General features: G+C 38.2%; 1 protein-coding gene and 1 pseudogene across 2 annotated transcripts; one reads left to right on the top strand and one right to left on the bottom strand.

Annotated features, from left to right (window-relative positions):
- Positions 1 to 8755: 8755 nt before the first annotated feature.
- Positions 8756 to 67631, bottom strand: LOC111138820 (adaptor related protein complex 4 epsilon 1 subunit). Of its 2 annotated transcripts, XM_022490726.1 has the most exons (21): positions 67470 to 67631; positions 65312 to 65383; positions 62292 to 62415; positions 58602 to 58675; positions 57813 to 57934; positions 54772 to 54931; positions 52947 to 53113; positions 49924 to 49997; positions 42895 to 43017; positions 42480 to 42589; positions 39662 to 39801; positions 38555 to 38667; positions 38325 to 38443; positions 33918 to 34220; positions 31476 to 31590; positions 27518 to 27641; positions 22572 to 22830; positions 18520 to 19077; positions 14984 to 15174; positions 12881 to 13038; positions 8756 to 11811 (listed from the first exon to the last, which is right to left on the bottom strand). In XM_022490726.1, the coding sequence occupies exons 1-21, from the start codon at positions 67617 to 67619 to the stop codon at positions 11651 to 11653; spliced, it is 3417 nt and encodes a 1138-aa protein (XP_022346434.1). In that variant the 5' UTR covers positions 67620 to 67631; the 3' UTR covers positions 8756 to 11650. The 2 variants fall into 2 exon arrangements, with proteins under 2 accessions (XP_022346434.1, XP_022346440.1); XM_022490732.1 differs by lacking the exon at positions 42895 to 43017 and having other exon boundaries at positions 9517 to 11811.
- A 9443-nt stretch (positions 67632 to 77074) lies between these two features.
- On the top strand, positions 77075 to 77824 carry LOC111159842 (annotated as a pseudogene).
- Positions 77825 to 107737: the final 29913 nt, after the last annotated feature.

Below are 107737 nucleotides of genomic sequence, written 5' to 3'. Positions count from 1 at the left end.
AAAATCAAATGAAACATAATTGCCAAAAAGTGGAAACAACCCAAATGTTCACCAACTGAAGAGGATAAACAAAATGTGGCACACCCATACAAAGGAATACTATCTGGCCAGAAAAAGAACAAAGTATTGTTAAATGCTACAATATGAACAAACCTTGAATACATTACACTAAGTGAAATAAGCCAGAGACACAAAGGCCACGTATAGTATGATGCCATTTTTTAAAAATGTCCAGAAGTGGTAAATCCATAGACACAGAAAGAACATGAGTGGATTCCAGAAGCTGGGGAGAGGGGAAATTGGGGTTAACTCCTAATAGACACAGGGTTTCCTTTTGGGTTGATGGAAATTATATAGTGATAATGACTGTACAATATAGTTAATATACCAAAAAATACTGACTTGTACACTTTAAAATGAAGGGTTTTATGTTATGTGAATTATATCTCAATTAAAAATGGCCAACATCAAAGGAATATATTACAGTGTTCACAGAATAATATCAACAATGTCAAACTTAGTAACTACAAAATGCAACTCTGAAGAGGACTGCAGACAATTTTAAGAAAATTAGTCAGATATATCTTCTAATGCATTCTTCAGAAAAACACTTCTGTTTTTTGGACAGAATAGGTGCTGAGGTTTTGAGGACAGAAATAGCTAAGAAATGTGACTGTGTTACAAGAAAAATAATTCTGCTTATGTTATCTTTTAAATGATGATATCAATATAAAGACATTAATTTTTGCTTTAATGTAAATAGTTATGCTTTCCAAAAATTTGTTAGAAACAGCTTTTTATCTGTTTTATTAATCCGAGACACCCAGGTGGGTCAGCTGGTAAAGCGTCTGCCTTCAGCTCAGGTCATGATCCCGCTGTCCTGGGATCGAGCCCCGCATCTATTTTATTAATCCACTAATAAGCCAATTTGTTGATCAATGAAGATTTCAAAAAACTTTGTAATTTTAAATTCTATATAAAGCTCTCATTCACTTTCAAAAATATCTTAGTTTCCACTATAAATTCCATGGTCACCCGACTTAGAAAGAAATAATGAAGAGTAATAAGTAATAGTTCCTTTGTAGCCTGAGGAACCAAGACACTTCACACCCTTAATGGGGAGAAGGTCCCTTCCGAACAGCTTGTGGGGCTCCTGCAGACATCTGTGTCCCCATGCTTGCCGCACTCTGCCACCCAGATTGTTCCCCCAAATGAAGAACTCCCGAAGGGCAAGGACCCAATCTTATTCCCCAGGACTTAGCATCATGACTGACCTTTGAAAGGTGCTCAACTGATGAAAGAAAAGAAATCAGTGAAAGAGGAAAAATGATCACTTTTTGTCAGTTCTGTGCTCTGTTCCTGCACCCAGTCCCCTCTGTGTTCTAGCATGGGGTCTGGGGAAAACTGGGGGAAGCCTGGCATCAGGACTGGGCTTGCCCCCTCTCCTCTCTGAGCTTCTGGGACTGGCAGCCACACTTTTCTGGACTTTTCCATAACGCCTCAAACTGGGCTTCAGTCAGCTGGCCCATCCCCGTGCCCCAGACTCACACCTCCTGAGCTCTGGCCCTGCAAACGTGGGCTTGCTCCCAGCACTGCAGTCAGGAACGGGTGGTCTGATGATTCTACACTACACCTGCTGGGAGTGACCCGGGCACACTGGCTGAGAAACTATGCTCAGAGGTACCGTATACCTCAAAAGTTGATGTGCTGGGGGGTACCTGGGTGCTTCAGTTGGACTGTTGATTTCAGCTCAAGTCATAATTTCAGGGTCATGAGATCAAACCCCAAGTGGGGCTCCAGACTGGGCATGGAGCCTACTTACAATTCTCTCTCTCCCTCTGCTCCTTCTCACTGCTGGGAAGCACATGCCCATTCTAACAAAAAAAAAAAAAAAAAAAAAAAAAAAAAAATGATGTGGCTGAAATAATTCATTAATTTAAAAAAGATCTTTTACATATATAAATAAAATGGTCAATAATTTCAAACATGTTTATTTCATTAAATAATTATACATATACCTCCACGTGTATCTGTATATGTATGCTGGATTAATTTGCTTATCACTCATCTTTGGTGATGATTGTTTTCCAATACAAAACAATAAAAATGGTGAATCATCAATCATCAATGGTTAACTTGTTGAAAATAGTTTTCCCCTGGCTTTATAATTACCTGCTTAATTAAATAATCACACATTTAAATATTTAAATAATCACAGCATTATTTAATTTGTTGACCCAACTGTCAAACTAAAATAAAAACAAATTGCTGTAATTTCTCCATTTTCTTTAGACTAGCTGGACTTTCAGCATTCACAGTGGCTTCAAATCTTTAAGTAATCAAGAAAAGAAAAAACAAAATATGTCTCTCTCTAGTCAGAAAAGAAAATCCCCCATCAGTCTGCTCACAGAAGTTATGGAACCCTCTAATTGGCAGAACTCCCAAAGGGCCAGCTGCTTCTCACCAAAGCCACAAGGTGGGGAAGAAGAAAAGAAAAAAAAGAAATAAGAAAATGGGCAGAGGATGTTCAAGGACGAATATAAAATCCCTGTAGTCCTAACTCTTCTGCTAGGTGTCTGTGTGACCTCGGGCAAGTCACTTCAGCTCCCTGAGCCTCAGTTTCTTCATCAATAGGAAAATACAGCAGTTGGGCAGATTAAGCACATAACAGTGTTTGGAACAGTTTCTGACCCAGAGGCACTCAATAAATGTTACCTTGTTGTGACAGCAAATTACTTTTCCTTGGAGGCCTTTTAGATTTGATTAGGGGTAGAGAGTCACTATGGACAGGAGATATTACGTCAGATGAAGCTGGAAAGCGGAGAGCTCCTTCCAGTCTACTAGTTGAGAAGCCCCTAATTAGAAAGAGGTTGTTATAAACTAATTACATACTACTTAAAACAGGACAAATAGGCTTCATTTTGAGTGGCAACTTAGATTACCGACGATTTAAGAGGTGGATGACTGAAGGGCTATGGTAGGAAGGATTCTGAAGCTGAGGCTTGAGTCCAGAAGCAGGAGGGATGTGATAGATGGCAGCGTCTGTCCCGAGCTTAGAAATGTGATAGCAGGTGCCACTCTTGATCTTCTGTGCACAAAGGACCCACCTGCAATGACTTTGACAAAAGAACTTCAATAGAAACTCAGACAAATAATAGTACTTCTTAAACCAAGAAATAATTTAGTAGAGAATCACTTCATTAAAAATACACACACACATACACACACACACACACACACACACACACACACACACACGCATACCCCTAACAAAGAAAAATGCCAGTACTAAGAAGATACATGGCATTACAGGGACAACTCCTGAGAGATACCCTGCTTTACTGACTTAGGCCCTTGAAATCCAAGGAAGAGGCTGGGAAAGGTAACTCTGTTGGAGAGCCCACGAGCTGACATTTTCATTAATAAGTTCAATGTTCATGGAAGGAAACTTTAAGAAACAACAAACCTCAAAAAAAAAAAAAAAGGAAAGAAAGAAAAGAAACAACAACCCTCTACCCCTGCCCTCCCCCCACAAAAAACCCTTCTATTATGCACAGAGAAATTAGCAGTTCAGAGCCCATAGTATTCTCCCACAAAGAACATTCCCAATAACCGCTCCCAGTGCTGGGGAGAGCTGGGCTCAGGCTGGCCTACCACAGCACTCTTAGCCTGGGGCTGTTCCAGGCAGAGGCTAAGGCTTGTGCCCTTCTGGCCTGTCTGGCATTGTCGGTGGACATAAGTCTTCAGAGGCTTCACACTGATGGGAAGATTTCAGAAGTCCTCTTCTACTCCATTCTGCTTTCTTAACCAGTGCTTAACTGCCACAATAAGGGGGCTCTTCCTTTCAATGCTAATTGCATCCCCCAATTGTAGGTACAATATCTTTTTTTTAAAAAAGATTTTATTTAGGGGTGCCTGGGTGGCGCAATCATTAAGCATCTGCCTTCGGCTCAGGTCACGATCCCAGGGTCCTGGGATCGAGCCCTGCATCGGGCTCCCTGCTCGGTGGGAAGCTTCCCTCTCCCACTGCTTATGCTCCCTCTCTCACTGTGTCTCTGTCAAATAAAGAAATAAAATCTTAAAAAAAAAAAAAAAAGAACTTCTTTACTTATTTGGGGGAGGGAGTGGCAGAGGGGGATAGAGGGACAAACAGACTCTGCACTGAGTGTGGAGCCCGACACAGGGCTCTCTCTTATGACCCTGAGATCATAACCTGAGCCAAAACCAAGAGTCAGATGCGCAACTGACTAAGCCACCCAAGCGCCCCAGTACATTATTTTTAATAAACTGGCCAAATCTAAAACATACAGAGGAGTGTTCCAGTTCTATGTCCACACAGAGTAAAATATGCCTCTTCCTTTCAAATTCTGTACTGAATTTGATCAAGTGACTCAGGAATGCCTAAGATAGGAATGTGTCCTTCAAGAAATTAAAACCTAATTAAGGTACTACCTCTTCTGACCAAGAGTAAAAAGGACTAGATTTACCCTCCTGCCTTCAACAACTGGGAAACTATAGAGATTACATGAAATCATGATCTTTAGACACTGGAAAACACCCAGTGCAGGACTCTTGATTTCTCTGAAAGAAGGGAAACAAAAACCAAGGGAAACAAAACCAAAAATGATTATCCCGGGGCACCTGGGTGGCTCAGTTGGTTAAGCAACTGTCTTCGGCTCAGGTCATGATCCTGGAGTCCTGGGATCGAGTCCCACATTGGACTCCCTGCTCGGCGGGGAGTCTGCTTCTCCCGCTGATCTCTCTCTCCTCTCATGCTCTCTCTCAAATAAATAAATAAAATCATTTAAAAAAAAATTTAAAAAAAAAAATGATTATCCCAGCTAACTGCCTGGAAGCAGCTTCAGGATCAGGGCACAGGATTGGGAAGGAAAAAGTCCCAAGAGATCAGGCAGGCCAGGATGGCTAGAATTTGGGATGCAATAGTTTTGTTTCCACCAGCCAAAGTGCCCCCATGAGACAGAGGTAGTATCTTCAGAAAGGTGTTAACCTTAATAGTGTTAACCCTAAAGACTGCTCTGGACTCAGGGCGCCTGGGTGGCTCAGTGGGTTAAGCCACTGCCTTTGGCTCAGGTCATGATCCCAGGGTCCTGGGATTGAGTCCCGCATCGGGCTCTCTGCTCAGCAGGGAGACTGCTTCCCTCTCTCTCTCTCTGCCTGCCTCTGTCTGCTGTGATCTCTCTCTGTCAAATAAATAAATAAAATCTTAAAAAAAAAAAAAAAAAGACTGCTCTGGACTCAGCCTAAGAAAACTTAAAGGCAGGTGCTGAAAGGATCAAATTGATTCCAAGCAACTTAACTGCACCAGAACAAAACTTCAATTCTCTCTGAATTGCCTTTAAAGTTTAAAAATGGATTTAATATCAAGATTAGAACAAGGAAGGGGCAGAATAAGCACTGATTTTTTTTTTCTAGATTTGACCTCTATAGGGCTGTAAATCAAAATCTTGGTTGAAAGTTAGATCCAAGATGGCACTAATAGAAATATAATGCAATCACTTACGGAGTTTAAGCTTTCTAGTAACCACATTAAAAATAAAAAGAAACCTGTGAAATTAATTTTGATAACATACTTTTAGTCTAATATATTTAAAATACTATTTCAACATCCTTAATATAAAAATTATTTTACTTTTGCACTACATCTTTGAAATCCAATGTTTATACTTCAAACACATCTCAATTCTGACTGGCCACATTTCAAGAACTGCCAGATGACGATGTACAAAGGGCAAGGCCTGAAAGGGTACTGAGCACAGGAACTTCTGCCCCTGTGAAACCCTCTAATCACTTAGGTCTTTCTGATAACCAGCCCCATCCTGAGGCTCTGTCGGAGCCACTCTAAGTCAGCCCATTAGCATAAAATCAGGTCTGCTCAAAAAAGGCTCCTTGTGAAGCCTGTGTAGTTGAAGACTGGTCCAATATTTGGGTCCAAATCATTTCATTTTTCCCATAGCTCATAATAACTCTTCTACTTAACTCGAGCCACTATTAATCAACTAAAATGAAAAAAATAAATTCTTAACCTTGATCTATCAGGTCTTATACCTTGATTATCAGTGGGGACCATGCTTGTTCCACTCACTGGTTTTGCCCTCAACTTCATTAAATTATATAGTAGCAATTCAGACCAAATCCCTCCCCCTAAGACTATATCATACCTCGCCTCTGTTCCTTTCTGCTTGTCACACAATGTAAGGGATGGAGACGTGCAATCAAACAGATTTCCAAGTACTTTTCCTTCACTGAAATACCAAAAAATCTCTGGGCTCTAGTCTGCCCATTTGGCACATGTCCTGCCAGACTGCATCAGGGAAGAACTTCCTAAGGTCAGCTGTTTAGTGGCCCCAACAATATGTTCTGGAGAATGAAAAGTACTCATCCGGGGGTGCCTGCGTGGCTCAGTGGGTTAAGCCTCTGCCTTCGGCTCAGGTCATGATCTCAGGATCCTGGGATCGAGTCCCGCATCGGGCTCTCTGCTTGTCGGGGAACCTGCTTCCTCCTCTCTCTCTGCCTGCCTCTCTGCCTACTTGTGATCTCTCTCTGTGAAATAAATAAATAAAATCTTTAAAAAAAAGAAAATCCACTTAGGAAAATAGTTTAAATAATTAAAGTAAATTGATTCCTTTCTTGGAAAGAAGCCCACAATCTAGCTGCAAAAGAACTCACTGTATTTTGAGCATTTCAGATGCTCCAGGAAACTCATGGCTATTTGACATCATTCATATTTTCCCCCTGCCCAGGTCTGTCTTCCCTGTATCCAGGCCACAATCTTTAAGTTCTCAGGGTTCTCTACATCCATCTTTTAGGTACCTTCCTATCTTGGATCCAGGCACCCACCATAAAGTTTCCCAGGTGATGCATAGGAAAAAACATTTCCTTTTAAGTAATTCTGTTTCCTGTTTCCTGCTGCTTATTCAGAAGACCTGTTCTTCCTAAATTTCCTGATGCTGTTGGCCTTGTTAATGTATGTTGCCCCCCACTCATTATCACAGTGCTCACTCTTCTAAAAAACAGGCAATGGGGGCGCCTGGGTGGCTCAGTGGTTAAAGCCTCTGCCTTCGGCTCAGGTCATGATCTCGGGGTCCTGGGATCGAGTCCCGCATCGGGCTCTCTGCTCAGCAGGGAGCCTGCCTCCTCCTCCTGTCTCTCTCTGCCTGCCTCTCTGCCTACTTGTGATCTCTCTGTCAAATAAATTAAAAAAAAAAAAAAACAAAAAAAAACAACAAAAAAAAAAAATAAAAAAATAAAAAACAGGCAATGCTAACTTAGCTGGTAAATCTGCCTTATCATATTCATTAGCTACCTATCTTAAGCTTCACTGATCAAATGTCCACTGTTTTCTGTCCTAGAACAAGTTCTTTTAGATCAGTACAGCTTCATGGACATCTGCTATAATGCAGAAACATCCTCCTCCAAGTCATCATATCTGTAATCACACTGTATTTGCAGAGAGATTTCTTAAATGGCATGGCGCCTTCTCATAGGACTTAGCTTTCAGGTCGGTAAAGGTCCCACCAAGCACTCATGCTTCCTCTTTCCCACCTGGTAGAAATTGGCACAAGCTGGTTTCACCAGAACCCCTTTCTGCTGACCTGTATCTATAAACTAGGTCAGATCACTTTGCTTCATTTTTCGGAGAGCCATGGGATTGCCAAAATCAATCCCTGGATATTACCTGGTCTCAGATTACTTATTTTGAGAGGACAAGTCATTCATTCAGTAAACTGAGCCCCTAACACTGAGTGCCTATTATGTATCAGGCAAAAGGAACATAAAACATTTACATGGTCCTTAATCATAAAAAGTTCATAGTTTCATTATGTACACAAATAAACAAGTAGCTTTCATACAATCATGAATCCTGGCCCATTTGGCCATAGCCCACCCTCCCTTCACCAGGCTCTTCTTTTCAACTACTGCAGCAGGTGTGGTGCATTTTACCTTCTGTGCCCCAAAGATGGGGCTGCCAATCTCAGAATTTGTCTGCTATACATTATAGCCAACGGTAGGCACAAATCGGTGAGATTTAATGCCATTTTTGATCTAGCTTTGTGTTTTAGGATACACATGCAGAAATGGCCAGGAGACTCAGAGTCTTTGGTCACTAAGTCACCAACTGACTTACTGTGTTTCTTGCATCTTCTGGTGGCTTTAGGGAGAGGGAATAATAGAAACAGAACACTGCTTTGAATGCTCTGATCAGGCTACAGAGGATACGGACATGCACCTGAGGATCAATCCACACTCTAACCTGTCAGAAGCCCACAAAGTTCTCTTTGAACATCACACAAAAACAGCAGTATCTTGGGACGCCTGGGTGGCTCAGTTGGTTAAGCAGCTGCCTTTGGCTCAGGTCATGATCCCAGCGTCCTGGGATCGAGTCCCACATCGGGCTCCTTGCTCGTCAGGGAGCCTGCTTCTCCCTCTGCCTCTGCCTGCCATTCTGTCTGCCTGTGCTTGCTCGCTCTCCCTCTCTCTCTCTGACAAATAAATAAATAAAATCTTAAAAAAAAAAAAAAAACAGCAGTATCTTTACTTTTAACCAATTAGACCACATTCTTCGGGACCATTATGAGTAAATTACTCTTTTCATCCTATTCCAGTTGTGTCTGTTCTGTTTCACCAACCCCATCAAATCACTGAGTAGGATTTACTGATTACTCTGCTGTTTAGACAATAAAAAAACACACAGACCAAAGAACAGTATAGATCATTTTGTATTTATTACACGTTTAACTGAATTTTTTGCAATTACAGAATTCAACTCCAAAATAAGGTAATTAATGCCTGTTAGGCTGTCATTCTCACTTGCATTTTTCTCTCCTAAAATTTTACACAGCAAAACACCTTAAAGACATGTGACTAGGTTCAGTGCACTTTCAGTGGCTCACAAGTATGAGACAAAGACCACATTTATCCATAAAAAAGACAAAGAGCTCAATATTGTACAATATTACGGACATGAAATAAAAGAGAAGAAAAAATACAATACTGCATTTTCAGCACAACTGTTTTGGTAGAGGCTAGCAGGTCACTGCTTAAAACGCTGCCGCTCTGCAGGGCACATGCTGCGCTCGGCAAGCTTGGCACATGAGCGCTTGGGGACTGTGCTGCTTCCATCTGTGGTATCTTCAGAAGGACCCTCACTCGGGGCCCACGTTCCCCTGAGCCTGATCTGCTCGCCCCCACAGGGACTACTCTGGTGGGAGCCTGTCTGCCCTGTATTCACCTCCAGGTTCACGCCTGCCATCGCCGGCCTTCTCACACAACTGAGGGTCCCCACCAGAGCTCTTACTCCAAATGTTGCCCCCTCACATGACTAAACTGCGACTGTACGGTAAAGAGATCGTCTACCCACAAAACTCATTCTCCCTACTTTAGAGTCACAGCTCCTGCAATGCAAAAAAGGTTGGTGATGCCTGATTTAGAATTTAAAACATTGAATTAATCTAGGCAAAATATATACTGATCTGAAGTTCTTTACAATTTACTCTCTTTTTGTTGTTGTTTTTAAAACCATAAAAATATAAACACTGTAAACATTCTACTAATCACTTCAGCAGAAACTCTGACACCCTATTTTCCATTTAGTGAGTTCAGAAAGAACAAAAGTGGCACGAAGTTCCCTGTGGCAGGCCAAAACAACGTCCCCACCCAAACCTACCATTACACATGTCCCACCATTAGACAGCTCTGCTGGCCAAGCCATGTCTTTCATGACAACTGCCGCTGCCACCCCTGAACAATCTTGCAGCCAAGCAGCACTATAGTTCATTGTAATCTCTCCCAGGCGGTTGTCCGTCTGCTTGCTGGACACCTTACACCCACTGCTCCATACTCAACCCCGCCTTTATGATCACACAAACACAGAGAAGTAAGGACACAAAAAATTAGAGCACCTCCTTTGCCATACACTACTCTCCTCTACAAAGTGAGAGGATACATCTTATTTCTTTGTCAGAGTAAGAGCAGAATTAGGGGGGTGTTGGTGACAGAGGTAGAAATAAAGAAGCTGATAAGTTTAGCCCCCAGTGTCCACTACACCCCAGAGAGAGCTCATACCCTTCACTACAACGCTGGGAACCTGAAGATGAATCTGATCTTCTACTCAAAAGGAGAAACCTAGACAGGAAATTCCAGTCATTTATCATTGCTCTTGTAGCAAGGTTTCACTGCATGTTTTTAAAAGCATAAAATTAACAAGGTGCTACCTTTTTAAAAACAAGTAACTTTAATATTAATTTTTTAAAATAGCGCTTGAGTTTTTAGGGAGGAAAACACTAGACATGAAAAACTAATGAACTCTATCAGCTCTGGAGAATCCCCTTAGTATCTGTATCAGTTATGATTAGTGAGATAATTTAAACCAAATTCCACACCTGTGTGACAAACAGTACCAACTAACCAGAGAATTAACTGCAAGGACTTAAAATTATATTACCAGAACAGTGTCCATGGTGAAGTGTCAGAAAAGTGAAATAATAAATATTTTCCACAGCACCATAAGATTTTATAAAATACTTACTATTTCAGTTTTTAACTTTAATGTACAATCTCAAGATTGTGGTCCATCATTCATAGTAGGCTTAACCTCTTTTACTGATAAGAGTTCTGACAGAGGCCATAAAGGCACAACTAACAACAAAAAAATGATATATTTTACTGAAGAATCTGTCTGGTATACTTAAGCAGTCACTGCTTTGGCTCTATCCACTGAGTACTAGCGGACTCAAAAAGCCAGTAAAGATGACTTTCCCATTTGTACTCACAAAATTCAGCTTGTCAAAAGGACCTAAATGGACCTAAATGGACACTAAGATATTCACCATAACTAAAATGTCCTTTTATATCTGTTTGTTTTAGTACTGTGTGCTCTTATAGGTTGTGTTTCCACATGACAATATTTTGTAAATGGCTCTGGGTTTTTAAAATAAGAATACAGTGATTCACTTTGAATTTTAAAAATAAATGCAAGTGGGAAAATAAACAAATTTTGTAGCCAAATTATCTACAAGTATGTGTAATGAGTTATCTACAATAAAAACTATATCACAGATTGGATCCCCCCAATATCCAGCATGCTCATGGATCTCCTGAACTGTCAGTGTGTGCTGTGCCAACTTAGTTCAGTACTGATTTAAGCAAAACATAATTGAAAGTAATTACCTGCCTATCAAAAAGCTTACTGCATTCCAAAGCCAAATATGAATTAGGTTTGGGATTATCAATGCCATGTCTGTCTCCCCTCCATTAGTGCAGAAAACTGAGACTTGGCTTTACTACAAATCAGCTAGCACTAGAGGAAATTTGCTATAAAATTACTTATAACAAAATAAATATTTTCAGTCCCTCTACACTAAGTGACATATAAATCATTAGCAATTTATAACATTAGTTTAGGTCACTTTTTTGGGACCCAAACGTACTGTACAATCCTGAGTAAAAGGTTAAGGATACAGTTCCTTGGGGATCTTTCTTGATCAGGATTCATAAAGAAAACACATAGAACCATAGCTTATAATAAGCCCCGTTTTCATTAGAAGTACCAAGAGTTCTTTTTACTTTGGTAAGTACGTTTATCTATGTAAACCATTTATTCTGATGGAGTAAAATATAAGCAGAGCTTCTGCTAGGATCCCTCCATCACCTTCTGACACTGATACAGTAAATAGTCAGGAAGAGTAGAGCAGGAGGATCTAAACCACAGGGCTAATACGTCACCATGAACTCGAAAATGCAGCAAGCAGGGGATGGATGGGAGCAGCTGACAGGCCAAAAGCCCTTCATTGCCTACAACAAAACAAAAATTAAAAATTCTTTAAGACAAAGGGACTTCAGTAGACATTTCTCCAAAGAAGGTATATAAATGGCCAACAGGCATGTGAAAAGACATTCAACATCACTGAACAGTACAGAAATGCATTCCTACTCATATCTAAGATATATATATGAGTATATATATATGTGTGTGTGTGTGTGTGTGTGTGTGTGTGTGTGTCACACACACACACACACACACACACACACACACACTCGTATGTATGTATAACAACTGCTGGTGAGGATGTGGAGAAACTGGAACCTCTATGTACTGCTGGTGGGAATGTAAATGGTACAGATGCTGTGGAAAATGATATGGCAGTTTCTTCAAAAATTAAATATAAAATTATATAACCAAAAGAACTGAGAGCAGGGACTTGAACACAGATTATCTGCACACTCACATTCACAGCAGCATTATTTCTAATAGCCAAAAGGGGGAAGCAACCCAAGTGTCCATCAAGAGATGAAGGGATAAACAAAATGTGGTACATTCATACAGTGAATAGTAAATAGTGTTCAGGCTTAAAAAGGAAAGAAGTTTTGACACATGCTACATGAATGAACCTTGAAGACAGGTTAATGAAATAAGCCAGTCACAAAAGGACAAATATTGCATGATTCTGCTTATATGAGACACCTAGAATAGTTGAATTCATAGAGACAGAAATAAGAATGGTGGTTGCCAGGAGGTAGAGAGGGAGGGGGAATGATGAGTTAGTGTTTAAAAGGCACAGAGTTTTAGCTAAAGAGGAAAAAGTTCTGGAAGTGATGGTGGCAATGGTTGTACAACAACATGAATGTACTTAATGCCAAAGAACTGTACATTTAAAATTGGTTAAAATGGAAACTTTCGTCATGTGTAATTTACCACACACAAAAAATTACTTAATAATGTCTGAACAACACACTCAATTGAAAGGTACTTATAACAGGAAATACAGCTCTACGAAATCGGATACTCATAGAAGCTGATTTGTGTTCTGACTATGAGCAAGCCCCTATAAATACAAGATTGCCTTTTCGTAACTCTACGAACCTATAATCTCAACAACTTGAAGTCTTAGTTTCTGTTGCAGGGTCTTTAGGGCAGAAGGCAGAGCAGCTTGAGATTCTGACACTTTAACATTTTGCTTCACATCATTTGCGAAGGATAACCAGAGTTTGCCAAAGTTTTCAGTTGAGATTTTTAATGGCCTGAAAATAATTTTTAAAATTAGATTTATGTCCAGAAGAATGAAATAATTCTAAACAAACAAATACATATCAAATAACTCATGAGAATAGAACACAATCTTTGTAAACCTGGGTCCTGCAAAATTTATGTTTTAAATTAACTATGATTAGAATGTTTACCATCCTCCAAACTGATGAAAATACTGAAAAAAGATGTTATTAAAGTGTAGATGTCTTTTCAATAAATCACTCAGCTCTCTCTAAGTATTAGTAATTTCAGTAAAATTCTACCAAGTAATTTCATGAATCATTTAAACATAAAACTTTCATGTATACTTTGGATTTGGGGATAGTAAGACACTATCAACATCGTGTACAAGAGTATGAATACAAGTATCTAGCACCTTATGTAAATTAGACCAAGGAAAGAATTTTAATAAATGTATTTTTGGAAACGGTTCATGAGGGGCGCCTGGGTGGCTCAGTGGATTAAAGCCTCTGCCTTCGGCTCAGGTCATGATCCCAGAGTCCTGGGATCAAGCCTGCATTGGGCTCTCTGCTCAACAGGCAGCCTGCTTCCTCCTCTCTCTCTGCCTGCTTCTCTGCCTACTTGTGATCTCCGTCTGTCAAATAAATAAATAAAATCTTAAAAAAAAAAAAAAGAAAACGGTTCATGAGACTGAAGATCAAATAGTGAACACTGGGTCTCTGGGGGTAGAATTCTAAGGAACTTTCAAATTCTACTTATATTTTTCTATAGCATTTGAATTTTTATAATAATTGCATACTTATTTTATAATTAGGAAAAATATTTTTTAAGGATACATAGGATTTTATTAATACACACTGAAGAACTGTTTATTGTATATATTGTACTTTTTCAGGTCACTAATGCTCGCCATGGGATACACCTTTAGTCAGAGAATATAAGTTTTTAGAAGGCTGGATTCTATCTTATACAGCACCATACACAGAAATATATTCTTTGAAAGAGTGACAGTGTTTTTACTAAAAGATTTTAAAGAGTGGATAAAAATTATAGCAGTGTAACACAAATGAATGGGTGAAGGTTAAAAAAATTTTATAGATATTCAGTGGCATTCTGCAATCTTGGTTCAGGCAACGTTCAATTTAAAAAATGCTTGAATACAGTAAAATTTAGGGACGCCTGGGTGGCTCAGTTGGTTAAGCAGCTGCCTTCGGCTCAGGTCATGATCCCGGGGTCCTGGAATCGAGTCCCACATCAGGCTCCTTGCTTGGTGGGGAGCCTGCTTCTTCCTCTGCCTATTGCTCCCCCACTTGTGCGCTTTCTCTCCCTCCCTCCCTCTCTCTCTCTCTCTCTGTGACAAATAAAAATCTTTAAGAAAAAAAAAACACAGTAAAATATATCCATAAAACCAAATGAGAGCAGAAGAGTGAAGAAGTTATCTTCAATTATTCTGATAATACTACATAGTGTCTAGTATAATGCTAAATACTGACAATATCTCTAACAGAAGTTTAATAACCTTGAGTAATTTTCTTATAGATCTCTAAAGCTTAGTAAACAGATTTTATGAAATAATTATTCAAATCAATGAAATACAAATGAGAGAAACTTTAAAAGCTTTTTTTTTAAAAAGCAAGGCAGAATCTATGAAGTTATTTCAGCTTAAACATTACTTTAATGTTACTTTCTCTCAGAGGTTTTCCAAGATTACTAATCAACCCCAGCCTAAATCAGGTCCCATATTATAATTGTTCTTCATACCATTTACTTTCTTTTCACAGCATATTTCAAAATTAGATATGCATTCATGTGATTGTTTAATGTCTCTTCCCCAGACTGAACACTCCCTAAAGGTAGGGACTGTATATTTATTATACTCCCTAGCACCTAGCACAGTGTGTCTGTCCAGAGAGAAGGCCTAATAAATATTTGCTAAATGAATGAATAACTTGAATTAACTTTCCAGAAGATATTTACCTAATGAAATCTAATAGTGATAAGTTTACAGAAAATTCAAGCTGAACAGACGGGGTATCCATCATCTGATAGTTTATAAAACCAGAAAGATTCCCTTCTGTAAAAGGTTCCTCCATCTGTACGCTATATTGAAAGGTTTTGATGCTTCCTGCTTCTATTGGGGGCAAGCAGCATCCAGGTTGCTCGGTGATCTGTAAATAAAAATAATAAAAGTACTGAAGAAGGGATCAATACAGACTATCATATGAATACCAATTTTCTACTTTATTGAAGTGATACAAAAACACACTACTGTAAGATGCTGAAAATAAACCACATCATGAAAATGACTGACAACTTTGAGAAAAATTCATTAGCACAGATAATTAAGAAATAGTGTATAGGTAAAAGATATGTAACAAATTGCAGTGAAAATCTCTGTAAAATATAGCAACAACAATATAAAAATTATTAAACTTGTCTCTTTTGGTTCTCAATCCTGGCTAGCACCAGATGTTTAAAGAGCTAGGAGATTTGGCGCACCTGGAAGGTTCAGTCAGTTAAGTGTCTGCCTTCAGCTTGGGTCATGATCCCAGGGTTGGGCTCCCTCTCAGCAGGGAGTCTACTTCTCTCTCTCTCTCTCTCTCTCTCTCTGCCCATCCCCCTGCTCCTGCTCCCTTTCTCTCTCTCTCCTCTCAGATAAATAAAATCTTTAAAAAATTAAATTTATTTTTTAAAATCCCAGGGGAGTTAAAAATGTGTGTGTGTGTGTGTGTGTGTGTGTGTGTGTGTGTGTATATATATATATATATATATATATATATACACACACACACACACACACACACACACAGGTGTCTTCCCTTCTCAATCTACACACTCAAGCTATGGGGATAGAACTCAAGCAACTGGATTGGATTTTGTTTTATTTTAATTTCCTTAATTTTTTATTCATAGTACCATTACCACAATTTACAGGGCAATATACCTGATATAATGAAAAGAATAAGACAAAGACAAAGCTGCAACAGATAAAAGACCTTAGGAATGTACATCTAATTGATACCACATTGCATTAATCAGTAATTGCACTTTTTGCAAACTGTGGCTATGACGGTCCTGAACAAGAAGATTTTCCTATTTAAGTTTAGTAACTTTTCTGACTTTGGATCATCATTACTTCTGTGGCAAATTTTTACAGTTCTTCTAATGCTTTTGAGACAACTGTCCTAAAGTAACGTGTAGCTTTCCTGACAACTCCTCACTCCTCTCCCGGCTAAGAACTATAGCCCTTTTCTTCTGTTTTTTTTAGAACCTTTTGCTACCAAATCCACCACTTGCGCCACCAGATCCATAACCATCACCACAGGATTCCCCAAGCTTCTTCCAACAAAATGCCCCCCTTCATGGGTCCATAATTTGATTGCCGTTGTCCACTGTAACTTCCAAAATCATTATAGTTTCCACCACCACCATAGTTACCACCTCCAAAATTTCCTCCTTCATTATGACCATCATATCCTCCACCATCACCACCATTTCTGCCTCTTTGGTGTCCATATCCTGGTCCACCAATACCTTAGCCTCCTCAACTACTATAACCAGGACAACCACCACAGTTGCCACATCACCTCCTCTATAACTGCCTCTGTTGCCACCACCTCAACCACCATAACTTCCTCTTCCACCAAAGTTTCTACCATGGCCAAAGTCAGCACCACCTCCAAAGTTTCCTCCACGACCCATGAAGTTCCACCTCCACAACCTCTTTGTGATCCAAATGACTGCACTTCTTGTTTAGAAAGGGCCTTTTTCACTTCACAATTATGCCCATTAATAGTGTGATATTTCTGAACAATTCTATCAACTGTATCATGACCATCAAAAGTTACAAAAGCAAATCCTCTTTTTTCTACTCTGTCTTCCATAACTTCTATGGTTTCAATCTTGCCATACTTTTCAAAGTAGTCTCCCAAATTATATTCTTCTGTATCTTCTTTAATACCACCAACAAAAATTTTCTTCACTGTTAGATGGGTACCAGGCTTTACAGAATCCTCTCTAGAAACAGCTCTCCTTGGTTCCACTACACGCCCATCAACCTTGTGTAGTCAGGAACACATTGCTGCATCTACCTCTTCAACACGAGAGTAAGTCACAAAACCAAAACCCCTAGAAAGTTTTTGTTTGGGGGTCTCTCATCACCACCATTTGTAAGTATACCCCATTTTTCAAAATGTTCTGTTAAATTAACATCAGTTAGTTTCTAAGCTCAAACCACCAGAAAACAGTTCTCTCAACTGCTCTGGTTCCTTTGGATCATGGCCCCCTCCTCCCAGTGGCAGCAGCAATAGCCAGAGTGGGGCTTGGGGAGGACTGGGCAGCAGTTTTACCTCCATTTTGAGGCTGGAATCTCTTTCATTTTTTTTTAAGTTCCACTGGTGAACTTAATGCCCATCTAGAGTCAGGAACTTCTGCCCTTGTCAGTGGTTCAGGCAATAACCCATTCAACACATTTTAGCCCACAGAAGAAATGGAGTGCATCTTGTGGAGTAACTAACTCATCTAGTGGTCAAATCTCATCATAACTCCACCAAGGACACCCATACAATAACGTAATTAAACATATTTCCAGAAATCACAATGGCAATCTCTTAAAGCTAGGGAAGAGGGACGCCTGGGTGGCTCAGTTGCTTGGACGACTGCTTTCGGCTCAGGTCATGATCCCGGAGTCCCAGGATTGAGTCCCGCATCGGGCTACCAGCTCCACAGGGAGTCTGCTTCTCCCTCTGACCTTCTTGCCCATGCTCTCTCACTGCCTTTCTCTCAAATAAATAAATAAAATATAAAAAAAAAAAAAAAGCTAGGGAAGAAATGCAATTGGTGCCCAAGCACTCAGTATAGAATAATAAATCAATGAAAGAAAAAGGCAACAGACAATATACATATTTATCCTTCAATAGTCTTACTCTTTGATGTTCTGCTTTGTTAATCTGAGAACTTTGTCTCACTGTTTATAACAAGAATGAATGAGACATTTAAAGAGTGCAAAAAAACACAAAATACACACTGAAAATAATAACACAGTAACACATACCATGTGCCAGGGACTGCTGTAAGCATTTTACAGATATTAATTCATTTTCTCCTCTCAGTAACAGGCAGACACTATTAATATCTTCATTTTAAATGTGAGGAAACTCAAAGTTACATAACCTGACCATGTAACACAGCTAATAAGTAGCAGAAGCAAGATTCAAAGCTAAACATTCTGAGTCAATAGCCCACCTTTTTAACTACTGTGCTCTATTGACACTTGCTTTATCTTTATGGCTTTCCCCAATACAGGTGGAAAATCTTTATGTTTCCTTGTCTCTTTTGAATAATTTATCCCTACTCAAAATAATAAAGAAAAAACCTGTCACACCTTTGGGGTTTTATACTAAAGAGAAAAGGATGTGGAAGAAATTTATAAACCATCAGAAGATCAAACATCAGAAACACTAAGTAAGTATTGTCCATTTAAGGCAGAAATAAGGAACCATTCATTGTCTTACCTTGAAATTTTCTGCTGGAGCAATTTCTAAGTTAGCACTTTTCAATTCCAAACCACTCTTATTAGAAACTGACCAGACCATGAATAAACAATCATCTTTCCAAATTTTGTAAGAAGACACTGATATGGTTTCATTATGACAGACCTCCACAAGATCTGAATGCATGTGTTCAGAAGTTTCTTCCAGCAAAGAAGCAGCTAAAGAGGTTTCATTAGCAACTGAGGGTGCAGTGGACTGAGAAGGGTGAAAACCTTCCATATTATTATCAGTGAATAAAGAGGGTGAAGAAGACAGCTTGCAATTGGAGAGTTTCTCAACTGAGGGCAGTTCTGTGAGTGACTCAGAATCCAAAAGCTCAGAGTTGAGAGAAAATTTACTTAATTCTTTGTCTCCTCTATCCTGCAAAGTATCCAAATAATAATCATCTTCGTAAGTCGCATCTGACGAAGAACCAAAGTAAGAACAGGTCATATGAGCACTGGTTGTTTCTCCACTTTTGGATTCCTTGACTTTTGATTTCCTTCTGAATTTGTGAGATACGGTATCTGCTTTTCCTAGCTGTAAAAATAAAACATAATAATTCCACCAGTCATGAATTTTAAACATTTTTCTGTAATTTCAAATGAGCATCATTTTACTAACTTAAGATTCTATCTGTAACGCATAGATTAACAAAAGAATCAGAGATGAATAAAATGTTAAGCCCTAAAATTCTGACAGCTACCTCATTTTGAACTATTAGCTAAGTCTTATTTCTCATAAAAACATAAAATCAAAAAAAGAAAGTCAAAAAGTCATTTGTGAACAATTCTAAATATTTGCTCAGTTTTGGAATGCTACAGTAGAGAACTGCAAAAATTAAAAACAGTGAGGGGTACCTGGGTGGTTGAGTTTGTTGGGCATCTGACTCTTGATTTTGGCTCAGGTCATAATCTCAGGTCATGAGATTGAGCCCCGCATTCACTATGTGCTGAGCACAGAGTCTGCTTGAGATTCTCTCCCACTCTCACTATCCCTCCCCAACTACTTGCATGCACTCTCTCTAAAAAAATTAAAATAGGGCACCTGGGTGGCTCAGTCAATTAAGGCTTCAGCTCAGGTCATGATCCCAGGGTCCTGAGATCAAGCCCCACATCAGTCTCCCTGCTTAGTGGGGAGCCTGTTTCTCCCTCTCCCTTACCTGCCACTCCCCGATTTGTGCTCTGTCAAATAAATAAATAAAATCTTTTAAAAAGATAAGAAAAGTAAAAATAAAAAGCAGTAACATTTAAAAAATGAAATAAAAACAGTGAGATACCTAGCCATTTTTTGGGTTTCCAGAGTTGTCCTGTAGAAGAGAAGATACCTTAAAATACTGGAATGGCTCAAATTCTGGTTTGGTAGTCTATAATAACCATGATTTCATGGCCCCACAAGTCAATAAACAGAAAAGAAAAACTGATTTTATCTCAAAAACTAACTGGCAGTAGCTGACACACACAGCAGGCAAGAACTCTATCAGTGACTAGTGATGTTTCCTCCAGACTCAGAAAATGGGAATGGCAAATCTGCCTTCCTTGAACCAAGACTCCTTGGAAATGGTCTGCAAATCTACATTAAGAGTGGAGTGATGGGGGCGCCTGGGTGGCTCAGTGGGTTGAAGCCTCTGCCTTCCGCTCAGGTCATGTTCCCAGGGTCCTGGGATTGAGCCCCACATCGGGCTCTCTGCTCAGCAGGTAGCCTGCCTCCCCGCCTCTCTCCGCCTGCCTCTGTGCCTACTTGTGACCTCTGTCTGTCAAATAAATAAATAAAATCTTAAAAAAAAAAAAAGTGGAGTGATGGTTCACAATTCACTCTTACCCTCCAAAGTCCTATCTAGAATCAGTTTATCAGATTGGCACTCCTCTAAATCCACATCTCCAACCTCCCTGTGGCTGTGGGGCCAACATTCACGAGATTCTAGTTAACCAGAATTCTAGTTCCTCTTCCATACCCTCTCACCCCCTCAAGTCCCAATACTTCTTCCAACTCTCAGCAGATAAGTTTGTCTCCTATCTTTTGATTCGGAAGTTATCAAACAAGAACTAAAATTTTATTCACACAAAAATGAAAAGGAGTGGGTGGGTGAAGGACTTCCACTTTCAAGTAGCTGTGGGACTTGAATTAGAATGTTCAGTGTTGCTCCTCAAGTCAGTAATTCTCTGAGTGTTTTCATTTGTTTTTTGTTTTCTCTCTTCCGTGTTTCATTTCAGGTAGTTTCAAATACTTTGTCTTCAAGATTTTCTTCTTCTGTACTGTCTAATCTGCTGCTAATCAGAAGCTCCACAAGCCATAAGACACTAGAGTGACATATTTGTTAAAATATTTAAAGAAAATAAACAGTCAACCTAGACTTCAGAGAAAATAACTTTCAAAAATGAAGGTAAAAAAGAACAGAAAATCAAGAAACAGACTCTTAACTATCGAGAACAATCTGAGGGTTACCAGAAGGGAGGGGCATGGGGGGTTGGGTTAAATAGATAATGGGGATTAAGGAGGGCACTTGTAGTCATGAGCACCAAATGTTGTATTAAATCACTAAATTCTTCACCTGAAACTAATATTACACTGCAGGTTAACTTACTAGAATTTAAATAAAAACTTAAAAAACTAAAAATGAAGATAAAGTGGAAGGCAAAGATGAGGGGGGGAAAAGCCTTGATCCTTAGAGAGAATTATGTAAAAAATTAACCCAAAAAGGATCTAGTATACCTTAAATGAAAACACATCCTAATTATATTTCTAATATTGAGCTCACCACAAAAAAAAAAAAAAAAAAAAAAAAAGGCTGGATCATTTGTCACACTGAATGTTCTCTTGAGAAAGACTGTTTAGCTGAAAGCTTTGCACTTTGTTGAGAGCTTCAACAGTAGCCGTGGGATTCAGAGATGAGGGCTCCATAAGCCTGGGTGCACTGTGACCACTGAGAACTTCCCCAACGGTGCCAGGGGATTCACAGGTACCCTTAACCACAGTCAGCTAGAACACCTTAAAGACCCAAAATAAGTCACCTTGTGGCTGAAATCCAAATGCTGAGACAGCATTCAATACATTACTTATTAATACATCTAGATTGAATTTTTTTTCCTTAGTAGGGAATATCAAGTCTGATAGAAATGGGGGGTACTAGAAAAGAAAGAGAAAACAGGCAAAGAGTATAGGGATGGAGGGAAAATTCCACCAAGAGAGAAGGAAGATGAAAGAACTGGAATGATGTAAAACTGAAGAAAATGTAGCTCTAACCACAATTCTGTACCAGGTAGGTCCATCAGTCCACCAAACGGAAAATTACATGGAATTCTGAGATGCTCAGAAATAGCACCTGCCCTTCACTCCAATTTTTCATTCTTTTACTATGATAATAATATATCACATAAAAAGTTTTTTAATCATAATGCCTGAGTATAATTTTCATTTTGTGTAATTCCTTTCAGTCTCAATACACTTTTATCTTCTTAGCAGTTATAAACAAAGTATAAATAAAACTTTATATTCTGCCTTTTTGCTTAATATATTACATGTATTTGTTATTTTACAATGCAGTATTTATCATTTTTAATGGCTAAGTAATATTCCGAGCTAATATAATTTATGTATCCATTCTCCTATTAGACATCTAAACTGATTCCTATTTTTTACTATGAAAAATGCCATTTTGAGAAGTACTTTTTCCACAGACATATCAATATTGTTGAACTATTGTCATTGCCAATACTTTCATTAAGCCCCCTTCCCACTGAGAACTGTGAAGTTCCCACTGAGAACTCCTACAGGAGTAATACCTGTGGTCATATGTGTAACTTCATTTGGACCCTGACCCTTGCCCCAGCTGACTGGACTACAGAAAACACCAGACTCAAGCTAAACTAATTAGAATTTCTCTTTCAGGAATATAAAAAGTATGTCATTGGTGGCTCTGGAGCTGGGAAAGCCATTTCCCACCATGTGTATGGGAGCCAAGAACTTTTGTTGAGCCAGTTTTTTTGTACAAGACAGGGACACAGATTCCCAGAGGAATATAATGGACTACTTACCAAATTGACTGTACTTTCTGATCCTAGCCCAACAAATAATGATGATGCCAGCAGCTGCTTTTCTTTCTCCTCTTTAGATTGGGTATGGACTTGACACTGATCCTTTTTTGTTATATTTTGGTCTACATTCTCCATTATTATACTCTCTTGAGGAACAGGTGGAGCTTCAGTTTCATCCCCAGTTTTGCCTTCCTTCTTGGGAAGATAACCCTCTTTCCCCCACAATTTCTTTATACCTTCCAGCTTCAAGCTATTTGTCCTAAGAAGATTAAGAATGAAATCAAAACAACTTAAATAACTGCTGAAGAGTTACTTTCTCAAGGCATTTTTTAAAACACATCATTGCCATGGTCTTTTTTTTTTTTTTAAAGATTTGAATTTATTTATTTGACAGAGATCACAAGTAGGCAGAGAGGCAGGCAGAGAGAGAGAGGAAGGGAAGCAGGCTCCGTGCTTAGCTGAGAGCCCGATGCAGGGCTCGATCCCAGGACCCCGGGATCATGACTTGAGTTGAAGGCAGAGGCTTTAACCCACTGAGCCATCCAGGTGCCCCTGCCATGGTCTTTTAAAAACAGCTTTCACGGGTCCCCCGGGTGGCTCAGTCGGTTAGGTAACAACTCTTGATTTCAGCTCAAGTTATGGTCTGGGGGTTGTGAAATTAAGCCTTGCATCAAGCTCTGCACTGGGGATGGAGCCTGCTTGGGATTCTCTCCCTCTGCCTCTGCCCCCACCCCCTGCTCACACTCTCTCTCTCACTCCTCTCTCTCTGTCAAATAAATAAATACATAAATACATACATACAGCTTTCATATTCTATATGTCAGGAAGTAAAACCTAGATTTTATTTTAGTTTCAGCCAATGTCCCCTCACCCCCCAGCTAAAGGATTGAAGGCAAAAGAACTCTAGACTTAGTTAAAAATTTTAGATGACTTAATTTTCATTTTACAGCTTGAATAAGTTATCCAAAAACAGAACTACTATAAATTAGTTCCTTTCCTCCACTGACTTTTCAAAAATACCTCTAATGCTGATGAGTTAGAGATCAGAAATGACTTTTAAGTTTCTTAGCTATAATCACCCAATGAAGGAATAGACATTATATAATAAAATCCTGTTGAAAGCAAAAAAAAAAAAAAAATCATTCAAACCCATTCTTAACCCATCCAAAAAGTTTTCTTAATGTGAACACTAGCTACATTTTCAACTATTATAAATGTACTTTTCTTAAAATGAAACGAAGTCTGAGCTCTAAAAGAAAAAATTAAGAGTTTTGGCATGAAGGTTATGTTTCTTTATGCCTGAGTTGAAGAATTAAAAGTAGTGATTAGAATTTGGACTCACCTGCTGTTGTGTCAAAAGTTACAGCTATGAATAATCCCAAGTGCAGGCTGAAACAGCCAAAGATTACCTTTATTGTTTACATATAAGAACTGTGTGTCCATTGCACTTGGCTCATTTAAGCATCCCTGTCATAATCCAAAACAGCATTGTAAAATTTGTACCACAAGATAGTCAGATCATGAAATGAATCTAACAGAAAAACTCAGAAATATCTGTACTGGTTATTAGTCCCTTCCAGTTTGTTGGAATCATGATCAATTTGGTTTTCTATACTATGCCAGAAACAAAGACAGGTGGTTATACCTCATACTGAGTGAAGAACTAATGCTATTAAATACAAATTAGCTGAAAGACAATCTGAATGTTAATAAAGAATGCCTAGGGGCGCCTGGGTGGCTCGGTGGGTTAAAGCCTCTGCCATCGGCTCGGGTCATGATCCCAGGGTCCTGGGATCGAGCCCCACATCGGGCTCTCTGCTCTGCAGGGAGCCTGCTTCCTCCTCTCTCTCTCTCTGCCTCTCTGCTTACTTGTGATCTCTGTCAAATAAATAAATAAAATCTTAAAAAAAAAAAAAAAAAAGAATGCCTAGAGGGAATTAGTCTAATCCTCCTCATTGAATTTTACTGCTGAATGTTCCTTTACAAATATCTTGATTTCTCCTTTTCTTTCACGTACCAAAAGAGCCTTCTAAAAAAGTTTTTTTTAGAAAAAGTAAAACTATTAGTTATCCATCAGACCTGTGAGAAGAAAAGCAGTTTTCTTGCATGAGCAGATCAAAAGTGGTTACAGGAACCACTAAGATGACCCCCAGCATCTCTAGGATGCTCAACAGCAGAAACTCAAAGGGATTCATAAATGCCCACAGTGTTTCTATAACCCTGTTTATAAAAATACATCCTTTAATTAAGAAGAAAAAGGGGAAACTCCCCAAGTTTTACTAGTAAATTATTTAAATATCAGTTAACAAAAAAAGTTAAGTGTGGTGGACCCTGGGATGCTCCATCCAGATGACCCTTCAATAAAGGACTTATTGTCCCAATCGCTGGGAGTACAGCATGCTTTGGCATTGCCTCGGCTGCAGAGGGACACATTGCCTGAGACCATATACCTCCCTGGGCAGCCCACACCCAGTGACTGATGAACAGAAGTGTAGAGTCCTGGCCACCCATGTGGACCCAACTCAGGACAACTCTGAAGGGTCACTCTAACTTCTGAGGTCCCCACAGGGTCAGCAGACTGCTGTTAGACTGCATTGCATCTTAACTCCTTCCTATGCCCAAACCTGCTTCTTTCTCCTTCTTTCCACAGGTGGTGATCCCAAGGGCACTCCTTTACATTCTGCATGCTAAATCCATCACGGAATGCACTTCCCAGGGAATCCAATCCACAACAACAGGCAAAATAGGAAAGGAGAGGAAAAATAAGCCTAAAAGGAGCTTCAAGATACTTTAAAGACTTTTCTGGCATATTTCATCTGCATACATGCCTATTATCAACATAAATTCTCTGTCATGGATTATGTATTGGCAGCCTAAAAAGCAGGAAAAGTAAGTAAGAACACAAAATATGTTTCTTTACAATATGAGACATACTGTAAAATAATTTTTTTAAACATGAGTCATCTTTTCTTGGGTTTTGATAAATTCATGAGTTTACATGGTATACCTTTGTATTGTTTTTAATCAGATCAATCAAACACAGATGTAAATTCTGGCCAAACTAACTTCAAAAGATTAGGGATACACTTTAATTCAGCTCTAGGAATTTCCTTTTCAGATAGCCCCCAAAGCCGGCCTAAAGTAAGAAATTCTATATTGGGCTTGCTACTACTTTATTCTCAGCTTGCTAGAGATTGCAAAAGAGTGGTTGTCTGCTCTCTAAAGCTGATTTGCCTTGTCAATTACCACATAGGTTCCCAATTCTGAAATCATGTGTAAGCTGTGGTCCTCTTTGGAAATAAATCTTAAATTTATCCCTCGTGTTCCATTTCATGGTAACACAGCATATGTGTTATTCCTTAGCAGCTCTGCCAAATGTCATTTCTCTCAGAGTAGTACAAGTATATGTACAGGAATTACAAGGATCAAGTAAATCAAGTCCCCCAGATCTTAGTTCAGTACTAAACAAATAGATGCTGTCACCTGTTGTGCAGGTAAAAGAGACTAAGTTCCTCCTTGGGTTTAGAGGGTTCCTGTCCTCTCCTTCCCTTGTCCTGGTGTTCTGTCTGGCGCATTTGATTGCTATCACCACTACATTCAAATGCTTACAAATCGTATCTGTTCCCCATACTTGGAATACCAAAATTAAATGTCTGGGAAAGAAAAGGGTGTCAACAGAGCAGTAAAAAAGTCTAAGAAAGAGAATTTCATTCAGCATATCATCTTATATTCCCCATAATCTACATAGATTAGAGTCAGTCTTCTGGTAAATAGTTCTTCCAACCATCATGCTAGAAGACTAACAAATGCAAAGATGAACATAAAATAAAGTGACTGACTCCATTATGAACATATGAGGACTCAAAATTCAAATGTATCTTTCAAAGTTGCCACCTTTGAGATTTTATTACATTTATTCCAACAAAGCTGCCATTACTCAAAACAATTTTTTAATAAGCACTGAATAATATATGGAATTGTTGAATCACTATACTGTACACTGGAAACTAGTGTAACACTGCCTTTTAACCACACTGGAATTAAACTAAAATTGTTAAAAAAGTTTTAACTCTTTTAACAAGCTTCTTCACAAATAAGGAAGCCATTTTCATTACTTTATGTCACGTCAATAACCAAAGTTATCCAGAGTGGTCACTAATTTCATTTGGTTAACTCAGCTTTTGGATATTGATAATGATGGCAATGACAATTAGTATTCATATTAGCAGCTTCCATGTATCAACCACTTCCTATGCACTGGATTTTATGAGGCACTTTGTATATATTACCTCACTTTTTTAACTTAAAAAAATGTACTTATATTTCCTAAAATTTACTTATATTTCCAAAATCAAAATCTACCTAAAAAGATTGAAGATTTGGCTCCACATAAGACATTTAGACAAATCTATCACCCAATTTTCACAGTGGCAGGAAAGAAGCTCTGGAAGCATTATAAGCAAAGTATGCAGCTGACTTAAATGAAGTCAGTCATCTTATTTTATGTTCCTCTCTGTACTGTCAACCTTCCAATGAAATGGCTGTAAGATTTTGAGAAATGGAGAATGACATGCTGAATAATCACCTATGTATTCTTTAAAATAATCAACTATGTATTCTTTAAAAAACCTACATGTGTACATGTGTGTATATATATATAAATGTGTGTATAACAAACATACAGAAACATACATACACATACATACACACACAATATGTAGTAATAACACACACATCATTATCATGTGTAAACTCTATGTACATTATGCTGTCTTGGAAGGAAGCAAGCTCTCTTACAAGTTCTCTTGTCCAACATCAACACCCTGAAAACAATAAATAGAAACCACTGAAACAAGAGCTGAAAGATTTCAGCTTTCAGGGACACTTCTACTTTAAAGAAATTTAAATACTCCTATGTTCTCGATTTTAATAAGAAAGGAACTTACTCCTTCAGCCCGGTCTCTGCACTATTCCCAGATATATCTGAACCAAGAGAAATGCCAGCAGGAGACTGTCGTCCAGTGAAGCCAGATGAAGAAAAGGAGAGTCCATATGGTTCAAAATTGAGAACTAGAATTTTAAAACAATAATTTTACAACAAAAACAAGTTCATATTTAAACAAAGCAAAAGTTAGAGGGGAAAGAAGAAGTTAACAAAGTTACCATTCACTACTGAAATAAAATAACTGAAGGTTAGAATCCAATGACAATTTTTATTTATTTTATTTTTTTTTTTAAAGTAACCTCTATACCTAACATGGGGCTCAAACCAGAACCCCGAGACGAAGAGTTGCAGGCTCCACCAACTAAGCCAGCCAGACACTCCTCCAATGACAATTTTTAAGCTGGAAGGGACTCTGGAGATGACCTAATCAAATAATTATAGTAATAATAAAAAAGTTATCATTTATTGGAAGTATTACAGTCTGTAGGCCATTATCCACTCAAACACAAACAGTACTTCACTTTTATCTTTTCATCTCCCTTAGGAGCTAAAGGAAGATCCAATTAGGAAAGATAACTGATAAACCAGGTCACTGAAAAGTTGCTGCTCCCAGACAAAAATGTTTAATGAGCTATGAATAAAGAGATAACCACGTTTTTGTTTTTGTTTTTTTTTTATAAATTTTATTTTTTTTAAACATATAATATATTTTTATCCCCAGGGGTACATGTCTGTGAATCGCCAAGTTTACACATTTCACAGCACTCACCATAGCACATACCCTCCCCAATGTCCATAACCCCACCCCCCCATCCCCCCTCCCCCCAGCAACCCTCAGTTTGTTTTGTGAGATTAAGAGTCACTTACGGTTTGTCTCCCTCGTTTTTTGCTTAGCAAAATGATCTTAGGCACATTCCTATACTGAATGGACTAATGGAGCCCTCAGTGTGAAATTTCCCTTACTGAAAAGAATAAGGTTTACTCAGGTTTAGATTCCTGTGAATCTGTATACCCAAATGAATTCAATCAAGAACCATAAAAATTCATATTGTTATTGTGGTAGAGCAGAAGCCAATATCCATTCTCCTCTTTTAAGTAATAGAAACCTCGCTTCTTAGCTAGGTACATGGCCCCCCAGAAAAGAAATGACATTTCCAGACTCCTCTGCCATGAGCTCCAGCCAATGAAATTATGTACACATTCTGTGCACAAGTTCTGGAAGAAATCTTCCTGGACGAAAAAAACGCCTTTCTTCTCTCCCTTCCTCCTTTACATCCATGAAGCCATCATCAATCCTAGGCTGCCCACTTCTGGAATTTCTTTAACAGGAAAAAGTAGTTATCTTCTGTCTTGTAAAAGGCTACATTTTGTTAATTTGTTTTCTAATATGCTATGTAGCTTTACCTAATCCTAACTGGCATATTTTTATCTTTTTGGACTACCTGGATTATAATACAAAGGACCTTCTTAAATCATAAAAAAAGTGCTTTTAAAATATAAATGTGAACTTCTCTGTTATCTTCATTTTACAAAGGAGAAACTGTGGTAGGATTTACCATGAACTTATCAAAGATTACAAAAATAGGAATGATAGAGCTAGATAAGAAATCAGATACCCTGGTTCTAGAGCTCCACTCTCAAGTATTCTATTATACTGTCTCTTCCAAAGGAAACAACACCTAATCCAAAGAGAACTAAATAAACTAGTTTAGGATAGAAAAAACGAATTCTATATCTAAAAGAATGATACAGAAGAGAAATCAATGTGCAGTAGAAAACAAAATGATAGGCTAATTAATACCAGGAGAACTGAGTTCTTGATGTACATCAGGTATTAACTGGGTACATGAACTAGATCTTAACTTCTCTGTCTGTAAAGTGAAGGATTTGGGCTAAATCAGCAGTTTCCAAATGCTGATTTGATAACCAGGATCAAGCTGACTTTGTAGAATCTCCCACATACAGCCAAGCTTTCCAAGGTTCAGAAACAAAAGATACAGGAGTAAGGCTCAAAAATCTGTATCATTTTTTAAAAACTCCGTGATTCTGATTCATAACCATATTTCAAAATCACTTCTCTAAATAGACAATTATCATATCATTTCACTCATATGTGAAATATAAGGAATAGTGCAGAGGACCACAGGGGAAGGGAAGGAAAACTGAATGGGAAGGAGTCAGAAAGGGAAACAAACCACAAGACTCTGGGCTCCAGGAACCATCCTGAGGGTTACAGAAGGGAGCGGGGGGTGGGGTGATGGGTACTAAGGAGGGCACGTGTGCTGATGAGCACTGGGTGTTATACACAACTAATGAATCACTGAACACTACATCAAACACTAATGATGTACTCTATGTTGGCTAACTGAACATAATTTTTAAAAAAAGAAATGAATTCTCTAAATCCTTAGAAGGTCCTTTTCAACTAGAAAATCCTCCCATTTTAAGCTTTTCAATCATGTAGTTTAACTTCCTATCCCATTCTGACCTCTTTTTAATAGCATCCGTAACTATTATCAAGCCTCTGCATTAACAAAATAGCGGTGAAGAGCTCAAGAAATGTTTCCTATGCACAAGTAAAAACAATTTAAGCCAAAGCTCAAGTAAAGATTGAGCAGAAAGAATTCAAAATCAGAGGTAGAGTTTAAGAGTGGGGAGAAAAAAAAAAACTAGACACAGAAGGGGACAACATCTGGAGACAGGTAAAATTCCTAACCTGAGACAACAGAATTAAGCACTGTCATCCATGGAAAGCCTGGAAAGGCTCGAGGCTGAGAATGAACTTCAAACCACATTATTTTCATTCTTCAGTAAAAACTTACCAAGATCATTACAGAGGTGAATGACTAGAAGAGCTTAAGATTTTTTTAAAAGTTAACTAGACATGTAAGAGTTCATGTGCATGTGGGGAGCAAGAGGAAAATAACAGTATGCAGAAAGAGTCAGAAGAAGGAAGTAGATGGCCGAATTGCAACTTACACTTTTTTGGTGTCATTTTAAGATCAACCAGTTAGTTGTACTCATATGCCTACCACAGAGCCTGGAAAGTACTCAACAAAATCATTAGATGATGAATGTGGAGATGAAGAGCTTTCAGCACTGAACTTCTCACTATTACCATTCTGAACTCCTACAAAGATAATATTCAGAAGTCTCTCTTTATTAATATGCATACTTCCCATCCACCATCCAAACATCTGAATAATCTCCTTTTTACCAAAATCATGACAGACATCTTTCCCTGACAGGCTACATTTCTGAAATGTAAAGTTATTCTTTCTTTTCTTAGCTGTTTCTAACTTCACTGATCATTTTGTTCGAGGAAGCATTCTTAAACAGTTTATATAAGCTGCTCAGAACGAAAATGAAACTCACTAGTCCATGGTAACCAGATTTGTTTTTTCAAACTTTTCTATAAATATGCTCACGTAAATAACTATGAGCCCTCCCTTTAGCACAGTGACCCAACATGATAATTCCATCTTTGAGTTCCTTCAAAATTCCAGAATGGCTTCCATAGGCACTTATGTATGTGGAGCCTATGACTTTGGGAATATCTCTGGGCTAACATCTTTTTTCTGGGTATCCAAATACCTAATCAGGGTAAACAAGTCACAAGCAAATTTAAAGAGAGATGATAAAAACATTCTCAGTTATTTACAAGGCTATAATGTCAATTGCATTAAAAAAATCATGTCCTTGGGGCACCTGGGTGGCTCAGTGGGTTAAGCCTCTCTGCCTTCAGCTCAGGTCATGATCTCAGGGTCCTGAAATCGAGCCCCACATGGGGTTCTCTGCTCAGCGGGGAGCCCGCTTCCCCCTCTCTCTCTGCCTGCCTCTCTGCCTACTTGTGATCTCTCTCTCTCTCTCTCTCTGTCAAATAAATAAATAAATAAAATCTTTTAAAAAAAAAATGATGTCCCTGCAATTAAGCTTGTTACAGACCCATGAAAACTTACCTTTTTCCTGAGAAAACTTTTCCTCCTGCCGTTGGTGGTGAGGTTTGTAAGGCGCTGCCCCCTGACTAAGTTCTTCAGCCACAAAACCATCCAGAAAAGATAAAGAAGCATCTACCTGTATTAGCATGAAGCAAAAATTAAAAATTAAAAACATTTACCCTAAATGTACAGTAGACTGTACACTCACATAATTTTAATCCATGTGTCCTAAAAATAATTTTTTTTTTTTAATTTGTCAGAGAGAGAGGGAGAGAGAGCAAGCACAGGCAGACAGAATGGCAGGCAGAGACAGAGGGAGAAGCAGGCTCCCCGCCAAGCAAGGGGCCTGATGTGGGACTCGATCCCAGGACGCTGGGATCATGACCTGAGCCGAAGGCAGCTGCTTAACCAACTGAGCCACCCAGGCGTCCCCTAAAAATAATTTTTAAATGTAAAACTGAAACTTCAATTCTGAAAGTGCCACCAAGCTCTCTAGCTTTCTAAAACATCTATATTCAAATCAATTAGCTAAGAATGTTAACAATGTAAGTCTTCTGCAATTGTGATCAATTTCAGTGCCCTGCAGAATAAATGGCAACCAATATGTTACAGCATCATATGTTAGGTGCTAGGACTGAGACAAAGACAGTTCCCACCCTCATGAGAATTGTAATCTACTAGAGAAGACACCTACACCAGGAGCTACAGGGTCTGTATTAGTTTGTGCTGGGGGCTAAAAATAAGGTGTGGGCAAGGCTAGCTCCTTTTGAAGACTCCAAGGAAGAGTAAGTTCTTTATCCCTTTCAGTTTCTGAAGGCACCACTATTCCTTGGCTTGTGGCCACATCACTCTGATCTCTGCTTCTATTGTTAGTTGGCTTTCTCCTCTCTGACTCTTTCCTCACCTTTATGTCTTGTGATCATGCCTTCCGGACAATTCAAGATAATCTCCTCATCACAAAATCCTTAACTTAATCCCATCTACAAAGTCCTTATTATCATGTAAAGTTCCAGGGATTAAGGTGTGTACACTGTGGGGGGCGCCACTATTCAGACTCCCACAGTGCCTTTGATTTACCATCCTATTCTCTTCTACCTGAAAATGCTTTTTCACAAATCTATGGAAAATTACTTAATTTCAGCAGGAATAGAAAGGTATGAGAGAATGATTAAGTGAAAAGAAATGAGATGAAGAAGAGTAAGGGGAAAAGAAGAAAAGAAAAAGTGAGTGAAGAGTGAAATCTACACAAAAGGCTATGACAGTGGTGGCTTCAGAAGCCACAGGTTTGCTTCTGGTTTAGCCAGGTGTACACTAACAGCTCAGGTAATTAGAAAAGCAGGGGAATCTCAAACAGTTAAGTGGCACGTCACACTCTGAATCTGTAAAGGTTTAGTTTCTTTCTTTCTTTTTTTTTTTTTAATTTATTTGACAGAGAGGGACAGCAAGAGCAGGAACACAAGGAAGGGGAGTGGGAGAGGGAGAAGCAGGCTTCCCGTTGAGCAGGGAACCCAATGTGGGGCTCGATCCCAAGACCCATGATGGCCTGAGCCGAAGGCAGATGCTTAACGACTGAGCCACCCCGGCGCCCCAAGAAAGGTTTAGTTTCAATAAGATTCTTACAAAATGAAGCTATGTCATCATCACTATCTTCTACTGGAGGGAAAGAGGAAATAGGTTACTTCCTAGTTTACTACTGTATGTAGCATATTTATTCACCATTTCAATGAATGTCTCTGGAATGCCTACCAAACATGGAAGCAAGGCCTCTGCTTTTAGGAGCTATCTGAAAGAACCAATGGACAAAGGTTCAAAATGAATACAAGTCATGAAAATCTGAGTCAGAATTAGTGGGAAGGCTACCTCTCCTATCCTCTTTCTCACCTATATTTGACAAATAAAAATTTGTACAAATCTGATTTCCTTTTGGAAATTTCCTAATTTATGCCAGTCTGGGGGAGAGACCAGTATGCACTCAGGGTGAGTAATAACTGAACTCATTAGGTTAAAAAGGGTGCTGGCTGAAAGGTGGGAAAAGGAAATGTGGGTAATCAGGTTCTAAAGTGGGAAAGAAGTTAAGACACCAGGGGGACAAAATGCAACAGAGAATTATTTTTTACATTCTCAAAGAAAACAAAGTAATAATTAAATGACATATTAGAAAAATTAAAGAGACTAAAAATTTTTAATTCTTGAATTACCGTATGTTAAAAGAGATGGTCACAGGATATAAATGCCTTCATTGCAGTTCTCCAGAAGAGATACTCCTCTATTCCTAACTAGTCGGGATCACTACTGACCTGCAGCTTTCAAATTCTCTCTCATACTAACGTGAGAAAAACTCCGACCTTCATCGTCAGTGTTACAGAAACTATATTCTGATATATCCCAGATATATCCCAAATGGAAGAATTAACCTGTTATAGACAACGTGATTTTTACAAAACTAAAATACAGATGCCTTACCACCATGTCTTCACAGCTCTTATCAACTGGAAGCAAGCTCTTCATAAGTTCCACATTCTCACGTAAGTGTTTTAATTCGAATGCATGCTGTCTCATACAAGTATCCAGAGATACGGTGAATTCCTGGATTAATCTCTCGACTATGTTAGAAGAGTGTGCTTGGGATGTCAACTTGGTAACAGCAGCGATTAACCAGGCTTTTGTTTCTGAAGAAACTGAGTCACTTATAAGTAACTTGTAGAGCTTGGTTAGAACTTCCTCTGGTGTGTCCTTATCTAAGAGGTAGTAATACTCCCCTAAGACCTATGAGTAAAACAAACAGATGTTTATATAGAAGTATCAAGTTACGCAGCAAACTGTACTCAGAAATCCAAACAAAGTAGATACTGCTGGAGTCAATTTACTCTAGATTAAACATACTGTCATAGCAAATTATTGGATAAGGATAAAACTATACATTTCAGGTTCAAAATTATATAAGAATTGGAACTCCGTACAAAAAGGTTTTCCACATCTTTATCATTAATAATATATAAAGCAGCCCACCTTTATAAGTTCACTTTCTTCTGATTTTCAGGTTTGGTTATTGCTTTTCATATGCCTGTCCACACTCAGTTACTTATTTTGCAATAAGCACTTAAACCAGGGGTTCTCACATGCTAATATGCATGAGAGTCACCTGAGGTGTTTCATAAACATACAGATTTCTAGGTTCTACCCCCAGATATTCTGAGTTAATATGTCTGTCTTGGGGATCTAAAATATTCATTTTGAACCAGCATCAGCTGATTCTGATGCAGATGATCCAAAGAAGAAACTCTGAGGAACACTGATCTAAGTTATATACGTTTTTTCTTACATCTAACTTATTTAGGTGATACATAATCCTAATGGCCTAAGAATCATTAATAACTGATAATTCAGGGCACCTGGGTGGATCAGTGGGTTAAGCCTCTGCCATGACTCAGGTCATGGTCTCAGGGTCCTAGGACTGAGCCCCACATCAGCCTCTCTGCTCAGCAGGGAGCCTGCTTACCACTCTCTCTCTGCCTGCCTCTCTGCCTACTTGTGACCTCTTTCTCTGTCAAATAAATAAAATCTTTAAAAAAACAAACAAACAAACAAACTGATAATTCATGGAGTGTGAGATCTTTCCTAAGTGCTACTTATAGAGTATTTTCATGTCTTTGAGTAACATTGGCATCAGCAGGTTAAAAACAAAAAAACAAAAAAACAGTGAGGTGAGGTGACAGGCAAGGAAAAATTTATAGCTAGTAAAATGAACAGGAGGAAAAAAAAATAGAACTAAGTAAGTTCAATCTTTAAAGTAGCAAGATAATTTTTTGTGTGGTTTAATAAGATGGAAGATAGCTCTAGAAAAGCTAGTAATCTAAATTCCAGTTCAAAAATTAATGGGAAGATGGAGTAGGTGCATTTTTCCCTATTCTTCCCAATAAGTATACCTAAAAACCTTTGATGTTATGTATAAAGCACACATAAAAAGACACCAATAGGTGGAGAAAAGAAGGCTGACTGCTAAGGATGCTGGGACAGTACAGTGGGTTATCTGCTGCTTCATACACCCCAGACTGGGTACTAGTAAGCCAGCAACCTGGAAACACCAATGGGTGCAGACAAACTGGCCCGAAGTAAAGCCTGCCCTCTAGCGAAAGAGCCAGGAGGCCAGAAAACTTTAAGACAATAACCCTTCTACTCCAGCCAAGCACTACACAGAAAAGAACCACAGACCCACCCACACCAGCACAGACAGAGTAGAGAGCCAAGACTTCCACCCTACCAAGCTGTAAGAGGCACCCCCATTCCCACACAAGGGTAGTGACTGAGAAGTCCCTGTGGAGAACCAGGACTTTCATCCCCACCAACTGTAGAGAGGCCCACTCTTCCACAGTGTCCATGAAGACCACATATGAAGCCACTTCACCTCTACCCAAGTATAAGACGGACCCCACCCTAAATACAATACACCCCAAATACACCCTAAATACAATAAAAACAATGGCATCAAACTAGAAATCAATAACAGGAACTTTTCCAAACACTTAAAAATTAAACAACACTCTTCTATACAATTTTTCCAGAACATGGAAGAGGAAAGAACATTCCTTACTTCAGACCAAAACTGTAACAACAGAGTAGAAAAAAAATCTCATGTACAGAGATGTAAGAATTCTTTTTTTTTTTTTTTTGAAGATTTTATTTATTTATTTGACAGACAGAGATCACAAGTAGGCAGAGAGGCAGGCAGAGAGAGAGAGGAGGAAGCAGGCTCCCCACCAAGCAGAGAGCCCGATGTGGGGCTCGATCCCAGGACCCCAGGACCATGACCCGAGCTGAAGGCAGAGGCTTAACCCACTGTGCCACTCAGGTGCCCCGAGATGTAGGAATTCTTAACAAGGAATCTACAAGAAATCTATACACATACACACACACACACACACACACATCCTAGATTAGTGAGTTCAGCAAGGTTCAAAGATTGCAAAGCAAGATTGCAAAGACAAGATCAAAATACAAAAATCTATTGTACTTGAATAAACTAGCAACAGACATGTGGGAACCAAAATTAAAAATACAACTTATTTACTACTGCTCTAAAGAAAGTGAAATACTTAAGTATAAATCCAACAAAATTTGTACAGAATCTGTATGTTATGGAAAGAAATAAAAGCACTATAAATATATGGAGTGACATGGAGGAAAAAAAAGAAAGAGCTGCCAATACAATAACCATTCAGGCAAGGATTACCAATACTAAAACCACTGGTGAAAGACAGCTGAGGAAAAGATGTTCATGAGTAGCCACATAGAATCACCTTACAGATTAATTACAAATTACCAAGAGAAAGGGCATCTTTACAATGGAGAGATCTAAATAAAGGTCATCATCTTAACCAAACAATGAAACTTAAAATCACTAATGACTAGAGGAATTGACCAAATGCGTCCTGATGATGCAGTGGAAAGTACAAAATATTGTTGATGTAGTATTCTTGCTAAAAATGTTTAACCAAACCAGAAATAATGAGGCAAATTCAGAATGCTGGGTAGTCTATAAGTCAACAGCATTCATCCAAAAAAATCAGTATCATGAAAACAAAAGGAAACTGAGGATCAATATAAAATAAAAGAGGCTAAAAAGACAACCAAAGGCAATTTGTGAACCCTGACTGGATCCAGGCTTGGGAGTAGTAGAAAAACAACCATAACAGATCTTTTTTGGACAAATGGATAAATGTGAAAATGGACTACACAGTAAGTGATATTAATGGATTAATGTTATATTTCTTATTACCAATGTAATAATGGTTCTATGACAGGACAATGTCATTCTTAAAGATTCACAGTGAATTTTTTAAGGAGTGTCATGATATCTGCAACTCTATTGTAAATGGCTCAGCAAAACAAACTGTATATAGGTAGAGCTACATATAGATATAGATACAGTAAAGCAAAGGTGGTTAAAAAATATTAACTGGGAATACAGATGAAAAGTATAGAGGTACTTATTATAGTAGTCTTTCAATGTTCCTGCAGTTGAGAAAAAAATTCTTAAATAAAAGTCTGGGTAAAGTTTAAGTTAACAAGCTAACATTTGGCCAAAGTATAAAATATTAAAATATGTACAGCCTATGATCTAGTAGTTGTACTTCACCAAATCTCCCCCTAACGAAACTCACCCATATGCACACAAAAAATACACAGAGATGATGGTATGCATGCAATTACCTATGATTATATTATATACCTGTGACCTTCATCCTACAAAGAGATGATCTCCTTTGCTGGCTTTGATGAAGCCAGGAGGCATATCAGGAGGTCCACATGCAAGAACATAAACACAGCTCTGGGAGCTAAGAGTAGCCTACAGTCAACAATCTGAACCTCAAACACTCAGTCCTACAGCTGCAAGAACCTGATTTCTTCCAACAACCACATGAACTTGGGAGGGGATCCCTCACCAGTCAAGATTCAGATGAGACAGCAGCCCCAGCCAACACCCTGACTGCAACCCTGAGAGTCTCTAAGCAGAGCACCGAGATGTTTTAAGCACTAAGTTTGTGGGAACACACAGCAACAGAAAACTAATATAACAGACACACAGTGTTCACATATTCTAACACAGATTCGCACAGAAAACACAACAAACGTATTGGAGACACAGAGAGCTAACCAAATACCTATACTTAAAAGATCAGACAAGAGAGATGGCAGGGAGAATGAACAGACAGCTAGATGGGTAAGTGACAGAAACTAGCCACTGGGAAAGAAAATTGACAGCTAAAGTCAGCAGAGTAGAACTGAATGACTTCTGAAGGAAATAAACTGTTAGTATTTGGCATTATAAAAAATATTATAAGTACTTATGATCTAATGTACTTTGCTCACCCAACTCATAACTTGAAGAAATTTCTGTGGATAAAACACATTTTCCACATCTAGTAAAGTGAGATAAGACTGAACTGCATAAAGCCTTAATTGTTGATCTTCTGTTTCATCATCAAAACCTACAAAGAAATTGATACATCATTTTAACTTCCACTAAATTCTCTAAGGACTCCATAACAAAACATTTAATTTTTGGATCTCTATTTTACAGAATGCAGTAATTTACTAACCTTCTGCGAGCAGTCTCATAAAGTTATTGGGAATATCAGGATGCATGACATCTCCTCCCACTGAAAACACAGCATTCATTGTCTGAATAAACCATGCATTATCAGGAGCATATGTGTCCACAGTGTTAAGAACAAGTACACTTCCAAGTGCCATGTATTAAAATTATCTTTGCACCAACCTTTTAAAGAATAACCCCCAACCCATCCTACCTTGTCATTTTTGCTCCTAACCTCTGTCAATAAATTGTTCTATACTCCAGTTTAATGTAAAATAGATGCTCAGTAAAAACTTATTTAATAAGCTTAATAAACTAAGTTCATGTTGCTTCATCTAGCACTGTTCCTTGTATGTAACTAAGTATCCAATGAGTAAGTGTGAAATAATTTAAAGAAATGTTCCAGCTGACTAAGGACAAATAATGGAAAATGATACACACTTCAAAGAGGCTAAATGTGGTGTGTCTACCAGAACAAGCTGTTTAACGTCTTCTCTAATCTGTTCTGCTTCAGTTCTAAAATTCTATCATTCTGCTGGCCAGAGCTACAGCACTGGCTAGGAAAAAACTATAAGCAATTTCCATGACACCTGGATTAACACTGTACATTACTCTTTCTTAGATTTAAATAACAGACATCTTTAAAAGAATGGAATCTCCTTGTGACCTACAAAGTTACACTGACTTTTAAAAACCAATTGCATGCAGCACTGGGTGTGGTGCAAAAACAATGAATACTGCTATGCTGAAAATAAATTTAAAAAAAAAATGTGAAGAAGAGTGACATGTGGAGTTCCCAACCACCTTATCACAACAATTTCCAGTATAAACAACAGTTGAAAGGATAAATTTTAGATGCTGATCCCTACTCCCAAGGCCCCCTCTGTAAAACAAGAACTTTTACCAGAAAAGAAACTAAGTATGAAGTAAAGTCAAAGATAAGGAGGCACTGGGACTCCTGAGTGGCTTAGTCAGTTAAGCATCTGGCTTTGGCTCAAGTCATGATCCCAGGGTCCTGGGACTGAGTACCACAACACGCTTCCTGCTCAGCAGAGAGTCTGCTTCTCCCTTTCTAAAGGTATCCATGACTCATGGTCCAAACAAAGGATATTTCTCAGCAAGCTCAGCTATTTTGCCAACCAAATTGACAATAATATATTCTTCTTTGCTCTGATGTAAATATTCAAGCATTTTCTGGACAATCACTGTTATATTCTGTGCATTAGTAATTCTGTAAAGAAGTTCCAAAGTCTATTTAAGAAAGAGAAATAAAAACAGTATTACAAAACTATGCATGATAACTCCAATAAATACAGCACTATATAGGTTTATAATACAGTTGATTTTCCCACTTTTGCACAGGTCAGCTGGGCAGTCGGTTAGTAGGTGCTGAAGAAATGCACATTTTAACTGAAACAGAACTTAAGAAAGATAGAACCTAGTGTCAAAAAAATTAATCATAATAAATTGCAAAGTCTAAAAGGCTTCTACTGATCTCAATAAGTATAATCTGACTACTACTACATAAAAGGCCACGTAAAGACTAAAAAATTTAAAGGCTTACTTCTTAAACCTGTATTACTTATGCCTGTATGTGCACGCATATATACACACATAAAACACATATAAAAATCCAGTCTTACAAACTATTTTCCACACTACCCAAACAATCGAAAACAGCCCTTGAGCAGGTTTGTCAGCCGAGGGCAAACGGCCTCTAATGGACAAGGGTTGGTGGCTCAAGTGCTTCAAAGCCTCAGCAAGGCCTATGTTCAGAATCTCAGGCAGCAAGGAAAAACTGTGTTACAGCCACCGTCTCAGTGCTCAGGAATATACCTCTTGCTTCTTCAAGCAAGATGAAGGAAGACCAGTACCACAGTAAGCTTCCATTCAGCTGGGCTTTCTAAGGCCCTACATTAAGGTTCTAAAAATACTGTCATTCCCAGAAGTCAATATGAGACAGTCCTGAGAAGGTATTATTTACTGGTATTTTAGGATCAACAACAGCTGCAAGAGAACGTCCACATATCCCACTTGTTAGACTTGTTCATTAGGGCTCTTTTCAATTTTTCAATCTTTATAGCCAGGATTTCAAGTACAAAAGATAACTGTTTCAGTTAATCTTTGACTTCATTTAAAATCTACAAAAACACAGGTCCCCCTATCGTTAGTTTTCAATTTATCTAGCTGTCTCAAACATGCTCCCTATAGATTCTGAACTATGTATTATATACTTTTAGATAATTTACACCCCATTTATTTCCTATTCTAAGACCATGCAATTTAGCATTTCCAAGACTGCATGGGATATGATATTTTTATGTTACGTCCTTCTTTCTCCCTGTAAGAAAGATAAGTAATAAAACCAAGTAAAAGGGAATCCCAGTCCAAAGCAACAGGTCCCTCCATACCCAGGGACCAAAGTTCCTGGTATGCAATTACTTATAGAGGTTAAATGTGACAGTGGCATTCAAAGACAGTACTGCAATACCATCTTGGGACACCACTGATACTTAGTATCTTCCCCGAAGGATTCAAACTACTTTTCTCACTACAGGTAATAGAAAAACAGATCAGACTTGACCATTTTAAACAGATCAGACATGATCATTATATTTTCCCTTGGACTCTCATTTTTTAAATAAGAGCCCCCAAATTAAATATAGCAATAAGAAAACTGTACCTAAGTCAACTCTGCTCAATTTAGTAGCCAATCACACAAAGAAAATGCATGCTCTATACCTGTTCAAAGTGGAAGAGCCATATAATTATTAGTTATTGTCCTTTGGTGCCTTACCACTTTTCTATGATGCCTACACATAGAAATTAGTGTATCTGTAAACTTCCCAGATTCATTTGAGGTAGATAACAATTTTTGGATGATTAAAAACATGAATGCAAAAAGAAAAAATATGGAGCACCTGGGTGGCTCAGTCATTTAAGCGTCCAGCTGTGGATTTCAGCTCAGGTAATGATCTCAGGGTCATGAGATCAAGCCTCACCTCAGACTCCATGCTAAGAGTGGAGCCTGCTTAAGAGTCTCTCTCTCCTTCTCCCTCTGTCCCTCCCTCTCTGCTCTCCCTCTCTCAAAACAAATATATATATACATATATATATATGTAGATGACAATTTCTCAGAAATTTTTCTTTCAGGAACAGCACCTTTTAAAATACAGAATGTATAATCTTATATTTTAAAATTGCAATTGCTTAATGAAATAGTGTTCTTTCAATAAACTTTTTTAACTCACTGCTTTTAAGTAATTTAGATGTTCAATAAATTATTTTTAAATCAAAAATAAAAACAAACACTCATAGGTCCCACATAACCATTTTAAATGAAGGTACAAACTGATTTCTTTAATGAAAATTAACAGAAATACGTATACAGACACTTAAGTGGACACTGAAGCTAGCTTACAAAAGGAAAAAGTTGAAACAAATTAAGTAAATTATACACCTTTCCTTCCAAGCAGTTCAAATAATTTTGGGATATCTTTATTAATTTTCTCAATAGTCCTACATATTTAATAGAGAATTCATTAGCCCACTTTACAGATATTAAGAAGAATATGAAAAAATATTAATAGCCATAAATTACACCTTAAATTATATTAACAGAAAGACCTGGAAATAGAATTTAGTTTTTCTCTTGGACCAAAAAGATATTAATGAAGCCATACAGGTAACTGAACCTAATTCCTCGGCTCATAGTTTAAATCCATTTATGAGGATACTGACAAAAGGACTTTTTAGAAAAGCTCCTTAAATTTTAGAATAAAATATACTCAAAAGTTAAAATACACCACACACACACACACACACACACACACACACACACACTGCCCACTACTTTATTCTCTCCATATACCAAAAAAAAGTTTAAAAGTGCTAACACTTTGCATACACTATTCAAAATACCAGTTTACCTCTCTTTTAATAATGGGATCTGGATGGTCTAAGCATTCAATTATTGTCATCTGGTGCTGAAGAGCCAGAGTGGGATCCTGTTGGATAACATAGGTAAGAGCCTTCAGTCCTAGAAACAAAGATTACATTATACAATTGACTGGAAACAAATACCTAGCAAATTTCAAGAGCCCTCTTTGTAATTTCTGTCAAAATTATTTAATCATCTTGGAGCACCTGGGTGGTTCAGTCATGATCTCAGGGTCATGAGATTGAGCCCTGTGTCGGGCTCCACCCTCAGCAGGGAGTCTGCTTGAGATTCTCTCTCCCTTTGCTCTCCGCCTCCCCTTTGATGCATGCGTGCGTGCGTGCGTGTTCTCTCTCTCTAATAAATAAGTAAAATCTTTTTTATAAAAAATTATCTAATCATCTTACCTAAATATTTGAGATTTATTTTAGGTGACAGAACAAATTTTCCAATGCACTTGGCAGCCTTCTCAAGTAATTCTGATTTAGGATAAATAGAATAAACTGTATGTACACATTCAAACAGAATAGCTAGAGAAAGAAAATATAATATATCAGGGATCATGTTAAGGCATAGTAAAAGAACATGCTTATATAGAACTCACAGCAAAACAAATGAATTAAAAGGTCAGTTTTAGTAAAAAAATCTTACTTATGGAAAATTTTCAAAGATAGGAACTTTGTTGTTTTCAGGCTTACACAGTTATTAGGATTATGCTACCACAACACACTCTAAAGAGGATTACCTATTAATAGATAAAAATGATGAATTCATTCATGCAACAAGTATTTACTGAACACCTCCTATGTGCCAGGCATTGTTGTAATAGGATGGACACAGCCATGGAAAAAAGACAAACACCCCTGCCCTTAAGGAGCTCACATTCTAATGGACACATAGGTAATATATTCATTGTTTCTATATAAACATATATTTCCAACACTCTTTCAGTGTTTTAAAATAATTTGTTCTCAGGCAATTCCTACCACTCACACAAAGAAACAATATATGTAGTTTATTTTAATACAATCATTTTGGAATGTTCTAGCATTTGCTTCAGAGTAGGACCACTTCATAAAAATCCTCAAGTCAATTCTTTAAAGGCAACCTCAAAGAACCTCAAACCATCAACTGAACATCTTGGTAGTGTTCAAATTTGATTTTCTAATGTAGTTAAACATCTGATAAATATGACAGATGATCAAAGTAGACACTAAAATGTTTTTCAAGCTCTTTTGAAGAGCCTAAGTCAAGGAGCTAGAGGTTCACCACAGTAGAGAACCAGTGAAGTATCATTACATCCTGCATGTGCTGTGGAATCACAGTAATGAGAAGTGAAACACAGACTCAGCAAACTCAACAGTTCTACTACAAGCTGAAGCATATCCAAGTGTCCTTGATAGGATCATTTCTTCTTTAGTTCCAAAAGCCTAAAACAAAACAATCAGATACTTTTTGTGTGTATAAGACAGATCTTAAATATTCAGCTAGCTATGTTTTACACTGCTAAGTTGCCCATCAATTGATTCAAATCTAAATTTTGTATAAAAAGCTTTATATGAACCCCTTCTACAGAGAAAGAAAGAGAGAAAAGAAACCAGAAGTATAAAGTTCTCTTTAAGAAGGGAAAGGACTTTAAAGGAAAACCTACAAAGTAAGTTAATTTAACCTAAAAAGAGGGGTGCCTGGGTGGCTCAGTCAGTTAAGTGGCTGCCTTTGGCTTAGGTCTTGATCCCGGGGTCCTGGGACTGAGCCCCTCATCAAAGTTCCACTGATACCATATCCTTCTCCCTCTCCCTCGGCCTGCCACTCTGTCTACTTGTGCTCTCTCAAAATAAATAAAATCTTTTTAAAACTTTTTAAAAATCAACCAAAAAAGATACTCTGTATATTCAGATGTTGTGCTGTAAAATGTCCTCACTCTGTGCTATGAAAACAGTAGACGTTATGACTTAGTGAACTAAACAAAGAGAGGCTTGGTCAAGTGACTAACCAACTAAGGCAGGAGTGGATAAACCAATACTAAATCCAGCCCTTGGCCTACTTTTGCAAGCCTGTGGACTGATTTTCACATTTTTTTTTAATTAAGATATAATCAACATATAACTTATATTAGTTTCAGGTATACAGCTACATTTTTTAAACATTGTGAAAAAGGGGTACCTATGTGACTCAGTCAGTTGGGCATCTGACTCTGTTTTGGCTCAGGTCATGATCTCAGGGTCTTGAGACTGAGCCCCACGCTGAGCTCCCCGCTAAGTGGAGAGTTGGCTTGAGATTCTTTATCCCTCCCTTTCCTCCCACTCTGCTCCTCACTCCTCCCTCCTGCTCCTATTCTCTCTCTTTCTCTAAAATAAAAATCTTTAAAAAGATAAAAATAAATGTTAAAAATTAAAGTTGTGAAAAAAACAAAAAAAAAGGAGAATTTATGACAGAAACCTATGTTACATACAAAGCCTAAAATATTTACTATCTGGCCCCTTTTTAGAAAAAGTTTACCAAACCCTTAACTAACCAGCCAGTCCTAAGTAAGATTAAAAATAATGTTTTGCAGGGGTGCTTGGATGACTCAGTGTGTTGAGCCTCTGCCTTCAGCTCAGGTCATGATCTCAGGGTCCTGGGATTCAGCCCCGCATCAGGCTCTCTGCTCAGTAGGGAGCCTGCCTCCCCTCTCTCTGCCTGCCTCTCTGCCTTTGTGATCTCTCTCTCTGTCAAATAAATAAATAAAATCTTTAAAAAAAAATAATAATGCTTCGCAAAAATAATAATAATAATAATAATAATGCTTCTCTGGTGCACCTGGGTGGCTTAGTCGGTTAAGCATCTGCCTTCAGGTCAGGTCACGATCCCTCGGTCCTGGGACTGAGGCTTTCCGCTGAGCAGGGAGCCTGATGTGGGACTATTTCTCCCTCTCCATCTACCCTCCCCTCCACTCATGCGCTCTCACTCTCTCTCAAATAAGTAAATAAAAATCTTTGAAAAAAAAAAATGATGCTCCATTTTCTATTGTAACTGACATGGTTTCCTTTACAGATTCCTGCCATTCAAAACTCTGCTGCTATCAGATTGTGTTACTACAAAAACTTCTCATTACTCACCTAAAATCTAAACTTATTTAGATGCTTATAAAATTTCTGAAAAGCTAGTACAGGTAAAATTAATAGTTAGAAAATTGCATTTATTAGTCAACTTAGGCATAAATGAGCTGAAAAAGAATTTAACAGGTTTTTAGATTATTTTTCCACTGGAGCTAAATTCCTCTATTCCTCAACTCCACAAAAATCTGAGTATAAGTCCGTAAAATGAAATAGCAGCCACCCTCCTGGCTCCCCTCTACAGTGGTTTCAAAAAAGTGCTTCTGAGATTTCTAAACATAAAAACACAATGTGAAGTTTTGTTTTCTCTTCCAGAGCAACCCAGATCCAAACCAAATATCAAGTAAAGATTACCAAATTAAAAATTAATAACATTCTAACATTTATGATACTCTAATTTTATCATAGGTATTTTGGGCTGGATTACGCAAAAAATTCAAAGTTCCACTGATACCATATCCTTCAGACTAGACGTTACTTTCATATGAAGTAAGTCTCTATCTACTGACCCCACTCTGGCAGGGAGATGTGGGTACCACCAATGGGGGTGGAAGCCCAGGTTCTCCACTCTGCCTCCTTTGACACTTGGAGAAGCAAGGGTTCTTGTTCTGGACAAGGTGGTGGGGGACAGGAACATCTGCTGATACTATCCTGCCTGGGAAAGAAAGGGGCATTACTTCCTAAGTACTCCCTACATGGCCACCACCGACAGTGGCCTGAGCATGCCTGACCAGTGATGAAGGCTCCAACTCTCCACCAGGCTTCTTCTAACACCACCCCAGCAAAGAGAGGACAGGTACTTAGTTAACCCCCTATTTCTAACTAAATCCAGGCTCCCCATATCATCTTCGCTGACAATGCAAGGGAGGGTTGCACCTGGCAACACCTGGCACAGATGAAATTCTGGTTCTTCTCTTGGGCTTCTCCACCACAAGTTCAGGGGAGGGTTGGGAAGCTGGTTACACCTGGTGTGGTGGAATTCCTGGCTTCCCACTTAGTCTTTTCTGCCATGACACAATGTGTTCTTTGTGATGCTTGGCTGGAATGCAAGGCCACTGTCTAAAAGTTTTCTATCTTGCTATTTTGCCTTTTTCTTTTCTTTCCTTTGGCTAGACAGCAGGCTTTTTTCTTGGGGCATTTTTGTCTGTGCCTGTCAGAATTTCCAGCATGCTGGCTCTCCAGTACCCAGTCTCGGGACTATGAGGCAAAAAGAAAACACAGGGTACTCACTATGGTATTGTTTCTTGCATCCCGAGGTCTCTAACCAGTCTACCTTCATTTCTCTATCTTTCAGAGTCATATGTTAAATTTACAAATAATACGCAATAAGTGGGAAAAACAGGGAAATGAACTTCTATCTACTTTTGATGGTCTGTTCCTTGTACTCCATTTTATATAATTCTCCCAATTTATTAAATAACTTACTAAAAATGTTACTCTCATCAGTACCTTGCATACCAAACTCCTGTATCTCTGGATTTATACAGTAGAAAGTCCAAACTCATATGGCTCCCCTGAGAGGACCTCTGCAATATGGCCTTTCCACTGCTCCCACTACGAACTGTCCATGTAGGCTGCTGGTAAGTCAATATTCTCTGAAACAGTTTTACACATCCCTACTTCTGCACCCTCTCTCATGTCCCTCTGCCTAGATCCCCTTCTGGCTATCTGAATCCTACCTACCTTTCAGGGCCCCATTACATCAATAAATCCTTATGTGTGTTCTCAGGCCCACAGTGATCTCTACCACCTCTGGTTATTCCCTGCACCACCCCCCACCACACAGCATTCTACCTTATACTGGTATTATGCTTTCATAAATAAGCTATTTCTTCCATTATACTGTAAATTCCTTGAAGGCAAAGATTGTATTTTACACTTCCTCATATGCTCTATATCACTTTGTACAATGCCTGGTACATAACAGTAGTCAATAAATGTCTTTGATGTGACTTAAACCTTAATTTAACAGTAAGGTAAGTTATAATAATGGAACTGTCATAAAAATACGGTTTAGAAAGTATAAAGACTAAAATTCAATCAGATAACTGATAAAAAGTAATCTCCTTTTCCTTTAATTCAATAAAATATATTACTCATTGATTAATCTAGTACCAGATCCTGGGATAGACAGTTTCTTCTCTTATGAAGTTCATAATTTAAAATTCACATCCTTAAGCAAAAAAATATTTATGTTAGCACTACTAAAGAACAGTCTACCATTGATAAAATCACTGTAAGTTATAAACCATATCAATACAAAAAAGGAGGGAGCCTAACAATGGAAAGATTAATAAAGGAAATAAATAAAAGAAACTATAAGGTTTCCATGGCAAGGTGAACACTGGACTGACAGCCTACAAAGAAACAAACTGTTGGTTTTGGTCCCAGAAATCTTAATAAAGGAAAGGTGCCCTAGTGGAGAACATTAAAAAATACTCCCTCAGGTATACAGCATTCTCCAAATCAAAGGAATGGGTAACAATGGCTAGATCCAAAAAGGGGAACTGGGTGGTGAGTAGTAAGGGTCAAAGGAGCACTTACTGTTCACTGTATACCTTTGTGTACCTTTTGAATTTTGAACCATGTGCATATATTACCTATTCAAGAAAATAGAATTAAAGCTGAAATGTCAATTACAAAAAAAAAAAAAAAAAAAAAAAAAATCCCAAAACAAAAAACCTTCTGTAAGAAAAAGAAAAGTAGATCCTTTTAAACTCTTACCCTACATGCTAATTATATCTCAAGCAAAACATTTTAACTTGGCTGCCTGCAAAGACTCTGGCACTTCTCTAGAGCTTCTGACAGTTCTTGGCCAAACCAACTGTGCCAGCAAGGTTCATCCTTACCTCTGGCCTGACTCTTCTCATTACATAGCAGGATCCTAGATAATACCAACTGATCATTATGCTATACACTCCTAAGGGTAGGGACTGTATCTACCTCCTTTTCCTTTAATCTCCCAGACTCAGCATGAGAAATAAATCAACTCTTTCCTCAATCTGTACCTGGTTTACAGATCAAGTTTTTGTTCTGTAAGCCTTCAATAAATGCTGGTTGAAAAAATGAATAAACCATTTTTATTGCCTTAATTACCATTTATATGTGCAAAACACAAATCTATCCTTCAAAATTTACCATCTCAATTCCTTATGTGCATTATCATCCCTGTACTAGTCTTATACTGCAATCCTTTCTCCTTATTCCTACTCCATCTTTGTCAAGCACTTTTCTTACAGTTAAACTAGTGCAATTTCTGCCCCCTAGTCAATCCTACGTTTCTACAATCATTGTCTTTAAAAATCCACAGTTTACCACTGTCTTGAAGAACAAGTAATGGTCTTCCGCCCCTACTTCACAGTATTTTACTAGATTTTATTAGATTAAGAAATGACTTCTCATATGAGTTACTCTCTCAATGTCTCTTTACTGGTCTTCTCCAGAGCACGCAAAATTCAAACTGTTTTATTTTGCTTCTGAATACTTCCAAATACCCCAATTTCTTTCCTGAGCTTTTTCAAAGTAATCAATAAAGAACTAAAGTTCCTCCCTCTGGCTATTAAGAGTGGAAGTTTTTTGGTTACTTTCCTAAGTTCTCCACCTCCAAATTGCTCATCTCGTATCATTAAATTACTTTATAAAACTGTATACAACACACATATAAATATTATTATTGCATACATATATATGTTATACATCTTTGTCTATACCCTTCTCTTCCTTCAGTTGTCTTCTTAAATATCATTTTTCCAGAAAAATCTTCCTGTTCCTCCTCTCACTTACAGCTAGCTGCTATAGCACCCTATAATTCTCCTTTGTAACATTTATATCACCTGTCCTTTTCCATCTAGTCTGTGAGGTCAATGATAATACTATTTTATCCACAACTGTATTCTAAGCACTTTGCACAGGGCCTGACAAGAAACAGAAATTTAAGCAATATTTGATGACCAGTTGACTGATTTATTTGAGATCTGTCTTCCTAAGTATGGAACAGACCTACTGGGTTACACTTACAGTCAATTAGATGTTTAGTGAATACTTTCAATATAAAAACAATTTCTCTTAAAAAATGAAATAATTAGAAAAGAGAAAGATAACTTTAATAATGAATTTAGGTCAACATTTTAAACAATGCCATAATTTCAAATTATTTCTATTAGTTATCTAAGGCTTGCACTGAAAAATAATAACCCAAAGAATCATTTTAAAAATTAACATATACAAAAAAAAATTAACATATACAATTCTTTTGGAATTTATAGTATTCTAACACACATTTTGTTACACTCCTGGAAAACACTGTTAATCATTAGAGTAGCATTTACATATGTTACCTACCATATGTGACATTGTGATTTAACTCGGCTCTTCGTAAGGATTCATCAAGAACATCATACATTAATTCACTTGTCCTGTTTAAAAGATATTTTATTTGCAGTAGAATTATAGTATTATAACGCAATAAAACAGTTTTTCAAACTTCTCTCTCTTTAAAACTGAGGATCTACAGAAAAGAAGTGAAAGAAATTCATTTTATGAACTTAATAGAACTTCACTTCTTTAAGATTCCATTTGTTCTTTTTCATGAGTTTAATTTCCTGCTTTATCAAAGCTAACTAGTCAATGGAGAGATATCTAAAGTCAATCAACTCTTTCCTCTACCTGTCTAGTCTATAAATCAGGCTTCTGTTTGAATATCTTCATAATTTTATATATAGTAAAATATGCTACCTGTTTCAAATTACTACTGTAAAATCTCACATATCCAGATTATTCCAGATGGTAACCACATAGTCTTTAAAAAATATTTAAATACTAGTCTTTCTTTGAATAGCACCAGGTTCTCTGGAAAAAAAATTTCAACTTTCATTTACATTAAATATAAAGAGATCACATCTTGTGAAATGGGTTTCTATCATTCCTGTATCTTTGTGGTTACTGATTACAGTTACAGTAACTGGGCTGAGGTAGATACTATAAGAAAATGCAGTGCTTTGTAGAGCACTCTGCCTCCCAACCTAGAAAAGTCTTCTGCAAGAGGTCAGTGTGAAACTATGGCTTCTCAACTGGCATTTCTGTTTCAGATTCAAAATGCAGTAACAGAAAAAAAAAAAAAACAACTGCATCACATACAATACACAGAGTAGTCTTGCAGAGAAACTACACTGTAAAACAAACAAAGAGATCAAAATAATGTGAGGCAACACAAACAACTTGTGATGTATGTTACACCTTTTTCAGAAAATTTCTTTTTTCCAAATATACAGTTATAAAATTTAATATGAAGTGCATATGCTTTTATTCTGTCTTGACTAAAGTATAACTACCCAGTGGGAATCCAGAACCATATTCTAAAATCCCTCATTTTATTGTGTAAGCACTTTTTCCAGACAGTAACCACAAGGCAGACATTACAACCCTCCCCCCGGCCCCAAATTTGGTAATACTACACCTAGATTACAGTCTAGTCTTCTATATTTTAAAGCCAATGTCTGGCATAAGAGTCATAATTAACCACATGAAAATGTGGAAACATCTGCAGACATGATCAAGCAACATTAATACCCTAAGACAAAGAATGCTATAAAACACAAGAAAATATTCAAACAGACAAAAGAATATAAATATAAAAAGACTTTTCCAGTAAATTAACTCTTTCAATTAAATACACTGAATCCTGTTATATTTATAAAATAACATTTTTACTTGCCACACTGAGCTAAGCATGGTTTAAGAAATACAAGATTTGTGTTAACAGAAAATGTCAGAGTTGGGACAAAAAAGGAGAAAATATTCTAATGTTCCACAACATCATAAGAGTTCCCCTCTTTATTCATTTCATTGGGCCTAATTCTATTCAACTGAGCTCTCTGGAGGTAAGCACTCTCTTTGTACATATACTTTGTAACTTTGTACATATTCCCTAAATTCATCCATAAAGGAAGTAAGAAAAATAATGAGTTAATGAATTTAGTAAATTCACTAAATGCCTCCAAAGTCACTGGATCTTTTTAGACCAGTAAGGTCTGGTTGCATTACCATGAAATTCATGATTTTAAAACAGAATTCTAGTGAACTCCAACTAGAGCTACACAATAGGAGAGACTGGATTATATAAAATAAAATTAGGACAAACATTTGTAATGTGCATATCTACTCCCATCACCTCCAGTTTTTTTACTTAGGTTTCATCAGGAATTGAGATTCAGAAACACAGAAAAAGTAACATAGCAATACCAGGAGTGATACAGTCCAATTAGCTCTCATTAGGAGCTCCCCGGAAATGCAAACTGACATGACACTGACAAGGCACTAGGAGGAGCAAGAGCCCAGAAGACAATCCCTTTGTAAAGACAGGCTAAAGAATTAGAAGGTACCCAAATGCACAAAGGAGAACCATCTCTCATAAAGTCAAAACACCGATTAGCAAAATTCTTTTTAGCAAATATTTTCTTAAGAGAGAAACACATTAAGGACTCAAGCCATGGTCCTTGCTCTCAAAGGAACTAAAATTTAGTTGGGCTTGCTCTTGAACAGTTCAGGAAAAAAATTTTAAAATATGTGTGCACACAAATATATAGAGAGTGAGAAAGAAAAATAACACAAATGCAAATAATTGATGTCTCTAGGAAAATGGTTTAAGGAAGCTTCTTGTACTGTTCTTGGAACTTTTCTGTAAGTTTGAAAACTATGGCAAAATAAAAAGTTACACAAAATATATATCATTGAAAAGACACCCATAAAAATTATATTTAAAAAAAAAAGAGTAAAAAAAAAAAAAAAAAGAGTAACTTAGACAAATGAATTAAAATGAAGCACTCACATCCAACCAGAGCAAGAGTCAGCAAACTAAAGTCTGCAGGCCTATCCTGGCTGGATGTTTGTTTTTGTACAGTTTTCACATTTTTAGATGATTAGCCGGGGGGGGGGGGATCAAAAGAATATTTCACAATACATAAAGATTATATGAAATTCAAGTTTAACATCCATAAATTTTTTGGAACACAGCAATGTTCATTCATTTATGGATTGTCCTTTTGAGTTATACAATAACAGGCTTGAATGGCTGCAAGAGACAACATACAGCCCACAAAGCTTAAAATATTTATTGTCTGGCCCTTTACAGAAAGTTTCCCAATCCCTAAACTAGAATGATTAAGAAGGCTTCATGAAAGATATGGAGCCTCAGAGGTCCCTTTCTCTATGAGCAGGATTTAGATAAGCAGAGAGCCAGGATTATCCTATCCTAGCAACCTGTTATGTCCTTCCTACGGTGGTTTATTAAACATTGGGAGAATCTGATTTATGAAACTTCTAGATGACAGGCTATCAAGGTATCAAGTTTACTTAGAACAGTTTACCTTTGATCATCTTTTCCTAGAAGTCCTAGTATTCGCAAAAGCTGGATTTGTAACCATGGTGCTGGCACACTGTGGTAATTGAAATCTACTGGGAGCTTTCCTCCAACTACTTGCTTCAATATTGTTACAAAACTCCCTGTCAAGTCTTTATATCCAGATGAATTCTCCTATATCCAAAAAACAAAACAAAAAATGTTCTGTTAATGTCTTATCAAATATAAAATAGACCTGGTTGAAATGCCATACAGAATCTAACTTAGATTATATCTGTATGTTCACTTAGAAATTTCAGGTGCACATTTAATGAAACAGTACTCTAACCTAATTAGATTTCCTCCTTGATGAAACTGCTCTAGCTACCTGATCCAAATCTGAATCATTCCCCAAAAAACTTCCACCAATAGCTACCTGTACCCACACAGAGTCTTAATCACATTTCATAATTTCTTATAATTATATCTTATATAGAAATTTTACTAGCCAATATCAGCAATTAAATCAAAAAGGGGAATGAAAGGCACACTGATAAGGGGCATTATTTCTACTTTTGAAGAAGATCAAGGCCTGTTTGCAATCTCTGAACTTTGTTTGCAAAAGACTTCTCATGTAAAGGATCTGTGTTCTGGGTGGAAGAGCACACAGCAGTCAAGTCTACTCAAACATTCAAACCTCCCAGAATCAGTGCATCTGCCTTTTAAAAATTAATTAATCCTACAGTATTTAAACATACCTGTGTTTCTGAATGAGTGTGCTTTGATTATCTATCTGACTAATCTCTTGAACTGGGGAAATTACATACACATTCCTCAAAGTAAACATCAGATTCTTCATTGTAGTTTTTAATCTCATTATCAAGGACACCTTTTTGGAAGGGGAATAATAGCTCTTTCAAAGTTTAGTAAACATTAGAGGAAAAATAAGATTTAACATCAAATATCTATTTTATACCAATCTACTTTGGAGCACAATGCATAAAAATGAACACAATCTTCAATTCTGTAATTGTAAACTGAATTCAATAAATATGCCATTTTGTTTTATAATAGTCATCGAGTCTCTCACATATACATAAAACATACAAAGGTTTTCAGGCAATAGACTGAGGCTGAATTAGTATAAATCTATATCACCATTTAGAAAATTTTACCATACCATTCAACATTCCTTTAACATCCGACACAGTATCAATGTAAGGAGTCTACACTGTAGTCTATATACCTTGCACAACCCCCACTGGCTCTCCTTATTTCTAGAAGCTCATTAGACATCTCATGAAGTTGTATGAAAGAAAGTCACTGCTTTGGGCACCTGGGTGGCTCAGTTGGTTAAGTGTCTGACTTCAGTTCAGGTCACAATCTAGGAGTCCAAGAATCTGGCCCCACACACCAGGCCCTGAGTAGGGCTCCACGCCCACCAAGGAGTCTGCTTCTCCTTCTCCCTCTGTCCCTCCCCCTGCTCGTGCTCTCTCTCTCTCTCTCTCTCTGATATATAAATTATTTAATTTAAAAGAAAGTCACTGCTTGAAAAACAACAAATATGGATATTTCAATCACCTCCTATAACTACCATTTTTCCATGTGTCTTTAGTAACTCAAAAAGCTTAGTCATTTAAAAAAGAGACTAACTCTGTAATGTGCCTACAACTCATGCTATCAAACAACTTGCAAAAATTACTATTAAAAAGTCAGTAATAAAAACGTGAAATGTTAATTCAGCATTTTACTGAAAAATCTGAGTTTCCTTTTCATTCCATAATTACATTTTTTTTCATAACTATCTTTTTCTAATAGAAACTGCTCAGTATCTCCTGAAATTTCCAACTTACCTTAATCATCCTAAAGTATATGTGCAAAGAAGCAGCCATGACCCCAACATCTCTGTCACAAAGTGCTTTCCGAAACTTAATGTGAATATGCTGTACTTGATTAGGAGCAATGAGATAGAATTTATATAATGCCAGAACAGCTTTTCTTCGTATAATCTCCCTAAAGATAAAAAATAAAATCTAAACAAACCATCTGACTTGTCAGGCATTTAGTTTGAAAAGATTGTAGATGAAATGATTCCAAGATAGCAGCTATTACCTTAATCGAAAAAGAAAGAATTACTCATTTTTGTTCATTTCTTTATTCTAATCCACTAAACTATAAAAAGTGGTTATCTCCAGGAGGTAAGAGCTCAAGAGACTAAACACCCATGTTATACATTTCTGTAGTTACATAATTTTTGGTAACAAGCATGCATTTATTATTTTTGAAACCAGAACAATCAAGGAAAATAAACAAACTTTTTTTCTTTAACATATAATGTATTATTTGCCCCAGGGGTACAGGTCTGTGAATCATCAGGCTTACACATTTCACAGCACTCACCATAACTCATATCCTCCCCAATATGAATAAACTCTTTAATTCCCTAATTCCATTTTTTAATGCCCTCTAGAAATTGGGAAAGAATCAACAATTCTAATTTATAAAGGTAGTTCTAGCTACTAATATTAAAGTTTCTTTATTAATATTGGAAATCTCATTAATATTTTACTTTCTATTATTTTTTTTTCTACCATGGGCAAGCATATTCCAAATACTTTAGGGAGGCAGGGCAGCAGAAAGGGAGACTCACATTAAAAGATGTTACTCTTCCCCTTGCCCAACTCATGTTTCAAAAATGTCATTACAATGAAGAGGAAAGCAGGAACACCTGGGTGGCTCAGTGGGTTGAGCGTCTGCCTTCAGCTTAGGTCATGATCTTGGGGTCCTGGGATGAAGCCCCACATTGGACTCCCTGCTCAGTGGGAGCCTATCCCCCCCACCCTCTTCCTGCTCTTCCTTACACTCTCTTTCTCAAATAAGTAAAAACTTAAAAAAAAATGAAAAGGAAAGTATACACTAATCCTACACTTAATTTTTAACAGATAATGTCTAGCACACAAGAAGCAAAATAAGAAGTTGCTATCCTATATTTTATTATAATTTCCAAGGAAGTATATCCCTTGTTATTCTCACTCATGCCTCTTTCTAAATATATCATATTTGCAGGCTATGCTGGCAATGCTCATAACAGCAGCAAGTGTCACAAAAGTGAAGTATTTACTTTTGGGGTTCCTTCATAAGTATTTCTGTTACTTAAAATCATAGAATCTCAAAATTGAGATTATTCAATGCAATCCTATGTGTCCCACTCAAAAATACCTTTTAGAATATTCCTAACAAATGTCAAATTTAGCTTCTTTTAATTTCCATTAATAAGCAACTCACTACCTTCCTAGGCAAACTATGCCAGGACGGAAAATTCTTTTTCCAGAGAAAGCAAAAGCAGATTAACAACAGATTTGCCATCAATATCATTAATACTATGGTGCCTATAAACTACATCTCATTATATGTATTGCTATTAAGGGTTAACAAATATCAGTTCTGAGAGAGAATAGGTAAACGAGATGATGGAATACAAACACTCAACAGGCTCAGGAATCTGCAGGCCTGGCCCTTTGTGGTGGTACTAACAAAAGACATCAGGAGACCTGGATTGAGGCCAGAGGTCTGGCATGGTGAAATTCAAAAGTCAAGGCCAACCATCATCTTTGTGACATCCACTGGCCTACCTATAGCTCTGACCCATGTTCTTCTGTATGGAGTTAGGTATGGCCATAATGGCAGAAGCAGAGTTTCAAAAAGTCTAACTGGTGAAAGACAGGAGAGGCCAGGATTTGAAATTAGAGTACATGAGAAGCAATAAGGAAAAAATTCAGTTCTCAGAAGGACTGCACACAAAGGCTAAGTACTTAATTATCACAAAACAGTGGGGATAAGGGAAATTTACATAAAAATAATGCTCTGCTATGATCAGATCAACCAGTAATTATCTAAGAAAAACTGTATTTTATTTCCAGTAATTAATTGTCTATAGCCATCATTTGTTCTGAACACAGATCTACCATAAATAAAACATTAACAAAAAAAATTAAGAATGTACGTATAACTAAAATATTGTAATCACAAAAAAAAAAAAAAGGAAAAAGTGATTGCAAACTTTTTCCTAGCTCTAAAGGTTATGAAGTTATGGAACTTCATCAAGAACAGAACAAAAATAAAATAACAAAACAAAACAGGGGCGCCTGGGTGGCTCAGTCAGTTAAGCATCTGCCTGAGGCTCAGGTCATGATCCTGGAGTCCCAGGATTGAGTCCCACATCAGCCTCTCTGCTCATCGGACAGCCTGCTTCTCCCTCTCCCTGCTTGTATTCTCTTGCTCTCACTCTCATTCTCTCTTAGATAAATAAATAAAATCTTTAAAAAAAAATAATAACTTGTGAAAAAGTAAGTCAAACTGATAAGGAAAGTTAAGGAATCTTATAAGATAGGATTAGCAAAATACTGTAAGTTAAGGTTTATCTGGATACATTCTGCTATAAAACAGAATTTGAACACTACAGTTTTGCCATGAAAGCAACCTCAATACACTGAAGCTCTGTATTCATAGCACTTGAACTACTACCAGATTTTTTCCATTATGTCACTTTATCCTCAAAACAACTCCGTGAAAACTAACATGCTTCAACCAACCCCACATAGCCAAAGGAAAAAGAGGACCACTGCTGATTAGTGGTAGAACTGGGAGAAAAGCCATGGATTCCTGACACTAAACCTCACTGCCTCTCAGTTTAAATTTAGAAAGCTACCTGGCATTTTCTCGAACCCATGTAAAATGAAGGACGATGCTATTAGGGATTTTTGCATTATATCTGGCAATCAAAGGATATCCTCCACCCTGACAACATTAAGTTAAAGTTATAATAAAATTTTTAGTATAACTTTTTGTTTTGAAATATATAGTATAGAGAGATACCCCAAAATAATTTACTTACTTAGAATGCTGAAGTTTATCTTCAATTAATGGAAGAACAGCTGGAATCATTTCTCGAGGGAAAATCTGGCTGACGATAGTAAGAGCCATACATACTTCTACCAGGTTAGTGCTCTGCAAGTCCTGACGTAATGATTAAGCAAACAAAACATTCAGTGCAAATCTTGAAATTTAGGGTTAGTGAGTTCAACATTGCAATGGTCCTACATATATACAGTTTTCTACTAACTTTATAATTAATTTGTACATTCAGAACAGATCCTAGAGAAAAAGACAACAGCCAGAAAAGTGCATCTGACTAAAAGTCTAGAGATTTGCTTTCAAATGAAACCATAATAACAGCAGTAGGAGAATGTTTCACTTAACCCCTACAACTGGGTTAAGGTCTATTACTAGCCTCATTTTACAAACTCAGAAACTGATCTAAAAGATCTTTCTAGGGGCGCCTGGGTGGCTCAGTGGGTTAAAGCCCCTGCCTTCGGCTCAGGTCATGATCTCAGGGTCCTGGGATTGAGCCCTTGCATCAGGCTCTCTGCTCAGCGGGGAGCCGGCTTCCCCCTCTCTCTCTGCCTGCCTCTCTGCCTACTTGTGAACTCTGTCTGCAAATATATAAATAAAATCTTTAAAAAATAAATTAATAATTAATTTTTTTTAAAAAAAGATCTTTCTAAGCCCATTCTGTAAGCCTGGCTTCTTCTAAAAATATCTAATTCAATATGATTGAGGTAAAATGTCAGATACCTGGAAGACTAATTTAAGACTTCATATTTACCAACATATAATACAGTACCTTTACAACTGTATTCACAAGGAGAAGCAGCAGTTCATGATTTTCATGTAGGAATAAAGAAACAGCCAAATAACCTATAAAATTTGAGGGGGAAAGTCTCATTATTACCTAATAAAAATGAACTTTTCCCAAGAAATTAAACAAAGCAATAATATATTCAAAAATTTAAGAGTCAAAGATAACAGCTACAGGTTAACTATAAAGACAGATTGCAAAATATGAGGTTCAAAAACTTCAGGAAGATTTCAGATGTTCTTTATCCTGAAATCCTTCATAATTATGTATCACAGGATATACCTGAAACAGAAAAGAGGTCCTCTGTACTAACTTGAAGTCCTATAAATGACATAAGAAATACATCTTCTATCTTATGTGCATATCTCTACACAATCAATCAAAATATTTTCTATATTGTAATCAAACATACAACTGTTGAAAAACTAAAAGCTACTGTAGTTACTAGGGAGTTACTGGCTATTTGTTATTATTGAATGAGCCACCCACTACCATTGCATATGATGTAAATCATATATTAAGCCATAAACAATACCTTATTTTCTCAATATGAAGATACACTATTGAAGGAATAACAGTTGTAGAGGAAAGAAACACTGTCTACCACATTAAATGGAATCATTGAGTTAAGTAAGCGTTTTTATTTCAATATTAAAAAGGACATCTTACAATTGAGGACATACATTAATACTACGACAGATGGCATGTACATGGACTCTAGATACTCCATGTCACTTTCTTGTCACCCTTCATACTGATAAGCATTTGTTAGACAGTTACTATGGATCAGTACATTACAAGCCTCACCTCATTCAATCCTTACCACTCTATGAAGTATTATTATCCCCCAAAAGAATATGAGGCCCATAAAGGGTAACTGCACAAAGTCTATGGCTAGTACATGGTGGGGCCAGCACTCAAACCCAGTCAGTAGGAGTTAACTCATGTTTTAATCCCTCTGCTGTCCTGTCTCTCCACACAGTCTACACTGAGGCCCTATTCCCTGACTTCCATCCTCACTGTTTTCCATTCTTCTCAATTCTTTCAGTCCTCTCATTAGGGAGTCTAACTGTCCCCACCTTATCCACACACTGTGTGTGTGTCTGCTGGGAATCACGGGAAAGCTGTTAGAAACCACCTATTCTCATAACCAAGAAGTAGCAGCATGACAAAGAAAAAAGACTATAACCAGGGGCAAAAAAGAGATGAGAAAAACCTTAGAGAGCATTTAAAGAGATTAGATCTTACAGACTGCTGAGAACTCATGTGATCAGCCAAGATATCACCCACACCCAAGTCACCAATATCAAGGTATGAAAAGATGAACAAATTCAAAGACCATCTCAATAAAACCTTACTTTTATCTGTTACAAAGAATATCCTTAACTACTTTGACTCTCAGGAAATAGGGGAGAGAATATTTGGTGACTCAAAAGATGAAAAGGTTCCAGAAGAAAAGAATAATGACTATGATTATGGAATATGTTTAATATAAAAGTGTAACATATAGAATAAGAATACAAGCTTTGACTCATACATACTTGGGTTTACATTCAGGATCCATCCTTTATTAGCTATATGACCTGGGACAAGTGACTTAACCTTTCTAAGCCTCAGTTTTGTCCTATCTCCCAAGATAAAGCACCTAACATCATGTCTAATTTAATGTACTGAAATGTATTTTATTCAATTATATTTCTAAAAAAAATAAGAAGGTGTCTCCATCAAAGAAAGCAACAAAACTAGTCTTATACATCTCAGGAGAGCTGAAGAGGCAACAGCACCAGAGTGAAGACATATATAAGGTTTAAATGCTATCTTAGGGGTGCCTGGGTGGCTCAGTTGGTTAAGCAGTGCCTTCAGCTTAGATCATGATCTGGGAGTTCTGGGATCGAGACCCACATTGTGCTCCCAGCTCCCCAGGGAGTCTGCTTCTCCCTCTGATATTCTCCCCTCTCATGCTCGCTCTCACTGTCTCTCTCAAATAAATAAAAACTTTTAAATAAATAAATAAAGTTATCTTAAAAAAATAAATTTCTACTCATTAGCACACATAAAAAATGTCAATACCTATAGATAAATGTCCTTCCACATGGCAATAAAATATTTCCCTAAGACCATAAACCTCAATAAAAATGACTCTGAGGTCTCTGTTAAAATAAGTTTTCATAATTATACATAACACCTGTACAAGCTTATTCACTGCAACATTATTTACAAGAGGAAAAGATAAAAAATAACCCATATGTCTACCAACAGAGACCTGATGGAAAAAACTATGGCCTATCCATCCATCCAATGAAAATGATGCAACTGTATAGAAGAATGAAGATTTCAAAACAAGGTGTAGAATAATCTATACAGCCATGTTATCTTCTGCATAAGAGGGAGTGTTTGAGTATACCAGTGCATTTGCTTGTTTCACAAAAAGAAACAATGGAAAGATTAATCAGAAACTAATGAAAATGTTACCTATAGGAGTTAAGGAACAAACTGGGTAAGAGAGGTCAGAGATAAAAGTCAGACTTCTTTGATTATACCTTTTTATAAGGTCCTAACTTTTGAACAATTTTTAAAATAAAATTAAGTAGAAAATGAAAAAAATTATATGACCATCTAAGAAGCACAACATAGCAACAGCTGTACAAAATCACAGCACCAACCATTTCATATTGACTGCCTATTGTTTTCAAAATTTCCCTGCCTTTAGGGATCTTAGAATTAGTTCGAGAGCTAAAAACATTAATAAAACACTAATATATGAAAAGGCAACATCATAAGATAACAGATGGTAAAAGCCACCCAGGTGATCACAGAAGAGTAAAACTTGATTTGGAATACAAGAAGGGACAGACAGCATGCCAGGGGACATTCCCCTTGGAGGGAAGAATACAACAAATCTCAAAGAGTGGAGTGAGTTTCAATAAATAGAATACTGGGTGCACCTGGTCTTAGAATCTTCCCCAAAATATCTTTCTCCTCCACCCCATCATCTGACAGAGGTGAATGTAATTTGTGAAGAACACTGGTCCTTGAAAACATGACACTATCAACTGTTTTGAATAAAGAACATGTTGTACTCCTATAATACTGTCACATGTTTCCTTCTTGGATTCTGTTACACAGCTTAACCTACATGAGCAAAAGATTTAAGCCCTTATTTTAAAGGATATTTCCTAACAGCCCTAAACGTTGATTAAAAAGACAAAACTTTTTAAGAGATACCTCTAATCCTCACAGCTAACATTTATGAAACTAAGAACAGTATATTTTAAATTATTCAAGTCAATTTCAGTTTTTATTCTATAAGGAAACTTTTTTGATCATTGAACTGATGAGGTCAGGCAGAATTTAAAATCAGCTTTGCTGAGATATAATTTATACACAAGAAAATGCACTCATTTTTAAGTGTATGCCTTAATGAGTTTTGACAAATACAGTCATCCAACAATCACAAAATAGGTAATTTTTAATCTCCATAACCCCATAATGCTATGGATCAGTAAGAGTAATTTCACTTACAGATTTGAGTTTTTGAAGTGTTCTCTTTTAAAGCTTTGGAAATTACAAGGCAGTGTTCTAAAAACACCCTATATACTCACCATCATTGATTTTACCTAGTTCCTGGAACTTTAAGGGCAACATTAAGTATAAAAACCTTACACACATACATACCTACTCTTTTTTCTAAAAGGTTTCCTTGTTGTGCCAACTTGATTGCATGTATGTAGCCAAAGGAAGCATCATACCCAAGCATTTCACAATATATAAGTCTCACCATACATTCCTTCATCATTTTCTGCAAAACAAAATATCCAGTAACTGCATAAATAAATAGAATACTTTGATTTTAAGTCTTAAATTATGTTGCAATCATTTCACAGGGAGATCTCTTAATCCTGGCACTGAAGAAATAACATATATACATATTATAAATCCATAATCTGAAGTCAAACTTTATAAATATATGTTGCTCCAAAACTTAGCTTACCAACAGTTTTAGTAAAATTATTTTAACATTCTGTTAGTGGCAACATTATAAAATAAATCAACCACAGCTATTTCTTTTTTTTTTTTTAAGACTTATTTATTTATTTGAGAGAGCACGCACATGCACAAGCAGGGTGAGTGGCAGAGGGAGAGGGAGCAAGAGACTCTTAAGCAGGCTCCACACTCAGCACAGAGCCTGACACCAGGCTTGATCTCACAACCCCCAGATCACGACTGATCCAAAAACAAAAGTTGGACACTCAACTGATTGAGCCATCCAGGCACCCGAACTATAGCTCTTCCTAATTCTAGGTGTCCCTGTGTAAAATTTGGTTATAACATGAGACACATGATCTTCAGGCAAAATTTCACCCATGGTATTATGACTTGGCTTCTAGATTGGAGCACATGATTTTAATATTCCTTGCTGAATGAAAACATCCATAAAATTCCCTTAAGTTAGTAATAATTTATAAAGAAAATAATGTTTACATTTAAAAACCAAACTGCACCCAGACTTTCTTCAGAATTATTTTACTGTACATAATATGCAATAGTTTGTTTTACTGGCATTCTTTTTAAATAACTCTCAGTTATTAGGAACAGAAGGCATGATATCATTAATGCTACAGCCATTCCAACATTTAATTTTTTAACTGGGTCTTTCAGTATTTATAACACAAGCTAATAAGTTGTTTTAGGAGATTCTATAATTTGTTTTATTAGTATAATAATATTTACATTCTCAACATTTATAGCAAATTTTAATCATAAATAAAAAATATTAAATAAAATGTGCTTTAATATAAGTCCACAGCCCATTTTAATATCTAAAAATTAACTAGGTTAGTGTATTATACAAAATACTTAGAAAATAATAACAAGTATTTTTAAGTAAGGATAATAATATTTACTAATTCATATTTATATATGTATTTATATACATAGATATATAGATACATATCATATTTATATACATAAACATGAAGAGTTTTAAAAGAAACCAAAGGAAAATCCTTGGAAAATAAGATTTAATTCAGGTCACTTATGTTTAAAGTAATAACAATTAATTCATTAGTATATTAAGACTACTAAACACTGAAAAAAACAAGGTTAAAAGATACTGAAAGTTCCTCTTAAAAGGCTTTCACATCAATTAGGAGTGAAAGTATTCATCTAATCCATTAAGTTTCATCCCTGGTTTTGTAACTTTCTATAGCATACATTTTTATTCTCCTAGTTTATGAGAAGAAAGTCCATTCCCTACTGCAGAATTTTTTTTTTTACAATTTCTCTAACAAACTCTCATGGAACCTCTATCCAACCACCTCAGAGACAGACTACAAAGCATACCCAGAGGCACCTGGGTGGCTCAGTTGGTTAAGCATCCGACTCATAATTTTGGCTCAGGTTATGACCTCAGGGTCATGGAATGGAGCCTGCGTGGGACTCCATGCTGAGGGTGGAGCATGCTTGGGATTCCCTCTCTCCTCTCTCTACCCTTCCCGCATCATGCTTGCTCTCTCTCTAATTAAAAAAACAAAAACAAAAACAAAAAAGCATGCCCAGAGCTGGATAGCCATAATTATTATAAAATCTTCCATTCAAAATCTCTGGCTCCCTAAGTTCTACCTATTTATCTTATTTCTCCAGGTGTGTCAATTATAAAAATGGAAATCAAACAAAGTAAAAGGAGAGAAACCATTTCTGCTTAACATTTCTATCAAGTATCATGAATAAATACACAATGACTTCATACATATACACACATATACCTATCTACACACATACATATACATATATATACACACACATAAATATATCAGATTAACTATGCTGTGAGGTTCATTTGTCCAAATATTACTATGATGATAAAAGGAAATATACACATTCTCTTAAGCTATAAAAATGTTATTCATGTACATGATCATGTGTTCATGCAAAATATTCACCCTAATATTCTTATTAGAAGAGGGAGAATACTCACTAAATATTTGCTGAATAATGTTGCTTGGCAAAATCTCATATGAAACCACATGAAAATTGAAAGGAAAAAAAAAAACTTAGGTCTTAATGAAACTATGCAGGGACAGTGGCCTGCACAGTGGCTACTCATTAAATAGCTGCTAAAAAGGCTTTTTGAGAAATCAAGTTATATGGCTCAAGTTCTAAAATAACTGGAATTTGATTTCGCTGTTGTGCAATACAGTGTTTTAGAGCAAGAAAACCATTTTCTACCTCATTCACCTATATTCCAAGATGTAGAACAGCAAAATGAGAGATCTATAATATACCAATTCAGGACTGAAAATATTACTTTAAATAAATGATATAGCATAACATTTTCCCAGTACACAACATTAAAACAATAAGATCAGCACTGGGGTCCCACGAGTATTGCCACATTTATGTAATTATCATCATGCTGGCACTGAACTGGCATCAGTCAAGCAAGCCTTGCCCTGGTGCAGCCCGTAAATAATAAAGAGATAACTAACAAAGCTAAAATAAACAACTGTATGCCTGTAAACAAAACAAAACAAAACAAAAAAGCTTAAGCTGGTGTCTGACCTGCTACCATCCATAACTAATTGCGACTATGATAAATTAGATTTTAGCAACTGATCAATTAGATGCCACTACAGACTGCATAGTGGACCTGATTTCAAATATTAAATGTGCTGGCACTGACTATGCAAACTCACCAGTGTTGTTGTAGGAGCAGAAACAGTTGCTTTCAGACTACTCAGTTCCTGCTGGATTAGTTTCTCTTCCTCCTAAAAAAATGAAAGTATTTAAATGCACGAATAATGGTCTTTTCAAACTGTAGCAGTAGTTCTTAAAAGGAAAAATGTAACTTATAATGCTTTCAACAAAAAGTAAACGTTATTTTAAAGGACAGTTATAAAAATTACATGCTTAAGATTAGCCTAAACGCATTTCTCCAAACCCTCCCAATCATTCCTGGAAAGAATAATCCTCCGTTCCTTTTTCCTTCACTTAACTACTGTCCTCTCAAGGACAGATTAGCAGAAAACGTTTTGTTTTGTTTTCCTTTGTTTTGAATTCAAGGTGGAGAGAAAGAAGAAATTTTTCATGTACTGGTCCAGGATAAGGGTCTCATGACGAACCTTCCCTTTAAGAATAAAAAGTCCTGGGGCCCAGCCGGCTCAGTCAGTGGAGCATCCAACTCTTCATCTTGGGGTTCTGAGTTTGAGCCCCACAATAGGTACAGAGATAAGAATAAAAAAAATCTTAATAAATAAAGTAAAAAGTCTTCATCGAATAGAAAAATAGGGTACGAAGGAAGAAACAGAAATAGGTCTTTTTCCCCTTAAGCTATACTCTTCCCTCTTCTTTTCTCACTATTCCTCACATCCTTTCCCTCAACTCCCATCTCTCTCTCTCTTTCTCATATACACAACAAATACATCAATGTGGTCACTTCTGCTGCCTGCATTGTATTTCATCTCCTTAGCACACTTGAATATTGGCCCCATTTTTGGCTAACATAATGCTATCTTTAAATTACACATTCAATCAGCAGATGTCCAGTAGGTAGCTTACTCAAGTACTACTCCTGAGGTACTGCCACATTTAGATACTCTATGTACAGTTCCAAACTGCAATTTAAGACCAAAAATATTTTTTTAATTTCACTCAGAATCTCACAGAAATGAGTAAAGGACAAAATATTAAGACAAACAATATTATGTCCATAAATAATGATTTCTGAATGTGAAGGAGAAATACAGCATCCAGTAGAGCATCATCTTATTTCAACTTTAAAAGAATGTTTTAGGAGCGCCTGGGTGGCTCAGTGGGTTAAAGCCTCTGCCTTCAGCTTGGGTCATGATTCCAGGGTCCTGGGATTGAACCCCGCATCAAGCTCTCTGCTCAGCAGGGAGTCTGCTTCTACCTCTCTCTCTCTATCTCTCTCCCTCTCTGCATACTTGTGATCTCTGTCTGCCAAATATATAAATAAAATCTTAAAAAAAAATGTTTTAAACCCCAAGGGCACTTTGAAGAAAATCCTTCTCTCTGGGGACTTATAAGTTATTGTATATTGCTTATACCTGTCTTAAGCCCAAGATGAAGGACCAATTCCTTGGGGAAAAGAAAATTTGTTTTACTCTCTTTCCTCCATGTCTAATACATAACCTCTTTCATAAATTAACTTTTGAGCAAATTATGACATAACAAAATAATCTTATAGATTGTTGAATCTTGGTTCAACTACCAAAGTTTGTGGAAACTTAATACCTTCTATTCTGACTAGTCATTTTCAAAGACCATCTGAGGCTGAGACAACAAACTTTTTATCTGGGGAGAATTAACGCTTTTTCTTTGTCCCCCCCCCCTTGTTACAACCTAAGAACCTCAAGCTCCCCAAAGACGATGAACAATAGGTTCAGATGGCAGGCTCTGTTCCGGCGTGTGAAAGAACTGGTGAGAGAGAACCTGTAAAGAAACTTTGTAGAAGGTAAGCGATGCTGACAATTCCACGGCACTAGGTATCTTCACTCGCTTGATGGCTCATCTAATCCTCGAAAGAACCTATGGAGTACGTTTTGGTACTTTTCCACTTCAACGTCCAGAAACACACAGAGACTCAAAGATTAGAGAGACCAGCCACAGATGATAATGACTCAGTGTCACGGCCAACTGTGGAAATTCGGCCTCCTAGCTGTCAGTCCGGGAAGGCAAGTGACGCTTCCAGACAGACGCGGGGACGCACTGACACACACGGAGTCCCTGAACCCCGCGGGAGGGCCGGCCCTGAGGCTCGCCGCCGGACTCGGGCCTCCCAGCGCGGGGGCCTTTCGCCGGCGCCCCTGACCTCCCGGCCCAGCGAGCACTTACGTGCTTGGAAGTTAGCGCGGTGATGCCGCGGACGAGGCCGCCCAGCCGCGAAGAGAAAGACGCCTTGACGCCCGCCGGCCCGCCAACCGACTGGTTCTGCAAAAAGAGTCCCGGCAGCGCCGTCAGCGTCTTCTCCACTATGTCGCTCATCGCCGCCGCCACCACCGCCCGCGATCCGGTCGCCGCCCGGCTTCATGCCCAGCCCCTGCCTAGCCGCCGGCCCGGCCTCCGTAGACACTTCCTGTTTGTTTGAAGAAGAAATCTTTATTCGCGTCGAGCGTGGACAAGGACAGTGTCGTTCTCGAGAGAGGCCGCGAGAGGGCGCGAGAGGCCGCGCGGAGAGGAGGCTAGCCCAGCTGGCGCGCGGAGGTTGACTTCCTAGGGAGGAATTGAAGGACCTGATGGTCCGATTTCGATGGCGACTCCGGGGTTTCCCTTTGCTTTTATCCGCCTCCGCGCCGCGCGAGACCGTATCTGGAGGCGCATGTTCCTGGCCCCATTCGGCCTCCGTTCCCAGGCTGCGGGACTGCGGGCCCTCCACCCACCTTCCTCCCCCACAGCCCGAGGACCGCCCTCGGCGCCACGCACGGCCCCGACCCTGAGGGAGCGGGGACGCTGCCGAAGGAGATCGCGCTGTGCTGCGCGCTTCCTCACGCCAGGGTGTCGCAACCACTGCCGCTTCCTAACCGCCTCTGTTCTCCGGGATTTGGGGACGTACTCGGGAAAGGGTGGGACGTGGTCGCGAAGCCCTCCCCACCCCCACACCCTGGCCGACTCCTGATCTGCGGCGGCGGTTTCGAGGTCACGCTCCCGAAGCAGCCCACCCGGCCCGGCAGACGAGGGTGGGTGTTGTGCCCTACCCGCTCCCAGAGCTCCGTTCTTTCTCCCTTCAGAGCTGATCACAGTGGCCCCTGCTTAAATACCTCATCTCCCTGTGGAGGGGATAGTTCACCTATTGCTGTTACCCCAGCTTCCACCTACAACAGAATCTGGTACAGTGGTTCTCACAATGCGGTCTGGTGACTTCTGAGGGTCTCTGCGACCCTTCCAGCGGATCCACGAAGTACAAATTCTATGTCCAATACTAAAATGTTTGCTGTTTTCACTCTCATCCTTTTGGGAGTATACAGAGAAGTTTTCAAGAGGATAGTTGACTAAAGAGCTTTGTTAGTGATGGAATGTGTGCTTGAGTACCCCTCTGTTTTCTAGAATGTTCCAAGGTTTAAGGTATAAACATGTGCGCTTTCAGAGATTAACTTAGTTTTTCCTTACTACTACTAGTGTGTTCTCACAAGCTATCCTCCCTTATACCTAGTCTCTGTAACCCCATCACTCCCCCAATAAATGGGTTTTTTGAAATCCCTAAACTGTCCTTGCACCCATGAAGAAACACAAGAAAAAAGTTCATTTTGTGGACTTGCTTTGCAAGAATAGTTTTTAATTTATTGAAAAAGTAAATGTTTAAATATTATTTTAAATTGTTATTCTTATAGAATTTAATATTTTATTCAAAGTAAACTTTGGTTTCTACCCTTTTTTAACTTTAGGTTCTTTCGTTGGCTTACGAAAGGGAGATTAGAAGAGTTGCTTTCTCAATCTTCCAACAGCTAAAGATGCTGAAAAATACGACATTGACCTTAGTATCAGAGGATTCTCTGACTCAGGTAAAGGGGAGAGTCTGGGTGAAACCGTACATAAGAAAGGAAAGGGAATTGAATATTTTAAAATGGTAGGACCTTTAAAACTCAGAGCTTTTTTGATACCACCCTTTGAACTAGAAATGAAAACCCCACTGAAGCATCTTACAGGTGAAATTATTGTGTTGCACTGGCTGCAAAAGGGCAAATGATAACTGAGAGACTAATAAAGCTTGTGTGTTTCTCAGGAAATGACTGCTGGATTAAAAAAAAATCAAAGAAATCATCTTTGGAAAGAAAGTAGCCAAGCTACTTTCCAAGGATGCAGTAGCTCACCAAATTAGAAATTTAGTTGCAATTGTAAAGACTGAGATAACATCTGATCTGCAGAATTATATTGCCTTGAAGATGGACTGAAAAATTACATAAACATAGATGTAAGCTAGGCTTGTTGCTTTGCTTGTATCTATCCAGTGTCAGTACTAATACTTGAAGATCTCTTATATAAATGCTTGGCAATAAACACAGGTAGTGCTGAAATAGAGCATTGACCAATTTTGGGGGGGGAGCTAAGAGCAATATTTATTGAGCACTTTATACATGCCAGTCATTGTTATAAGCACTTTCAGTGTATTAACTCATTTGATCCTTACCATACCCTATGAGGTAGGAGATCTTATTTGCACTTTATGAATGAGGAAACAGAAGTATAGGGTGAAGTAACTTGACCCAAAGTCACACAGCTACCCAGTATAGAGCCGCAATTCAAACCTGGTTATCTGGCTTCAGAACTCATGCTGTCAGGCATCCTATATTTCCTCTCTCTCAACCAGAAGTTTCTCCTGTATATAAGTTAAATAATGAAAAGAGTGTTGACATCATCCTGAGTGATGATGACCCTATTGACTCCTTCCACCCACACACTCCAAGGGAGTCAGTGTTTGCTTGCTTCGGTGAATGACAGGTAGTGTCAGGCCAGATAGACAGATAGAGGTGGAAGATGGAAGGCAGAAGAAGTGACCAATTTTTTAAAGTAAGTTTATCCTGGAACAATTGTGCTGATATTTGCACCAATGGTATAAAAGCAATACTGGGCAAAAGTGCTTGCACCTTGGCACAGATCAAGGCAGAGGCTGCAAATTGTATTCTTCACTACCATACACTCCCACTGGGGGAGGAGAAAAGCCAGTTTACCTTAGAATATCTTTGATAAAGCAATAAGAATTCTTAATTTTATTAAATCTCGACCTTTCAGTATATGCCTTTTAAGCACTGGGTGTGGCAAAATGGGAAGTACACATCAAGCAGTTCTGATGCACAACCAGGGTTCTTCAAGGAAAAGAATTTGAGGACTTGTTTGACTTGAAAGCTGAACCAGCCACTTTTCTTCATTTATTAACAAACAGAGCCTTTCTTGAAAGTGAACAGCAAGTCTGTCACTTTAAGGAAAATAATTGAATTTGTTGTCACTGATAAAATTTAAGCTTTCATGTGTAAATTACAATTTTGAAGAATGTGTTTCTACCACCAGGAGTTTGATAATTTCCCAATATGTAGGAACTGTTTTGATAAGATTGGATGTGATATTAATAGAATGTTATTTTTTATCATATATAATTAAATGTGTCAACATTAGGAAGACCTAAATAACTCAGTGAACCAAAATCTTCCAAATGATCAATGCATGATGTTATAAAATTAGGGAGTGGATGAAAGATCCATTTAAAGTGCATTCTAGCCCAATGATTTTAATGTAACCCAGTAAGAAAAGCTCACAGATATGTTTTCAAATTCCACGTTTTAACAAACCTTTAAGAAACTACTTCTTGTTGAGTTTTGGTGTTATACTAAAGAAGAATATCCGCAATTATTTGAAAAGGCTATAAAACTACTCGCTTTTGTCCCAAACTGCATATCTGTGTGAGACTAGATTTCTTTCATAAACATCAAACAAAATAACCTGTTGTCGGCTGATAATGGCTCCCAAGGATATATCCGCACTGTAAGCCTTGAAACCTGTGAATAGTGGAACTTGTGCTGATGGGACTGAGTTCATGATCTTGAGGTAAAGAGATTATCCTGTATTATCCCAGTGAGGTCTACAAGCCATCACAAATGTCCTTATAAAAAAGAAGCACCAGGAAATTAGCCAACACACACACACAAGAACAGTTGATGCAGAGATAGGAAGAGTTGGGAAGGAGGTAGCCGCAAATGAAGGAATGTTAGCAGTCACCAGAATTGGGAAGGGTCAAGGAGAGACGTTTCTTCTGGCGCCTCCAGAGGGAGCACTTCCCTGCCTGCACCTTGATTTTGGCCCAGTGAAACTTGATGTTGAACTTCTGGCCCCAGAACCGCAAAAGAACACATTTCTGTCGTTTTGAGCAGCCAAGTTTTGGTAATTTGTTATAGCAGCCCCAGGAAGCTAATACAATCCCCAAGACAACAGATCAAATAAAGAACCAGGCATGAGAATCCAGCTGTTTTATGTTAAGGCTGATAGTAAAGAGATTTGCAAAATTGTGAAACAGTGCCATTCCTCTCACTAATTTTTTTTGTTCTGAATATATAACTGTTTTTCATCTTTTTAATGTTATTAACATATGATGGGTCTGTTTTTTGCTATTTTAAAAATTAGTTAATACCTTAAATTTTCTGTTTTACTTTTCAATTTAGTAAATATATATACATATAACTCATATAAACAAAAGGTTTTGGAGGTTCCTGATAACTTTCAAACATGCTGAGGGGGTCCTAAGACCGAAAAGTTTGAAAACTATCTAGTACATAGTAGGTACTCAATTATTTATTGCAATAAGTATATGCATTATTCAGTCACATCAATTGATACATGAGTATAGGCCAATGAACAGCAAAAGACTTTAGGGGTAAAATGAATGGTTGCAAGAGAAATATACAGAAGAGTTCTTAGAAAAGAAAGAAATTTGGGAAAAGACAAAACTATCTCCAACTGACCCGATTGTGAAGAAGTTGGTGGAACAGCTTCCAGAGCTTTCTACCCAGTGAGTGACCCAGGCACAAAGATTGTTGAAGCCCCACCAATTTCTACCATTTCTCCTCTAGGTTCCATCTTGCAAAGCTAGAAGTTGGTAATAGAGGTAAGAAACAAATGTCAAAAGCCCAGAAGTAAAATACCTGGTTGGAAAATCTACAGAATTATATAGCAAGACTTGCTAAGATTTAGGATTATAGGATGTGGAAATTGGAAGAAATTTGGATGTTATCGACACATCCAATCACCTAATGATTGGATACGTAGGCTGTAGAAGCCACTTGACCAAGGTCACACAACCTTAGAGGTAGAACTGAAATTGCAGCCCTAAATCTAGACTTTGAGTTTAGAGCATTTTCCCCATACTTTCATGGATGGACAATGAAGAGGTTGCCTGTGGCTTCTTGTTCTGAGACTCTGGCTCCAAGTCCTGCCATGAAATGAAAGGGATATAGATGTTTTCTTTGAAGCTTGTAATTTTAGACTGTCCATTTTTTCTGTAAATATGGGCTCTCCTTTCTCCTTTTCCCATCTCCACCTTTATCCCAGGTAATTTCACTCAGAATGACAGGGATTGAACCTATTAAATTAAACCCTCTAGAAGTGGATTTCCTCTCTTCTTCCAGTCAGGGAAGAAGGTGGCTGAAAATAGGGCAGAGAAATGACTCAATACATTTTAAGAAAGTATGATGGTCCTAAGACTGCAGTGGGGCCAGCTATCTTATTCCTCATGAGAATATCAGCAGCCCCACCACTTTCCAAGCAGGACTGTCTCCTTGGAAATATATACAGATGTGTGAAAGGGTAATGTTTTTCTTCTGCACTTCCTCAGCTTCCTTTTTAAAAACTTTTATTTTGAATAGATGTCAAATTCTCTTCATTCAAATCTCAAACTGTACAAAAGGTTATGCTGAGAAAAATCTTCCTCTCTTCCACAGGAAGCTGTCCACTTCCCTTCCCTAGAAACAACTGCTACAATCTATTTCTTCAGAAATATATCATAGATAAATGTTAGCTTTCACTCCAAAAGTCTTACATTCTATCATGTGACCACAGAGAATTCAGCCTACTTCTTTCCAAGATCTATCTCTAGGGAATCATTTCTTCATAGAACATTTTCCCCAAAATTTTTGCCTTCATTTGATGGGACTATTAAAGACAGAAAACAGTTGTTCATGCTCACTTATTGCAAGATTGTCATGCTGTCCCAGGAATGTGTCTGGCAGCCACATGAAGGGGGAGTTCCAAGGACATACAAATATCCATGTCTCCAGATCTCACCTGTGTCCTCAGCCAAACTCTCCCCTAGGGTTCAGGGGAGCTGATGCTATTCTTATTCCTAAGTCCCTCAACTTCTAAACTCCAGTTAGCTTTCTTCATCCCTTTGCTCTTGAGTTTAGCATTTGGCCATGTTTTCCCTGCAAAGCTCTTGTCAGCTCTCACCAGTAATTCTGTCTCCCACTCCAGCTAATTTGCTTCCCTTTACCCCCTAATAACATGATGGTTAATATACCTCCAATTGCTTTCTTTCACCTGCCACCATCTCTGTGCTGTATTATTACAGAAATCTTCTAATTAGTCACCCACTATCACCAGTTTCTTCTCTTTTCAGTCAGCCTTTCAAAGAGCATTTTCTATCTCAGAAATCTGATCATGTTATTCTCGGTTCAAAATAGTCTGGTGGATAAATGCAAACTCCTTACCAGGGAAACATAGGCCTTGATAACTTTCCCATTGCCTGCCTCTCTAGCATTCTCTTCTACTAGGCTTAGGTTAGGATTTTTTGCTTTAGCAGTATCAAGCTGCCAACAGTTCTCTAAGTATGCCTATGCCATGCTTTTAACTCTCATGTTTTTGCACATGCTGACTGTCTGGCATATTCTTCCATTCTTAACTAAAAAATTTCTATTTATCCTTTAAACAGAAATCAGGCAGTCAGTTCCCCATGAAGCCTTCCCTGCCCCATGTTTGTACCTTATACAACTCCTACGAAAACTGGATTGAAATTATGTATTTATATGTCTCCCTTGTTAAAACCAAACCCTCAGGGGTAGGAGCATGTTTTTCTTATTCTCAATTCTAGCACAGAATCTATATTTGTTGTCATGGGAAAATATTCATGATACATTGATGTAAGTGAAGAAAACAGGTTATATAACATATGTATGAATGGACGTGCCTGGGTAGCTCAGTTGTTTCAACATCTGACCCTTGATTTCAGCTCAGGTCATGATCTCAGGATTGTGAAGATCGAGCCCTGCGTGGAGCCTGCTTGGGATTCTCTCGCTCCCTCTCCCTCGATCCCTCCCCCATCTCTCTCTTAAAAACAAACAAACAAACAACCGTATGTATGGTTTGAGTCTGTCTTTGCCAAAATATTTGTCAATCTCACATCTACCACAATTTTTAAGTATAAAATTGTTTGCTGGATTTATTTAATGTCTTTCTCCCTCACTAGACTAAATTGTAACTTGAAGACAAGGATCAAGTGTTTACCACCATTTGCCTAGCACCTGGCATAATTCCTGACACTTAATAAGCACTCATTTTACATTCCTTAAAGGGTGTACATAGAAAAATATTTGGACACATAGATACCCAAATGCTAAAGGTCGTTGCCTAGGACGGTGGAATTATGTTTATTCTGTATGCTTTTTTTTATACTTTTTGATATTTATTGAATTTTTTAAATGATAATATGTTAATTTTATAATCATAAGGAAAATTAAAACCATTTTAGGAAGGAAGCAAGGAACTAGGAACTCAGAGGTCCATCCAGGTCTCAACTCTACCTTCTCTGTCAAGGTAGATTAAGTGGGTTTGCCTCAGAAATGGGACTTGTGGAAGCTGAGAATGTCAGGGATTAAAGCAGAATCAGAGAAAGAATTACAAGAAAAAAGACACACTAGGAGAACATCTGGTTATTTGTTCCCCACTACTGGCAATAATCTGTGGGAATATAAAGAAGTACCCGTTGATGACCATCTCCACTATAACTAATCCCTAAATTTGTCCTAAAGTCTAAGCAGTTCATTTGTCCTAGCATTTACCAGTGCTTCTTAACTTGTTAACAGATATTTATTGTATAAGGTATTCTGTGGCTAAATTAATTAGAAAATGCTGCATACTTCTTTTCTACTCACAGGCCTGCTCTTAGAGATGTGCCATGTATCTTAGCATATTCATGACCCTGTGAAGTCCTGTGATAAAGAACCCTATTTAATTTTGTTTAACTCAATATGTCCCAAATGTTTATAACATATGAAACAGATTTTTTTACCAAACAAAAAGCTAATATCTCATAAATAACTGCTTGATAAATAAAATTTTATCACAAAAATGGATTTCAGAGCAAGACTTCTCACATTGATGAAGAAAGGAAATAAGCAAATCCTTTCTATGGGAAATGAGTATAAAGCAAAATTATAAAATATATCCATTGCAGTGCTCTAGAAATCAATCAAATGCACACAACAAACTGAGAAGTGTCAGTTCATTAAAAATTACCACGCATCAGGTAAAAATCAAGTCTATGTCATTTTTCCCAGAGGCTTCTCCTCCATGCCCAACTGCCCTATAAATTTGATTGGTTGTGTAATCTATCAAAGTGGAGCAAGTCATGAAAACCTTGTTTAATCTGGAGACAAATGTGAAAAATCCAGTTGCGTTGTCTGGCTGGGGTTGCAGTCCTGACTGGGGTAAACAATGGATTAGCCAGTAATATAAAACAGAGATCAGGAAATAGGCATAGATAGTAGCTCTCCATCCATCCCTGGCCAACCAGAGGCTGCATGCACACAGAGGAGACACACAGGTCCTGTTGGAAAGCAAAAGTTAGGCACATGTGAAAACTGCCTAAAATGAGAAAGTTCTCTCCAAACCACACATATATCTAATAGCAGAGAATGGAAATCCTCCTGGCTCTGGGTGTTTGAGCACAACCTCTGATGAATCCTGGGCTAACCACTAAGCTATGCAGGTACAGGATGACCCTTAAAAGACCAGAGACATCAGTAAGCACACGGTGTCAGGGAGACAGTGACAGGTTGAGTCCAGGCAAATTTAAAAAGACAAGCAAAGGGGAAAACAGCAACAACTCTCACTGGGGCTAGAAATCAGAAACCAGATTTGCTACAGAATTTTATCTAAAATGTCCAGCTTTCCCAGAGGCATCATGATTTTGGACTTCAAGATATAAAGCTGTAGTGATCAAAAGAGTTTGGTACTGGCACAAAAATAGGCACATTGATCAATGGAACAGAATAGAAAACCTAGAGGTGAACCTACAAGTACATGGTCAGTTAATCTTTAACAAAATAGAAAAGAATATGCAATGGGAGAAAGTCTTAACAAATAGTGTTAGGAAAACTGGACAGCAACATGCAAAATAATTAAATTGGACCACTTTCTTACACCTTACACAAAAATAAATTCAAAATGGATTAAATCAAGACCTAAATGTGAGACACGAAACCATTAAAATCCTAGTGAGAATACAGGTAATAACCTCTTAGATATCTGCCATAGCAAGTTCTTACGAGATATCTGTCCTGAGGCAAGGGAAACAAAAGCAAAAACAAACTATTGGGACTTCATCAAAATAAAAAGCTTCACAACGAAGGAAATAATAAAACTAAAAGACAATCTTTGAAATAGAAGGTATTTGCAAATGACATATGTGATAAAGTGTTAATATCCAAAATATATAAAGAATTTATAAAACTGAACATCCAAAAAATGAATAGTCCCATTGAAAAAATGGACTGAAGACATGAGTAGACATTTTTCCAAAGAACACATACAGATATACAACAGACACATGAAAATATGCTCAATATTACTAATCAACAGGGAAATAACAAATCCATACTACAATGAGATATCACCTCACACCTGTCAGAATGGCTAAAATCAACAACACAAAAAAACAACATGCCTCTTTTCCTGCTGGGACCATGGAGTGTGCAGAAGAGAAGGAAAAGAAGGTTCCTATTTGCCAGAAACCCTTGAGAAAGAAGTTTGCCCAAAAGAAATGCAAGGAGGAAGCTTATCTTTGAAAAAGCTAAGAATTACCCCAAGGAATACAGGCAGGTAGGTAGATGTTCTACAGAACAGAGATTTAAATGGCCAGGATGGTGCTAAAAAAGAAAGAAAGAAAGAAAGAAAAGCTGGCAACTTCTAACATACCTGCAGAAACCAAATTGTCATTTGTCATCAGTATCAGAGGTATCAGTGGTGTAAGCCCAAAGGTTTGGAAGGTGTTGCAGCTTCTTCACCTTTGCCAGATCTTCAATGGCACCTTTGTTAAGCTCAACAAGGCTTCAATTAACATGCTAAGGATTGTGGAACCATATATAGCATGACCTGAAGTCTGTAAATGAATTGATCTACAAGCGTGATGATGGCAAAAACAACAAGAAGTGAAATGCCCTGACAGATAACACATTAACTGGCAAATATGGCATCATCTGCGTGGAGGATCTGATTCATGCAATCTATACTTTTGGAGCATGTTTCAAAGGAACAAACAACTTTTTTGGCTCTTCAAATTATCTTTTCCATGAGGGAGAATGAAGAAAAAGACCACCCATTTTGTAGAAGTTGGAGATGCTAGTGACAGGGAAGACCAGATCAGTAGCCTTATTAGAAGGATGAACAAGGTATCTACCATGATTATTTTTGTGCTGTGGTCAGATAATAAATGACTACTTTCAAATGGGGGGGGAAAAAGGAATGAAAGAAAAACAAACAAAAAACAGGTGTTGGCAAGGATGTGAAGAAAGGGGAACTCTCCTACACTGTTAGTGAGAATGCAGACTGGTGCAGCCACTCTGGAAAACAGTTTGGAGTTTCCTCAAAAAGTTAAAAGTAGAACTACCCTGTGACCCAGCAATTGTACCACTAGGTATTTAGTGAAAGAAAACAAAAATACTAATACAAAGGGATACATTCACCCCTATGTTTATAGCAGCACATCTACAATAGCCCATATATGGAAACAGCCTAAATGTCTATCAACTGATGAGTGGACAAAGAAGATGTGGTATTTACATACAATGGAATATTACTCAGCCATAAAAAAGTATGAAATCTTGCCATTTGCAATGACATGGATGGAGCTAGTGAGTATAATGCTAAGTGAAGTCAGAAAAAGACAAATACATGTGATTTCACTCATATGAGGAATTTAAGAAACAAAACAAATCACCATCGGGGGGGAAAAAGAGCAAGAGTGAGTGAGAGGCAAACCAAGAAACAGACTCTAAACTATCAAGAACAAATTGACGGTTACCAGAGGAGAGTGGGGTCAGGGGATGGGTGACATAGATGATGACAATTAAGGAGGGCACTTGTCGTGATGAGCACCAGGTGATATATGGAAGTGCTGAATCAGTAAATTGTATACCTGAAACTAATACTACACTGTACGTTAACTGTAATTTAAATAAAAACTTTTTTAAAAATTTTAAATAGAATGTCCAGCTTTCAACAACAAAATTATGAGTTTCAAGGAAGCAGGAAAATATGATGTGTATACTCAGGGAAAAAAGCAGTTGATAGAAACTATTTCTGAGTGGGCCCACATGTTGGATTTAGAAAAGATTTCAAAGCAGTTATTATAAATATGTTCAAAGAACTCAATGAAATCATGTTTAAATAATTAAAAGATATATGAGAACAACGACAACAAATAGCTAACTCAGTAAAGAGACATAATCTATTTTTAAAAAGAGAACCAGGGGTGCCTGGGTGGCTAAGTCGTTAAGCGTGTGCCTTCAGCTCAGGTCATGATCCTAGGGTCCTGGGATGGAGCCCCGCATCAAGCCCCGCATCGAGCCCAGCATTGGATCCTTGCTTGGCGGGAGGCCTGCTTCTCCCTTTCCCACTCCCCCTACTTGTGTTTCCTCTCTTGCCGTGTCTCTCTTTGTCAAATAAATAAAATCTTAAAAAAAAAAAAAAAAAAGAACCAAATGAAAATTCTTAAGCTAAAAGTATAATAGTTGAAAATTTACTTGGGGAGTTCAACAACAAATTTGAGATGGCAGAAGAACAATCAGTGAACTTGAAGGTAGATCAAAAGAAATTATTCAGTCTTTAAAACTGAGAGGAAAAAAAATGAAGAAAAAGAAGCAGCCTCAGAGATCTGTGGGATTCAAGTATATCAACATAAGGGTAATGGAAATCCCAGAAGAAGAGAGAGAAAGGGAGGTAGAGTAGTAAGAATACTTAAAGAAATAACGGCTGAAATTTTCTCCCATTTGATGAAAAATACAAAGAGAAAAATGCTCAAAACAACAAAAGAAAAACAATTATCATTTAAAAGGGAAAACCAATTCAGTCAATAGCTGACTTCTCATCAGAAGCAATGGCAGCCAGAACACAGGGGTAAATATTTTCAGAACTGAAAAATCAAGAATTATGTGTTTAGCAAAATGGCCCTTTAAAAATCAAACCGAGGGGTGCCTGGGTGGCTCAGTGGGTTAAAGCCTCTGCCTTCAGCTGGGGTCATGGTCTCAGGATCCTGGGATAGAGCCCCAAGTCGGGCTCTCTGCTCAGCGGGGAGCCTACTTCCTCCTCTCTCTCTGCCTTCCTCTCTGCCTACTTGTGATCTCTGTCTATTAAATAAATAAATAAATATCAAACCAAAGGTCTTCATTTCCTTATGAAGGATCCTGTGTTATATAAAACTTGTATTAAATAGATCTTTAACTGGGAAGCAAAGACCCTTAGAGAGGAGAAACCACCATAACTTGGCTCTACCACAGAATATAGACCTTGTGTTCTAGACTTAAGTTTTTCAAGGAAAAAAAAAAACTTCATTAAAAATGTTAGCTATCGGGGAGGAGTCAAGATGGCGGAGAAGTAGCAGGCTGAGACTACTTCAGGTAGCGGGAGATCAGCTAGATAGCTTATCTAAAGATTGCAAACACCTACAAATCCAACGGGAGATCGAAGAGAAGAAGAACAGCAACTCTAGAAACAGAAAATCAACCACTTTCTGAAAGGTAGGACTGGCGGAGAAGTGAATCCAAAGCGACGGGAAGATAGACCGCGGGGGGAGGGGCCGGCTCCCGGCAAGCGGCGGAGCAACGGAGCACAAAATCAGGACTTTTAAAAGTCTGTTCCGCTGAGGGACATCGCTCCAGAGGCTTAACTGGGGTGAAGCCCACGCAGGGTCAGCGTGGCCTCGGGTCCCGCAGGGTCACAGAAGGATCAGGGGTGTCTGAGTGTCGCAGAGCTTACGAGTATTAGAACAGGGAAGCCGGCTACAGAGACAGAGCCGAGGAGTAAGCTCTAAGCTCGGGGTTACCTTGAACCGGTCGCAGGCTCGGTCAGCTCGGAGCGCGGCCGAGGCAGGGTGAAGGGAGTAAATCGGCGCTGTTCTCTGAGGGCGCACTGAGGAGTGGGGCCCCGGGCTCTCGGCTCCTCTGGGCCGGAGACCGGGAGGCCACCATCTTCATTCCCGCCCTCCGGAACTCTACGTAAAGCGCTCAGGGAACAAAAGCTCCCGAAAGCAAACCTGAGCGGATTACTCAGCCCGGCCCCTGGTAAGGGTGGTGCAACTCCGCCCTGGGCAAAGACACTTGAGAATCACTACAACAGGCCCCTCCCCGAGAAGATCAACAAGAAGCCCAGCCAGGACCAAGTTCACCTACCAAGGAGTACAGTTTCAATACCAAGGAGAGCAGCGTAATTCCAAAGGAGGAGAAAGCAAAGCATGGAACTCATGGCTTTCTCCCCATGATTCTTTAGCCTTGCAGTTAATTTAATTTTTTTTCTTTTTCAATTTATTTTTCTTCTTCTGCTAAATTTTTTTAACTTTTACCCTTTTTTTTAACGTTTTTTAACTAGTTTATCTAACATATATATATTTTTTTCTTTTTATATTTTTTCTTTATTGGTTTTCTTTTTTTAATTGTTTCTTCCTTTTTTTTTCTTTTCTTTTTTTTTTTTTTCTTCTTTCTGAACCTCTTTTTATCCCCTTTCTCCCCCTCATGATTTGGGATCTCTTCTGATTTGGCTAAAGCATATTTTCCTGGGGTTGTTGCCACCCTTTTAGTATTTTACTTGCTCCTTCATCTACTCTTATCTGGACAAAATGACAAGGCGGAAAAATTCACCACAAAAAAAAGAACAAGAGGCAATACCAAAGGCTAGGGACCTAATCAATACAGACATTGGTAATATGTCAGATCTAGAGTTCAGAATGACGATTCTCAAGGTTCTAGCCGGGCTCGAAAAAGGCATGGAAGATATTAGAGAAACCCTCTCGGGAGATATAAAAGCCCTTTCTGGAGAAATAAAAGAACTAAAATCTAACCAAGTTGAAATCAAAAAAGCTATTAATGAGGTGCAATCAAAAATGGAGGCTCTCACTGCTAGGATAAATGAGGCAGAAGAAAGAATTAGCGATATAGAAGACCAAATGACAGAGAATAAAGAAGCTGAGCAAAAGAGGGACAAACAGCTACTGGACCATGAGGGGAGAATTCGAGAGATAAGTAACACCATAAGACGAAACAACATTAGAATAATTGGGATTCCAGAAGAAGAGGAAACAGAGAGGGGAGCGGAAGGTATATTGGAGAGAATTATTGGAGAGAATTTCCCCAATATGGCAAAGGGAACAAGCATCAAAATCGAGGATATTCAGAGAACCCCCCTCAAAATCAATAAGAATAGGTCCACACCCCATCACCTAATAGTAAAATTTACAAGTCTTAGTGACAAAGAGAAGATCCTGAAAGCAGCCCGGGAAAAGAAGTCTGTAACATACAATGGTAAAAATATTAGATTGGCAGCAGACTTATCCACAGAGACCTGGCAGGCCAGAAAGAGCTGGCATGATATATTCAGAGTACTAAACGAGAAAAACATGCAGCCATGAATACTATATCCAGCTAGGCTATCATTGAAAATAGAAGGAGAGATTAAAAGCTTCCAGGACAAACAAAAACTGAAAGAATTTGCAAATACCAAACCAGCTCTACAGGAAATATTGAAAGGGGTCCTCTAAGCAAAGAGAGACCCTAAAAGTAGTAGATCAGAAAGGAACAGAGACAATATACAATAACAGTCACCTTACAGGCAATACAATGGCACTAAATTCATATCTCTCAATACTTACCCTGAATGTTAATGGGCTAAATGCCCCAATCAAAAGACACAGGGTATCAGAATGGATAAAAAAACAAAACCCTACAAGAAACTCATCTTAAACCTGAAGACACCTCCAGATTTAAAGTGAGGGGGTGGAAAAGAATTTACCATGTTAATGGACATCAGAAGAAAGCAGGAGTGGCAATCCTTATATCAGATCAATTAGATTTTAAGCCAAAGACTATAATAAGAGATGAGGAAGGACACTATATCATACTCAAAGGAACTGTCCAACAAGAAGATCTAACAATTTTAAATATCTATGCCCCTAACATGGGAGCAGCCAACTATATAAACCAATTAATAACAAAATCAAAGAAACACATCGACAATAATACAATAATCGTAGGGGACTTTAACACTCCCCTCACTGAAATGGACAGATCATCCAAGCAAAAGATCAACAAGGAAATCAAGGCCTTAAATGACACACTGGACCAGATGGACATCACAGATATATTCAGAACATTTCATCCCAAAGCAACAGAATACACATTCTTCTCTAGTGCACATGGAACATTCTCCAGAATAGATCATATTCTCGGTCCTAAATCAGGTCTCAACCGTTATCAAAAGATTGGAATCATTCCCTGCATATTTTCAGACCACAATGCTCTGAAGCTAGAACTCAATCACAAGAGGAAATTTGGAAAGAACCCAAATACATGGAGACTAAACAGCATCCTTCTAAAGAATGAATGGGTCAACCAGGAAATTAAAGAAGAATTGAAAAAATTCATGGAAACAAATGATAATGAAAACACAACGGTTCAAAATCTGTGGGACACAACAAAGGCAGTCCTGAGAGGAAGATATATAGCGGTACAAGCCTTTCTCAAGAAACAAGAAAGGTCTCAGGTACACAACCTAACCCTACACCTAAAGGAGCTGGAGAAAGAACAAGAAAGAAACCCTAAACCCAGCAGGAGAAGAGAAATCATAAAGATCAGAGCAGAAATCAATGAAATAGAAACCAAAAAAACAATAGAACAAATCAACGAAACTAGGAGCTGGTTCTTTGAAAGAATTAATAAGATCGATAAACCCCTGGCCAGACTTATCAAAAAGAAAAGAGAAAGGACCCAAATCAATAAAATCATGAATGAAAGAGGAGAGATCACAACGAACACCAAAGAAATACAGACAATTATAAGAACATACTATGAGCAACTCTACGCCAACAAATTTGACAATCTGGAAGAAATGGATGCATTCCTAGAGACATATAAACTACCACAACTGAACCAGGAAGAAATAGAAAGCCTGAACAGACCCATAACCAGTAAGGAGATTGAAACAGTCATCAAAAATCCCCAAACAAACAAAAGCCCAGGGCCAGATGGCTTCCCAGGGGAATTCTACCAAACATTTAAAGAAGAGCTAATTCCTATTCTCCTGAAACTGTTCCAAAAAATAGAAATGGAAGGAAAACTTCCAAACTCATTTTATGAGGCCAGCATCACCTTGATCCCAAAACCAGACAAGGATCCCATCAAAAAAGAGAACGACAGACCAATATCCTTGATGAACACAGATGCAAAAATTCTCGCCAAAATACTAGCCAATAGGATTCAACAGTACATTAAAAGGATTATTCACCACGACCAAGTGGGATTTACTCCAGGGCTGCAAGGTTGGTTCAACATCCGCAAATCAATCAATGTGATACAACACATTAATAAAAGAAAGAACAAGAACCATATGATCCTCTCCATAGATGCTGAAAAAGCATTTGACAAAGTACAGCATCCCTTCCTGATCAAAACTCTTCAAAGTGTAGGGATAGAGGGCACATACCTCAATATTATCAAAGCCATCTATGAAAAACCCACCGCAAATATCATTCTCAATGGAGAAAAACTGAAAGCTTTTCCGCTAAGGTCAGGAACACGGCAGGGATGTCCGTTATCACCACTGCTATTCAACATAGTACTAGAAGTCCTAGCCTCAGCAATCAGACAACAAAAGGAAATTAAAGGCATCCAAATCGGCAAAGAAGAAGTCAAACTATCACTCTTCGCAGATGATATGATACTATATGTGGAAAACCCAAAAGACTCCACTCCAAAACTGCTAGAACTTGTACAGGAATTCAGTAAAGTGTCAGGATATAAAACCAATGCACAGAAATCAGTTGCATTTCTCTACACCAACAACAAGACAGAAGAAAGAGACATTAAGGAGTCCATCCCATTTACAATTGCACCCAAAACTATAATATACCTAGGAATAAACCTAACCAAAGAGACTAAGAATCTATACACAGAAAACTATAAAGTACTCATGAAAGAAATTGAGGAAGACACAAAGAAATGGAAAAATGTTCCATGCTCCTGGATTGGAAGAATAAATATTGTGAAAATGTCTATGCTACCTAAAGCAATCTACACATTTAATGCAATTCCTATCAAAGTACCATCCATTTTTTTCAAAGAAATGGAACAAATAATCCTAAAATTTATATGGAACCAGAAAAGACCTCAAATATCCAAAGCAATATTGAAAAAGAAAGCCAAAGTTGGTGGCATCACAATTCCGGACTTCAAGCTCTATTACAAAGCTGTCATCATCAAGACAGCATGGTACTGGCACAAAAACAGACACATAGATCAATGGAAGAGAATAGAGAGCCCAGAAATAGACCCTCAACTCTATGGTCAACTCATCTTCGACAAAGCAGGAAAGAATGTCCAATGGAAAAAAGCCTCTTCAACAAATGGTGTTGGGAAAATTGGACAGCCACATGCAGAAAAATGAAATTGGATCATTTCCTTACACCACACACGAAAATAGACTCAAAATGGATGAAGGATCTCAATGTGAGAAAGGAATCCATCAAAATCCTTGAGGAGAACACAGGCAGCAACCTCTTCGACCTCAACCGCAGCAACATCTTCCTAGGAACATCGCCAAAGGCAAGGGAAGCAAGGGCAAAAATGAACTATTGGGATTTCATCAAGATCAAAATCTTTTGCACAGCAAAGGAAACAGTTAACAAAACCAAAAGACAACTGACAGAATGGGAGAAGATATTTGCAAATGACATATCAGATAAAGGGCTAGTGTCCAAAATCTATAAAGAACTTAGCAAACTCAACACCCAAAGAACAAATAATCCAATCAAGAAATGGGCAGAGGACATGAACAGACATTTCTGCAAAGAAGACATCCAGATGGCCAACAGACACATGAAAAAGTGCTCCACATCACTCGGCATCAGGGAAATACAAATCAAAACCACAATGAGATACCACCTCACACCAGTCAGAATGGCTAAAATTAACAAGTCAGGAAATGACAGATGCTGGCGAGGATGTGGAGAAAGGGGAACCCTCCTACACTGTTGGTGGGAATGCAAGCTGGTGCAACCACTCTGGAAAACAGCATGGAGGTTCCTCAAAATGTTGAAAATAGAACTACCCTATGACCCAGCAATTGCACTGCTGGGTATTTACCCTAAAGATACAAACGTAGTGATCCGAAGGGGCACGTGCACCCGAATGTTTATAGCAGCAATGTCTACAATAGCCAAACTATGGAAAGAACCTAGATGTCCATCAACAGATGAATGGATAAAGAAGATGTGGTATATATATACAATGGAATACTATGCAGCCATCAAAAGAAATGAAATCTTGCCATTTGCGATGACATGGATGGAACTAGAGGGTATTATGTTTAGCGAAATAAGTCAATCGGAGAAAGGCAACTATCATATGATCTCCCTGATATGAGGAAGTGGAGATGCAACATGGGGGGGTTAAGCGGGTAGGAGAAGAGTAAATGAAACAAGATGGGATTGGGAGGGAGACAAACCATAAGAGACTCTTAATCTCATAAAACAAACTGAGGGTTGCTAGGAAAGGGGGGTTGGGAGAGGGTGGTGGGGTTATGGACATTGGGGAGGGTATGTGCTATGGTGAGTGCTGTGAAGTGTGTAAACCTGGCGATTCACAGACCTGTACCCCTGGGGTAAAAAGATATTATATGTTTAAAAAAAAAATAAAATTAAAAAAAAAATGTTAGCTATCAATTTAAATTTAAAAAAATAGATCTTTATTTTTTCCTGTTTAAAAAAAAAAGAAAATGAAATAAAGACATTTCAAGATAATCAAAGAATTTGTTGTTAGTAGACTTACCTTAGAAGAAATATTAAAGAAATTTCTTCAGGGGTGCCTGGCTGGCTCACTTGATAGAACATGTGACTCTAGATCTTGGGGTTGTGAGTTCAAGCCCCACATTGGGTATAAAGTTTAAAAAAAAGGGGGGGGACTTCTTCAGACTAATAGGAGATGACACCAGACATTAATTCAAATTATATAAAGAAATGAAGAACACAGGAAATGGTAAATATAAGAGTAAATATAAAACACTATAATATTTCTCTCTTTTTTTGGTAAGAACTCCTTAAAAAGACAAAAGATTGTATAAAGTAAGTCATAACACTGGGTTGAGTTTAGAACATTGTACAGATGTAATATGTATGACAATAACACGAAGGAGCAATCAATGGAACTATATTTGCAAAATTTCTGTATTTTACTGGATTAGTATTATTCCAATTATTATTAACCTGAAGCAGATTTTGATAAATTAAGATGCATACTACAATTCCCAGGGCACCACTTAGAAAATAACTCAAAAAAATAGTAAAAAATTAACATAGGAATTAAAATGAGATAAAAATACTTATTAAGCATAACAAAAAACAAAGAAGAGCAGAAGAACAAAAAATAAAAAGATGTGCTATATAGAGAACAAATAGCAAAGTGCCAGACATGAATCCAACTATATTCATTATTATGTTATATATCTGAATGAGTTATTTCTTTCATTCTGTTAATGTGATAAGTTGCATTGATAGAGTTTTGTATGTTAAATCATCCTCACATTCCAGAAATAAACCCCACTTGGTCATGGTATATAATCCTTTTAATGTGTTATTATATTTTGTTTGTTAGTATTTTGTTGAAGGTTTTTGCATCAATGTTCATAAGGGATGTTAGTCTGCAGTTTCCATATAGTGTCTGCCTGACTTTAGTATAAGGATAATGCTAGCTTCATAGAATGAATTTAGATGTGTTCCCTCTTCAGTTTTTTAGAAGACTTTGAAGAGGATTGGTGTTCATTCTTCTTTAAATGTTTGGTAGATTCACCAGTGTAGCCACATGGTCCTCAGCTTTTCTTTGTCTTGGATTACTGATTCAGCCCCCCTACTAATTATGGATCTATTGAGATTTTCTGTTTCTTCATGATTCAGTTTTGGTAGGTTGTCTGTTATTAGGAATATATCTGCTTCTTCTGGGGTATCCAACTCATCGGAACACAGTTGTTCATAGTATTCTTTTACACAGTAATCCCCTCCTCATCTTAGGGGGAGACTTTCCAAAACCCCTAGTGGATGCCTCAAACCACAGATAGTACCAAACCATATATATATAATATGTTTTTTCCTATACCTACGTATCTATGGCAAGCTTAATTTATAAATTAGCCACACTAAGAAATTAACTGCAATAACTAATAATAAAATAGGGTGATTAAAACAACATACTGTAATATAAGTTTTATGAATATGGTCTGTCTCCCTCTGTCTCTCAGACGTTGTACTGTACTCACCCTTCTTCATCTTGTGATGATGTGAGATGATAAAATGCCTACATGACGAGATGACGTGAGGTGAATAATGGAGACACTGTGGTGTACCCTTAGGCTACCATTGACCTTCTGATGATATGTCAGAAGAAGGATCATCTGTTTCTGGACAACAGTTAATCACAGGTACCTGAAACTGCAGAAAGGGAAACCACAGGTAGGAGGGAACTGCTGTAATTCCTTTTATTTCTGTGGTATCAGTTGTAATGTCCCATTTTTCATTTCTGATTTTAGTTATTTAGGTCTTCTTTTTTCCTTAATCCAGTTAAAGATTTGTCAATTTTGTTTGTTAATCTTTTTAAAGAATAAATTTTAGTTTTGTTGATTTCTCTATTCTTTTTCTTTTTTCAATTTTTTTAAAGATTTTAATTTTTTATTTATTTATTTGACGGAGAGAGAGATCACAAGTAGGCAGAGAGGCAGGCAGAGACAGAGAGGGAAGCAGGCTCCCTGCTGAGCAGAGAGCCTGATCCCAGGACCCTGAGATCATGACCTGAGCTGAAGGCAGAGGCTTAACCCCATGAGCCACCCAGGTGCCCCTCTTTTTTTTCTTTTTTTAAAGTAATCCCTACACCCAACATGGGGCTCAAACTCACAATCCCAAGATCAAGAGTTGCATGTTCCACCGCCTGAGCCAACCACGTGCTCCTCCTCTATAGTTTTTTTATCCTTCATTTATCGCAAAATATTTTCTAATCTCCTTTGTGACTTCTGTGACCTATCAGTTGTTTAAGAGTGTTTTTTTGTTTCCTACATATTTCTGGTTTTCCTTCTGTTACTGACTTCTAGTTTCATTCCATTGTGGTCAGAAAAGATACTTTGCGTGTGTGTAATTTCAGCCTTTTTAAATGTATTAAGATTTGTGTTGTGGCCTAATATAAACTCTGTCTTAGAGACTATTTCATCTGCACTTGAGAAGAAGGCATATTCTGCAGTTGTTGGGTAGAGTGTCCTATATATGTCTGTTAGTTCTAATTGGTGTATGTTCAAGACCTCTATTTCATTATTCATCTTCTCTCTGATTTCTATCAATTACAGAAAGTGAATATTGAAGTGTCCAACTATTATTGTGGCTCTGTATTTCTCCCTTCAATTTTGTGATCTAAGTGAATGGATTCCATATTCATGGATTAGAAAGAATCAATAGTGTTAAGATTGCAAGTCTCCTGAAACTGATATATAGATTCCATGCAAAACTACAGCAGCCTTGTTGACACAAAGAGCAAGCTGATCTTAAATTTTATATAGACTATCCAAAATTATTTTTTAAAAAAAGAATAAGGCTAGATGACTTATAACAGCCAATTTCAAAACTTACTCTAAGCTTACAGTAATCAAGATAGTGTGATATTGGTGTAAAGACAGACAATATATATTATAGAACATATGTACTAATGGAACAGAACTGAGAGTCAGAAATACATTCTTACATTTATGGTCAATTGATTTTTTAAAGATTTATTTATTTATTTATTTGAGAAGGAGAGACCATGGGGAAGAGGGGCAGAGAGAAAAAGAAACTTAAGCAGACTCCAAACTGAGCTCATAGCCTGGCATGGGGTCGATCTCACCACCCTGAGATCATGGCCTGAACCAAAACCAAGAGTCGGACACTTAACTGATTGTGCCACCCAGACTCCCCTATAGCCAGTTGATTTTCAGTGCAATGGAGAAAGGACAGGCTTCAACAGATGATGCTGGGACAATTTGATCTCCATATGCAAGAAAAATTAACTTAGACCTTTACCTCACACCATACCCAAAAATTAATTCAAAGTGGATCTTAGATCTAAATGTAAATGTATAACTATAAAAGTTATAGGAGAAAACATAGGATAAATTCTTCATTACCTTGAGCTAGGCTCAGGGTTCAATATGACATCAAAAGTGCAATCCACAAAAAAAAGTGATAAATTATACTTCATTGAAGTGACAATTTCTGGGCTTCAAAAGTAACTCTTAATAAGTTCAAAAGATAAGGCATAGACTACGAGAAAAGATTTACAAATTATATATCTGGTAAAGGAGTTGTATTCAAAATACACAAAGAACTCTTACAACTTAGTTATGAAAAGACTAACAGTCCAACTAAAAAATGAGGAAATGCACATTTCACCAGAGAGGATATATGAATGGCTAAAAAGTACTTGAAAAAATAGTCAACATTGCTAGTCACTAGGGGAATTCAAATTAAAAACCACAATAAGATAACATTACACACCCACTAGGGCTGTAAGCAAAAGGACAGACAATACCAAGTGTTGAAGAGCATGTGGAGAAATCCTTATATATTGCTGGAAGGAATGTAAAATGAAGAAGCCACATTGTATAACAGCTTGGTAGTTTTTTTAAAAGGTAAACAAATTTGCCATATGACCTAGAAATTCTACTATTAGGTATTTACCCAAGAGAAATGAAAATGTATGTTCCCAAGAAGACCTGTACATAAACATTCATGGCAATTTGGTTATTCATAATAACCAAAAGCTGGAAACAACCCAAATGTCCATCAGTTGACGAGTGGGTAAACAAGGTCATATGTCCATGTAATGGACTATTTTTCAGCTATAAAAAGGAATGAAGCACTGATCATACTACAACATGGATGAACCTTGAGAACGGTATGCCAAGTGAAAGAAGCTAGTTTAAAAAATATATATATTATATGATTCCATGTGTATGATATGACCAGAAAAGTTAGTTAAATCTTTAGAAACAGAAATCAGAAAAGTAGTTGTCTGAAACTGGAGGTGAAATTGAGGATAGACTGCAAATACTTATGAAGGGCCCTTATGGGGTTTTGGACATGTCTAAGTCTAGATAGTAACAGTGGTTGCACAGCACTGTAAATTTACTAAAAACTATCAGACGTATACTTACAATGGGTGGATTTTATGGTATGTAAACTATTTCAATAACACTGTAAAATTGTTAAATGAATTTCAGAAACGCTTGTCCATTACTGATTGACAGTTTTGCTACAGGATCTTTCTGGGACTTAGTGACCAGGGATGCATACAGAAATGAAAAGAGAAATCTGTTTAGAAAAATTAATACCTTAGTGAAGCCCTATAGAGAGTGACCAGAGAAAATTTTCAAGAGGGAAGGCTTGGGAATGCCCAGAAATTGTTCAAGAAACTCTCCAGGCTGAGGCAAGGCCTAGAAAAGGAGACATACCGGGTGGAGTTTCGGGGACTGCAATGGTGAGGATTTAGGCAACTTTAAAGAACACAGTTCCACTCTCATACTCAAGAGGTCACCAGAGGAGCAAGTCCCAGTGTGACTGCAGCCATTTCCAACCCCGCAAGGCAGGGCCTTCTGAGTTCATTGAAAACCTGACCCAGGTTCTTTAGAGAAATTTTCTTTTATTTTTTTTCTTGGGAGGAAGAGGAAATATGCATGAAGGTGGCTTCCTTTTAAGTCTGAAAATGTGGCAGGAAGAGCCAAGAGAGGCCCTGTGACTCTCTCCAGGGGAGAGGCAGCGATTGTAGCCAAAAGAAACTGCCCTAAGAAGAGCTTTTTCAGAATGACACATGCTATTTTCTTCCTCTCCCTCCGTGACTCAGATTCATATTTCACACAGAACTTTGCCTGTGTTTTCTTTCCTCTGCCTTGACCGCTAGCCAGCAGACTGTGTCCACAGTGTTTTCCCACTCCTGCTCCCCAGTCTGAATCAGTCTGGTAAAAACATTAGCTGGAAAAGATTTGGTATTTACCAGGTAAATTCCTCTACAAGTACCTTTGCAATGAAAACCACTAAGAGAGTCCTCCGCAGCCCAGCTTATATCTCACCTAATTTAAGTCATAGTCAATGAAACAAAATTCTAATCCATACCACGTATTTGGACAGTCCAGTGACACTTACTTGTAAAAAGATTTGACCTATAATACTTTCTTTTCCCCAAAGAACTTAAGAAATAAGTAGAGGCAAAAACAGAGTTCTTTCTGTAGTTGGAGAATATTTTCCCACAGACCCTTGTTTTAAAACTCCAGTTCTCAGGAAATCTCTGTAAGGACTTTTCCCAATAGTCTACCCAATCCCAGACAAGAAAGAGAGATAGGGTCTAGATTTGATAAGCAGGAATCTTCTCAGAAGGAAATCATGGGAACTTTCTCAGTATTCAAGCAGACCCTGGTCCAGAGCATTGTAGAAAATGATCAAGGGATCAGAAATGAATCTAGTTAAAGGAAACAAAAGTGGGGCACCTGGGTGGCTCAGTGGGTTAAAGCCTCTACCTTCAGCTCAGGTCATGATCTCAGGGTCCTGGGACCGAGCCCAGCATCGGGCTCTCTACTCAGCAGGGAGCCTGCTTTCCTTCCTCTTTCTCTCTCTGCATGTCTCTCTGCCTACTTGTGATCTCTGTCTGTCAAATGAATAAATAAAATCTTAAAAAAAAAAAAAAGGAAACAAAAGTGGCATACCAAAGAAGTGAGTGTTATGTTGAGGCCTGAAGCCATACTAATGTACTAATGAGAGTCAAGTCTTTAAAAATTCAGTACCCAGATCATATGACAGAATTAATTGCATCAGTTGTTCTTACATAGTGCTAGGGGCATCATTACTTGGAGAAGCCATTTTCTCCTTCTCCCAGCTCCATATAATAGAAACTTACACTTCTTCAAAATTATGAAGAGCATTTGCCTTCCTACTATTAAGTAACCTTCCCTAGTTCTCCCCAAGGAAGGACTGACTTATCTGACTGTGGCACTGGGGATGCTCAGCTCCTTCTGCACCTTGTCCTGGGAGCAGCCTGCCTATCAGACAAGAACATCCCCACCCTGAGTCCCAAACACACACATGAGCACCCACCCCTACCTCCCCAGAAGTCTAGGGTAGAGTATTAGGAAGTGTGGTCATAAGCCCTGGCATGTGACTCCTCCACTTTGGCCTCACTTCCATCAAAGCTAACATTTTTCTCTCAATGTGCCTAATTCGTGTGGTCTGTTTCTCAAAAGCTTCTGAACACGAAGGGGGTAAGAACTGCCATTTATTGTCTTCTTTAAAACCTCCAAATCAAGACTTTGAGTAGCCCTGCCCCTGTAAAGCTTGAAAACCAGTGAATAACCCCAAAGAAATGACTCTAGCAGGAGACTAAACTTACCATTTGCCCTTGAGCAAGGGATGAGCTCCTCAGTCAGGAAGGGAGGCCACCTCTCCAAGAAAAGCTTGAGGGCCTTGCACGTGGGGCAGTGAAGGATGAACAGACAACTTCCCAAGAGCCTAGAGTGGGGAGACCAGCATCCCTGCTGGATTCTCTCATGTCTGAAGTGTGATGTGGTAGCAAGAGCCCTGAATTAGGACCTGGAAAACTTGTATTGAAATCCCAGCTCTTACCAGATGTTCAGCCTTCACCAATTTTGAGTCTCAGTTGCCTTATTTGTAAATGAGCATAAGTATCATTCCCACCTACCCTGTGTGGTTACTGTGAGAATCATTACATCATGTATATGAATGTTATATGTATCTTGGAAAGTATGATAGAAATATAAAATAGTATGAGAAAATGGTGAGGATAAGGTATTTGAAGATATTTGGGGTGGAAGAGCTGGGTATTTTCCATTTACTCCTCCAGATCCACTCTCCAATCTGATCCATGTTCTGGAAGCTGAGTTTCTGAACATCAATGAGCTCCCTTGCCTGTTGGCTGCCGGTTGAGTTTAATTGAAGAGGAACTACAGAGGGAATTGAAGAGAGAGTGGTTCAGCTGCCTGGATTAGATTCCCCAGTATCCTCCCTGCTGGATCTCTTTAGGTTGGCTGCATCTCTCTATGGAGGGCACAGTTCAAGTCAAACTGCCTTCTCCACAGTTTTCCCCAGACCAAGCAGCATTGTCATCACAAGGGAATGTGTGAAAAATATAGTTACTCTAGTCCTACCCCAAACCTACTGAAACAGAAGCTTTGGGGTAAGACCAAGCAATCTATGTTTTAACAAGCCCTCCAGAAAATTCTGATGCATACAAAATTTGAGAACCACTGCTGTAACTAACTACTGTATTCTTTCCTTTGCCCGAAGCTACTCACCCTGGGATACTGTCCAATCCCTTGTTGCTTCTCCCCAAACCCTGTTTACCTTTGTAAATAGTCCTTTCATTGTACTCTCAAGTTTGTCATTTTGAGCATGCCATTGTTTCTCTTCGGTAAACTAAGAAATGATGTAACATCCTTGTGGGACATATGACTAAAATCTGAGGTTTTTGTGTGGGCTTGAGCTCTAACATTGGTTTCTACCAAGGGCTTTAGTCTGAAGAGGGAAAATGCTAAAATAAGTTGCTACTTGCAAAAGGAAGCTGCTGGTATTTCTTTCCTTTGGTTAAGGCCAAAGCTATAGTGAGCTAAATTCATACTATTTATTTTTCATTTCACACAAAAGTTGAATATTTAAGATATAACATTTGAGCAGCTGTCGAAAATAAACAAGTTCAAAGGGTCAGTCTGTCCAGAGTGTGTAATGCCTAAGACAAAGAGAGACTTTTTCTAGGTGTTTGTTTCTTCAGGTCTCTTGTCTCAGGGACTCTCCTTGTTTCCAGGGTGTAGATCTGAGGCAGAAATATTTAACAGAGGTCAGCAGGGAGCCTTGAGTAAATCTGGGAAGCACCACTCCTGCAAGTCATTTCCTTCAGGAAGAAGCCCATAGTCAGGGTAAGAAGGAGCTTTGGGAAAACTCAGCCCAAAGTGCTAACTAACCCAGGTTTTTCTTGCCTTTGTAGATTGAATACACTGCTTTTGCTTACAACTGAAGAGAATGGTTTTCAAAGTGGCGTCTCTTATTTATACCTTATGATTTATTAATTTAACCACCAGTAAGAACTAGACCCTGAAAAATGGTGAGACAGGCTAAGCTTGTCTTCACATTTTTTCTTTAGTCCACTTTTTAAAAACAATTCTCCATCTACCCTCCGCCCTCCGAGGTCCATGGTATCCACAAGCTATAACCTGTCTCATTTATAGCCTACCACTTGAACAATCTTCCCAGATTTTCCCCTCTGAACTTTCCCAGAGCACACTCAGAATTCAAAGGGAACTTTCCCAGAGCACACTCAGAATTCCTATCCCTCAGGGCTTCATGCTGATGTGATCATCTAATTAGCTCTGGTGGACAATGGCTTACTGCTAGTAGCCCACCTACCCAAGGTAGCCCACGAGCATAGACCCATCTCAGGAACAGCAGGCCTTCCTAAGAGCTGTGTGGCCTTGAGAAAATCACAAAGAAAGATACAAAGAATCATAGATTCTTGGGTTGAAAGGGACCAGTACTTGAATACATATTCTAATACATTACCAAGCTATTATCTACCTTCCCTTTAATTTTCTACTGAAAATAATTCCTACCACTTATTGGGAACCTCCTATGGGCCAAGGCCTATTCTAATTGTGTTGTATACATTATCACTAATCCTGAAAGTAACCCAGCAATGTAGTTAGCAGTAACCCCAGTTTACAGTTGTGGAACTGAGACTCGATAGAGAAACATAGTTCTGAGAAAGTGGCAAAGCCAGGGTTCCTATCCAATTCCAGTTGGCCCAGAAGTCAGTGTTCAATCTAGTTGACTCTGTGATCTTCTGAGAGATCCCATTCTAACCCTGCAATTGAAGCATCCTTTATAGTGACCTGAATTCTGTCTTCCTCTGCCTCCCACCCATCACCTCCAAGTTCTACCCCTCTGGGTATAACAAGCAAAATTAGCTTCCTCTTCCACATGCTATCTTTTTGGATATTTGAAGACTCTAAACTCTATGACCATCCTGAAAATATTCAGCCTTTCCTCCTATGAAGGAAGTCCCTTTCCTATCCTACCAATGCCTCTTCAGTTTGTCTATGTCCCATAAATCAACAACAGCCACAAGTTGAGTTTTAATATACATACAGAAAACTGCACAAATTAAAAGTATACAGTGCAATTAATCTTTGCAAAATAAGCATTCCTTCCTGGATGGAGAAACAGAAGCATTACAGGATCCTTGGAAGCCCATGCTGTCCTGTTTCTACCTCCCTCAGAGGTGACCACTACCCTGACTTTTAACATATACATTATGTAAAAAGCAGACAGTCTGCCTCCCTTTGTGTCTGGCTTTCTTTGCTCAACATTGTAAGAGTTCCATGTCATAACGTGTGAAATTATAATTGGTTCGTTCTCATTGCTTTCTGTGTACTTTTCTCTTTTGTGTGCAGTGCAACTTTTTTTATTATTTTTTATTGAAGTATAGTTGACATACAATGTTATATGAGTTTAAGTGTACAACATAGTGATTCAGCAATTCCATACATTACTCAAATGCTCACCAGGATAAGTGTAGTTACCATCTGTCACAATACCAACTTAGTACAATAATATTGACTTTATTCCCTATGCTGTACTTTTCATCTTCATGATTTATCTATTTTATAACTGGAGGTTTGTACCTCTTAATCTCCTTCACCTATTTTATCCATCCCTCCACCCACCTTTGGCAGCCACCAGTTGGGTCTCTGTATTTATGAGTCTGTTTCTATAGTTTGTTTGTTTGCTTTATTCGATTCCACGTATAAGTGAAATTACACGGTATTTGTCTTTCTCTGTCTGACTTATTTCATTTAGCTTTATACCCTCTAGGTCTATCCATGTTGTTGCGAATGGCAAGATTTCATTCTTTTTAATGGCTGAGTAATATTTCATTGTGTATGTATACCACATCTTCTTTTTTTTTAAATTATTTTTATTAATGTATAATGTATTATTTGCCCCAGGGGTACAGGTCTGTGAATCATCAGGGTTACACATTTCACAGCACTCACCATAGCACATACCCTCCCCAGTGTCCATAACCCAACCACCTTCTCCCTACCCTCCCACTCCCCAGCAACCTCAGTTTGCTTTGTGAGATTAAGAGTCTCTTATGGTTTGTCTCCCTCCTGATCCCATCTTGTCTCATTTTTTCTTTCCCTACCCCCCAAAACTCCCCACCCTGCGTCTCAAATTCCTCATATCAGAAAGATCATATGATAATTATCTTTCTCTGATTGACTTATTTTGCTCAGCATAATACCCTCTATTTCCATCCACATCGTTGCAAATGGCAGGATTTCATTTCTTCTGATGGCTGCATAGTACTCCATTGTGTATATATGTGTGTGTGTGTGTGTGTGTGTATACACACTACATCTTCTTTATCCATTCATGTGTCAGTGGACACTTAGGTTGCTTCCATATCATGGCTATTGTAAATACTGCTGCAATAAACATAGGGGTGCATATATCTTTTCAAATTAGTGTTTTCATTTTCTTTGGGTAAATACTCAGAAGTGGAATTACCAGCTCATATGGTATTTCTATTTTTTTAAGAACCTCCACACTGTTTTCCATAGTGGCTGCACTAATTTACATCTCCCCCAATAGTGCATGAGAGTCTTCTTTTCTCCATAAGCTTGTCAACACTTGTTTTTTCTTGTCTTTTTGATGCTAGCCATTCTGACTTGTGGAAGCTAATGCTTCCTGTGTAATTTTTTTAGTGTGGTAAAAAATATATATAACATAAAATATACCATCTTAGCCAGTTTCAAGTGTACAGTCCAGTGGTATTAAGTACATTCACAGTGTTGTGCAACCATCATCACCATCTATCTTCAGAACTTTTTCATCTTTCCAAACTGAAACTCAGCTCCCATTAAACAATAACTCACCATCTACCCCTCCCTCAGCCCTTGGCAACCACCATTCTACTTTCTGTGAATTCTACTCTCTGTGAATCTGACTAGATACCTCAAAAAAGGGGAGTCATACACTATTTGTCCCTTTGTGAGTGGCATATTTCACTTAGCATAATGTCCTCGAGTTTTATCTATGCTGTAGCATAAGGAATTTCCTTCCTTCTTAAAGATAAATATTCCTTTGTATGGATATACCACATTTTGTTTATTCTGTGTGCTTTTTAAAAAGATTTATTTATTTATTTATTTTAGAGAGAAAGCCCACAGTGTGGATGGGATGGGCGGGGGTAGAGGGAGAGAAAATCTTAAGCACACTCCACGCTGAGCACCAGTCTCAGGACCCTGAGATCATGAGCCCCTATTCTGTGTGCACTTTAAAGCACATATCTGATATGTCTCTGATGAGCCTAGCACAAGCAGGTCCTTTACACAACTCCACCACTTCACTCCTACACTCATTTTTTCTTGCTTCCAATTCTGGCTCTCCTCTGGACATAGTGCCCTTTGTGGGGTATCCATCTTTGCTTCCCAGCATCCAGCTTTGAGGAGAAATCCACTGAACAATATCTGTTAATAAATAAATGAATGGAAGTAGAACAGACACACGAAGTCCCTCCTTTTTACCTTCCTGAGCCTCAGTTTCTTCATTCTTAAAATGAAGGGTTTGAACCACAGATTTTGCAAGTCTTGCCTACTTTAACACCTCCGATTCTATGACAGACTCGCACGTAACAAAACTCTTCAGTGATCTATTCCAGTGGTTTAGCTAACAAAAACAGTAACAGTAACTTTTAAAACTACATTTATGTGTTCTACTTATGTAATTTCAGTTTATCCCCTTGGTAATCCTGTTATGTGAGAATTTAAGGCTCCATGAAAGAGGATTCTGGACAAGGAGACAGACTTGCAAAGCTGGTTGTTAAGGTGGTCCTCATTTAGGGTGAAGTTGCCAACCTAATTTCTTTCATTCCATATCTGAACTGACAAGCTTCCTGGAGTGGGGAGGCAGGAGGGAAGGCCACTGTAGGGAAGCTGCAATTCCTAGCCCAGTCACTAGGTGGCCCCTTAACTGCACCCAGAGGGGACAGATGAGGAAAACAACCCCAGCTTGTGAGCCAGGATGGTCCCAAAGGGTCAGTAAACGAATTGGGCTTTTTCTTGGAACCTTTCCAGATATAAAATGGTTAGGAGGCCCTGAGTATTCTGAAATACACTGTGACAGGCATTAGACTTAAAATGCTACTCACTCTGTTGCTGGATAAGTTAAAAATCTGACCATAATACATTATCCTCCATTTTGTGACTTCTGATCTTATTTTCTCCTCGCCTCCTTCTCCCTCATCCATTAGATTTTTATGAGAGACACAAAGCCAAATTTTGATGGGCTCGTGGTTGAAACACAGTGACTTAAAATATCTCAAGGGACAGTAAATTTACAGGTGGATCAGCAGCAGCTCGCCACCTTGAATTTTTAAAGGACACTAAGCTTACTGTCTAATGAAAGAGAACACTCTTACATGTATTTCAAGAACATTTAAAAACTTCTTTGTCAAATTAGATCAAATCTATGCAAATAAATAGTCTCTCCCTGGCAATTGCTGCAAATGAAGTGATGTCTATGTCTCCACGTATTTTTTCCAAAGTACATAGTAGCATATGTTTCTTCTTTTTTTTTTAATTAAGATTTTATTTATTTATTTGATAGAGAAAGAATGCAAACAGGTGGAGCAGCAGAGGGAGAAGCAGGCTCCCCGCTGAGCAGGGAGCCCTACGTGGGGCTCAATCCCAGGGCCCTGGAATCATGACCTGAGCCAAAGGCAAATGCTTAACCAACTGAGCCACCCAGGTGCCCCGTAGTAAAAAGGAAAACAGGTTTTCCTCAGCTAAGTGTTGGTTTCCTCGGTTAAGAGTCTGACTCTTGATTTTGGCTCGGGTCCAAATCTTGGGATCTCAGGGTCATGAGACGGGGCCCGGATCCAAGCTGAGTGGAGAGCCTGCTTGGTATTCTCGCTCTCCCTCTCTTTGCCCCTCTGCCATGCACTCATTCTCTCTCTCAAAAAAAAAAAGGAAAACTAACACTTTCAAATAATCTTTACAAATTTATTATAGGGTCCGCCTGCGTGGTTCAGTTGGTTAAGCAACTGCCTTCGGCTTAGATCATGAGCCCAGAGTCCCAGGATCAAGTCCCACCTCAGGCTCCCAGCTCTATGGGGAGTCTGCTTCTCCCTCTGACCTTATCCCCTCTCTTAAAAAAAAAAATGTATTATAAAAAGGACCATTGATTAAACCATAACACCCATTAATCTTACTCCACGTTCTCTTCTCTTACATTGAACATCCGTGGGTTTTGATAAAGTTGTGTTCAATTATTTCCTATTTTATGTTTTAAAAACAATTAGTATTAATTTATTCTGTTCTCCCTCAGAATCCTTAAGTGTTTTGGCATTTCTGCTACAAAGGTATTTTTGCCAATTCCTACTGATTTTTCGCTATTGTTTCAAATTTGCAAATTTATTTACCGAAACTAGGTCATATTTTTTAGCCTGATTTACAACTTTTGAAACATAGTGCTCTATTATATTATTGTTGCTTCCTTGCTTCCGAGCACTACTAACTTCAGTGGGATTAGCACACTCTACTGTTCATTCTATTATCTTCATGGAAGTTCTATGACCTCTGTTGTATACATTCTTTAACGTTAGTAATGTCCCAGTGGCTTAAAAGCAGTAAAAAAAAAAAAAAAAAAAAAAAAAAAATCAGAGACTGTATAAATAAATAGTTGTTTTAGAGACCCCAGAGAACAACTTCATCCTATACTTTAGCATTGTGTAAGGATAAAATGAAATAGCCAATGGAAAGCCCTTTGAAAAATACAAATGTATGCCTTGCAAATGTAATATTTGGTTTGACTTCAAGTGGAAACCAAGAGCTGCTGAAATAATGGCTTCTTAGGATTTACCAAATGCCTGGGATCATATATCTGAGGAAGGAGCTGGGAGACACATAACCAGCATCATTTCTTAAACTAGTTGAATATTCTACATTGTTTAACCACAAATGTTCTGGCTACTATTGTGACTTAACACATTTTAGTAACAGGGTAATGGGAGAATGCATTTTTTTAAAGTAGCCTTGAGATTCCAACAACTATCAAGGGACATAAATCGGCACCAAGTGTTCAAATGGCTGGTCTAGCAAGACACAGCCAGTGTAATGTGGCTTTTCTATTAGCTTAGCTATAAAGTTGGCTATTAACTTCACACTTAATTGGATCCTCCTACAGTGGAATCATAAGAGCATTCAGTCCTTCAGGCTAGAGAACATGTTGTACCTGTTGAATACTATTTAAGGTCCTTTAAAAGTCTGGTTATAATTGACTAATGACTAAACACGGCTTTATTATATCGGACTTTTAGAGGTGATAGGCATGGCTGTCTACCTACACAGAATTGTGTCCAAAGGGCTGTGTCTGAATCCTAGCTCTACCATTTATAAACTCTGTGACTTTGGTCGTATATTTTAGCCTTTGTGAGCTTCAGTTTTTTCATTTGTATAATACAGGTAACAGTATGTATCCTTCTTACTTCATGGAATTGTAAGAATTAAGTTAAACCATTCACATAGAAGAGCTTTGGAGACTTAAGCACACTACGCCCATTAGTTACACTTACCAAGTGTAATCATCATATTTTACCAACGAGGAAGCTGAGGCTCAGAGAAGCTGACTGATTTGACTAAGGACTGATCTATGGTGGCAGAGTTAGATTTAGAACACAGATCTCCAGACCTCTTTTCTTCGCAGTGTATCAATCAGTGCTGTTTTGTGACATGTTATATAAACTAAGTTCTCCATTCATGACTCATTTACATACAATTTATTAGCCAGCTATAAAAGGTCATTAAAATTTAACTTCAAGTTTGTTAGAATCTAGTTTTAATTACTGTGTATGTGTAGATGCATTACTGAACTTCCAGCTAAAACTATAGCTAGGTTAGACCCTGAAGGAAAAAGTTTTTTGTTTTTATTTTGCATGTCAGTGCTTGGCTAAAACTTCTGTTTTTGTAATAGAGTCACATGAGATAATCTAAACCCAAAATCTAATTATGAGGAAGAATCTACAAAACAAACTCAAGCCTTGTGTGAAAGCCAAAACTTCTGTTGTACTTTCATAGTCTTTGTAAAATAGCTTTTTCACCTTCACCCTAGTATACATTTCAAACCAGTAATTTTTAACATAAAGGTGACCAGTTGTGGCCTCAAAGATATCTTATTCTTTTTTTTTTTAATTCTTTTTTTTTTAAAGATTTTATTTGTTTATTTGAGAGAGAAAGAGCATGAGCGGGGTGGAGAGGGGCAGACGGAAAGGGAGGAGCAGACTCCCCAGCTGAGCAGGGAGCCAATGCAGACTCAATCCCAGGACCCTGAAATTATGACCTGAGCCCAAGGCAGATTTTTAAGCAACTGAGCCACTCAGGCACCCCCCAAGATATCTTATTCCAATATTATTTTTGTCTCAATAGATTCATTCATCAGTAATGTGTTTGTGAAAATAGCATTATATCTAAAGGCACTTTTTAAAAATAAGGCTGTTCTGAGTTTTCTCTTATCCTTAAACTGTATGATGGATTTGGACTAAATAATGTTTAAAATTTTCTTATGACTCTAAGCTTCCAAGATCTAGAATTCAGAATTATAAGAACAAACTAGATCAGGATTTATTTTTCTAGCTACAATTGTATGGAGATTTGGGTCTAGTTTCTTTTCCACAGAAAAAAATACATACAGACATGTTGAACCTTGGGGCCTTATTAAGGAATGTCTCTCAATTCTTTGTGAGTTTTTAGTAGCTTGATTTTTCAGTGTTCTGTGATGGAGAGTGTCCAGAATTTATATCTTAAGATTTGGGCCCATGTCCTGGCTGATTTTGAGTCAGATATTAAGCCTCTCTGAATCTCAGTCTTCTAATCTTTAAATGTGGTTATTTCAACAGGATGTCCAGATCTTATAAGATTTTTAAAAGATTAGGGGGAGGATTGGCAGGCAACTAAAGAATCTCAGAAATCTATTGTTTCAAAACTAGAGAGCTTTTTATCTCGAAAATGGTAAAACTTGGGGCGCCTGCGTGGCTCAGTGGGTTAAAGCCTCTGCCTTCGGCTCAGGTCATGATCCCAGGGTCCTGGGATGGAGCCCTGCATCGGGCTCTCTGCTTGGCAGGGAGCCTGCTTCCCTTCCTCTCTCTCTGCCTGCCTCTCTGCCTACTTGTGACCTCTGCCTGTCAATTAAATAAATAAAATCTTATAAAAAAAAAAAAAGAAAGAAAGAAAATGGTAAAACTTGACTACTCATTGTTGCCACCTTTGTTCTGGTGAAATGATGACCTAACTGTACCCTTTACAAAAAGTAAAATTTGTAGCCTCCCTGGGTCATGGAGAGCACTTTGAGGAAACCTAAAACCAGATGTTCTCAGAGGAGAACTTAGCTAGGTATTCTTATTGGTAACACAATCGTTAGCTTCTAAGCCAGGACTTATCTCTGCTTGCTTTGTCACTTTTGAGGTAGAGACAATGTCTCCTTTCTTTCCGTACAAATCTACATGGATGAGGGCAGCCCAGTGCCTTGTGCCTGGGGAAATGGGTATCCTTTGCCAGAGAAGGTGCTATCCACAAACCTGAAGCTGAGGCCCTTGAGATGGCAGGGTGTTCACATCTAGAAAGTGAGGACATTGAAACTGACCTTGGAATGTGGCTGTGGGAATTAAGTGAGCTCATGCATGTAAACCTTCTGGCACATGAGGTACTTGCTAAATGATAGCTATTATGAATATGCCCAATATTGTTTTCCTAAGTCCTACTATATCTTCTTCCTCTGGCAGACAGAAGTGGGAGAGGAGGAGGGGAGGTGGTAGGAAGCAAAGCAGAGCTCAGTGGGCAGCCCTAAACAGGTGCTGGCCCGTATGGTCAAACCCTACCCCTAGAACATGCATCTGCAAACCTTGGGCAGGGCTCTGGGTGGCAGCTGGATGATATTAACAGCAGTGAGAACTAAAAGCAAACTGTATACCTCACATCCTCCCAGAGCTGGCCCAGGGAGACATGGGACTTGCATGTAGTTCAGCAGAAATGTAGGCAGGGACCAAACATTTGGCCCCTAGTTTACACAGACTTGAATTCACCAAATGAAACTTCAAATAGGAGAGACACAGCAACATAAGACAAAGGGACAGTGCTGCCAGACAGCATGCACAGGATGGTGTTACTGTGATGCTCTCTGATTGTTTTAACTTCCAGTAAATATTCAGCCCTTTAAGTAAATGACAACTAGAGCAGGAATGTGAGGATACTGCTGAGTGCCACCAGATTTAACACATGTGAGACTTGGGGATTTGGACTAATGGGCACATGGAAGTTTCTTCTGATTATGTATATAAAGAGATAGTAAGCAAGATGACCTGCAGAGTAAAAAGGGGCAGTAAGTGTGAAGTAGCTGTCTAGGGTAGCAGGTGATACAGTAGAATAGCCAGGGAACATGGAGGGTTGCAGATCGTCCATAATTTCAAATTTAAACTGAGTCCAGGCAGTGTGCTTGTGAGTATCTTTCCAACACTTTGAGGTGTAAAGTCAGTAGAACTTACTGTAATTAGTTAGGGTTTTGTCAGATAAATAATATGAAAGGCAAAAGGGGCAAAGAAATTAAGGGTGTATGCAAGGTTCGTGAATGGAAGCTGGGGAAGGAGGGAAGTAAGGACGAGTGGAGGTGAAGGGTGATGAGAGATGTCAGAGTCAATGGATTCTAGGTTCTAGTGGGGTTGAGGACTTTCTTTAATAAAATTTTGGGACTACAAATCTTTTTTTTTTCCCCAGGTGTTTAAGAGTGAAACATTTCCTTGTCATCTTCTCACATTACCATCTTTATTCCCACTTTTTTTTTTCTTTTCACAGTTTTCTTCTTTCCAAGTTCATGAGGGGTTGCTACTTGCTTTGCTGAGAAGAGTGCAGATTCTTGTACTCCTGGCAAAGAAGGAGTTAAATGGTGTTATTTGGAAGTCCTTTTACGTTATCCAGAGGTGGTTTAGAGATAGGATTATGCTGATGTCCTTTATTTTTCTCCTTAATTTACAAAGAGCTCTCTTATCTCAGACATTCTGGTGGTTTTTTTTTTTTAATTTTCTAAATAATACAACCTACTACAGAGCAATTTTTTGGGAGAACTGCAATATGACCCTTAAATTGGGGCAGAATTCTAGCAAAATAGAGGCCTCCTGGCCAGAGCCTCTGCTCAGATTCCTAACAGGAATACACTTCTCATCAGAATGGCTCTGGGAGATCAGATGGCAAAGGCAGTTCTGTCAGTTTGTTGTGCTGGTCTTCCGTTTACCTGAAAACTATCTTAAAATGATTGCTTTCCAAATGCAGTGACACAGCAGTCTGTTTTCTAGAGACCTTCCATTCAATAAATGCCTTGCTCCTCCTCTGAATCCTGGAGGTCCTTTAAAGCAGAATGAGCAGTTCACAAAGGCATAGAAAGGACAAAGGATAATAGAATCTGTAAGATTTGAGGATCACAAAAAGTGAAAATGACCCACTGATATGTTCATCTCACCTGCCTTGCTGGAAGGGACCTCAAATGGTCTCCACATTCATCTTCCTGCCTCCACACAGGGCGGCAGCAAAGCTTTGTGCCCACTTGGAAAATTGGTCTAATGCTATCTTTGTTTCAGGAATTTTTTAAAGTTGCTCTTATATTTATCTTTAAGCAGATTTACTCTTCCACACTTTTACTTCTTCTTCTATTGACTATTAAGTTTGACTATTAAGGGATATTCCTAATTTGGAAAGTAATTCACTCCTTGTTGCTGTTACAAACATGCCTAATTTTTTGGATTATCCAGTTACCACAGGAAAGTTAATTATGATAATCTAGAACTTCAGTCTTGACTTTTTGGTTTTTTGAATTTGTGAAAAGCACAGTTTATTGTAAGGTGACTTGAAGTCTCCCTAAATTCAACCCCTTGCCTTTCCTGGCGCTGTGGAATGGTGGACAGAGAAACAGAGCTGAAGTCAGAAGCCTCAAATCCCAACTCCACAATTACAAGCTGCATTATCACCACTTATGTTACTCTTATTTAATACCTCCAATTTTCTTATCTGCAAAATGTAAAAAAACATACCTATGCCCCTGATAAGTCAGGTAACAAATGTAAAAAGCATTTTTAAAGTACTAAAAAAGGAGCTCCTTGGGGAGCGTAGTCTGCTGAGATTCTGGCTCTTGATTTTGGTTCAGGTCATGATCCCACGGTCCTGAGATCAAGCCTGGTGGTGGGATCCACCCTCAGATGGGAGTTTGCTTGACACTCCCTCTCCTTCTGCCCCTCCTGCTCCTGGTCTCTTGTTCTCTCTCTCAAATAAATAAATATTTTTAAAAATGCTAAAAATATTGTAAAAGTGTGTCTATTTTTAGATTTTACTCCCGATTGCACCATGTTAACTTATTTGGTGTCTCCTTGGGCCCCTCTCCTTCTCTGCTCTTCTTATTTATTTATTTATTTTTTTTAATTTGACAGATAGCACAAGCAAGCAGAGCAGCAGGCAGAGGGAAAGGGAGAAGCAGGCTCTCCACTGAGCAGGGAGCCCAATGTGGGGCTCGATCCCAGAACCCTGGGATCATGATGTGAGCCGAAGGCAGCCACTTAACCATCTGAGCCACCCAGGCGCCCCTGCTCTTCTTATTTTTGCCCAGCTTTCCTTTTCCTTTCCTAGTGTCCAGCTGTCTGTCCTCCATGGAATGTTGTAGCAGAAATCTCAGACTACACAAAAGCTGAAAATACAGCCAAGACAGAAATTAATACCAGTGTACAGAGACCTTCTTCCTGCTAAACCTATTTCTTAGAGGGTGCTATGCGACTGAGCAAAGTAGAGGAGAGAGAGCAAAAAGCAGACAGGAATGCCAGTGACGAGAGCAGGAAAGCAGAGAGGGAAGAACAAAGGAGCTGGGAAAGAATCCAGTAGAAAGGAGGAGCACAGAACTCACATAACTCCCCAGCCTTTGAAAAGAGGGGAAAGGGACAGTATAATTCCAACAAAACATGAAAGTATATGAAAGGGAGTTTATACAGAAAAGAGCAAAGAGGACGCCTGGGTGGCTCAGTTGGTTAAGCAACTGCCTTTGGCTCAGGTCATGATCCTGGAGTCCTGTGATGGAGTCCTGTGTCGGGCTCCCAGCTCCACAGGGAGTCTGGTTCTCCCTCTGACCTTCTCCCCTCTCATGCTCTCTCTCTCACTGTCTCTCTCTCAAATAAATAAATACAATCTTAAAAAAAAAAAAAAGAAATAAAAGAAAAGAGCAAAGAAAGCACAAGAATAAAATTCTTTTCAGGAAGGGGAATATCGGGTTGCATTGCAGGCAGGCACTGTGATAAAGTTATGATATAGTGAGAATAGTTTAGTGAGAATATTTGATTCCTACAGCCAGTTGCTGGGAGGAACATGTAAATCACTGTTATATTTGTACTGCAGATAGAATTATCCTATAGCCAATAAAAGAGAGAAAAGGAATTTGCTGCAAATGTGGCTGGGACTCATGCAATTATACTCAATCCAAGAGATAGAACATGGGAGATGAACTTAGAGGAATGCACATTCCCACCTGCATGCTTTCCTTCCCCAAGAAATCAAGTTGCACTCTGCAGTAACTTAGAAGGAGGAGTTTTAGATGGACACTTGGTATGGGAATTGGAAAAATGAAGGAATTGGAGGAGAAATCACCACTAAGGCATAAGCTGGGATTGACTGGGGGAGTAGGGAGGCCTACATGGAGCAGCAATACTATTAGGGACTAGATTCCTTCTAGTGGAGTTTCTTGAGCAGGGAAACTTCTAATACTTCTAATACCTAGGCTGTCTGTAATTAAAGGAAGCTAAACAAGCCCATTTGCAGACCTAGTTTCCCATGGAAATATCACTACCCTACCTTGAATCTCTGTTGACACGTGGTATGTAAGATGAGCCTAGGTAAAGTCAGTAACCTTTCTCTGAGCCTGGGTAAAGACACTGGCACACCATATTATGTCCTGGTCTCCCACCCCCACAGGACTATTTCAGAAACTAATATTAGAGGTC

This window comes from Enhydra lutris, unplaced genomic scaffold (genome assembly GCF_002288905.1).
Source record: "Enhydra lutris kenyoni isolate GAN:26980312 unplaced genomic scaffold, ASM228890v2 scaffoldscaffold4, whole genome shotgun sequence".
Classification (NCBI taxonomy): Eukaryota; Metazoa; Chordata; class Mammalia; order Carnivora; family Mustelidae; genus Enhydra; species Enhydra lutris.
Note: the sequence above shows the minus strand (reverse complement) of the source record. Positions and strands in the feature narration are given on the sequence as shown.

Coding starts and splice junctions, on each gene's coding strand:
- LOC111138820 (XM_022490726.1), bottom strand. CDS start 67,619: ATGAGCGACATAGTGGAGAAGACGCTGACGGCGCTGCCGGGACTCTTT. Junction 38,668..39,661: donor ATAGCTGAGCTTGCTGAGAA/ATATCCTTTGTT, acceptor CACTGTGGACAC/ATATGCTCCTGATAATGCAT. Junction 22,831..27,517: donor GCAGAGACCGGGCTGAAGGA/GTAAGTTCCTTT, acceptor TAATCTTCTTAG/GACAAATAGCTTGAAGCTGG.